The sequence below is a fragment of the Schistosoma haematobium genome, chromosome 3, assembly GCF_000699445.3.
Source record: "Schistosoma haematobium chromosome 3, whole genome shotgun sequence".
Lineage (NCBI taxonomy): Eukaryota > Metazoa > Platyhelminthes > Trematoda > Strigeidida > Schistosomatidae > Schistosoma > Schistosoma haematobium.
The window spans coordinates 11,014,194-11,158,372 of NC_067198.1; the positions used below are offsets into that span (position 1 = coordinate 11,014,194).

A 144,179-nucleotide genomic window follows, 5' to 3' on the forward strand; every position below is an offset into this window, starting at 1 on the left:
TTTTGTTTCACACTCACGATATACGCTCTCATTTAAATGCAACTCATATAATCCAATAGATGGATGGTAGTCGCACATTATGAAGTCACTGACTAGAAACAGCACTAATGCACTTTGTGATTACACTGTTCAACACCTGAATTGTAATTATGACAGTAGTCTGTCACTGAAAGCGAACTTATTTCTGTACAAGTGTGTTATAATCCGACAAGCTGGATCATTCATATGAATTCATATCACATATTTACTACCGGTTTCTGTTTCAAAATCATCGATAACTTTGTACTTATTGTCAATTTGGAATATTCTAGATTCAGTAACACGAAGATTCACAGTGTTGATTGTCGAGGAGTTTTCAACGAGTTGATGTGTTTAATCTAACGATCGTGTAGTTTGATATGAATGATCAAACAGACAGGATGTCAATAGCTACTTGTCATTCCAGTAGGTTCTAATGTGTGATTCTCATGCACATATTTCTATGTATGTGTTAGCATGGGTTATGCATCGGTGAATATACAACCACGTTGACAATGTTCACTTCAGAGATATTCTTTCTCCAATCATTGAGTACGTCGAGAATAATCTGAGTCGTCATCTCTCGCATCGCATATCCATAAGAGAGATGGCTTTTGATGCAGTGTCAAGTCAAATCGACTGTGATTACACACCAACTGTTATCCCACCAACCTCATACAGAATTGCGAACGATCACTGAAACATACAGAATTGTTACATACTGTGACAATCCATGTTGACCACATAAACTCTGACTCCAATTTGTAGTCGCATTGATGTTCACGTATCCTGATGAATTGTTTTCACAAATTGAGTAGAATTTGTAACGAGTTTCAAATAGATTCAAGTAGTCAGTTGGTTTGTAAATGTTAGTGGGGTGGTGTCGTGACGATTTGCAATGAGAGATAAGGTGGATTTGATAACTAGAGTCTGTGAGATGGTGTTTATCAATGGGGTAAACTGATGTCAGATTGTTTAGTAACTGTCAGTGATTGAATTCGAAAGGGAAAGTGTATACATATTTGGTTGAGGAAATGATCACTCTGCAACCAATCAGATTTTGGAGACACAACCACAATAAATTCAACGATCAGTGATTCACTCTGAAAGATCACACATCCACAGCAACCAACCAACCAAACAATCGAGAACCTAGATCCGTTTGACTTTTCCACTCTGCAATCAAGTCTCGTGATTTAATGAGGCTGATAGGGAGAGAAATGTTTGTTAGGCACTAGACATTGAGATGGATAATCGGGAAGAGTGAGAGAATTAGTTGAATCATCTTACTCACAACGCATATCAATAAAATGACAACATGCTCTCTGGCAGTCAGTGTGCTTCACGAGTCATATCACAATTCCGAATGCCAATTGTTACTTTGATGCTTAATTATCGCGATTTCATGGACTACTAAAACATCACCTCACTCTTTTTATTCACTAATATGCCGCCAACTACTAGGCAGCCACAAAAATTGCTAATATGAAGTATGACAACTTGAACCAATGTACAATTCGATGAATAATTGACTCAATCCCATTTCTTCCAGATAGCATAAGTTAAATGGTTATTTTGCAAAGTTACTGCATATGTCAGATCACCTCGAAACTTTTCAATGCACATACAAACCGTACTCAGAAAATATGATATTTGCCTGAATTTGTTACACTGTGCACCATTGTTTCTTACAAATCAATACACGAATTATATTACTGAAATGAATTTAAGCGACCAGTGTTACATCCCACACTAACAGTGTGAACTGTTGCAATTTCTTTCACCATAAATCTAGTACGATGCAAAATTCACTGAAAATGTTTGTTCTTTATGCGAGTACTGGGATGGTTCTTCCGAGTTGGATAATCAGGAAGAGTGGGAGGATTAGTCTAATCATCTTGCTCACAACGCATATCAATAAAATGACAACATGCTCTCTGGTAGTCAGTGTATTCCACAAGTCATATCACAATTCCGAATTCGAATTGCTATCCAGCGTAGGTGTATACACTCTCTGTCTTCCCTTAAACTATGATATTAAATCTCTTCATATCTTTATTTGTACGAACTAATTCCTTCTTCCTGTACTATATCCTTATATGCAATCTTTCTTTTATATATTACCACCATTGAATTAACTAATTCTATGAATCCGGTGTTCATCTTGCTGTGCTAATGCGGTATGGCAACTTGGACCGATGCATATATGTGCCTAGTCCTACGTTGTGGCTGACTGACTGACTGACTGACCAGCTATGTGTTAATCGATACTATAGAGATCACGTACTCACCAAACCATCGTCTATGTTTTGCTGATATGCCGCCAACTATTAGGCAGCCACAAAAATTGCTAATATGAAGTATGACAACTTGAACCGACGCACGCATGATAAGCAAATTAAGATCAGGCCGGTTGCTTTCATATAGCATAACTGAAATGTACATTTTGCAAATTTACTTTATATTTCAGATCGGCTCAGGCCTTTTCAACTTACAACCAATATGTTTTCAACAAAATAACCAGAGTTTCAAACTGTTGCTCTGTGCATCAATGTTTGTTGAAAATCAATACACACATTATACTGCTGAAATGGATTTAAGCGACTAGTGTTACATCCCACTCTAACAGTGTAAACGATTTCAATTTATTCCATCATAAATCTAGTATGATGCAAAACTCAGTAAGATTTCTCTACATACAAGTACTGGGATCGCTCATCTGTCAGGTATGTGTGATTACTGCACTATATCCTATATCATGTTTGTCAATAGTGATGAGATTTATGTCATTCTATTGAATGTCCAGTAGAATTATATTGAGATTGATGGAGTTTTCGAACAAATGTTTGATATTCTACTTACTCGAATGTTACTGAAAAGGAGATCGAGTAGTGTTTCAGTTCAATCGTGTTCTCTTTCTCTCCCACCCTCTCTCGCTTGTCAATCAATCAGGTGACAGAATAGTTTTCGTCTCTCCACTCAAGGAAGTTACTGTCAATTCGGACTGACGCATTTCTAGTCTCAAGGCTAAACAGTTAGCCTATCGTTCAAGCACTTAATCTAGATCGATGTAAGTTATCATTTGTATGTATGGGGTAGACAGATCAACGACGTACGAACCCATGACGGAATTAGACGCCCAGCACCACACCGTCTCTCTTTGACCGTGTATGACTATGTCTTGTTTATTTACCATTCATTATGTTTATGTCTGTGACGGAGAATCGCGGGCCGCTTTTGCCCATTGTACGTTCCGTGATTTTCTGCTGTCCATGCTGTCAAATGCTTTCTCATAATTCAATAAGTTGACGTAACACCCACATGCTGATTTCTTCGATTGTTAGATTATTAATATCTGTGATATGGTTTGCTTGTTTGTTGCTTTGATACGTTTTTTGTTCAATGAAGTTGGTCTTTTCAATAGTTCCTCAAGGCGTCCTTCTCTTTTGTCCCTCTGTTCTTGAATCTCAGTGATTGTTCTTTTTGGTTTACTATATTTCCCTGTTAGTTTCTTCGGTGTGTTACATAGATGTTCTAAACATTTTTATTTCGAATAAATTCATGAACCTGTCATGGATTTACCTTTGAAATCAATTCTAGTTGATCTCTTTCTAAGAAATGTAGAAAATAATCTTCATAAAGGTGGTTATCGTCAAATTACGTTTATGCAGTCTATACATGAATAATTCTTTTATCATCGTTGACCACAATAAACACATAGTAGGGAGAAATAAAGGAAAATAACAAACGGGACAACCTATTTTCCCAGACATTATCATTTACACTTTTAAATGTGTAATTACAGAGAATTGAGTTGTGTGTTTACTTCAATTTAATTAATCTCACGCTTTTGTCGAATCTATAATCAACTGTAGTGGACACCACCCACAACATTGCTTGTAAGTAGTATATTACGAAATGTGGCCTCGAAGTTGTCGGACTGAATGAGAAGTTTCAGAACAGTGAAAGTACGTTGTTGACAGACTACATGGAAGCTAGGTTAAAGGACTGTTCAGATTGTAGAACACAGTGAAAGAAACGAATAGACGACTTAAGACTGTGTACATGTATTATGCAAATGCTTGTAACATTACCTTCCTTCACACTATCACCATATTTAATTCCCTTTCTCGAATATTGCAATTAATTGATCATGAGCTTGATATTTTGATGTCAAGAACAACAGAACCTTTAAGTGAAATGATAAACACCACGTATTCAGAGAATGGGTTGAATTTCACGTGCCTACATCAACAGATACTATGGAGAGTTGGTCTTTGGGGCAACAATAAGTGACTCATGGAGAAAAGAGAGATTCGAATTGGTAATTGTTATATCCCGGTGAATATTAAATTACAGGTAACTCCCGAGGACTGTTAATGGACTAATATTCTATAAATATTCTTATTGTAAAACTATTGAATAATTAGATTATGTATATTTATATTACTCTTATTATAAGCTTTATTTTGACCTATATTTTATTATTGTACGATTTACGATTCTTAAGCTATGCTCAGTCTAATATTCACTGTTCCCTCGTTCACAGCCACTTTTTGGCTTATTTGTGTACACATGTTATTTTCTATTTTACGGTACGTTGTGGTCTGTCTGATTTGATATATAAACCTAGTATGTCTGAAATAAACGATTCGATCTGATTCGATTCGATTCATATTACGGAAGCTGGTATTGTGTTCTGGACTCAAGTGGAAGGGCTAGGAGGACATAGGACCAATAATGACGCTAAACTGCCCACACCGGTTGAACGTCATTGGTTTGGCATAGTGCGAAATTGTATAAGTCGTATTCTGACTGGTCGATAAGTCGCGTGATAGAAAGCCAGACATCAAAGTCATAACAGTAATAAACAGTCAAATAGAAGATATAGGATCACAATAAACACGACATATGTAAGCAGAATGAAATTCTACGGATAAACAGAGCAGACTCACAAATATATAAGTAGTATGTTGAGTGCGTGTTATGATTATTGGAATATCAATAAGCAGAATATAAGTTGCAGAGATGAACAAAATTATTAGCCTTGAAATTTGATTCTGATATCGACTGACAATGAATGAGTGTTTAATATGAGAGATATTGTGGTGTTTGAATGAACTAATGATACCTTTGTACTTGTTGCATGCTTGATCTCGAATTCTAAATACAGTACATTAGATTGTGGTTATCTGGTACTTCTTGATCCGATTACGTTATTTCTGGTATTCTTAGTTCATACGATAATTCAAATACTTATAAACATTACAGATATGCGAAATGATAATCCAGTTCCAGGTATCAGAAATCTTGGGTGCTCATGTTAACAAAATATGAGTCGAATTTGAGAGCTAAATAATAAGCAGAATTCTATGATTATTTACAAATGCTTAATTATTGACTTCCTTACATTCAGTTCGAGCATCATTTTGCAGATCTTACATTGCTTAAGGTTGATTAAATCGATTGGGTTTTAACATCACTGCTTTCATTCAATTTCACTGTTCCCATTAACAGGTTACATTCAAATATGAACGGTCAACGAACTGAAACACACACTCATCATACAAATTATATCTGAATTCTCTCTTTCCATTAACACTTCCGATATTCTATAGAACACTAAACACAAGATTAAAGAGTATGGTTGTAAGAAATACTTGATCGTACGACGCTCGGTAAATTAGTTATATTTGTTCGTCAATCCAGTTTATGTTTACAATATATAAAGGTTCGATCAAACCCTTTGCTATTGATTACTTATTATCAAGCGACACTCAATTCAGTCTGTTTCAAATGTGACTATTGATCAGTGTATAAAAACCACATGACAATCAGTGTATTCAGCTACACATTGTGATCTGTATTGAGTGTCAGATGGATCCTCTCCCCTACTCTTATATTATTCTTTGCTACTTATATACATGTCGACAAGTTCATTCTATACATGTAGAAACACCAACTGCACCATCGATTCACAAATCTCTCATATCAAACACGAAAATATCGTTCAGTGTATTTACAATCTCATTGGACAGACAACAATCATGTTCATTTTTACACATTGTTATTGAATATGGATACTTAAACAGTCATCCGATCGACTCACCATACCACTTGTATTAATTTTTATTCATTGGTAAATATCTTCTGTTGCTTTATTAGTAAAGCTTAAATAATCGTTTACATATTTATACTTCTCGTGCTCCTAATGTCTTAGCTCATTCATCATCATTCATTTCCAACTACACAATCATGTATCTCCATTCATATTCATGGGTCATTATCATTTCCATTGTAAACAATTAATTGATGAGTTATTCCAAAGTTTATTCACTCATCAAACAACACATTGACCGACTGAGTGACTGAACCATTGATTGTTTGAAAAACACAAGCACATAAGAATAGTACTCGCACACAACAAAAAATAACGTTTGATAGCACCGTTCTGAAAGTTTCATATTGTTTAAAACTTATCCCGAAATCGCAAATTTATAAAAAGCTTCAAAGAATGCAGCTTAGTGACTATGGAGGACAATGGAAGTGGAATAGCAACTATAATGATAAACCATCTACGACGTCGTCAGTCTCATTGTTCACACACGACGACCACGACAACGACGATGAAAATGCCCACTACAGTTACACCACAATCCTATATTGTTCATCACACCGTCAGTCAACTGACAGTCTCAAAAATATTCAATACTCGTCTATGACGAAAACCCTGTCGAATTGTCACCGGACATTCTCTGTCCACTATTACTGACTTATACCAAAACTGGAAACATCATTTTGCAAATTTACAACATCTAATCAAGATTACGCAGTATATCATGTTCGACATCGAATTGTACCAGAACAATTGGTGATTACTTGAATTCAATATGAAACAATGACTGATCAGTGAGAATTCCTTCCATCTTCACTCCGTATTATACTACTTATATATGTTGTGAGCGACACGTATTGAATAAATGGTCAATTTGTTTGTATTTATATCTGACCATAGAGACCTGAATGACTAGTCCCATCTCAAATCCCAGTTGGAGGACTATGGTCGGTGGTCAAGATCATGGCATATGATTCATGAGGTATTCAATTCACAAATGTTCTAATGACACATCGACAATATGAACTATAATTTCATCGATAAATTAATTTCATTTGTACGTATTTGAGAATGGAGATGTAACTAGTGGATAGCTGATTCTAATACAATTAAGTGAGAATTGGGAAGGCCGAACTATCGAAACTGTCCAACCTAAAGTTTTTGTGTTTCTATTTTCATAATTTCCTACTTTAAGCGTTTTGTTGATACATAAACTGTTATTATGTATTTTACCTTTCTTCAGTGACTTAATTTATTATGTACTCACTACTCAGTTCTCTCCCTGGTTATTGTGTGGTCATACTGTTATTGTAATTTCATAATTACATTGACGTTTGGTGAAGATTATATTTTACGAATTTTTACATTTGAGTTATGATTGAATTGAAGTTGCTCGGTCACGCATCATCACCAGATCACGAGTGAGTGCAGCGTGCTACGCATCCCTTACAACTGTTAGCTAGTTCTGTCCGAACGCTTCTCGACATACTGACAGCCTTCCAAATATGTCTTCGAACCTCCTCATTTGTATCCTCTGATTTGACTGAGTTGACATACTTCCATTATGAAGTTGTTACGTGTAAAGATTTTCGTTGTCAAACTATCAACACCTATCGCATCTTTGCAGTATTTTAATGCATGTTTAACTGTTAAAAACGTTAGATAGAAGGAAGGATTGGTTGAAACATGGTTATTCAGTTTTACGAAATTGGTTTCGAAATGGAGAATACTGAATGGGAATCAATTATGGAGTGGTTTTGAGAAACATTTCTATTACATATGGTCACTATAATAAATGCATGCCAACATGATAACGAAATTGGTTGTATATCAGTCCAAGTTTCCACACAGAATAACAGCACTCATTTTTTGAGGTTATGATTTCGTTGTTGGTGTAACAAACAATGACGAAGGAAGTTTTAAGGTGTCTGTCTGTTTTAGTGCTATCAACTCAATCCTCACGATGGTTATATACCTCTGATTCAACAACACATATTTGCTATTTTGAACTACCTCCATGAAAAACTGAAGGTTGGTGACAACCTCGACTGCTTATTCTAGTCTTGAAAATATTTTGTTGAGGGGAGTGACTGATAGTAATTAACACCTTCATTCGAAACTCGTTCTGACATCTATTGACATAGTGGAGATTACTGTCCAGGATATGTGACATGCGAATGCATAATTTGCAAGAACATTAACTCCATACACTACGAATATCGTTGGATATAGCAAGAACAATTAACGCGGCATTATAACACTACTTCATTTTGGGGTTTCTCGACTGCTTACAACATAAACGCAATAGTATTGATCAATCACTGATCGAACAAGCAAAAATCCAGACGTTACTCGCTTGCGTACAGTGCTCATATGGTAACCACACCAACTTGTATTATTAATTCTACTGCGAGTTAAATGGCATTTTCAAAAATATGGATCGTTTTCATCACGGACTGATCTCAGCTAAGCTTGATAGTCCTTAATATCGTGACAGACAAGAAACTGTGACTTAAACAAAAATAATCACATTGCAAAACTTCGAAAACTGTGGTAGATTATCCTGCACTATGAGTGTGCCAATAAATTACATTCAATCACATGTTAATATCATCTGTTATTACTTATTTGTACCGAAATCTGACTAGTGTGCATACATCTGATGTTCCCTTTGTTTACTACTTAAATGTGTTTTCAGTGACAGGGAAGTGCATTCAGAGGTTGAATCACATGGATACACACAAAATTCTTAAGTTCAGTACGTTGCCATTCCATATTTACATTTACCAACACAACAAATAGCAAAATCAAATAACCACCAAATTATCTCTCAGAAAATGAATCCCATGATGGTAGATTGTGTGATGTAAACATTTATTTGCCGCCTGAAACATCACGCCACATATCAAATTGTGGTATACAAGTTGTTTAATTGATGGAAAATAACCACAGGCATTCAACTGGATAAACCATCCACACAAGTGTGTTTCGATATTGCTCACTTCGTTATCACGGTTTACACTTGTTACATTGCATCACCACAATATCTGTCAGGTTTGAAAATAAATGAAGCGAAACTCATGTTTACTGAGAATATTTGGATATAAATATTGAATAAGTAGCTCCTAAATTTCATGGAATGTATTGATAACCTCAATTTCGATTCAATGAAATCTTCAATAATGTAATCTTTGATGTTATCTATCAAGTTGAATTACAATAATTATTGATTACCTCATCATTATTAACAGCAACATTAATAGGCTAATGGAAATTGAAGAATTTCAAGATGAAAGATACTCGTGCAAGCCATCACTCCCTCATGGCTCTAACACTTAATTTTCATAACCGACAATTTGATTTTTTACGTCATCACTACTTTTCATGTCCAAGTGTTTCCATTGACAAGACCTACAGCTTCTTAAGGTGGAAGCTGATATCATTCGGTATACACGAGTACTGTTATTTAACAGTCACAGCAAACAATCCACATGAAAATCAGTAACTGGACAGCATTTATATTCCACATTGGGGAACATACACTCGAAACACTAAATATCCATAACCAAAAGCATGATCGTTTGACACTTCCAAAATAATAAAATGCAACCGACGAATGAGTGAAATGTGTAGGAAATTTGATAGAAATATGAATGAATAATTTCCATTGCATGGATCGTTATAAGTAGTATAATGTGTATAGTCCATTATGATTTGATCATTGATGATTAGACAGAATCTGTATAAAAGAAATGAATGATTCATACAGAAAATGTACATTGATATCAATTGATATCAAATAATTAACTTTATTTGATATTTGTAAGATGATGATTTGATTTAAGGTAAACAGTATTTTCCTAATTCTGTTCCTCTATCAATCGATATGAGATGTGTAAATGCTGCTAGCCTATCCGTCAAATATTTGGACGCTGCCACATCGAGTGGTAGTGTATAAGCATAAAATAAACTTAGACGATATATCAACTCGTCTTATGCAGTTATCCATTATACCTGGAAGACATCTCGAAATTTTCCTGCAGTTAACCAATGGTGGAAATGGGTGATAATCATGAATTACTCATAAATGATTGGTATCGTATTTCAAAGTGTTGAATGTTCCACATTTATTCATCCTCATTTGTCACTGCATGTTGTTCGAATATTGTACGTGATTATGAATATTTTCCAGTTATCATTGCTAGAGGTTGAAAATGATCGACTACCCATGTGTGTTCTTCGGATGTCGCATGACGTAGTGAGTTGGATGGGTGAGGTATATGTGATAGCGAATTGTCATATTTGGTGAGGAATAAATTTTTAAGGTACCTATTGTGATGTTCATGAGTCGGAAGTCATATTTTGCTGTTGACAGATAGGAACATAATGTAGACGTTAGACTTGTACAACAAACATCTAAGCATTTGACGTAACTGTTTTGAAAATCATCATCTATCCATCTGCATTGTCGTCATTCAGGTCATGTTAATATCAAGAGTGAACGCTAGTTTCACTTGTATCGATCTGCACTGGTCAGAACAACAACAGATCATCATGTGTTTGTAAGAGAAAATACTTGTTGTAAAATGCGAGAGGAATGAATTGGCAAAAATATACATATCACACTGAAATATTTCAGGTATCTGAATTTTCAGATATTCACTTACAAATCGATTGAATCAATGAATGAACAGACATTGTGGAGTCCTGGATTTTGTCGTCTTTTAGATCGGACGATGTTTGTTGACGGGCTCTCCACTTGAGTGGTTCGGGATCTGACTACAAGGAGATCGTAATGAATGATTGTTATTGGATTGTATATGTCACCAATTCTCGAATATAATCATCGACTTAAATCGCGTTAGTCAATAACGGAATTAAATAAGTCAAATGACGAACATGGACTTTTGAATACATATTATTTTGTATATGCAGCGAATAGAATAGTGAGAAGCAAAACGACGCGCAGTGGAGATGGTGGGTAAGTCAACTCTCATTTAATCAAGCGTCAATCAATATTTATAGTTACACAAAAGTAAGTTACAGACATGTTATGAGTACTGGGATAAGACGTATGCACAAACATACGCGCTCATATAAAAAGTCAAGATTGATACGCGAACAATTAACAAGGTCAAAATAAGAGTCCGAAAGCTAGAAAACAGTATATGGGCTTAAAATAACAACCGACACTCAAATATATCTCAGTTGAAAATTGACCAAGGTGGAGTGTACGAGATTAGGAAACTAGTAAATAAATCGAAATTCTATAATGTTAGTTATTTAATATACACGTAGCATGAATCGATGACCAGTAGCTATTAACGTCCGGGCAGTTTGATCATTCATATCAAACTACACGATCATTATAATAACCGCATCAACTCGCTGGAAACTCCTCGACAATCAACACTATGAGTCTACGTGACAGTGCATCTAGAATATTCCAAATTGACAATAAGTACAAAATTATTGATGATTTCGAAACAGAAACCGGTAGTAAATATGTGATATGAATTCATATGAATGATCCAGCTTGTCGGATTATAACACACTTGTACAGAAATAAGTTCGCTTTCAGTGACAGACTACTGTCATAATTACAATTCAGGTGTTGAACAGTGTAATCACAAAGTGCATTAGTGCTGTTTCTAGTCAGTGACTTCATAATGTGCGACTACCATCCATCTATTGGATTATATGAGTTGCATTTAAATGAGAGCGTAGATCATGAGTGTCAAACACAAGCGAAGTGAATAGAAAACCAAAGTCTGAAGTCCTTCATGTTTACGAAACGGACACGTGAAACAAGTCTACTGCACAATTAAGCAATTATCTTCATAATACACTGCCAACTCACTGGCAGTCACAAAAATATTTCAATGGTTGTCTAACTAAGATCAACCAAATTCAACTTCACATACTGGAGGCAATTCAAATTGTCTACCTCAATGCGAAATCTCAATTTGCAAATATACAATTAATTCAAAAATCCATACTATTTTTCATATTGGAAGGAAAATTGCATGCGAAAACATTGCAGCAATTCGAATTAAACTCCACTGTACGACCAATATGCATACTGGCAGCATTCACTCAGTATACTACTTATATGCGTGTTCAGCGACAACCAATCTCATTCAATATCAAAGACACATGGATATGATATCTTTATTCTGTTTATTGATTTTGGTGAAACACAATGAGTTGATGCGCTTTTGCAGACTTTCCAAATATTGTTGTTGTTGTTATATGTATGATAATTCAAAGCGTGTATATAATGTTTGAAAGGAATTTGAATTATCGTATGAACTAGGAATCCCAGAATTAACGCAATTCAATCAAGAACTACGACACTAGCACCAACGAATGTATTGTATTTGGAATTCGAAATCGAGCATTCAACAAGTACAAAGAACTCATCATTTCATTCAGACATCACTTCCGTCACAGCTTAAATAGGTGTATAATTGTTTGTAATCGCATGTACGTTGTACGATTTGCAATGAGAGACAAAATGGATTTGATGACTAGAGTCTGTGAAATGATGTTTTTCAATGGGGTAAACTGATGTCAGATTGTTTAGTAACTGTCAGTGATGATTGAATTCGAAAGGGAAGGTGTATACATGTTTAGTTGAGGAAATGATCACTTTGCAATCAATCAAATATTGGAGACACAACCTCAATAAACTCAACAATACCAACCAGCAACCAACCAATCGAGAACCTAGATTCGTTTGAGTTTTCCACTCTCCAATCAAGTCTCATGATTTAATGAGGCTGATAGGGAGAGAAATGTTTGTTAGGCACTAGACATTGAGATGGATAATCGGGAAGAGTGAGAGAATTAGTTGAATCATCTTACTCACAACGCATATCAATAAAATGACAACATGCTCTCTGGCAGTCAGTGTGCTTCACGAGTCATATCACAATTCCGAATGCCAATTGTTACTTTGATGCTTAATTATCGCGATTTCATGGACTACTAAAACATCACCTCACTCTTTTTTATTCACTAATATGCCGCCAACTACTAGGCAGCCACAAAAATTGCTAATATGAAGTATGACAACTTGAACCAATATACAATTCGATGAATAATTGACTCAGTCCCATTTCTTCCAGATAGCATAAGTTAAATGGTTATTTTGCAAAGTTACTGCATATGTCAGATCACCTCGAAACTTTTCAATGCACATACAAACCGTACTCAGAAAATATGATATTTGCCTGAATTTGTTACACTGTGCACCATTGTTTCTTACAAATCAATACACGAATTATATTACTGAAATGAATTTAAGCGACCAGTGTTACATCCCACACTAACAGTGTGAACTGTTGCAATTTCTTTCACCATAAATCTAGTACGATGCAAAATTCACTGAAAATGTTTGTTCTTTATGCGAGTACTGGGATGGTTCTTCCGAGTTGGATAATCAGGAAGAGTGGGAGGATTAGTCTAATCATCTTGCTCACAACGCATATCAATAAAATGACAACATGCTCTCTGGTAGTCAGTGTATTCCACAAGTCATATCACAATTCCGAATTCGAATTGCTATCCAGCGTAGGTGTATACACTCTCTGTCTTCCCTTAAACTATGATATTAAATCTCTTCATATCTTTATTTGTACGAACTAATTCCTTCTTCCTGTACTATATCCTTATATGCAATCTTTCTTTTATATATTACCACCATTGAATTAACTAATTCTATGAATCCGGTGTTCATCTTGCTGTGCTAATGCGGTATGGCAACTTGGACCGATGCATATATGTGCCTAGTCCTACGTTGTGGCTGACTGACTGACTGACTGACCAGCTATGTGTTAATCGATACTATAGAGATCACGTACTCACCAAACCATCGTCTATGTTTTGCTGATATGCCGCCAACTATTAGGCAGCCACAAAAATTGCTAATATGAAGTATGACAACTTGAACCGACGCACGCATGATAAGCAAATTAAGATCAGGCCGGTTGCTTTCATATAGCATAACTGAAATGTACATTTTGCAAATTTACTTTATATTTCAGATCGGCTCAGGCCTTTTCAACTTACAACCAATATGTTTTCAACAAAATAACCAGAGTTTCAAACTGTTGCTCTGTGCATCAATGTTTGTTGAAAATCAATACACACATTATACTGCTGAAATGGATTTAAGCGACTAGTGTTACATACCACACTAACAGTGTGAACTGTTTCAATTTATTTCACCATAAATCTAGTATGGGCGATCCTTTCCAGCTCCTCCCAGTTGTTATTCATCCTTTCCATATCTGCTTCTATTTGCCGACGTAATGTGTTGTTTGGCCTTCCTCTTTTCCGTTTGCCTTCAGGATTCCAAGTTAGGGCTTGTCTCGTGATGCAGTTTGACGATTCGCGTAATGTATGTCCTATCCATTTCCATCGTCTTTTCCTAATTTCCTCTTCAGCTGGAAGCCGATTTGTTCTCTCCCACAGAAGGCTGTTGCTGATGGTATCCGGCCAATGGATGTTGAGTATCCTGCATAGACAGCTATTTATAAATATTTGTACCTTCTTGATGAGAGTTGTTTTAGTTCTCCAAGTTTCAGCTGCGTACAGTAGAACTGTCTTGGCATTTGTATTGAAGATTGTGACTTTGATATTGGTTGAAAGTTTTTTTGAGTTCCATATATTCTTCAATTGTAGGAATGCGACCCTTGCTTTGCCGATTCTCGCCTTTACGTATGCATCTGAACCTCCTTGTTCATCGATGATGCTTCCCAGGTATGTGAAGGATTCTATATCCTCCAGAGTTTCGCCATCAAGAGTGATTGGATTGCTGTTCTCCGTATTGTACTTGAGGACTTTGATTTTCCCCTTGCGTATGTTGAGGCCTACTGATGCGGAGACTGCTGTTACACTGGCTGTCTTTATCTGCATTTTTTTCATGTGTATGCGATAGAAGGGCTAGGTCATCTGCGAAGTCCAAGTCGTCTAACTGGTTCTGAGCTGTCCATTGCATTCCCTGTTTTCCCTCAGATGTCGAGGTCTTCATAATCCAGTCGACCAACAGAAGAAAGAGGAAGGGAGAGAGTAGACAGCCTTGTCTGACTCCGGTCCTCACTTGGGATGCATCTGTCAGCTGTCCTCCATGCACGACCTTGCACTGTAGTCCGTCGCATGATTTCCGGATAATATTGACAATCTTCTCAGGAACTCCGTGGTGTCGAAGAAGTTTCCATAACGTCTTCCTGTCTACACTGTGAAATGCCTTTTCATAATCAATAAAGTTGATGTATAGTGACGAATTCCACTCAACTGATTGTTCGACGATGATCCGTAGTGTCGCAATTTGGTCTATGCACGACCGATCCTTACGGAATCCAGCTTGTTGATCTCGAAGTTGGGCGTCTACTGCATCTTTTATCCGGTTCAGCAAAACTCTGTTGAAGACTTTCCCTGGTATTGGCAGTAGTGTAATGCCTCTGTAGTTTTCACATTTTCCCAAATCTCCTTTCTTTGGAATCTTGAATAAAAGGTAAAGCATGCTTGTGGTTACTTCGACGTCTGGTTTCAGTGCTTCTGCTGGTATGTTGTCGGGTCCTGCTATTTTCCCGTTCTTGATTTGTCTGATGGCCATTCTGATTTCTTCCTTCGTTGGTGGGTTGACATCTATAGGAAGATCTGTGTGTGCTGCTTCGATGTCCACTGGATTCATTGGAGCCGGCCTATTCAGGAGTTCCTCGAAGTATTCTACCCATCTGTTCCTCTGTTTTTGTATTTCAGTAATTGGTCCACCTTCTTTATCCTTGACCGGTCTCTCTGGTTTACTGTATTTCCCTGATAGTTTCTTCGTTGTATCGTAAAGCTGTTTCATATTTCCTTCACTTGCAGCCTTTTCCGCCGTCGTTGCTAGTTCTTCCACTTATTTCTGCCTGTCGGCTCTAATGCTCTTCTTCACTTGTTTGTTTGCTTCTATGTATTCAGCTTGTACTTGGACTTTCTCTGCTCGTGTTCGGCTGTTGTTAATTGCTGTCTCCTTGTTCTTCCTTTCTTTGATCTTGCCCAGTGTTTCTGTAGAGATCCATTCCTTATGATGATGCTTCTTTAGGCCCAGAACCTCTTGACACGTTGAAGTTAATGCTTCTTTGATACCTTTCCAGTTGTCCTCGATACTAGTTTCTTCTTCTTTCAGTAGATCCTGTAAGGCTTGGAACCTGTTATTGAGAGCTATCGTGAATTCGTTGATTTTGTTAGTATCTCGAAGGAAGGCTGTATTGAACCTTTGTATTGCTGTTTGTCCAGTTGTCCAGTTCTTCTTTGGCTTCAGTTTTAAATTGGCCACAACCAAGTGGTGATCTGAAGCTATATCAGCTCCTCTCCTGGTTCTCACATCTTCCATTGTCCTTCGGAATTTTTTATTGATGAGAATATGATCTATCTGGTTCTCTGTGGTGTGGTCCAGTAAGATTCATATAGCCTTGTGTATACGCTTGTGTGGAAATACTGTGTCCCTTATGACCAATTTGTTGAATGCACACAAATTTGCAAATCTTTCCCCATTTTCGTTTCTCTCTCCCAGTCCATGTCGTTCCATGATATCTTCATATCCGGTGTTGTCTATTCCGACTTTGGCATTTAGATCTCCCATCACAATGGTGAGGTCTTTTCTTGGGCACTTCTCTGTGATTGACTGCAGCCGCTCGTAGAAGTGATCTTTAATGTTGTCGTTGCTATCATTGGTGGGTGCATAACATTGGATAATATTCATTGTGATCCCCTCCTTCTTTGCTTCGAATGATGCTTTGATGATTCTAGATCCGTGAGATTCCCATCCTACAAGTGCATTTCGTGCTACTTTGGACAGCATTAGAGCAACTCCCTGAGTGTGTGAAGCATTTTCCTCTTCGTGGCCCGAGTATAGCAGCATCTCTCCCGTAGCTAGCCTTTTCTGTCCAGTTTAGGTCCAATGGGTTTCGCTGATTCCTAGTACTGCCAAGTTGTATCTTCTCATTTCTGTTGCTACTTGACTGGCCTTCCCGGTCTCCCACATCGTTCGGACGTTCCATGTACCTATAAAAATTGTTGCTCTGGTTGTTAGAAGGGGCATCGGCTCTGTGGATTCCGAAGGAACTAGGCTTTCACCATGAGGCATCATAAATCTTCTAAATGAAGACCTTCTAACTCCCAGGACGGGCAGAGTTTAAATGGTATGAACTATTTTTCCTGGTTAGCGTTTTTTTAGCGAGTTAGTTTTATACGAGATGGGGTCGCTAACCCCATGCCCAACCCTCCTCCTTTACCCGGTCTTGAGACCGGTTGTAACTGTAGAAGAGCTACAGGCGGTGTTAGATTACTATATACAATGTTAAAAATGACTAGAGTAAAAAAAAGCAAATTAATAGTGGGGTATTTTTTACAATCGAAATAGTTTTCAGTCACTTCATATTCCCTCTCATCTTTTAAAAGTTATGGTCTTGATAAAGTGTACGTTAGACGCTTCCTCTCATTTGTTACTGATGTGGTTTTGACAAATTTTGATTTGGATCCGTAGAATTTCTATTGATTTTTCACTGAATGGTTACTAACGTCATGCCTGTTAAATCTCTATCTCTGATCGTCTATGGATATTTGTTGATTGGCTTCAACCATGTGATATTCAAACACGGTGAACGCGATAGTGAGTCAATTGAAATGGTAGCTACGTCACAAATTTGTCTGCAAAATTGGATCAACATCAAGTGCTAGACAACCACAATGTCAGCCACAATTCAGTGATCAGTCAGTTGTAAATATTTCAGTCCTACGGGAAATCAGTCGTGGTCAGAACAGTTCAATGGTAACTTCTCAAATTGTGAATCTGGACGACGTGGGCTTGAATCTTACAAGAAACACTAGTTCGTCAAAAATCGCAGGTATGCATTACTGACGAGTGTTAACTAGGTCGAGACTTAGATACAGAGTTTCCTTACGATTATCTTCAACCATCTAGCATCAATATATAAAAATTGATCCATATTCACATCTATTCAGAAATATTATGTTTTTATTCTCCAATGAAGTAGATGTGTCGCATAGATGTTAGCATCTCTCTATTAATTCCAGTAATAAATCAACTGTACTTAAGAATTATGATAACTAAGTTGTCAACATTACTATGGACTGAAAATATTCTCTCAACCATTATACCACTTACTAATAGGCAACCTTTAAAATTTCTGTTAATTGGTGAGAAAACTTAGACCGACGAATAGTCTAAATGATTATCAAGCTCGTTTGAATTTCTGTTAATGATAATTAGTAAGAGAATTGCTTTAAAAAACCATGTTCTTCATGAATTCTGATAGGATGGTAGAGAAATTCGTGAAATTCCTGTACAATTGTTTAGTTTTCATCGTTGTTACCAACTGATTCGTTATGTTACAACATAATTAGAACTGAGAAGGAAATCTTCCGTATAACAAGTTATCAAATCTTTACATGTTAAGACCTGACTTGGTAGAGAAGCTGAATTTACAAGATTGCTGAAAATCTAATCAGACGCCCAACTTGTTATTGTTGTATAGTCGCCCAATTCTTCTACAGACAAACACACTAGCTATTTGTGAGTCCAGCCATCTACTTGAGTGAGATTATAAGTAAACGGGAGGTTTTGATTGACTGAACCAAAACAAAAATATATGAAAATATCATTCATAAATATAAATACCGGTTTACCACAGAAAATTAAGCCAGATTTTCAATCAATAGCGTGTTTCATTCTTTAGAAATTGAAGTAAAATCTTGACTAATAGTGTGCGCTCATCAATATCTCCCATTTATCATTTAAAATATATCGGACTAACCCAATGCATTACTTTTACTTCCTGAATAAAAGTCTTCCGCTTTTGACTCAACTGCACAGATTGAAGTGGGGAGGGGTGCATATCACCTCAATTTCTTGATGAATAATCAGGGGATACGTTGAATCAGATGACTGGTGTCTTCTCATAGATCACCTAAACTTCTGATTTTCATATCTGAACACGGAGATTGGTTGGTGCTAAATGGATGTAAGTATTTTTTCTGCAGCAGTGAATTTTTGAGAATGTCAAATCATCGTATGCGACTGGTATATTAGAATTTAGCAAAAATTATTAAGATACTTACTTAAGCCTGTTACCATTCATCGAGAAGGATAGGCCACCCACCAACATTCTCCATTCAACTCTGTCCTACATAATCCTTTCCAGTTGTTTGCAGTTGCTATTCATTCTCTTAATATCTGCTTTCGGCTCTCGACTCAGTGTATTATTTGGTCTTCCTCTTTTCCTTTTCTCTTCAGGATTTCAAGTTAGTGCTTGACTCATGATGCAGTTTGATGATTTCCTCAATGCATGTGCTATCCAAAACAAACGTCTTTTCCTAATTCCCTTTTTAATTCGAAGTTAGTCTGTTCTTTACCACAGTAGAATGTTGCTGATTGTATCCTGTCAATGGACATTGAGTATCTTGTGTATACAACTATTTGTAAATACTTATGCTATTTTGATGATGATTGTGGCAGTTCTCCGCGTTTCAGCTCCATACAACAGAACTATCTTGACGTTTGTATTGAAGATTGTGACTCTTGTATTTGTTGTTAGTTGTTTTGAATTCCATGTGTTCTTCAATTGTAGGAATGCTGTCCTTGCTTTGCCAATCCTTACCTTTGCGTCTGCATCAGGTCCTCCTTGTTCATCGATGATGCCTCAAAGCTGCTTGAAAAATCCCACCTATTCCAGAGTTTCTTCATCAAGTGTGATTGAGTTGATGTTCTCCGTGTTGTATTTGAGGACCTTTCTACTACCCTTGTGTAATTTGAGGCCTACTAATGCAGAGGCTGTTGCCACACAAGTTGTTTTGACTTGCGTTTGTTGGTGTGTATAGGATAGTAGGGCTAGGTCATCATCAAAGTCCGAATAGTCTAGTTTCTTCCAAGCCGTCCATTTTATTCCGTGCTTCTCGTCAGATGTGGAGGTCTTCACAATCCAGTAAACCACCAGAAGAAAGAGAAGGGAGGAGAGTAAGCAGCCTTGCCTGACTCGGTCATGTATTCATCTTATTAACGATCATGTTACGAGTACTACTTGTGTACGATTCAAAGAAGTTTTCCCATTCAACAATAATATTATCAACTTTACAAGTTACGGTGCATTTAATTCATTGAATCGAATTAGCAATCCAGCATCATATTCATACTGAGAAGTACAGTGGCATCATACTACTATCGGTACCAGGAAGTTTTCTGCAGTGTTGCTGAACCAGATGGAAGATTCAGTAGATAGCCGGCTTGGAGATCAGCAGACCAAATTCCTGAAGGATTGATTGAGTACAGACCGAATGGAGACACTATAGATCGTCGTTGAACAATTAATTGAACAGAATTCGTCACTATAAATCAACATCCATCAATATGAGAAGGCATTTGACAGTGTGGATAGAAGATTCTTATGGGACGTTATTCGATACTATGATGTACCTGAGATCTTCAACATTATGCGGAGCTCATACGACGGACTACATTACAAAGTGGTGCATGGAGGATAGTCGGCAGACTCATTCCAAGTTTAATTTAAAGTATATGTGAAGTAAATAAAACATGAAAAGTTGTTTTCGTCTGCCATTTAATAGTATGGTCATAAACACTAAAAAATATATACTTAGGAATAGGATTGAAATAAATATTAGATATATAGTTAACCCATTGCATTAATCTAAATACATGATCTTTGATAGGATGAGTGTTATATCCCAATGAGTGGTAAATGTTGGAATCTATTTCTGGACTAATACTGTATATATACAAACTTATTGTATAATTGTTAAGTAACTAAACTATGTATATTCATGTTCGCCTTATTATAAGCCTTAATATTCAATATACTGTTCTTAAGTAATGTCCAATCTATTAATTACAGTCTCCCACATTCACAAACACTTTTTGGCTTGATCTTGTACAAATGTTATTTTCTATTTTGTGGTACTACGTGGTCTGTTTGGTTTGTTTATAAACCCAGTATGTTTGAAGTAAATGATTCATATCACAGAGGCTGAGATTGGTGTTCTGAACTTAACAGGCAGGGCTAGGTAGGAAGCAAAACCGATAACGGCTTTAGACTGCTCGTACGGATTGTATGCATCATTAGACAGGTCGATAAATCACTGTTCTCTAATTGGCGGCATCATTACGTTATACATTAATAGAGCACAAAACCACAAGTTGTAACAATGAGGAATTAGAGATTTTGACAAGAATCTGAAAAAGCTGTGAAACTTTTGTTTATTCCCACTGAAACTAAAAAATTTTCATTTCTTCTTATTAGAGAATGAATTTAATAATTGCAACATTCAACAGTTCCTGAAACTCATAGACAGAATAAAATCTGAACTAGATAAGCTATAAGATATATTGGTTCGATAATTCCTCACTAGATTTGACCATTCGATGATTTCATAATTATGATTAGTAATGTCTTTTGTGGCATTGTAAATCTCACTAGATGCTAGAATCAAGTAAAACAGGATTGAATAGCATTACTGGTTATTGATTCCGTTGGTGATTGCGCTCAGTCGGACAAATGAATTAAGCTGTTTGAGATATTTCAGATTGTTTCTTCTAGTACTGCGAAATGAATCGAAGCTCCTCTAATTACACTAACATGATCAATGTATTTTTCACTTTGAGTTGTTAGTTTGTCAACAGAAATTTATTTATACATTTCTATCTTGAAAAAATAAGTTTTATTTTTCCGATCCAACTGTATGAATTGTAGAGGAGGTATGAGGAGATATGACTGACAAGCTTATTTTGTAAATAGTTTTTAATATTATTTGTATTTGTTTGTCAATTTTTCACTGTATGTACATTTATCATTAAATGACTGTACATGTTGTTTTAGTCAATGACCTTGAAGACACTTTCCGTTGAGCTACTACATAGCGTGACATATTCGTGCTGGTTAATAAATACATTACTACTCACGCATTCCTCGTTCTATCTTCATTTGTGATTGAGTTAATGGAAGTCTAAATCAAATACTATCTACATTTATAGACTATAATCGGAATATATCACATCTTACGTTGGACTATATCGCTAGAGAGTTCACCAACCTGCTCAGAGTCATCAAGCATTTATAATTGTGGATTTACATTACTGGACTTAATCAGAACACGCAACGTTTGGGCAATTTAAGTAACGTCCTTAATTATTATTGTATTTGTAACATTTAACTTGTATATACTAATATTACTATTGATTGTTATTAACTTTGTTGATACCTTTTGCGTTTATATATTGTCTGGTCCACCACAATTATTTGGTGAGCCTCGATTATTTTTTTATAGACATTTACTATATATATCTACATAATTTTTTATTATTATTAATTGGCACGACACCATTTTTTTTTGTTTTTAGCATTATGAACTCTCCTAATAATCTTATCGATATAGATAGCCCATCAACCAACCCCTTTCATTCATCACAGACAGAAGATAATGTTTTAAACTCAATCAACGCTATTTCTGAACTAAGATTACCAACGTACGGTGTTAATAATCCCAGGATCTGGTTTGCACAGGTTGAGGCATTATTTTTGTCGAGAGGTATACGCTCGCAAGCGACAAAATATGCATACATCGTTGGAGCATTACCCATAGAAGTGGCAGTAGAAGTCGGAGACCTGATAGATAACGTACCAGAGACGGACCCCTATGACAAAATAAAAGCCGCAGTAATCCACCGTACTTCGCAGTCTGATGAAAAACGCTTACAGCAACTACTCACCGCATGCGAGTTAGGGGACAAAAGACCTTCACAGTTGCTTAGACATATGAGACAACTGACAGGCTCCTACAAATTAGACGAGACGCTGCTTAAGCAAATGTGGTTACAAAGGTTACCACATAATGTTAGACAAATTCTCAGTATTTCAGGAACTTCTGTCACTCTTGACGATTTAGCTGATATGGCTGATAAGATGATGGAAATATATCCCGATAGTCGGGGAATTAACGCAGTACAACCCTCTAGTAGAGACGCTATGAACCCTCCTCTTGACATTCAGCAACAAATGGCACACTTAACACAGCAGCTAGCATCACTGCAGGCGACTATTTCCACCATCCATTCTCGACGCCCCAGATCTACGTCCAGAAGGAGATCAGTATCCAGACATCGTCTTAGGTCACCTAAGCGGGCAGCCGGAATTTGTTGGTATCATTCGAATTATGGTGAGAAAGCACGTCGTTGCACAAAACCGTGCAACTTCACGACAAGCAAGCCAGACCATCAGGGAAACGAAGTGGCCAGACAGTAATAGCGGCAGCTGTTACTGGCCAACATGTCAGCCGCCTCTTCCACATCAGGGATCGTATTTCTGGCTCAGACTTCTTAGTCGATACTGGAGCAGAAATCAGCATCATCCCACTCCATCTCTCACGCAGACAACATACGACAAGCACTTAATTGTCCTTAGTAGCGGCTAATGAATCAATTATCAAAACGTACGGTGAGCAATCACTTATATTAGATCTCGGGCTCCGCAGAAGATTCACATGGGTATTCATAGTTGCTCAAGTCAAACGACCCATCCTCGGGGCCGATTTTCTTAGTGCGTACAACCTGTTAGTAGATATGACCAACAAGAGATTAATCGACGTAAACACACGTTTACAGGTAAATGGTACACTCTCCAACGACAACGAAATCCATGGTGTTCGAATAATGAAGCCTGTGAACAACGTTTTCAACGACATCCTGTCAGAATACGAGTGCATCAAAAAATCAGATTATCAAAAGGAATGTAACCCACATCAGGTGCAACACCACATCATTACCACCGGCCCACCTATTAGCGCCAGGGCGAGGAGACTACCACCAAGCAAGTTGCAAGTAGCTAAAAGAGAATTCGAACATATGATGCAGCTTGGTATTATCAGACCATCCAACAGCCCCTGGGCCTCACCGTTACACATGGTACCAAAGAAGGACCAAGATTGGCGTCCGTGTGGTGACTATCGACGATTAAACAATCAAACCATTCCCGACAAGTACCCAATTCCGTATATACACGACTTTTCATTAAACCTACACGGTAAATGCATTTTTTCGAAGCTCGACCTGGTGCGAGCATATCACCAAATTCCAATGGCACCGGAAGACATTGAGAAAACAGCCATAATAACACCTTTTGGTTTGTTTGAGTTTCTAAGGATGCCATTCGGATTAAAAAACGCTGCGCAGACATTCCAACGCTTCATGGATAACGTAACAAGAGGCCTTGATTTCGTGTTTGCCTACATCGACGATGTTCTGATTGCAAGCTCATCTTTAGAAGAGCACATCCAACATGTCCACATCCTTTTTGATCGTTTTAAAAAACATGGCGTCGTCATCAATCCTTCGAAATGCGTATTCGCAGTCCCAGCCTTAGAGTTTTTGGGACATTACATCGACTCACAAGGGATCAAACCACTTCAGACGAAAGTTGAAGATATTACTAACTACCCCGAACCAACCTCGGTTAAGTCATTACGACGCTTCCTCGGTATGTGTAATTTTTATCGCCGCTTCTTACCACGTTGTGCTGAAGTATTACAGCCATTAACCGATCTGTTGAAAGCCGACAAAAAAGGTACGAAGAGAGAGAAGAATCAAACATTCAACCTATCTCTTGATGCCAAAACAGCGTTTGAAAAAGCAGAGTCGATGATAGCTAATGCCACCATGCTACAACATCTAAATACTGACCCCACAACCCACTTAATTCTGTGTACGGATGCATCTCAAAAAGCCGTCGGGGCAGTATTACAACAACAGGTAAACAATATGACTACTCCCATAGCGTTTTTCTCCAAAAGACTGTCACCAGCCCAGGAACGCTACAGTACTTTTGGACGGGAGTTACTTGCTATCTACTTAGCCGTTAAACACTTTAACTTCTTACTACAAGGACGAACTTTCACCATCATGACCGATCACAAACCTTTATGTTACTCATTCCACACATCGTACGACCGACATTCACCTCGCGAAGCACGACAACTGGATTACATCTCCCAGTTTACGACAGATATCCAATTTGTCAAAGGACATACCAACGTTGTAGCTGACGCATTGTCACGTAAGGACGTAAATACCCTGTTACGTAAACAAGACATCGATCTAGAAACAATCGCAAAACTACAAGTAGACGATGCAGATTTGAAGGTCTGCCAGGAGAAGTCTAACTTGAGCCTTAAACCAGTACCCATCCCTTTCTCAAATACATCTATCATTTGCGATGTTTCAACGGGTAACAATCGCCCTTTTGTACCTCTAGCATGTCGTCGACAGGTATTTCATCAACTGCATGACCTTTCTCACCCAGGAATCAGAGCCACAATCAAATTGGTTACTGAGCGTTTTGTGTGGCCAAAAATCAATTCAGATATAAAACGATGGACGCGAAGCTGCCTACAGTGTCAACGCAGCAAGATTCAGAAGCACACGATCAGTCCAGTTGGCAAGTATCCCCTGCCGGAAAAACGTTTTCAGCATATCCACTTAGACATAGTTGGTCCATTGCCACCATCTAATTCATTCACGCACATTCTCACTGCGGTGGACAGGTTCACAAGATGGGCCATAGCATGCCCTATTGCTGATACTTCTGCAGAAACAGTAGCCGGCGTATTCCTTGACCGTTGGATAGCGAATTACGGAGTACCTTCTATCGTCACTACCGACCGTGGTCCCCAGTTTCAGTCTATCTTATTTCAGGAATTCACAAGACTTCTGGGCGTGAACCACATCAAAACAACAGCCTACCACTCAGCAGCTAACGGCTTGGTCGAAAGATTTCACCGCCAATTGAAAAGCTCGCTGATGGCACAAGATGATACGACAAAATGGAGTGACGCATTACCACTTGTACTCCTGGGTATCCGTTCAACTATAAAGGAAGATATAGGTTGTACAGCCGCTGAGCTAGTTTACGGTACAACCCTTACATTACCAGGTCAACTAGTGGACCCAAACACTTTAACACCAACGGACCCAAGTCGTTTTGCTAGCCAACTGCTGCAAACCATGCAACGAATCAAAGCCATACCGCCTCGTGAACATAACAATCGAATACAACTCAACAGAAATCTAGAAACATGCAAATTTGTCTTTGTTCGAGTTGATGCTGTTAAAAAGCCATTGAAACAACCTTATGAAGGACCATATCAAGTAATTAAAAGAACGACCAAACACTTCATAATCAACAAGTGTGGAAAGAAAGAGACTATTGCTATCGATAGAATAAAGCCTGCTTTCTACGAAGCACAGCACGACAAAGAACATACTACTTCACTGAACCAACCCCGTCCAGCAACCACCACTACAGCAGACATGGAAGAAAAACTGAGTATCAAACCTACTTGCTTAACGCGCTCAGGCAGAGCTGTAAAAAAACCCAAACGCTATGTACATTTCGCCGAATAAAAAAATCTAAACAAACAATTACTGATGTACTATACGATTATACTCACCCGATTTTTCCCAACAAAATCTATGATTTTTTTCTTTTTTTACAGTGTACATAATTAACCATATTTTTTTTCCCCACAATTATTCGTTTTGTCACATTTTTTTTATAAAAAAAATTTGTTACAATAATAAACGAGTAAACTCTATTTAATTATTCATTTGTTGTACACACACACACAAAAAAAAAGCAGTTCATTTTTTTTGGGGTTCAGTAACAGTTCTGTACATTATTATCATTGTTAGCAAACCAAGATTTTAAATGACGGTATTCTCATTACTTTTGTTTGTCATGCTATGCCACATCACCGCTATTTTCACGCAATAACACACTGTATATTATTAACGTACATGTCATACGCATCTCCACATTGTTAATTGGTTATTATTGTAAATATTATTTTTTTTTTGTATAAAATTTTTCTTATTGTTATTGTAACCAGTGTCACCTCTGGACACTCTGGGGGGAGCTATGTGGAGATATGACTGACAAGCTTATTTTGTAAATAGTTTTTAATATTATTTGTATTTGTTTGTCAATTTTTCACTGTATGTACATTTATCATTAAATGACTGTACATGTTGTTTTAGTCAATGACCTTGAAGACACTTTCCGTTGAGCTACTACATAGCGTGACATATTCGTGCTGGTTAATAAATACATTACTACTCACGCATTCCTCGTTCTATCTTCATTTGTGATTGAGTTAATGGAAGTCTAAATCAAATACTATCTACATTTATAGACTATAATCGGAATATATCACATCCTACGTTGGACTATATCGCTAGAGAGTTCACCAACCTGCTCAGAGTCATCAAGCATTTATAATTGTGGATTTACATTACTGGACTTAATCAGAACACGCAACGTTTGGGCAATTTAAGTAACGTCCTTAATTATTATTGTATTTGTAACATTTAACTTGTATATACTAATATTACTATTGATTGTTATTAACTTTGTTGATACCTTTTGCGTTTATATATTGTCTGGTCCACCACAGGTATATTGCAACTTCATTCGTATACATGCAAATGAGTGTAACTAAATTATTATATTATGTAAGTCTGTGCATGTGTTCGAGTGTATTATAGAATAAGAGAGTAACATCCATGGATTATTTCAATTAGTTGATTAGTTAGTTTTAAGTAGTAAAATGATGATACATCAGGATGATATGATCATTTATCACTTTACAAAATACATTCAAACGAACAGAAAATTTGAACTATGCTAGGTGGGAATAATGTCATGTCAATCATATAAATATTTTATGTATGAGATATGTAATATGATGAAGTGATTAAATGTAATCAAAACTACTGCAGAGTTACTTCGATGTATATCTGAATTTATCGTATGTATGGTGTCTTTCCAATCGGTGAACGTTACTTCTTCAACTGATAGTGCATTCACATAAAGTGACTTTATATCTCATAATCAATTCGCATCGTACAATTGCATATTCTTGATCACAACAAAGGCACCAAAGATGATGCACGTTCCATAACCTACAGGGATATATGAAAGTTTTGCTATTGCTATAGTGTTGTTAACTGGTGTTGAACGTGTATTTACTTAATGATACTTTATGACTACAAAGTATTCCTAAACCATTAGTATTTTACTGTACAATATTGGATGCTTCAATGTCAATCATCTTCCATTTATTCTCCAGTATTATTTGAATACTGAAAAGTACGTTGAATATATTCTTCGAAATCGTTAACCGATCTAAGTTTGACGACCACTGAAAACCTGGAAGCACTAAAAATCTGTTTCACCCTAGTATGGGACTTCTCAACAGTGAGCATTCAGTCGAACCCAAAACCTTCGATGTCGCACACGAACATTATGGACCACACCAATCTGGAAATAAAATGATAATTGGTATATGTAAGTTAGGTATAGACTGAGTATAAATTGATATTGGAACAACAAAGATGGTCGGCTGCAAGGGTTGAATCTCTGTATGACAAGTAGTGGCCCTAACGAATTTATACACGTCACAAATTTTGAGTTGACGTTAATCCTAATCCCGTTTTTAACCAAGTATTGTAGTATAGAAAACAATAGATATTTATTAACTGGTCTTCTTATGTCACTTAATTTTATTTGGTTATTTTTCAGCTATTGTGGTACGCGTTATACTAATTTAATATGAAAGTCACAATTATTCCTCTCTATCCATATATGTACGTGTGTTCACACATAAACACGCGTCTACATGGTTTGTAAACTTTCATCACATATAGCATTTCTACATCAGTTTATTATCTTCATCAACATCGTATGCCTTGATGAGTATGTAGCGTGGCGTCGAGTCGAGATTGACTATGAACACCGCTACCAAGAAACACGTGCCAAGTAAATCAGAAGGCGAAGGTTGAACGTAACCAAATAAATCCATAAAATCCCCGAGAAGCTAAATATCAGAAGACAGTTAATGGACTAAATCGAGATATATTCGCTGGCGATCTCGTGGTATCGAAAGGATACCGAGATCGTGCCAGGATACAAACTTGGTTACAGAACGTAACCGAATTCGCGCGAAGTCACAATCAAAGTGTGTGAATAAGGATGGAAGCACAATATAGCTGTCATTAGCACAGTCAAACAAAAGCACATTAAAACAAGCACTGGTACAGTTGGTTATAATAATGATTGTTTCCATTAAACCAGTTGTGTTCTCATGATAAAAGTGAGTCACTACAAGTACTTGTTAGAATAAGAGAAAAAAAGGTGAACATATGTATTGAAGTTTAAATATTATTTTCATTCAGTTGATTTCCGTACCTAATCATTATGAATTCTATGTTATTAACTTGCAACGGATTTTGACTGAATTTATTAATCGACTTATTCACTATGATTTTATGTTCAAATAACAATTACTTACTTATTTACTTAAGCCTATTACTCCTCACGGGGGGGATAGATCCCGAATCAGGAATCCCCGATCAACTTTGTCCTCGGTTCTTCTTTCCAGTTATTGTCAGGTGTTATTCATTCTTTTGATATCTTTCTTCAATCTTCGGAGCCATAAATCCTTTAGTTTGCCTCGTTTTAACTTACTTTGACGATCTCGAGCTAAAACTTGCTTTGTGATACAGTTTGATAATTTATTCAATGTATGTTCTATCCACGTCCAGCATCGATTTTGGATTTCCTTGTCAATTAAAAGAAGGTTGATCCTCTAACATAGTCGTTTATTGCTGGTAATCTAAGTGGCAATTACTCATTCTAATTTATCTAGATCTCATGTTCGTTCAGAGAAAATAAACCATGTAAAAAGTAGCTTATTCGGATATTATTTTGTTTTATTTTTGATGTTAAATTAATCCTCATTGATAGTCTACATGGTCGTAATTGAATCGTGGAATTCATGGTTTCTAGTAGCAGCTAGCAAGGTTTTTTAGTAGTCTTTATAAAGTAGTGAGTCACAATAGTATTCTGTATATCTCAAAACAACGGTTTACTTATGATGATGACTGAAGTTAGTAAAATTAAGTTCAAAAAGGTGAAAGTCGTTTTTAGTAGATTAGTTCCTAATTGTTAATGATAACTGTTGAATTGAGATGCTGTTAGATGCTCGACTGTAGAAGTCTTCACTTTTCAAAGCCAAACGAACACACGTTTGTAAAGTAACTAAATCATTCAGTTTAACAGATCATGCTTTGATTTTTAACAAAAAGTTTAGATAATCTATTTCTACTTTACCATTTTCCTGTCATCTTATATGTCATGATTGGGTCAACACACAGAACGAGTTTTTAGGCAATAAATTACTACAGCGGTAGTGAGGTGAACAATTTAGAACATTACATATAATAGCCTTCAGTAAACTGGTCACTGAAACGTACGGAAAGGATGTCGAGGCGTTCACTAATCTTTAATACAACTTAAAATGCGTGTAAGACTGGTAGACTTGAAATGATATCCATTCGTATAAAGGATGTAATTATAAGGAAGATAGCATAACACATACTGAACAACCCATCCAACTTTGTTATGTATTTTGCTGCCTGCTAAAAGGCAGCTACAAAAATTGCTGTTATTAAGTGTGGCAACTTGAACCGATACACATGAAGCACATGGCGGGTCGTAACCAGACGGCATTTCTTTCCAAAACCATAGTTAAAAATACTATTTTGCAAAACAACTTTGAAAATTAATTTTGGTGGAGAATTTTACTCTTTCATCATAATTATGTTCAATTAAATGGTTAATATTGTATCACAGCATCAATTCTATCCATCAACTTAGCAAACGTCGTACATGCATTATACTACTGATATTCATTTAAGCGACGAGTTACGTAAACTTCGCAGTTAATATGATTCAAATATACTTAAACACTTACAGCTCATTACATTGCTCAGAGGACAACAAGAGACCATTTTACTTGAATAAAAACTATATAATATAGTTCGTAAACATCACGTTTTTCTCCTAAAGTACTCACCCCAACGAACTACTCTATTGAGATTCATTTATATATTCTTCTGTTAACCAAGTTGTTTGATTCATCACGTTTGATTCTCCTTAATACTGATGAGATCTCTATCACTTAATCATCCTACACTATCGGTGGGTAAACAAGGGATTTCATGAAAATCTTCATCGTAAAAGCAACACCACATCCCACAGATCACACACAACCCTTCTTAACTGGACTCTATTGGATAAGGTAATTAGAGTTAGATCATTGCCACAAAATGAAGACATCAAAGTATTTGCTGTTAGTTCAGGCAAACACAAAAATTCCCAAAATTATACTAATACTCCAGTCATAAGCAAAACTAGTATTTTGGTTAAAAAGAATAACATCCAGTGCCCTCGTACGACTCCTCAAGTATAAACTCGAATGACTATAGTGTATCGGTGATATTAATCCGAAATAAGATGATGATTTCATTGAACAGAAAAACTTTGATATTGATGAAACTTTAAACTACCGGTTAACAAATTAATGTCTGATTAAGTTACAGTTTATCTTCTGACATTAACTGAATACTTAATTTCCTTTGTATTTATGTTATGCTTGATTTGTTTCTTTTAAAGTGAACACATACATAGTAATTCATAATTCATTGTATTGATTACTACGTTAAGTAATAATACTCTGAAAAAAAGGAGATATGTCTGGTCATTAGTAAGCTGGAACTGATTAATGAACGTGAATCGATCTTTGCGTGTAACTCCAATTTGAATATATTATTTCCATAATTTAATTCTATCTGTTAGTTAGATCAGTTGATTTATTGATTTCGTAAATTATGTACTTGAATGAAATTCTTGAGTAATTGAATCCCAATTAATTCAAATTTACCTGTTAACTGGATATGTAATGGCTGTGCTTCGTTGACTAATCACCCTGGTAACCGTTATCATATAATCGTCAACGCTGTTTGAAATCAGAAGGCAAAGAGAAGCAGCGACTAGAGTTTTATTAGCAAATAACTCAGACCACAAAGCCGTGAAGAGAATGAGTGAGTCAGCGAACCGATAATGTAGTGTTGAATGTACATATATATATATATATATAAATTCCTTGTTTACAAATGTACCCTTGAAAAAAACCATTGATATATTATGTGATTACATATCTGAAAACAATTTTCAATCACGTGTACCTGTAAAACTTCTGAAAGATTTACTATTATTATGTACTGACAAAGTTCAGTTCACTATTGAAGGTGAATACTTTCGTCAGATTGATGGAGTTGTTATGGATAGTCCGCTAGGACCATTATTAGCAGATGTGTTCATGGCACATTTTGAAAATCAGACTGATGACCTAATCGGAAATATGTCACTTTATAAGAGATATGTGAACGATATCTTAGTTGTTTGTGAGAGAAAAGAAGATATGTACCGTTTAGTAAATAAACTTAACACTCTCCAAAACCATATTAGCCTCTCATGTGAAGAGGAGAAAAACGATCAGCTTCCCTTCCTAAATATACTTCTGAGTAGACGAGATGGCTCAGCCAAGCGATCTATTTTTAGAAAACCAACGTGGACAGGTCAATATCTTAGTCATTATAGTTACTGCCCTGTGCAATACAAACGTCGTTTGATAAGGTGTCTTTTCAACAGACTCGACCGTATTTGTACCAATGACGCCATTGATGATAATGTTAAGTTGTTGAATGAAACGTTAATAGAAAATGGCTATCTTCTGAAATTCATAAATAGATGGAAAGTCCATGGTACAGCGAAACCTACTGTAGCCTCGGTAGAGAAAAAGCCTGTCTACATCACCTTACCGTTCAGAGGTGATTGAAATAGCCTTTTAATGAAACGACTTAAATCAGTCATCAATAAAAGCTATTGCGCAGCAAAGGTCATCATCAAAGAAAGAACAAGGTGCATGCTTCATTCAAAACCTAAAGTACATGAAAAAGATTGCGTCACATCCCACTGTGTTTACCAATTTAAATGTGTGTGTGGTCACACATACATAGGGAGGAGTAATCGTGATCTCAACATTAGGGTGAGTGAACATGTACCCAATAGGCTTCAGAAGCAAATACAATCAAATGACCCAATAAGAGCAGTGGATAAACATCCATCATCCCCTATTGCTAAACATATAATTGAAACAGGTCACAAGATTGGTCTAAATTCAGCTTTTGTAGTGTTGTGTAAAAAGGCGTATACTAAGGTTTATTGAAGCCTTAGCCCCCTTTGTGTGTTCGAAAACAGTTTGTTCTTACCTTAAACCTACCCTGGTAATATTGACTTATTATCCAGTGATTAGGTTTCGCTTTGTGTTTCACATTATTAGTATTATTATTACTCTTATCATTATCCTTATCTCCTCTTACCCCGTTTCCTGTCTAGTTGACCTTTTATTTTTTATATATATAAATGCTTTTAACAAGTATATGTGTGACCAGATTGTTCGAAATGTATTGCGCTAATATATCACATAGTTCTGATAATCTTCGTCTTCTAATATCATTATCGCAACTATTGAGTATCATAATTTTAAAGAAAAATACTGATACTTTTGAAATCAATTTTGAAATGATCTTTTAATAAAATATCCATTATATTAAATGCTTTAGAAATAATTAAAAAAGATTTGGCAAGTAACCGGGAAAAAAAAGACTTCAAGTTCTCTTCTATGTAGATTGGTATCTGACTTTCAACAAAAAACCACTTATACATTAAAATTGTCTAATCAATTTAAAGGTAATATTGATTGCCATTTGATGAATGTTATTACTATTATTGATTAAACGTGTAAAAAAACCCAATGGATAATGAATATTGATTATATTCTATACCAATCTTACAGCCGTATGCGACCAGAGCTTTACTTATGATTAACTTTAGCTATACCTACTTATAAGTAGTCTGGAATGATTTCACAGACTAACATTTTTATTTAAATGAATTTTAACAATCTATTTAGTTTAAAGATTGACCTCGTTCATAAATTTAAATATCAGAATGTCTATTTTATAATTCAAAAAATGGTGGTGAAATACTTCCCCCATCTACATATCATGTTACCATGGAGTTATGGACCTTATTATTTGTAATAATAGGAATCATATAGCACAGTTAACTTACTAGTCCAATAAAACACATATGAACATCAAGTTGACTATAAAGTATGAATATAATCGCCAACTACACTGTTTGGATTTGAACACCTGAACAATAAAACAACTGAGAAGACCTTATTTAGTAGGCAAACGTGAGTGGGACAATATTTAAATCATAATAGTTGTTGTATTGTAAGTTACCGACGTTACCTATTCAAAACCCTATTTTCAGAATGGAGTTGTGGGGATCAGTAAATTTCATCTAAAACATAAACTAATGTAAGTTATACAACTATGGAAAACCTAATAGCACTAGACGACTGCTTCTTTATTGTATAAGACTCCTCAATAGTGAGTACCTACGGCTCAACACTCTGAAATCGAATCGAGGACCTTCGGTCTTGCGCCTCTAACCCATAGACCACTGCGCTGTGCCCGCATGTGAAACCGAAGTTGTTGGGTTCAGCTCCTGGGTGCGGGATCATGGATGTATATTGCTGAGGAGCCCCATACTAGGGCGAAAGTGCCGTCCAGCCCATCCAAGTTTCTAATGGTTGTCTAATTTAGATCAGTTCATGATTCCAACGAATACCCCAATGAACAGGGTTTGAGGATTTTGTTTTGTAGATAAAATTCATGAAGAAATATTATACATATCATACATCTTATAAAATGTGGATATCCATGGAAAATATTTTTGGAAAGTCCTAAATGAACAACTGTTGGCGATAAACCATTATTTGTCCATCTTGCATTCACATGTGAGGAGATTTCAGGTAGAAGTGATCTAAAGATTAAAACAGAGCCAAAAAATATTGTTTTTGGTATATAATACCTAGTATTCTTTAAACTAATCAAAAGTATATCAATACCTTTCTGAAGTCACCTCCAAATGTATAAATTAATTTACATGTACTTGTAGAAGCAAGTACACAGGAAGCATTGAAACAAGAAGATCTACACATATTCCCTGAAAGTTGTTTTAACGAAAGTATAGCATTCACAAGTAAGATCACGAGACATTCAATGAATAATGTACACAACTTGGACATAACAAAAGTATTCAAATTAATTAACAAGCAATAAATACCATTTTTATTCTGTTTTACAAATACTAGTGCCATCAAGTCTTTTTGACTTGACTTTTATATACAGAATGAAAGTGTGGTAAACTTGTCATTGTCATGTTGATGCTTTTCAGTTACATTATCTCTTTAATATAGTTTCTAACTTAAAGTAAAAAGAAATTCTATTCCCATTCATTCAAGATATTAACTTAATTTTTTATGTTAAATAGGTGCCTTGATTATCACTCGTTTGTGCTCACTAGTGACTAGCTTCGTGAGAAAATTCTCGGAGTTCTGGCGAGAAGCCGTGACCATTGGAGCTAATGTGTTGGGTAGAAACAGGTGTCTACCTTAGTACAATGGGAGATCGTCGCGCAACTTCGTGGATTGGTTGAGGGTAGAGAGTAACACCATCAGGTGCCAGATCAGTGGTCCAGTAGGTTAAGCGTTCGCGAGAGATACTGAAGGCCCTAGGTTCGAATCCCCCGAGCGGGATCGTGGATGCACACTGCGGAGGAGTCCCACAATAGAATATATAGTTGAAGTCAATTAAGCGATATCGTATGACCATTATATTTTGTTTTAAGTGATATCTATCTCACTCCTGACAAAGTTGAACTCCACCGATGATCACGACTCATCACACAAGAATTCAGAGATCTAGTACCCAGATGGTCACTAATCAGCACAATATTAGTACTAGTATTATTATGATTAGAGGAGAGTTATGACGAACATTCCATCCACAAACATCTGTTTCATCAAATAAAGTCTACTTTTCATTGTTTCTGTGCATGTAAAGTCGGTTTATGATGAAAAACTTATGATCGGGAAAAAACTGAGGATCAACTCATTCCATGCTAATACATTTCTTTCGAAGGTAATTACTGACAAAAGAGTTGGTTTTATTCTCAATTTGTTTATTCATCGGTTAAATTAACAACATTAAACAAAGCAAGTTACATGATAAAGAAAAATGAGAATAAAAAGATAGATTACGTCATCACAGGTAATGGTTACAGAGATTATTGAAAGACAAGTATTACTGTTCTATTGTGTAAAGATCAATCTGACCATTCTGAAGGCAGCACATAATCCTCACAGGATCTTTATCGAAAGTGACCAATTTCGTAATATGCTCGCCACTTGGATAAATTTTGATCTAACCCAATAGATAAAATAAAACAAACGCGTGAAAATGTTTAAAAATCAATTGAAATGACAAACCACTAGTTTTTTCAGTTTGTGTCATTCTTAACTACTCCTGGAGCCACTCTGGGACTACTGCCAATCCCAAGGCTGGATGAAGGGTTAGCGACCTAATCCCGTAGAAAACTAACTCGCTAAAAAACGCTAACCACAAAAAAAACAATTCAGACACGGCGGTGTTTCATTCGTTTATTATAAAAGTCACTTAAACAAAGAAATCGCACTCTACAAAATATTCTAAAATATATTCCACTATAATTAAGCATACAGTCACCATCACCACACGCACAAACACACACACACACACTGAACAAAGTGCAACCTACTACTTCTAAAATGGTGAGTAGGCAGATTTTTAGAGAAGTTCGGGATCACAAAGATCAAGTGTCAAATATATTTATGCATCGAATCAAACTTTGAATGTATGTTTATTTTTTACCGAGAATCGATCACGAGAATAGAAAGAGGAGACTGTAAAACGAAGGAGGAATACATTAGAAACGATATAATGTATGCATCAACATAAATCACTACACTACACATTAGCAATAGCGACAAGCAACTGATAGAAAGAGGGTCAAAGAAGTGGAAATCGTATGTTGTCGTTAATATCGTTACATGTCTATGTGATTGATTCTGACTTTTGAACAGATGAGTTATTCTAATCTTTTCTGTCATTCTGTCACTTATGCATGTGACCTTTAGCATATTATTCAAAGTCCAAAAGTTCACAACCTTACATAATAGCTTACCATAGTAATTTATTAACCAACCCCTATAATTATTATAAACTACTTGGTGGTTCCACTGTGTTACTCAAGATATTTATGATTACATAACAGTAACCCATGTACCCACATATATCCTCCTCTTCAAAAGGCTATGTACTACACATAGAAACATAACAGCTGTGAAGATATTGAGGTACGATCATAGTTAGGAAGTTTTGAGATCTTCCATTGGTATTGTTATTATGTCACCCTTTGGTGAGTACATATCTTGTATATTACTTTAAATACTACACATTTATCACATGCTTAAAATTTGGCCATGGAAAATTATCTGAAATACCATAATACAAGTGTGTATTTGTGTAAAGTACATTTTTAATCAAGTTGACATAAATTAACTATCAAATAGATGATTTTGTCAAAATCCCAGAAAAAATTTAATATAAAGATCATATGTTTGTGGAATAAGGATAACGTTATGATGCTTAAAACGGTGAGAATATAATTTATAGACGACCTCTGGGAGATGCTAAAATAAATGTTCGCTTACCAACTAGGACTAAGTGAGGGTTATAAACCAGTGTGAGGAATTAGGATTATAATTTACAGTTGATGGTTAGGGTTGGGAATTAGATTTACGGTTTTCATCACGAACTGACATAGTCTATAATGCCAAAACTCTATTTAGCCAAATGGATGAATGCTTTTCGCGCGAAAATTCGAGACTCTTTATCTTAAATCTGATTATTTCGTCCATCAATTATAGTCCCGCCGCTTTTGAATCTACCGTTTGATTAAAATACTCATACTGCAATATGAAACATACGATAGAAATAAGGACAGTGATTATTCACTTCTTACCTGTTCCCATTTGCTTAATTTCGATTTATTACAAACATTGATAGAACATTTCAACAAACGTAGAAAGCTATCCGACGTTGCCAACAATAAATACACTATTAACTTTTCACTATCAAGATGAGTTGAAGTGATACAATAAGCAGTGACTTGTAAATCCATTCCTTCCAGCTAAGGATAAACACAGATACAATGTGATTATTTATGACCAGTAAAATTTGAAATAAACAATTCAAAATACCTCTTTATAAACTTTCCATCAAATAGTAAATTCATTTGGTGTGATATTGAAAATTAAAAAGCACTAAGCAGCTTCTTTATTTTTTGGTTGACGATTGATTCCTTAGTGAAAAGCATCAGTGATCGCTCCAGAAATAGAATTCACGAGCTTAAAGTGTTTCTGTAGAGTCTATTATCAAATTTGACCATTGATTCATTATATGTATCATGTTGTGGAGATAGTTGAATTCCATTGAAATTATGAGCTGATTTAAGTTGGATTGACACTGAAGATCTAAATGTACGGGATGGCCAATTCCTCCTGGCACGGGACTCCTCAGAAGTACAGATCTACGAAACTAACACCAAGGTCTAGACGCTAAGAGTTCACGCGTGAGACAGAAAATCGTGGATCCGACTTCCACGTGCGCAGTCGTGGATATGCACTGCTGAGGAGTCTCATATTGGGACGAAACGGTTGTCTAGTGCTTCTGTGTTTTTAATAGTTGTCTAACTTAGATCAATCCATGATTTCAATGAAATTGAATAATCTACATAACCCTATATCCACAATTAAGTAACATAAACAATGTTCAGAATAAAATAATTATATATAAAATCTATTTCTAACAATATTAACACAGATGAACTGAACTTTTTCACATTGTAAAACTATCGGGTTATGTACCCACCTACACATTCATTCAAATATCATAATGACATGATATTAACATGACCAGACTTGTTTTGATTGTAGTAAAAAACAAACATTAATTGAACCTAAGTTCATCTATTTCTAATGTATAACACTCACTATAAGCAAAGATGGATAGTGGCTAGCAGTGGGATCCAGGACGCGCGTTTCGTCCTGCATGGAACTCGTCAGCTGGACGTACCTGCATCTCACAGTTGATGTTCACTCTGGGACTCGAACCCAGTACCCTTCGCTTCAAACGCCATCGCGTTATCCACTAAGCTACTGAGTCCTGATAGCCACTTGCTTGTGCAATGGGGTGAAGTTTAATTCACTTGATATTGTTTTACTTGAATCTTCCCATTGATGTTTTAGGACTGAAATTGATCAGTCTCTTATTGGCATACGTGCATACTGTGCGTATGTCTCGATATTGCCTTAATTTACAAGCATTATAAGCAATGATAAATAGTGGCTAGCAGTGGCTATCAGTACTCAGTAGCTAAGTGAATAACGCGATGGCGTTTGAAGCGAACGGTGCTGAGTTCGAGTCCCAGAGTGAACATCAACTCTGAGATGCAGGTACATCCAGCTGACGAGTTCCAAACAGGACGAAACGCGCGTCCTGGATTCCACTGCTAGCCACTATCCATCTTTGCTCATAATGCTTGTAAATTAAGGCAATATCGAGGCATACGCACAGTATGCACATATGCCAATAAGAGACTGATCAATTTCAGTCCTAAAACATCAATGGGAAGATTCAAGTAAAACAATACCAAGTGAATATAACAGTCACTGTTTACTACAATCTATATATTACATTGTGATTATATTCATAGCTTATTAACAAGGCATCTAAGAAAATTACTAGAATTATGAAAAGTTCACTTCAAATCTATGTTCAAACAAGTCATAGTAACTATTGAAAAGAATTTTTTGCTCTACTTTTATGCGTAAACAATAGTAACTAACCGAAATATTCAATAGCATATGCTCATCACTATTAAAGAAGATAATCCGTGGTTCAGATTTTAATTTGCTTGTTACAATATAAAATCTAAATGAACAAAAAAGAAAAAAACAAAACAAATAAAGTCAGTTTGCCAAATTATAATGTCGAATGTAAATATGAAATTTAACTGGAATGAGAACGTTCAGTCATTTTTTTTCTCCCTTCTTTTATCTACAATAAACAAAGAAAAATCGGTTCCTTTACGCACTCTACACAAATCTCTATTTCAATCATCTGATAAGGCTTACTATTGCATGTCGATAATAAAGAAAAGATGATAGATCAAGTGTATATCTATAACACAGTGTATTAACGAGCAACTACTGCAACACACATTGGGGATACTGAACAGCATAATATATAATCATAAACAGTAGACTATAAATATGGTAGTTAAATTTAGTCATATTACCTGAAGGAATAGATGAACACGTCTCGGACTGTGAAGCTGAGTGACAGAGGATCGAGTACATCAGGAATCACCGCTTACTTTAAGATTCAATGTACACCTTGCTGTCCAGTGCCGAATAGAATGAAACCTAGAGCCAAGGTTTACTGTCGGCTCAGCTTTTTGTACTTACGATTATGCATACCTTTTCTATACAGTTTTAAACGTCATAAGAAGCCATTGATTCCATTCGTTATTCTCTGATATAACGGCTGAATAAAAATATTTACTATTTCAGCGTGTTACATTACACTAACACAATAATACGGCCGGTGAACGAGGTTTCACTACTACTACTCTGGATACTCGATTGCTAAGCTGTATATTGACAATACCACGTTATAACAAATATACAAATCACAATCAATAATACAGAATCGGAAAATATGCTGGACAACACTATATTCAACACAATGACTAACAGTCACACTCAGTGAGTCCAAAGTAGAAAGCAATAATAGGTAAGAAACCAAAAATTAAGTAGTCGACAAGATGGGTATCTATCTATTCACCATCAATGGTCAGTCACATCTATTTTCACTGTCCACATATACTAGGACGAGACGGCCGTCCGATACCTCCAGGTTTTCAATAGTTGTCCAACTTACATAAGTCCATGATTTTAATGAAATTCAACGGCCTACACAATCTCTTACCGAAAAACATTCTTTATGCTTAATTACGAAGTAAGTTCATGACAAATATTTCTATCCATTTGTTTCACAATTTCCATTTTCTTTCTTCTAGATATACTACTGTATAAAATGGAACAACTTGTTAAAGGTATTCTACATTGTTTATCATCCACATCAGTGTTATAAATAAGTTTTAGTAGGTGTTCAAAACAATGGTGTAAATATATTTTTGTAAGAACAAAATGAAACTTACAACTTGAAACTATTTCCGTTAGGTAAACAAAGTGGTTCAATTCTGTCAATATAGATATTTTCCAAATTATTGATAGATCCACGAAGTGGTGTGAATACATTTGCCTAAAATTTTATACGTAAGTATAAATGATAATTATACTTAAACTAAAAACAATTCAAATGTATGAGAAAAAAAGACGTTCGGTTCCAGATGTCCAGTTCGAATTCTATTCAAAACATTATCACATATGTGTATGATCTTGGTGTATTTTCATGAGTATCATTGCATTAAAAATACCACATAGTAATTAAATCTCTTAGAAACAAATCAGTACCCTTGTTGAATTCAACTCTGAATATATTCACGAATTTCTATGTATTTGTTGGATATAGTTTTCGGGACATGCTCACTAAGCCTTACACTTTACAAAATGCAAAATCTTAAACATTTGACTATCAGGGCCATTGATGAACAAAGAAAATAAACAGAAAGAGAGACTATATATTTATGGATGAATTAATCAAATATAAGATAACAGGTCTTGGATTGTAGCACGAAATTCATTCATCCATTTGGCTAGATAGTGTTTTGGTATTTTAACTGATATCAGTTTGTGATGAGAACTCTAGATCTAATTCCTCACATTGGTTTATAGTCCTCATTTAGTGATAGTTAGTAGGTGGATATTCTCAAGGTTACTTTCGCGTCGCTCAAAAGTCGTCCATAAATTATAGTTTCACCGTAAATCCTACTGAGAGCTCATAGACTAATTTACATATGTAGAAATACCATTACATAGTAGCTAAATTTACAGAGTTCGCTAAGTACACACGTCAATGTTCAGTACTGAAGAACTGTTTATTTTCTTCTGTAATAAACTACGCGACATTCTACTAAATGAAATCGGCTATTGGGTTTTAACTGAGATGAATTGTGAAAGTAGAGAACACGTGTCACTTACATAAACATAATACAATTCACCAAGTTATATAATGAGTTAAAACAACTACGTAATAAGCGATATTACTTAACTCTTCGTACAATAAGTTGTAGCATAGATTTGTGCATTTTGAATTAAATCTAGTTCAATTCATAATTATAAAAGAAATAAGTATTTTACATAGAATATCACTTACACTATGATCATCAAATGGATAAAATAAAGCTGATCCATTATGTGCTACAAGTATACCATCCTGATATGTACATAATGAACTGCACCAATGACTTGAAAGATTACAGGTAAATAAAATAAATATCATGTAGTAATATACATTCTAATAACATGCATTATTCTAAATAAGAAGAAAATTTCCAAAGGTAATAGAATGGTAAACAACAAACCAATAACATTTAGTGAACATTGATAGTTTTCATTATGATTAAAATCAGTTAGTCTCGGAAAGCATTCACGTAAGTGACAATCTTACATCACCATTCTAAATTGAATCCCTAAATCACGTTGAATATACACAAACACAATGGAAATATTTGTTTTTATACAAGTAAAGAGTTGTACAAGAAACAATCAAACCCAAAATCATCAGGTTTCCTGACGAATGCTTTACATTGCGACAATCATTTTTCATATGAATTCCTAAAATGTTAATCGGAGCTAGTGAAAATTTTTTTATATATATATATATATATATATATATATATATATATATATATATATATATATATATATATATATATATATATATATATATATATATATATATATATATGCGCCACATATTCGATCTATGTGAAAGCTAGACTACTATACGGGCACCCAAACCGAAGCACATGGTTTACTTAGGGGGCCACATCCCGAGCCTTTCAGTTAAAGGTCTAATCCACAAAGTAATGGAACAACTTTGGGAGATGCAGTCACATGGTAACCAGTGACCAACAATAGGTTCGTACACCGTTCGTTCCTTCAGGATACTGGAGCATATATGCACCATTTGTTTGGAATCAGGGTTTTCCAACTCCTCTAGGTGAATCCTCAAAATCGACGAATCTGGTTGAAGTACCAGACATTCGCTTTCTGTCCTCTCGATTTCGTAAACAACACCCTCGCCACGAGAAGGCAGTGACGAGTAAGACTTCCCTAGCAGAGACTGTATACGCATGGCCATGTGAGAGCATTTCGAGAGGGTGAGATGACTCTCTCCTCCCTCGGCAATATCAAGGCTTTCAAGATATCGTAAACAATTTCGTGATGCATTTTAAAATTAAAATTTTCAAAGATATGATAATTTCTGTTACTTTATGATTCGTTCGTCTAATTATTCAAATTAATGAAACTTAACTATTCACGATTATATTCTACCTTGAAAATTAGGCATATCATAGTTTAATTTCACTAACACTGAAACTGTTCAGCTACATAAATACACTTAACCAACACAATAAATAATCAATTTGATCTTTATTTCAGTTATTCAATAGATCAAACATATAACTACTACAGATTGATGATGATAAGTCAATGAGAATTATTTATTTAGCTGTTAGAGAGAGAAAAGAAAACTCCATAATATTATTAACATAAACCCCGCGTGGTGCGGGATCGTGGATGCGCACTGCTGAGGAGTCCCATACTAGGACGAAACGGCCGTCCAGTGCTTCCAGGTTTTCAATGGTGGTCTAGCTTCAACTGACTCATGATTTCAATCTGTGAAAATTTCTAAAAAATCTCCATAAAACCCATTCTGATAATTATTTATTTAGCTGTTAGAGAGAGAGAAAAGAAAACTCCATAATATTATTAACATAAACAACAACAACAACAAATCGTGAATGAACTTTGATTTTCTTTCTTTTTGTTTTTGCTTTGAAAATATACTTTTTAAAGAATATGGTAATACAAAACTGTGCTGAATTCTTTCAGATAATGAATTACTTAGCCACTCAAGTAAATGGTACATTTTACCGTTATTAATTATCTAAATATGATATAAATTATATAGCTGAAATTAAAAAAAATTTTCTCTATGAACTTTAACGAGAATCACAAGAGTATGGAACAAAGTGTGTTTGCAGTGACTCATTTGAAATACCTACAATGTATAATTATCTACTTTTTTGTTTTTACTACACGATAACTATTCAATATTTCAACTCTAATTCAGTCAAGAACTTTGTAACCTTGTATACAATATATTTTCACAGACCTATTATCACATCATGGATGTGCACTGCTGAGGAGTCTCATACTAAGATGCAACGGCCATCCAGTATTTCCAGGTTTTCCATGGTGGTCTAGCTTCAATTGACTCATGATTTCAACTATTGAAATTACTAAAATCTCCACAAAACCCCTTCTGATATTATCACATCTGTTACATAGATGTATGTGTGTGTATGTTGTATAATTCTTTATCTTATCCGCTGCATACGCTTATTCGTAATTGGTTTATCTGTTCATATAAATTTTCAAAATATGTTTCCGGAACACTCGTATTCTAACAGTTGATAAACCCTTGTTGTTCTAAGCGTGTTAAGTTGACAAAATATACACGACATTAGTAAGGATCTATGTTTCATTAGTATCATCATTCGTCAACTTATGGAGTCAACATCTATCTGTTACCCTGAATTGCCATAACACATCAGTAGAACCAGATGAAATTAATAAGGAAATTAAAATCGCCGGCAGGAGCAATAATAGTAAGAAAGACTAAGCGTAAAGAATGTAGTTCGAGAGGATTGAATGGGAAGTTAGATAGGGAGAATTATCATGACTTATGATCGAGAGGATGAAAGAGGGTGAATGTGTTAGCACAACTCGAAGACTCTACATATTAATATTCCATTTAAAATTAAGTTAAGATTAAGCTAGTGAAAGTGTGTTCATGATAAAAGATTCACCATCAATGAGAAAGTTTCGTCAATGAACAGTGAAACATGTAAAACAAAAGTATGAGCATGGAATTTAACTGATTATTAGTGAATATTTAAAAACAAATGAGCTATCTATGGATAAGCGGCATAAAAAAATGCTGATATGTAGATAAAAATTTACAACGTAAAATAAAACGAAAAGAAATCCACTTACTTATCTCGAACACGAAGGTGAATGAGTTCATCGTCTGTACGTTTAAATGGAATAATGACAATTTCACCATTGGACAAAAGTGCTACAACACCACACTGATTCATACTAACTGGTTCATGATGTAAAGCAGACATTTCGACAACGATATGGTCTGTTTTAAATCTTTATCGAGAAAAGAAACATGATAACGAAATCACAATATCATGTTAGAGAAAAAAATAAAAGGATGATGGAAATACTTTAAATAATAAAATGATACAAATAACTACATTTCGTTATGAGAAATGTAACTTATTTATTAAGTCAAGACATTTGTATCAAGCCATAACGTTTATGTGAGGATTAGTGTTATAATACTCGGGCATCTATAGCTAAGTTGCTAGAATAATGTTTGAACTTCAAACCCAACGGTTGAAAAACAAATAATTCTCCCATTCATTAAGTCACTGTTCGATGTCAAAATATAAAAGAAACATTTAAAAAATGAGTGTCTAGGTTAAAAAAGTGTCTGCATAAAAGCTACTTCATTCAATGAGTTCAACATTGAATTAAACAAAATCCAACTTAATGTCTTTAAGTAAAAGACAATGTTCGTCTGCACGGAATATAAAAAGATGGTTAATTTTTTCAGATAAAACTCTACCGAAAGAAAGAAGCCACAATTAAGTAAATTGAATTCATTGAATATACTCTATTAGTTCATACTTGAATCAAACCATTGTAAGTGACTTGACACAATAAAGCAAGGATGAAGAATAAGAAAGCAATAAGGATACGGAATATCCACGACAGCTAAGCAATAAGTAATATACGTTGCATTATAGGATATTAAAACAAGCATTCTGTACTATTATTAATATCTATCAAGTGACTGACACCCCTCTAGTCTATAGGAAACTGGAATTTGAAAATGAGAGAAATAAATATGACTGAATTCCACAATCCATAGCAACATTTCTCATTGTCTGGCTGTCTAAATGTGAATAAATATTTATTTCTAAGTATATTAATGACAAACATAGTTTGCACCGTGTTTGAATTACAAAAAATACTATGTGAGTGAATGAGTAAAGTAGCTGTGAAAATCTGTCTCAGGTATGCACTCATGAAACAGTGAGACACATTGAGAACATCATTACAATCATAAACTGACCCAAGTTAGAAAACTATTGGAAACCTGGAAGCACTGGACGGTTGTTTCGTTTTAGTATGGGACTCCTCAGATGTGTGCATCCACGACTTCACAAGCAGGGGACGAATCTGCGAACTTCAGTCTCGTGCACCACCACTTAACCTCTAGATAGCTAGTCGCCGGTAGGAGTAATATCCGGAAAGTGAGTTTTTTTCCTATTTAAAATTAGTCAGAAGGATGTACCCTCATCCTAGGCGTTACTATTCACACTAAGTCTTGAATCGAATACCCTTCACTTCAAACATTCAACGGATTATTCCCTTAAGTTATAGAGTCCAATATATCTCTTTTCTAGAAAAAGGTACATATTTCAATAAATATTATAACGTTACCTTTGTATTTCAGCATAACCATCAATTGTTTTAATTGACCATAATGCATTTAATTCAACAATATTTATATCCAATTGTTTTCCATTTAAAAATAGCTCTAATAAACTATTTTCCAAATCAGTTTTATTAATTAAAATATCATGATTAAGGTGTATGTGCAATATTAAAATCTCATAACCGAAAGCAATAAAAATGAAATAATCTATTTTCTTTTCTTCATTATTTATTGTCCATGATTGTGTAACAATACTGTTTATACTGTATCTTGGTTTCATATCTGAATTAGTTAAACGTATCAATGGTTGATATGTAGTGGTAGCAGTAGTTATAGGTTTGATTGATTGAGAAGTTGATGAACCGCGAGTAGCCCAAATAATACAGTCACCATCAACTGAACCAGTTATACAAAGTTGTAAATTCTTTGTCACATACAGATAATCAGCACATATAACTGGTCCAGTATGTTGAAGAGTTGGTTTACCTGAAGAAAACACGTAGGGGTAACATTGTGAGATTTATTAATTTTTCTAGGAATATTATCAAAAACATATTAAGACAGGTTCCAAGCTTTACAGGATCTACGGAAGAAAGAAACTATGATGGAGCATTAACTTCAACGTGTCAGGAGGCTATAGGCCGCAAGAAGCTTCATCATAAGGAATAGATTTCTATCGAAACCAGGGTCAGAATTCAAGAAACGAAAAACAAGAAGACAGCAATTAACAACGACCGAGCAAAAGCAGAGAAAGACAAGGCACAAGCTGAATGTACTGAAGCGAAAAAGCAAGTGAAGAGGAGCGTTAGAACCAGCAAGCAGAAATACGTGTAAGAGCTATCAATGACACCAAAAAGCTGCAAGAGAAGGAAATATGAAACAACTTTGTGAAACGACAAAGAAACTAGCAGGGAGAGACCGGTCAAAGACAAAGAAGGCAAGCCAATAACTGAAATTCAAGGACAGAGGAACAGATGGGTGGAACACTTTGAGGAACTCTTGAATAGACAGCTCAATTAAATGCACCGGACATCGAAGCAGCACCTACAGATGTCACACCACCAACGATAAAAGAAATCAGGATGGCCATCAGACAAATCAAGACCTGACAATATACAAGCTGAAGCTCTAAAGTCAGACATAGAAGCAAATACAAAGATGCGCTACGTTCTATTCAGAAAGATTTGGGAGGAAGAACAAGTGACGGCAGACTGGAAAGAAGGACGCCTCATCAAGATACAAAAGAAAGAAGATCTGAGCAAGTGTGAGAACTACAGAGGCCTCATATTACTGTTAGTACCAGGAATGATTGCTGAACTGCATGAAAGATTCAGTAGACGTCCAACTTCAAGATCAACAGACCGGATTCCATAAGGATCAGTCGTGCACACACCAAGTCGCTACACTGCGAATCATCGTTGAACAATCAATTAAACGAAACTCGTCACTATACATCAACTTCTTTGATTATGGGAAAGCATTCGACGGTTTGGATAGGTGGAGCTTATGGGAACTTGTTTGACACTATAGTGTACCTGAGAAAACCATCAACATCATTTTTAATTCATACGACGGATTATATTGCGAAGTGGTGCATGGAGATCAGCTGAAAAATGCAATACAAAGTGAGGAGGGGAGTCAGATAAGGATGCTTACTTTCCTCTTTTCTTTTTCTTCTGGTGGTTGACTGGTTTATGAAGACCTCGACTTTTGAGGGGCAGCATAGAATACAATGGACAGCTCAAAATTAATTAGAAGATTTAGACTTGGCAGATGACCTAGCTCTTCTATGCTATACACACAAACAAATGCAAATGAAGACAACTAGTGTAGCAACAGTAGACCTCAACATACACAAGGGAAAAACCAAGATCCTCAAATATAACAAAGAGAACACCAACCCAATCTCACTTGATGGAGCAACTTTGGAACACGTGGGATCTTTCACATACCTAGAAAGCATCATCGATGAACAAGGAGACTTTGATGCAGACGTAAAACCGAGGATCGGCAAAGTAAAGACAGCATTCCCATAGTTGAGGAACATATGGAACTCAAAACAGCTGTCAACCAATATCAAAATCAGTACGAACATCAACACAATCCTACTGTACGGAGCTGAAACGTGGAGAACCACTGAAACTGCCATCAAAAAGGTACAAGCATTTATAAACAGATGTCTATACAAGATACTCAATGTCCGTTGGTCAGGTACCATCAGCAACAGCCTACTTTGTTAGAGAACAAACGATTTTCCAGCTGAAGAGGTAATTCGGAAAAGACGTTGGAAGTGGGTAGGACATACATTACGGAAATAATCAAACTGAGCTACGAGATAAGTGCTAACGTGGAATCCTGAAGGGAAACAGAAAATTGGAAGATCCAAGAACATGGTGCGTTGGGAATCGGAAGCAGGCATCAAAAGAATGAATTGCAATTGGAAAATATTGTCTAGGATAGAGTTGTATGGAGAATGCCGGTAGGTGTCCTATACTCCTCCAAGAGTGGTAACAGGCGTAAGTATGTAAGTGTAAGGTACATAGAAGAATTTTAACAGATCTTGGAAACAGAGAATCAAAGCTTCTTATAAAACAACCAACACTTTATGGAACGCTTTGGTTAGAATAAAACATAAGATCCTGTTTACATCTATACAAAATTGACTAGGTTATTTCAATTGTGATGCGTTCTACATTGAAGAGACTTCTGGTGACATCTTAACTCGTTCTAAAGAACATTTATGTTACATAAAAACACTTAATAATCCTGTAGAATTGGAAAATTTCCAATTGAAACTAGCAATATTAGTACATGTTATTTTCAATATTCATCAAATTGATATTAAAAATAACAAAATAATTGAGGAAGGCTTTTTCGACTATAAAGAGAGGTGAGTAGTCGGAAAGTTTCACACAATGCTAAATTCCTCTGCACTCAATAAGAAATAAGGTCTGAATATTCATCCAAAAACCACATTGACACTTCATTTTCCACACAATCTACATACATACACACACTACTTCACGTTAATAATTATAAATTTTTCATACCCACCTTCTGACGCACAAATTATTACAGTGACATGTCATACAAATTCATCTTGACCAAAAACATCATGACATGTTCAGACCAATTATGATTTCGATTGTACTAAAAATATTCCATACTGTTTCCTTTGTACTATTTAAACTTGTAATAATTCTATTTCGGTTATTTGTCGGTTTACTTTAAAGAAGTGAGTTACAGTTAGTCACGAAACATCAGGAATACAATTTTCTACGCATTGAGATATTATAAAAAATATATTTATTATTAACTATACTGAAGTCTATGGCAAACAAACAGATTGAGAGAAAAGACAGTTTATTAGGTATTATGTGGAGTATTAGTAAGATGTAAACAAGCTACGAACCAAATTTTATCTTAAACTCAGAAAGAATTTGAGTTTTTCTAAAGAGATTTTCCAGAGTGAAAAATTTAATGGAAACACTTTTGAGGGAGTATTTCCACAAATTAAAGTTCGCCTCTCTTCCAAAAAGTAACAGATACATTTCCATTTATAGTGTGTGTTATGTAAGAAAAAATCATTCGAGACAGAATTACATACTGTGAGATATCAAACAGTTAAAATAATATTGTCACTTACATGATAGAGAACTATTCGATAAAGGTAAATTCCACAGTCGAATATCACAGCCAATTGTTTTAGAATCACAGTTTTGACCAGCTACACTGATAAGTAATGTATCATCATTATTCGAATTCAGAGGTTTTGTACAACTTAATCCACAAGGAATTAAGCCAGAATGACCACTTAGAGTAGCATGATATCCTGTAAGTGATGGTTCATATACTCGAAATTGAAACTCTTGAATATTACGTGAACCGGAAATTGTTTGACCAACCAAAAGTTTTACATTAGTCTCACCAAGTAATTCTGACAAGGAGCCAGGACGATTAACAAATTTCTCAAAAATGTGAGATCCTGTTGATTCATCACTATTGAAAGCAACATTATTACATTTATTCACAGTCATTAGATCTTTCTCTGAGCACTGACTTGGTGTTTCATCGGAACCCTCGTCCATTAATTCATCATTATTTAAACAGCACTGATCAGAAGTTCCTTTCACACTTTCTTCGTCGCTAACTAGATTTTCATCCGTAATATCCTGATGCTGTAAACTGTCATCTTCATTGTTATTAATATCACTAGACGATAATGAACGTGGACTATTATTGGAATCCATAGTATCGACTACAGAATCTTTACTTTTATGAGGTTCTAGTCCATCGTAAGAATTGATAACATTTTTATTGTTCGCTAAAGTAAATGATATGAATGAAATTAATATGCGCAAACAACGATAATATAAAGTATTTCTAAACATACAGTGACTTCAGTGAAACAGTCACTGAGAACAGAGAAACACTGGATATTTGCTTCATTTTTTACTTGCATATTCACATTAACACTATGTGTATATTCATGACTTTGTCATGAGTCCCGAAATTTTCTGACACCTTGACATGGTGGTCGAGCTTGCATATTGTGATGAACCAATCGAGCTGTACCAGCTGAAACAATCGTTCCTCAAGCTCCTACCATGCCAGGCCAGTCGGTCAAAGAGCGGTACGATTAAAGGCATATATATTTGGAACCCTCTTGTACCAAAATTTATGTGTTCAAATGAACAAATAAAAAAAGCAGCAAACTCAAGGATCGAGGGCGAAGTCTTACTGCTGACTGTACAGAGGTGTGACGGCAGTAAGGTGTTCCTTCAAACAACCAGCATAACAGCGATGCTGCCTTCCCACAATGAAAGGGTAGGGTTAGAAAAGGTAGTCCGTAAAAATGCACACCTCGCCTTATCCCACGGATTTCCGTCTCCTGTGGTTAGGGCCCAAAAAGTATGAAGCTAAAACGAAAATTCCTCATAAAAATGTCATGTGTGACCGGCCTCAAGTAGTTGTCTCTATGGCATTGCGATCACGCTCTCAGGTCACTAAAAACCACCCCTAACCCAATTTCCTTTTCAGATAACTCTAGAAAAACCCTTCCACGGTGTGGGAACCGGGAAGTGAAAACCGCCTTCATACCTCTAACAGCACTCAAGACCATTGCGTTCATGATTAATCTCCCTGTTCAATTCCTATTATTCCTCCTACCTCGTTTTAAATCCAGACTCCTTCTTTTGACTTCCTCCTCATGTGTCACTATGACGAACAATTCTAGTGCACGAAACATTGTCTCAGGTTAACTGAAAACTCGCTCCAAACTACACATTGGAGCAACTGTGTTCAGACAGTTGTTTATTTTTAACTAGCACTTTTCAAACGGAATTATTTTCTACAAATATTTTCTTTCATACAAAATTAACATACATTTAGATTGAGATCATGAACCAATATAAGCTAGACCACCGTTGAGAACCTAGAAGCTGTGGACGGCGGTTTCGTCATAGTATGAGACTCATCAACAGTGCGCACCCATGATCCCGCTCCAATTACTAAAAATCGTACTTATGTGCATAGTTTACACAAGTGTATACATGCCTACTGATGATACAGTAAAAAACGGAATAAGTAAAGAGAGCAGTTCAAACAGTTGACCAAGTGATTGAAAGTGAATTTAGCATTAAGGAAAGATAAATTTAAAATCTACTAACCGTGTAAGAAGCACTACATTACAGAACGTGAATGACTCCTTCATTTACACACATTTAATCACAAGGTATCAATTAAATGTATATTAAATATATTACTATCTATATCAATGAACTTATACAGCTATATTAGCAAACCACGCTTTAAGTTCGTAAATTATTCTCGACAAAAGTGAGATCCATTTTCAATATTCAATAAAAGTCCAATATCTACGTTTTCTAACCATTTTATTTTGTTCATTTAGTGAGTCAGTAATATATATAAGAACATGATTATCATTGATTGCTTCATTTTAATTATCTAGGGCAACCTAAATATGTATTCTGTGAACACGACACTGTAGTAAATCTTAACTTACAACATTAAGAATGAAACAAATACAGCGAAAATTACAGTTTGAAATAGAATCCTCAGTTAAAATTATACTCTTATATACAGTATTTAATCGACAACGAAATGAAAAGAAAAAACAAGCTAAATATTGTAAAATAAATATATTAAACATTGAAAGATTGATGAGTTACAAATTGATGCAACAAAAGAAAAAACCATTCTAACTTACAGGAATAATAACAAGGAGTATATTCAAATGATTGAACTTTAATAAGATTCACTACATTTTCATTGGTCGTATTCGAGTTCAAGGTATCTAACGGTGATGATATTATCATTTCACTGATAAGTTCAAAATTTTCATTTCGACCATATCGCCATACACTTACATGACCATTAGATGTAGCAGAAAAAATATAAGGATACTACAATTTTGAAATTTAAAAGAGAGAAAAAACTACAACATGGATCTTTATTTTGATATACTTTGAATTAAATACGTGAAGAGTCTGATGTATGACATAAAGAGAGAAATCATTTGATGTGAATACTACAAACTAAATAATGATGACCTAAACTTAATATCCCTTATAATTACTGTTTAATTTTATGTGAAAAACACAGATTGAGCAATGAGCATAAGAGAGATAGATAGTGACTAAAAATGAAATCCAAGACGAGCATTTCATCCACTACTAGACACTATCCATCTCTGCTTATAATAATTAAGACTTAAGGCAATATCGAAGCAATCCACATAGGATGCACATATGCCAATAGGAGACTGATCAATTTTGAGTCCTAAACATAAATAGGAAGATTCAAATAACCAATACAAAAATGCAATGAATATACTAGTTTTCATTTAAGCTGTGATGAACATGGGGTTTGGACAAATTGATTACCCCACTACTTTTCTTTTGTTTTATATTCAACCACTAATAGCTATCAGAATGTGATTAGGATAAAGCTAATGAAGATAAATGATCTGTTAATTTCAATTATCACTAGGTCTCATGGGAAAAAAAGCACAACTCTATTTTAAACTCGAATATATAAATCGGTATAGCTGATGAATGGTTAGTTACAGTTTTGCTTCTATAAAACACGTACACAAACATACACATAAAAGAACAACAAACACAAACGATTAGCAATATGACCATCCATAAAACTTACATTGAAATCAAGTGATTTAATGCCAAGTTTATATGAAACAAGTGTTTGTTTCAAATTATATTTCTTTGATTTAATTCTATATAGATGAATTGACTGATCATTACTTCCAACAAGTAATGTTAGTTTTCTGTCACGCATTTTATGCGGAATATATGACCATTTCAATGATATAATCCAATCTTTAGAAGCATTATGTATGATGTATTGAAGTGTTACTTTTGCAGTATTTGAATCATAACTGTAGATCGCTACATTCTGGTACGTACAAAAAAAGAATAAAGATCTAGTTACAGTGAATTCAATCTAATATTTTAAACGATGAACAGACTAGTTCATCAATCACTGAACATTTGAATGAAACGGTTGCAAAACAAACTTATAGAGCATTGACATAGTGAACAAAGTATTTGATCGGCAACAGTTAGGCTTCTTCTATTTGATCAATTTGATAATCATGCTAACTCCCTTTAATAAACAACTACCTGGATCAATGAACAATTATTTTATCCTTTGGATTCGAATAAGTAAATGACACGACGTAGAATTCAAAATTAGACTTAAGAAATATAATAGTTTTCCACATTTGAAACAGAATTCCATAATCATCATTTCCAAGCTCAACCAATTTGTGCTATATTGCAGAGTCATTGATAATATTTACGTATATAACTATTTCTCATTCGACTAATTTTTATTTTATTTATTTATTTACACACATAAATATTAGTACAATGAAGCACTATATATATATATATATATATATATATATATATATATATATATATATATATATATATATATATGCACCACATATCATTCGATCTATGTGAAAGCTAGAATACTATACGGGCACTCAAACCGAAGCACATGGTTTACTTAGGGGGCCACATCCTGTTATAACGTGAAAAATGCTGCTGTTTAGAGGGGTAGCGAATTATTGATCGGACCAAAGACGCGCAAACACGTAGAACGACCTAGGGTTCTGATTGGTCCCGCTTCCCTGTCTAACCCAGCCAGTTGAGTCCAGAACGCAAGTCACAGCCTCAGATATGTGAATCATTATATTTCAAACATACTTTGTTTATATACCAGTCAAGCAAACCACAACGTACCACAAAATAGAAAATAACATTGTACAATATTGGCCAACAGGAAAATAACACGTCAAATAAATATTGACCAATAAGATGATACCATTTCATGTCCAAGGATAGCATTAGGCTTAACAGGATGATTTTTGGGATATTTTCCTGAATATCCCAACACATCCCGAGCCTTTCAGTTAAAGGTCTAATCCACAAAGTAATGGAACAACTTTGGGAGATGCAGTCACATGATAACCAGTGACCAACAATAGGTCCGTACACCGTTCGTTACTTCAGGATACTGGAGCATATATGCACCATTTGTTTGGAATCAGGGTTTTCCAACTCCCCTAGATGGATCTTCAAGATCGACGAATCCGGTTGAAGTACCAGACATTCGCTTTCTGTCCTCTCGATTTCGTAAACAACACCGTCGCCATGAGAAGGCAGTGACGAGTAAGACTTCCCTAGCAGAGACTGTATATGCATGGCCATGTGAGAGCATTTCGAGGGGGTGAGATGACCCTCCCCACTCTCGGTCGTACTAGCTTCACAGAGTACAACTAGAATGTTGAGATCATTTCAAAGCCAGTTACTGGTGAACACATGATTAGTGCTTAAGTAAGTAGTTTATAGACATTTATTTGATTTAAGCATGTATGTTTTATCGCGAACTGATACAACCTTGAGCTAATAAGAATTGTGAAATGAAATAAATCAGTCTTCTTAGATAGATAGAGAAAGAGAATCAAATGAAAGATGATAATGTTAAACACAAACATGTATTTTACGGAATTAATATATTAGTATTAAATGTAGAAGTCTATGAAAATGAAGTAGTAATGAATAAATTAGTGAGGTAGCAAAAGATGAATAAAAAGTTAAAAATATTGAATAGAGCGGTGTTTTACTTCAAAGTGATTCAAAGTGGATCAAGCAATCAAAAATACCAAGAAATAAACTTACATAACAGTTTAGTGGTTAGAAATAGTAACAATTAATAATTAAAAGATAACTGTCTACCTTATTGAGAAGATAGTGAAGAATGAGATAATAATTGACACTTAGTATTTTTAGGATTAGAAGTTGTACTAAGACCATGGAAGAATAATGAATTGGACTTGACTCTTTTGTACGCAGTGGATGCGTTTTGAACGGTGAATAGCTCTAGTTTCTTCATTTAAAAGCTTTTTCGAGCCACTTTTAATTTTATAGATGATTTTCAGCGACGATTGGCATGTGATGACTAGAGTTGACCCCGTGTTCAGAGATTGTGATTTTGATCAATTTTGTATTCCTGTTTAGATAGCTATGCAGGGTAGTCTCCAAAACTTCGTTCATCATGAGCACGATCAACAAAAGCACGTAAACTGATAAATGTACATTAAGGTAGACCAAGGAGGAAGTTGTTTGTCGTTGGCATTTCCCCAAAAGTGTTTCTTCCTGGAGAAAACAATTCAAAATATCACACTGAAAAAAAAACTTTCTCGAAGAAAGGGTTGTACTTCAGTATCTTCACGGTCGTATCTCCCTTGAATTCGATGTTCATGAATAAAACTTCGAAATTTAGCAGTACATTCAACTTGACATCTTGGTTTCAGATGACTATTAATGTACCTGGACGAAAAACTGTTGTCTGAAACTGTTCGTCGGATTTTATTCAATTCAAAATGAAGAATTATCACAAATAGAAAGAACTTTCAACATTTATAGACATAGAGGAAATACATGTAAATATATAAATAAATACCTACTATTACGCACACACTCCCAAAGGTCACGTATAAAATGAAAGATGATTGGAAAGATAAGAATAATTTATCTGACAAAAGTTGAGGAAAATCGTGAAGGAGTGTAATAAAATAGAAGCTGCTATACATTCAAAATGGGGACAACCATCTTTTTTCAGTGTTCAATGAAAAACAATGTCTACTTTCTTCGAATATTTTTTTATGTTGGTTTAGTGGATCACTGAGCATTTTATTTCAATTATTTGAGACTATCTACATGTGTCATCTATGAACACGATGCTGTGGTACATCTCATCTTACACGACATTAAAAAAGAGACAAATACAGTGAAGATTACATTTCGAAATGGAATCTACGGTCAAAATTATACTTTAAATGCAGTATTCACTGGCTAATTAAACGAAAGAAAAAAAAAGCTAGATATCGTGCAAATATATTAAACATTGAAAAACCTATGCGCTACACATTCACAAACACATATCCTGTTCTCATAATTAACAACAAGATTAAAACACTAACTTTATCTTTCGAGCCAGTAGCTATAAAATTCATTTGTACTGCGACAGCAGTTATTTGACCACTATGTTGTCGAAGACAAATTGATCTTACTAAAGGATTTTCTAACTTGGAACCAACAAAATACGCCCATACTTCACAATTCCCACCTCCGCTAACTGCGATAGAATTAGAAGCAGATGCGCATAGAGTACCACCAGCTTCACCTGTCCCATTCTCTGCATGTTCAATAGAATGTGACCAAGAAGTATACAAAGGTACAATGGATAAATTGCAAATAGAATGTATATCAGACTGAACAGTGGAGTTATCATCTCGTTTTGATTTAACTTCAGGCTTAAAGCTAAAGTGATATAACTAGAAAAGAGAAAATAAATAACAGTAATAAATTAAATGGACAGACAAAATAAGAATGTATGATGACATATTTACATTTAGATATAGATAGGACAAAATCCACTTACAAAAGTGGAAATTCAATGACCAGACATATTATATGATGTACACAATAAATCTGTTATTCACTGAATGTTATGTCCATAAATAAATGAATGGAATTTCGCAGCAAACTACATCGACAGAGATTGTTAGGGAAAGTAATAATTACGTCTGACCAAGGCCTAGGTAGATGGACGATAATTAGCTGGTTCAAGAGTAAGTTGGAAGAAAGGTAGAAGAAGGAGGGGTGTGTATCATTTTAACTTCATCTCAGCGTGCTAATACGGTCGGGACGTTGGGCCTGCACATATTAATTTCAGATCATATGTTGATTATGACTGACTGATTGACTATAATTCAAACAATTATGATTAGGTAAGTCCAATATTATAACGATTCACTGCAATTTATACAAGACGGTGTGTTGACTACAATAAAGTATTTCAGGAATAAATATTAGTTAAAATATAAAATTCAAATCAACTGTAATTTTCAGAAGGGGTTTTGTGGAGATTTTTGTAATTTCAATAGTTGAAATCATGAGCCAATTGAAGCTAGACAATCATGGAAAACCTGGAAGCACTTGACGGCCGTTTCGTCCTAGTATGGGACTCCTCAGCAGTGCGAATCCATGACCTTATCATAGGCGATCAAACCCAGGACGTTCAGTCTTGCGTGCGAACACTTAACCTCTAGATCACTGAGTCGGCATTCAATGGTATGATTAGTTTTGAGAAGCAATTGTTCGAGTCCTAGTGAAAAGTCGTGATCTGTGGAGCCAATCCATGTCGGGTGCGAGACAGTCACCAACTAAAGGCAATGGTAGATGATTACTTAATGTCATGGATTGATTAAGGTTAGGCATTAACGTCGGATGCTGGCTCAGTATTCTAGAGCTTAAGCGAGACCGAAGGTCCTGGTCCAAGTCCTGCGAGAGGGTTCGCATATGTATATGGTATTCGGTGGTGAAATCAATATATTCATAGTCGTCAAGGAACTTTATTAACCTCACCAAAGGTTGTTTAGTATGGCATACTCTATGTTTAATCGAATCTATGTTAATTGAGTAGTGTTAAAGTGAACGAGGGAAATTTGACAATTAACTATTTTTATAATGACTATCGATCAACCATGTAAAAGAATTAATTGATCTTTAATGTTTCTGGAGAGTGAATTAAAATGTACTTAGGTCTTTAGGACTAGCATCTCACCTAGTCGGAGTACTAGACAACGTGCAACTCAACAGCTTGAGACACCATTATCATGTACAACTTGGAATAAAAAACAGTGGGGTTTCCTTTGTAGCATCTTATTGCATTCGGCATAGAAGTGCGATGATCTTTATTCTTGGGTGTATTTTCAAGCGAACCACCATGGAAAACCTAGTGTTCTAGCTTCAATAGACTCATAATCTCAACTATTGAAATATGCAATTATATAATAAAGAATAGATACTTTCATGAGTATCTGGAAAAATCCCATAATCACAAGCACTAGGTAGGGAAGTTGTTTTCAAATGAAAATTCTGTGATAACTTCATGATAATAAAAAAACCCGCTCAACGAAAACGGTGCAAGCATCAGGTTATACACACTTCAAGTTAGACCATAGAACAAATATCGTAATTATGCCAAAGAACATTTAAATAATACGATTATTGGAAACATAATAATCAAAGATCAATCGGCACCTAATTCTGAACATTAAGTGATCATTTTTAGACCAGAAAATTATCCCCTTTTAGATAAAGGTCTGCTACAAGAACGTTCAGGACTGGCTTCCTAGCTAGTCTTCATAAACCTGGACTACTTCCACACGTAAAATTAAACAATACAAAAACGGTGGGAAAATGTTGATAAAAGCTTTACGTTAATGCTAGTTTATATACAGAAAATTTAGAGTTGTACAAGACCATGCATTTCTATAACTCTACAGAAACATACCGAACATAGCAATGGTTTAAATAATTATCCAATCGAAACGTGACACGTGCTTATCCACTTTAGAGATTTTCTTGAAAAGCTTTTTAGTGCTGATTATATACGAACTATTTCCTAGTCTTTTCTGGGCTTCTAGATAGTTCAACGGAGGATATATCTTTGAACTCCTGAACAACATGCACATAGGATATAATAGTCAAAACTGAATTTTGAAACAAATTAAATAGGGTCAAATCCATCATCGAAACACAAAAAAACTAACCCTAACTGCACCAGATGACCAGCCAACAACGACAAGATTAGCATCAACGCAATAAGGTGAAATACCACAAGCGATAGCTTCAACAGATGAATTATCGTTTATCAAAGGAGTTAATTTATCCGAACTGAATACAGTATCACCATTGGTCATTAGAACAATAGTGAAGAGACCATCATTCCATCCAATTATGATATACTTTCCACTTATGTCAATAGTATAGGTTGTGACAAATATAGTTCGTTTCATTTCTTTCTTGTTGCGACTAACGTTAATCCATGGACCTACAAAGAGAGAGAATAAACGCCCTGGTTAACAGATGAAAAATGCAGTTTAATGATTAAAAGAATCGGTTTTTCACCGTTCGTTCACCAGTTCCAACTATGCACCAGGAACTTCCATTTAAGTTAACTGGTAGTATCAATACCAAATACATAAGCGGTATAAGTCAAAGCGGCGAACGAAAATCTAAACAAGGTTATTTTCATTTAATTACATAATAATTAGTTAGTTAGTCAATGATCAATAAACTCGATAAGATACAATCCAGCAGAGCAGATTCTTTCATGAGTATTCTTATAAATCAGAGGTGCAAATATTCTGCAGCTAACACACAAAAAAGACTACAAAGAACAAGTGCTGAAGAGAAAATGAATCCAAAAGGTAGAAAGAAATCTAAAACAAATAGTCATATATATAAATCCTTAACGTTTATACACAATTCTTAACTGTACAATTTGTTATACATAATATACAGTTATTGAAGTTTGACTTATTAATGAGTATATTTGTCATTAAAAACAAGATAACAACAAACACTACTATTCATTATGTTACCTAGTGATAAAGATACTCCTATTATGCCTCAAATAAATAATTATAGGGTCAAAACGAAAATGTCAGAGAATCCTAATGGATAGATAATAAAACGAAGGAATGGCTTAATGAATTAACGACTTTCAAACGTATTTACGGAAGCAAATAATTAGGAAGCATTGAAAGGAGAATTCACTGTATACATTACTCGAAAGTCTTGTTTGAAAGGAAGTAAAGTATTTATAAATGAGATCACTAGACGCTTAATGGGTAACGGATACAACGTGAACATCATAAATCAATGTAAAATAATTAATAAACAGAGATCACCACTTTTACTATGCGTTACTACAGAGGTCATTATTATCAAGCTCTTTCGATCTGACTCTTGTGTTTAAACTCTCGCTGCTAATTGGTTAGACAATTTTATATTATTTGAGAAGAAAACACTGTTATAAAAGACATTTGAAAAACTAATTGACAAATACTTTTGAGCAAAGAAAGCAAATTATCACAGGCCATTTTTTAATGAAACAATTTACCTACCTTCAGGTGCACCGAGATGAGCATTCCAAACATTGATTCGACCAACTGATGACCCACCGCCAGTTTGAATGAGATAACGTCCAGTTGGTTCAGAGAAACATAATACTCCCTTTTGATTCGGTAATAAATGATGCAGTTCATCAAGACAAGCGAATTCATCAATTGATGAAAAAGTGACATTTTCAGTTAACCGGCCTAGATATGCAAATGTATTCGCATTTAAAATAAAACTTTGACCTTTTCTATCAAGAATAGCTAACAGCCTGCCACCATTCGGCGAGTAAGCCAGTGAACAAATAGCAGATGTTGAGATTGCAAGAGACTAGAAAATAAAATGTCAAAAGAGAGAGAGGAAAGTAAAGAAAATCAAACAAAAGTAATTGAAAACCATTAAATATAGTAGCACAACATAATAAAATAAATGTTAATTCTCACCTTTATCCAATTCATAGATATGAGACTGTAGAAATGGACAAAACCATCCCAACATCCCACTGCCATAACATCACGTAAACATTCAGAAGGAATAGATTTTTCACTATCCGATGCATAATTCGGTAAACGAAAAGCAATTGAATTAATCGATGATTTGATATTCAGCTTTTTACTAGGTTTAATTTTTTTACAACTAAATGATTTCAACGTAAAATATGACCCAAATCCCAATTCACCAACTTCCCATAAACAAATTAAACAATCTAAACCACCAGTAGCCAAAATACGACGTTTCGGATGCCAAGCAGATACAGTCACAGGTTTGTGATGATATCCACTTAAAGAAGACACTTGGGAACTGATACTAGTTGCTATTCCACATGTAACACTGTTTATCACATTTGATAAATCCCAAATAAGTATACTAGCATCCTGACTAGTACTAACTAACCATAATTGTGAACTCGGCATACCGTATGGTCTGATCGTAGAACCGTCAGAGGCAAAATCATCAAGAAAACATAAACTGAGTATTGGCATATTATGTCCAAGAAATGAACATAATATCTAAAAGAAGAAAACAGAAAGTAAAACAAAGAGTTAATGATGAAGTAAATAGATTCAATAAAATAGGACTTACAAAAAAGTAAATTTATATAGGTTTATACCAATGATAACCATTTCGTTATATTGTCAAAAAAAAACAAATGAAAAGCGCGAAAAACTTACCTTAAATGATTGAACCTGGACAACCGTAACTGTGCCAGACTCAGTTCCATAAGCTAATAAATTACCTGTTCGATCAAGTTCAATTGAGATTGGGATATCTTGGGAACCAGTTAGTGGTGTGACTGGTTTATGAATTGCAATTGGTTGAACAATTTTCGGTAGGATAGATTGAATGTCATTAGTACTTAATTTAATACGGAAAATTTTTTTACATGATTCACCATTGATTTTCTCTTGATAATTTGAACTAAGTAAACATGCATATCCAATTGTATGAATCCATTCGTCAACATCTTGATTGATAGCCAATTCAGCGAATGAATACGGATGTCTAATAAACAGAAAATTAAACTAATCAATGTTACGTTGCTAAAAATAAACAGACTGATTATTTGGGTTGCATTTGGTCTCGTGTGTTCAAGTCGTAGTATGAAATGAAAGGAGAGCGGTTGCACGATCTTGCACACACACTCTCTTTAGGTCGATTATCGACTAGTTCACCTACATTACCAGTGGGACTAGTGACTTTACACTCACTAATTGACACAACGATTAATGAACAACCACTAATACTTTGACAGTTATCAGTTCAAAAGTTACTAGTTCTAACCGAGTGGACAACCAGAAAACGAAAACAGAGAGCAGATTTGTTCTGTACTATACTCAGTTCAATTATTACTCCAAATTTATACGATAATATACCTGAAAGGTTTGACCACAGAGCAACACAAATACAAAATCACATAACACATACATAAGTGATACTATACCAGAACGATAGGGGAATAATTAATTAATGATAAATCTGGTACAATAAATTATAAAACGAATCAAACGAAATAGGAGTATAAAAATACAACATTCAAAGCGTCTGCTAATCATACAACAAAAATATAAATAATAAACCATAGTCTCAAAAGTCATACTTCCTCCTTTATTATATCAAACAAGAATGAAATAAAAAACCATCTAGACCAAATGTATAGTGACCCATAATTTACAAGAGGAAAAAACAGTTATTTAATAAATTAAAAGAGAATACATAGAATATGTGATCCATCCAAGTAATACACAACCTGAGCTTTAAAGATTATTAGTTTTGGATACAACTAAATAAACGGAAAGTATTTTGTAAAAAGGTTATAACACCAATCTACCCTAACTTTGTATCAAGAAAAAAAGTGTTAATAATTTCGCTTTCAATGTTTATTAAACAAGTTAAGATGATATCAGCTGTGAAAGCCATTGTTATATTGTCAGCAGTAATCGAAACTTACCAACTATCAGATGAGGAAAGATCTAGAAAGTACTCAATCGTTCACTAAATATTATTGATTATCAGGACATTAGTTTACTCTAACATTTTAATTTATTGTTTTATTATTAAATTATATAATAATACTGATTGATAATTACTAAGTATAATATAGAAAACAATCATTTTACAATAATGTACAACTTTAAAATGACCAAAATTACATCACAAACACTAAACATGAAGAATACAGTCGTCACAAGTTGCCGATTAACACTACTCTTCATAAACGGATCCTCATATAATAATAATCGTCCTAATAATAAAAATAATAATAATATAAGCCCTGTTAACGATGTAGAAGCTGGTACTATGAAAGACCAATCTATTCATTCTTCTCGAATCACATTCTTACCTGATCACTTATTCGTTTATCAACCTTGACTGTTTTCATGTGAGTGTATGTGTGTACATTGCTTATCCTACTCCTCACATTTCTGTAGCTTATTTTCGTTTGATTATAAATATCGATTCACGCTTGGTTAAAGGGAGTTGGCTCACACGCAGTTCCTACCGCACTTCGTTTCGTTTCGTTTCGCTCTCCCCACTTCGCTTTCTTCGGTTCGCTCCTTTGATTATCTGTCCAGATCGACGGTTGTGTGGACCATAAGTATTCAAAATTCATTTTCGTATTTGATTTATTTTCGGCTCGTTATTCACTAACGCGATTTCAGTCGATGATTATATACGAAGATTGGCTGTATGAATATTTCAATAACAATTATAATGCGATCCAAATGGAGTCAGATATAGGGCCACAAGAACGGTATTCTCTTAGAATGATCAATAGAACCATTTTCAGAGTTGTTATCATTCAGTGAAATAAAATAATTGTTTTAAATAAATGAATAAATCAACAACTTACTCAATTAAAAATTCATAATTCGATGCAAGAAACCTTTGCATAGTTATAATTTTATCCTTCATAAGATCTAATGAAGTAGGAATATTGTTCGGTTCAGATCGATGATGTGCAGTAGTTGTAACTAATTGAGAAAAAAATTATCATAATGATCAGAAAAAGGGTGGTAAATCTCAAGGATAATGATTATTTACTTTGTTTCATACATAATGATAGTACCAATGATAAGACACTAATCTAACAATATTTAAAATGAACATAATTCGGGCTCATACGCGTCGATAAACAGCATACAAATATTTAATTAAGTTCTTTTCCTGAATTTTATCTGTTCCTTTAACTAACTCACTCACTTCATTTCATGTCACTCAAGAAGCGAGAATATATAACCTTTAATCAGTTATTTACATTTTCTTAGCACATATAACTATTAATTCACTTTTGTATTGGTTATTTGAAACTTCCCATTTATGTTTAGGACTGAAATTGATCACACTCTTATTGACATATGTGAATCCTGTGCGGATCGCCTCGATATTGCCTTGAGTCACAAGCATTACAAGGAAAGATGGATAGTGGAATCCAGTTTGACGCGCGTTTCGTCCTATTTGGGACTCGTCAGCTTTGTATATAATGATTAACGAAATTTAAACTATACACCTATAAATTTGTTTTTTTTTTCTAGTTGCAAATGACTACAATTATCCTGTAATGGCACTAAAGATGACCTTGAGTGCAATATTACTACATCAATACGATGTCATAGTTTCCTTACGAAGAATTAACCATTCCCAACTGATTTCGCAGTGTTGTAACCCATACATTCCAAAAACAACTTTTTAAATGACACGATTTTGAAAAATTTAAAACCATACATCTGTCATTTACATATAACATTGTTATCTGTATCAACATGATTATGCCTATGAATTGGTATAAGTCCTGTGATTATTTTCAGAATACATAATTTATTTATTTGTCTTTTAAAATGTCAGATGTTTCATTGTATCTTAACAATAGAGGGTAAATTAAACACGTATTCATCAGAGTTCAGCCTGATATCACACTTCACTCTACAACTGCTTCAGAATATCTGCAAACGAATAAACCATATGAGAAAAATGGTACTGTATTACTTATAAATAGATATAATTGCATACAATTCACGGAAAATACGTTGTTAATCCTAAATGGTCGATGAATAAAAACTAAAAAAGCCAATATCATTTTTATCACGATATTATAAGAGGAAAACCAATCAAAATTAAAAACCGATTGATGTACTTTGAAATAGAGATAGACGGTGATTAGTAGTGGAAACCACGACTCGTATTTCTTCTTATTAGGAACTCGACAACTGGATGTACCTACCTACATTCGAAAGTTGACGTTTGCTCCAGGACTCGAATCAAATGTCTTTCGCTTCAAACGCCATAGCGTTATCTACTTAGCTACTGACTACAAATGGCCACTTAATCAATTATTCCAATTTAGTTTGAAAGTTTGCAGCAACTATAACCAGCAGCGAGCAACGAATAAGATGTCTTTAAACAGCTAGGTTAAGATTGGCCATGTGCGACTACCCCAATGACTTTACAATAACTGAATCACCCAACATGTGATCGATTTGATAAATAACTGCTTTTACTTATAACACTATAGATAGTTTTCAAATGAAATAAAACCTTGACGAAATTGATCTTAAAGTAATATTTCGTTCGGTGATAGACAATGGAATACAGAATCTACTGAAAGTATTGTTTAGAACATGTTATCTTGATTTAACTGAATCTAAATTTTGATAATTTAACTGGAATTTGAATCCACCACCATTGTTTCTTCAAACGTCAAACGTTTAATAACTAAGCTATTAAGTCCCCCTAGCAATCAATTCAACACACCTAAGACCGAAGAAACCTCCATTAGAACCGAAACAACAATAAAGATACATTTAAATTCAGTTTCACCCAGTTAGCAGTAATGACCAAATGGAAAATAGAGCACTTACTGTATCTATTCATATCGTCTAGCAATGTCAAACCATATCCAGATTCAATCTGATGAATAAGAAACGCTGGACTACTGAGTAAACAAACAACTTCATTTAATCGACCGGCATGATGCTAAAATTAATTTTTACGGAAAAACATACATCTCGGTGATCAATCATTTAGACAGGGTATTCGATATATATATATATATATATATATATATATATATATATATATATATATATATATATATATATATATATAATGTTAATACATCCAAAAAACTGAATTGTTAGCGACGAAGTTAAATTACGTCTACAATGAAGCGGCTATTCTTCATCAATGGAGACTGAACGATAGCTACATTATGCGAAAAATCAACTGAAGTTAGAAACGTGAATCTCTGGTTGAGAAGGGTATCTTACTCGGCATAAGACCTAATTTTTCACTTCGATCTCGTTTCTGGAGGACTAAGTTCACAATGTTTTTAAGTATTCACAGAGGACTAAACAGTTGTTGAATAATCACACAGAGAAAATTTATACTCGAATTAAAACAGATAAGTAAGAAGTACAGCTCAGATATAATTCTAAAATACACCATTCATCGATTTACAGCAAACTCTATTAAAGTATCAAAAATGATTCAATTTATTTTAAATATAGAAGGAGGGATGATAATAAAACATTCTCAGTATAAGACTGTGGAGATTGTTGAGTTTTTGAATTGAGATCATCAACCAATCAATGTTGGACCACTATTGAAAACCTGGAAGCATTGGATGGCCGTTTCGTTCTAGTATGGAAGTCCTCAGAAGTCGGCATCCACGGTAACGCAGGCAGAATTCGAACCCAGGACTTTCGGTCTCGCGCCCGAACGCTCACTGCTGAGGAGTTCGACACTAAGACGGAACGGTCGTCCAATGCTTCCGGGTTTTCAATGGTGGTCTAATATTGATCAATTCATGGTTTCAAATAAAAGATTCATTTATCCAATAATAAATAGGCTAATAATGAACTTACTAAATGATAAATTAAATCTTTCATGTTTCGTAATTTTGAAGCTAAAATATTATGTATAGTTTGAAGAGTCACTGTCTTCAAATGAGTTTTATCACCGGGCATACTTTCATCATATTTTGCACGTTTGTTAAAATTCCTCGTTTGATTATTTTTGAAAGTATATTCATATTTTCCATGACCCATAATGTATTTTGATTGATTAAAACATATATCATAGACTAGATTGTGTATTTCACGACTGCTAAATGATAATGCTCTTGATCCAAGATTCCATATAGCAAGCTTTTGTTGTTTTATTGTTTGCAAAGAACCATCAGGCGGTAATTCATTGTCGATTTCATCAATATCAGCTTTTTCATCAATGAAACCAGAGAGTAAAGGATGAAGACCAGTTAATAGGATATACAATAAAAGCGACGGCAAATGTGGTTGTCCTTTAGATAATGTAGGCTTATTTTTATTATTAAATTGATCATTGATCATTCGATAAATAATCTTCTCATTTGATATTATATCATCAAGGTTGTCCAATGGCACTTTTAAATCTTGCCAGCAATCTGTATAACCATTTTTGAACTGTTGTTCCATCCATGATTCAATTAACCATCCATCAATTAAATTATGTAGTCCTTCTGTTGACAATGGTTGACGACAGCAAGTAAGTAGACCAAGTGTAATGCGAGTTAAATCTGATCCACAACTACATTCAACTCGTTTGACAACATCTATCACTAAACTGGATATTGTATCAGGCAGTTGTTTTAATTTTGCATCCAACTATTTAAAAATGGAAATCAAACAATTTAAATTGATAACCATACTTAAAACTATGAATAACAAACGTACGAATACATATAAATCATTTGAGAGGTATTAAAAATTATGTATACATGAATCAGGTTGATGAGAGCCACTTTGTTGATATGTGCTAAAATGAAGTTTTAGTCAATCAATCAATCACCACATACAACCTGGTACGTATGTACACCAGTTTCAGTTGCCATACCCCGTTAGCACAGAGAGATAAAACTGCCAGGCCAAATCACAGAGTATTAGAGGTAGTAACAGAATATATGGGAATAAAAAAGATTGGGTGTCGAAGATACGATTCAAGCAAAATATAAATGGGTGGAACCAAACACCAAAAAATTATGAATTCAGAAGCTCAGAATTTGAGTGAAGAAAAAGAATGGATGTGCCTACGCCATTTCAAATTATTTGGAGCAATATCGTTCAAGGTCTCTAACCACCGGTTATGATAATTACACGGTAGTCTACACCTATAGACATGGCTCAGTTCCACGCTCAAAAACTTCGTGGACTAGTAGCTCATTTTTATATGGCCGTCTCTAGCTTTCTTCCAACTTACTCCTACACCAGACAAGATTGTCCGTAGAGGTAAGCGGTTGTTATGCATACGTAACACATATCCCAAACACTTCAGTTGATGAAGATCCACTACATTATCAATTGATTTGTAATCTTTGCCCAGTTCCCTATTCTTAACCCAGGCACTGCTTACTCTGTGTTTCCAGCACAAGAAATACTTCGAAGACACCTATGATCGAATAAGATGTTGCAATTAGCAATATTTATTGGGAAAATTCCATGAATAACTATCCATCAATGCTATAGTTAGCTGTGATATTAAACTAAAGATATCATATAAAAACAGTCAAGTTAAAAGTTAAATGTACAAGATAGGACACTAACCTGTTCATATTTACTGTACAAACGTAATTCATCACAAGCCAATTTCAAATAAAGTGGAATACTTGCTTCTCGTTTTTGAATTAAAACAGATAACTGTGAAGTAGAGAAAACGAACAACAATCAGATTAATAAAACAAATATGTAAACCTTATTCTATTCAAACACTATAATCTACAGTGAAACCAATGAAAACACAATGATTAAACCATCTAGCTCAGATAAAATTACTACACTGAAATGATCCACCTCAGGTACATATATTCACTGCAATTTATAGAAGAAAGCATAAATTCTTTATGTTCAATTGGATATCCGTAATGTAATTCAATTAGCTTTTCATCAAATATAAATACTCGTGTATTTGATTTTTTTTAGACAAACTTTAGTCGCTTTAAACCTTGTAACACTACCTAACTGATTAGGACTTCTTTAGACAAATAGAATGAGACTCTGACTTGAAAACTAGTGATTGAAAGTTGAGCTCGTTAATTATGAGGTTACTTGAAAAATACATTTCATCATATGACAATTTCTGTCCATTAGAAATAATAAAATGATGTCGCATACATTTGAGATATGAATAGCATGAAAGTTGATAGAGGATATTATTTCACCAATTAGTTTGAGTATTTTAAAATAAGTATTTAGTTAAGTGATACATCGATGTAGTTGTCGCTAAGATTTCTTGTGTTTTAATTATTTATCATTATTTATTAACTACAAATATGTCATAGAGCTTCTTATAATCGAAAAGCCATATTTATGGCGAAACTGTAAGCTATGAACGACCTCTGACAATAATACCGAATATTCATCTTCTAACACTAGTGTGAAAAAAGGGTTATTAATAAATGTGAGGAAGTAAGATTAGTATTTAGAGTTAGAAGTTAGTGTTAGGATTTGGAACTATGGGTTTTCATCCCGAACTGACATCAATTTTAATGTCAAAATGCTATTTAACCAATTGGATTAATGAATTTTGCGTCCAAACCCATAACGTGTTATCTTTAAATACATTAGTTAATCCATTTACTATAGTCTCATCACGTATCGACCAAATGAAATTATATCCACGAAAATATAAAAGATTTAACGTTGAATATGTTGAACATATGAGTAAATCAGTTATTGTTTCGAAACAAAATTGATTTCAGACAAAATAAATCATTGAAACATACCTGATTTCGAAAACCGGATTCACTTAAAACTTTTCCATATTTTCCAAGTAAACTACGAACAGCTGCACCACGTTCGTGTGTAGTTAATCCGGATACAGTTAATAGTTGGCAATCAATTCGATTGCACAAACTACGAGCAATTGATGATTTGGAATCACATGTTAAAACGAATCGAACATTCTGTGAAATAGAATTTTCAAAATTAATCAGAATCATATGGTAACAGGCAGTTTTAAAAATATAACCTTCACGTATTTATTGGCAAATTCGATACATGTCAAATATCCGACACGAAACAATTGCAAAGTTTTAATATATCCGTCCCTATGGATACTGGTAAACGAGGCTAATCCAAACCATAATTATTTGATAAGTAATACTGTGACCTCCAACACAACAGAAGTACACATAAACGACAACATCGAGGATCAAATCCAGAACTTTTAGAACTTGTGGTGACAACATTGTTTTAAGACCAGTGAGTTGGCGAAAAAACTGTAGATTGTCAAAATTTTATTGTTAGATAATTATGAAACAAATAACATAGAACAAAGAAAAAATACATATATACGTACGCGTACGCGCGCAAATACACACATAGAGGAAATACTAGAAAGACTTGTTATTAGTGTTTATAACCAAGTCGCTTTTTTCTGAAAACTGTCATTCAACATGTCATGTATCAGATGTTAGAGTCGAAAATAAATACACATGTCAACTTATTGTATAGGTATCCTTTATGTCTATTGTTTCATAATGATAAAACATCTCCCACTCAATGCAGTTTGAACACAAAAAATGAATTGAAAAGAAAAAAGATCGTTTCCCGCAAATTCAATTAAATGTAATATTTCCAGTTTGGAGCATAATTGACTTAATCCCTTTAATGCTATCCTTCAATTATTACCTCAATCATTTAATTTTTTTGAGACTGTCAGTGGAAAGTTTCGTTCGAGACTAATTATGATGGCGCTGTGTCCGAGACTAATACCGATACAGAAAATTCCAATTTCCAAACCCCAAACGGTTACTGAGTGAGAAAACTAAGAATGAAGAAGGAAACTTATTGGGCTAGATAAAATCATATACATATATGTCTACCATCTCTTGGTCAATAACATGCACTTGTTATTTAGAAGATTTTTGATTGATACAATGTGGACTTCGCAATTGGTGGCTTTTGACTGACCCACAACTAATCTCTGACAATGATTATTTGATATGGTATCGCAAATTAGTAAACTATGCTACTGAAATTCATATCCACCATAAAAGGCTGTTTGCACAAATTATCAGGAAGACTTAGATAAGCTGATAAGAGACTACCGAGATTCCTTAGCCATGAGAAATATAACTACATAATACATAGACGATACATTTTCTAATCAATCTTGATATTCTACACAATTAAATTTACATGATTAAATTTTATTAAAATTTTGAAATTTTAAATGCTGTAAGCTTGAGAACGGTCGGCAGAGGTATGCACTTTGAAAAAATGTGACAAAATTATAGTTAACTCTGATCGAACAAGACTTAATCTCAAGTTCATTGTGGAAAGTGTTTGGAAAAATAGAACTGAGCAATCTATTTACTTGTCTTCTGAAGATGAAACAGAAAAAATAAATAATCTTCGGTTACAATCATTGCAATAACGATGGTTAAAACACGTTTATGATTAGACAGAAAAAATCACTTAGCAAACAGTACCCGTTAGGTCCTATGACTCTGTCAATTATCACGTGAAAAAATCGCTAATCTGAATATCGAGCTTTGTGACTTTGCTCCTGTAATAAACCAATGATGCGTAAATCAACACTAACAGCCTTGAGTTAACTCTGAGTGCTTACAGGTCCACTGTAGGTAACCTATCTCCCAGCCCAGCCCGTTCTGTCCAGAACACAAACATCGGCTTCCGCTGACATAATAGTAAATTATTAGGGAAATATTTACAATACAACACATGAAACCTAACACTTACAAAATTAGGATAAATTTTAAGCCACGATCAACATGAAAACAATCTAACTGAATCAATTACCTTGGGTAAAATTTGTGGTAACCATTCTAAGGTCATTGGTTCCAACTGATCACAGTCATCAATTAAAAAGGCAAATTGTATATCATTTAAGTAACCAATAAATTGTATGAAACGTGCAAAGCACTGAATATTGAATCTATAGTAGAAATATAATAATAATAATAATATGCTTGACAAGTTAGTTAATTAATGAATCACCAAATTATAATTTGGATAGACGAAATTTGTTTAAATTCGTTCAATCTCAGGATTATTTACATTTGAGCATAAACAACAGATGAGAAATCATGGAACCATATATACTTCTATATTGTATTCTCAGTTTAAACTCCTTACCAGTTCACATTGTATTGAGTAGAATCCATATAAATTAATAATATTCACATATTTGTGATGGTTTTAACATGAATTTCCCGAATATCATATGAGAAACTATAACATGCCATTTTAAACGTTATTGTTTTAATGATGTAAAAAGTGTATTTTTTTACATCAAAAGCTAACTGAATTCGAACCAATAGTCCATTGAACTCTAATTTAATAATCTTAATCTTTTTACAGTTATTTCGATAATTCTCTACCAGAATACGTAGTATCAGCACCTTCTGTTGATTCATTCAAAGCGAGATCGGAGCCCCACAGTGTTACAAACTGCAAGGATTATTACAGGTCGATAGACCTCCTATCCTTACTAGTGAAGACTGAGATATGAAAATCTAGTATGAAAACATTGATGTGAACTATTAACATTGTTTTTTAAGCAAACAACTCAGACAACAATTATCAATCATAACTGAGATCAGGAACCGACAAATGTTAGACCAGCGTTGAAAACCTTGAAGCACTGGACGAACGTTCCGTCATACTATGGGACTGTCCAGTAGAGCAAATCCACGATCCCTCACGCACGACTCCAACCCAGTACTAGAACTCCGAGAATTGCCTCAGGAAGCTCGTCACTAGTTAGCATATGATAATTGTTCCATTGTGTCAGGTGTAAGGTGGTTACTAACCGAAGACAATGGAGGATGGTCGCTCAGTATTGTAGATTGATTGAATCTAGACACTAAAACTGCAGGATCCAGGCACAGTGGTCTAGAGGTTAAGGGTTCGTGCGAGACAGAAGGCCCTGATTCCGAGACCTGCATGAGGGATAGTGGATGAGCATTGCTGAGAGAGAATTCAGAAAATGAAATAATCAAAATCATGATTGAATTATACTACTTACTTTAAATTTATATTAGAAGAGATTTTATTCACACTAAAAGATGATTTCATTTCATTAAATAATTTTCTAAGAATATCATTACTATTACAGATATTATCAAGTTGAATAGTTAATAGATTTAACCAATTTTGAAGTATTTCATTCAATTTTCTATTCGATGGTAAACCAGATATTGACAAACCATTACAGAAATGTATAAATATTTGATGTTTAGCAAATATTGGACGTTGTTTTGAAATAAATTTAGAATTTTCCATTGAATTCATTAATTGTTCACTTGAATGTAATTTAGAATTAAACTTCTTTTGTATTGTGTTATTCATTGAAAATGATCTATACCAATCGGATTCTATCAGTGATATTGTTAAAGCTGACAAATAGGTAGTTTTCCCACTACCATTCGGTCCAACAATTAAAAGGATACCACCATCACAACCTTGAAGCAAATGATTTTTTTTCAACAAAAAAAAGAAAATGGATTGAAATCGTGTGAATTTCGGCTTAAAACAATAAAGTTCTGTTGAATGAAATGGTCATTCATTTAACCCGGTATTCTCGCATTTAAAGCGATTCAATATTGACAGTGGAAATCATTGATAATAAACAGCTATTGTGTTAGAATATGGTGAATTGAAAATGTACACTATTATTAGGTTTATAGCTCAGTGTGTAGTTTGATAGTTATTTAATTGTTACGAAACTTGAACGTCTTAAATCTGAGTACTGATAGAGTAATACTAAGTAACCTATGTGTTAAACAGACGTCCTTTGGTAGCATTGTATCTTACTCCAATTATATCGTATAATGATGATTACCGCCCACTGTCATATATAATTATCGACTTAAATAGCGTTAGTGAATAACGGATTAAGAATAGATCAAATACGAGAATGAAGTTTGTGTACGTATATTTCGTACACTCGTTGATCTAAACAAACAATCACGGAAACGAAAAGAAATGACACACAGTGGAGAAGGCGAGTAAGCCAACTCGATTTAATCAAGCGTGACTCAGACCAAAAATAATTTACATACACGTAATGAGTAGTGAAAACAATTAACACATAAACGATATAAAAACAGTCAGGGTTAGTAAGCGAAGAATAAATAAATTGGTCTGTCCAGAAGCCATTCAACACAAACTAATTTCCGAAAACATACTTTAAAAAAAAGAAAATACTTCAACATTTGTCCATTATAGTAAGCAACACCAAAATTACATGCACGCCTTGCATAAGTTCTTATATATTAGGTGATCTTTGAATTATCAGAAAGGGGGTTTTGTGGAAATTGTAGTAATTTCATTGTTGAATACATGAGTCGATTAAAGTTAGACCATCCCTTTCTGATAACAATCATCATGTGCTTACTAGTGACTGACTTCAACAGGTACTTCCTGGAGTTCTAGTGAGAAGACGTGACCAGGAGTACAACCGAGTCTGTTGTGTGATAGTAACTCACTGAAGACAATGGTGGACGATGGCGCAATTTTGGGGATCAGTTGAATTTAAACATCAATGCCGATGGATGCTGGCCCAGTGGTCTAGAGGATAAGGGTTCGCGCGCGAGACTGAAGGTCCTGGGCTCGAATCCTGTGAGCGGGACTGTGGATGAGCACCGTTAGGGAGTTCAATGCTAGGAAACAGGCTAGTGAACATCGTCTTATCGACAGGTGTTCATTTATTTATTTAAACACATAAATATTGATACAAGGAGGCACCAAATATATATGTGACACACAAATCATTCGATTTGTGTGAGGCCTGGCATACTGTCCGGGTACCCAAAATGAAACACGTGGTTTTCGTAATAGAAAGCTCCCCAAGGCTTTCATCTGAAGGTCTACTTCATAAAGCAACTTTAGGAGATGCAGTCCCATGGTAGCGGGTGACCAATAATAGGTCCATTTCTTCCTTCAGAATACTGAAGCTCATCTGCACCACTGGTTTGAAATCAGGGTTTTCCATATTCACCAAACCAGTTAAAACACCGGACACTCGCTTTTCATCCTTTCAATTTCATAAGCAACACCCCCACCACGGTAAGTCAGTGAGTAGGACTTCCCTAGTACAGACTGTATACGCGTCGCCGTGTGAGATCATTTCGAGAGAGGGGGCTGACTCTCCCCACTCTCGTCCGTACCAAAGTATTTAGGTGGCTATTATCGAAAACTTCAAGTATCCTTAAGCCCTTCATCAACCTCGAAAAAAATGACTTTAAATTGACCAGTCAGATTTTAAGTACCAAATAATCAAATTCAAAATCATTTCGTTTGATGGGTTTCTTTTTTTTAGAAAAAAAAATTACCTTGAAGATTTATCGAATACCTTGAATTGTTTTGTACACTTAATTTCTTTTCAGTTGATTGAATTGCACGAGCCAGATGAACTCGATGACCACGTTCAGTTAATGCATTAAAAGCTTGTTCTACTTCCAGTAGATGACGTGGTCCAATTGCACACGCAGCTGAATAAACATATTCTCGTAAGAATTCAATAGTATTCAATGACTTATTAACAGTTATAGGAAAATTATTATCACTATTATATACCTGAAAAAAATATATAATAAAATGAGAAATAAAAAATGCATATTGAGAAATAAGAGCTAAATTTAACTAATATACCATGTGATTTAAAAAATATTGAAAGATACAAACTCATACACATATATATAGGACTTGGAAAGTTTGATATCAACAAAAATCCGTTTGCTTCCCGTTAGTTTGAGTCCATATGAACAAAGTGAGGGTATTTAAATGGATTATTAATTCGACAGTAAGTGAATATTTATATAGTTTAAAAGAAAACTACTGCTGACTAAACGAAAACATAACATTAGTACATATATATCAAGTTAATCACTGTTGAAACCGGTCGTGTCATCAGATGGAAGCGTTCAGTTTGATGTTCATGAAATAATTTGAATCTATAGTTAGTGCTACGTTTGGAGAGATTACGCGATCACCTAAATCGGCAAACGGAACGAAGGCTCAGCGACACATTGGCAAGATAAGCTAACTATTCCGATGCGTCCCAGACCAACTAACTAGAGGTAAAAGTCCAGGTTCAGATGAGGGAAAGTATATTCCACAACTCAAGCGTATATTAACAGCATAAAAATGTCTTTAGGAAACGTCACAAAATAACATACTAAAAGAGACAACGAACCAATGACATTTAGGATCCTTGCAAATGGGAAAAATAATCTGAAGGTAAGAATGAGCGCTTCTGGCGCGAAAATAAGAAATTCGAATTTCCAAAATTACAAAGTCTTGACGTTTACCAAGTGAATTCTAGGGATCTAGCATCCCCAAGAGTTACAAACCATAGATGATATATGGTTCAAAATCGGTCATGAAATAGCAGATAAATTTGCCATTCCTTCGAATTTTCAGTCCTAAAATTAATTTTGAGTAAATGAACTTTGATCTCATTATTCAGTTGTATTAATGTATCAATACATAATAAACACCATTACCACATGCAAATCTGGTGGATGGGATAACATGCTTATGTGTATAATTGATTATAATTGATTATAATAAAATAGAAACTTACTGGAGTACTATCACTATCATTATGAAATAGACGTAGAAGTAAAGATTTAACTGTTGTAAAAAATTGACTTCCGAATTCATCTAAATTTCCCATTATTGGATAATTATTTATTAAACCATTGAATTGAGCTGAATAACTAAATCGTGAAATACACACAAATAACAAGTAATTCTCAGTAATAAAAAATATAAAGATAATGAAAATAAGTTAAACTGAGGTAAACTGAGAAAAACAAATCATTCAAGTCGGTCTACTATAGTTAGACAATGAATGTTTAAAATAAAGGATTACTAAATAAAAATTTTCTTCGAATTAACTAAATTGTAGCTTGAACAAAAGATTATGTTCGGTACTAAAGACTAAATAACATGACAGTGGTTATGAATTAATGATAAACTAATACAGATATCTCACTCACACAGGTAGTTAATTGTAGCTCAGTGGATGACATTTCTGTGTCATTGGATGGTGCGGATTCGAACACTACAAGATACGCAAATAATATAAATTTTCCTTAACTAACTAATGGCAATGGATAAGAAATCTATGTTCATAAATTCATAGTTGTCACGGTTGTTTTCTTTGTACTATTTAAACTTGTGTTAATTTAATTTCGATCATTCATTTACTCTGAAGAATTGGCTTACGTTAAGTTACGAAACGTCAGAAATACAATTTTTCTACTTATTGGAATATAACAAAATAAAGTTTATTTTTAGTATTAACTGTCCAACCAATGCTCAATTTATTTGGAACCATCAAGCCCTACCTTGGCATTGATACCTAATTCACGTTTTTTTGTTGTTATTCCTTTCACAGAAATACACTCTAGATTGATCTATGTGTAAAACATAATTTTTAAAAATAAAAGACTTTGGTAAATTGCAAATACCTGTTAATAGAATTACAGAATGAGCGATAGTAATTATGAAAGTGAATTGATAGGTAAAGATGTAATACCAGTTCATCGTAATTTGTTATGTATTAAGCTTTTAGGTAAGCATTTAGTACAAGAGCTATAAAAAAGGGAGTCTAAACTGGATTAAGTAGAGTTCAAACTTGCAACCAATAAGTTGAAAACAAAGCACTTAATCTAATAAGCCACCTACTTAAACACATTAGTGAATGCAATAGATTGACTTACTTATGACTAACAATAACACCATCATTACGAATTAATTCTTTGAAGGCGTTAAGACGATTACGTTTTTCAACATCATACTCTTCAAAACAATCTTTCAATTCATCTGGTACATTTCTAAAAATAGAAATTCGTAAATGTATCAGTTTAAAACAATGTTTCTACACAATTATCTTTGAAATATCAGTAGGTTCAGGAACATACACGTGAAATTGACCAGATATGTCAAATGCTCATGAAGTTCTATATTTGAAGAAATTACGAATTCACCTAATCTGAAAACGGAACGAAGACTCTGTCACAAAATGACCAATAAGCGACACAGCCCCGCTAACTAGAGACAGAAGTCCACGTTCGAAGATGGAGATGTGTTCCACAAACAGCCAGAACCACGAACAACCACGACAAGTCTAATCGGAAATACACTCATCTATATGTTGGTTGTACACCCATTTTGATTAACAATTAGGATGAAATCACATACATGAAAAATACTTACTGTTATAACAAATTATATGCTGAGTATAGTTTATGTCAATTGAATACAAGAATATCGTATGTTATACAGAATAAAAAGGTCATATGGGAAAACTCAACCGAATACTACACTGAAAAATCATCACATTGAATTAAAACGGAAATAATGTTGAACCAAGAATCATAATGAGGAAATCAATCTAATTTTGACTTTTCTTCCTATCATATCATGAAGATAGGAAAATATTGGATTGTATATTTTATATGTTATATTTAAAATACATTCTTAAATAGATTCATCATGATCTTATCGGCAATTACTTCATTTTTCTGATATGGAAAAAACGAACTTCAGAACCAACTAACTGTTGAAATATATGGTCTTCGTTCATGTACTGTATTCAACAGTTATCTGATGTTAAAGTATGAAACTTGTGTGGAATGCAAAATAACGAACCTATATTTTTTAAGGAAAAAAAAACACATCATCGCCATCATCTTATGCAAATTAGTCAAAACGACATGTAAAACCAGGACTTACTCTATAGATGCTGAATCTCTAATGAAAACACAAATTCGAAGACGTATTGCCTCATGAAAACTTACTGTATTCTGCTGTCGTCTTTCATGAATAGGGACTTTAGATATGGCGGCATGTCTAGCCATATGATACTCCATTTCAGTCATAGACATTCCAGGTTTATAAAATTTACACACTTCAGATAATAATGATTCAGGTAATGACATAACTACAGCTTCGTCTGGTATACAACCATAACTGGAAAATAAAATGAAGAAAAGTATGAGTTCATGTAGAGTTAAAATCTAGTCAAGACAACAGAGTACATCTCTGAATGGCATTCGAAATATTCTATTCAACTAATCTCTCAAAATTCCCATAACTTTCTAAAAGGATGATCAAAATATAATCATCAATACTTGTTAGCAATGAACTAATATATCCTAACATCTATAAATAATATCTAATATAAACTGTTAAGTGAGTTGTCAAATATATATATACCACTATTGCAAAGCAAATATAACTCACATTCTGGTAAACAACACTGAAGGCAACTACATGAGTTACTCTTTTTTAGTTATCACATAGAACGATTCCTGAGGCATCAACTACAGTCACGAGTTACGAAAACATATCTGACAGAAATGACTGTGAATATGTTTCATGATATTTCGGTATCGAATATAATAACCAATCAATCATAAATCACTAATATTGTTAAACTATAAAACCATAGGCTTCAATATATAAAGAGTTGACAAAAGTATTAGTTATGATTAACATTCATTAGAAAAGATTAATGAATATTTCACAAATATTTAATAAACCATTTGATGCTGGGTCAGTAGTTTAGATTTTTCAAGCGTTTTTGAGTGAGACCGATGGCCCTGAGTTCGGTTCTCAGTTGAGGGTCGTGGTTACCCACTACTGGAAAGTCTCATGCTAGAATAGAATGACACTGTAGTGCTCTCAAGTCTTCAGTAGTTGTCAAACTTAGATCATTTTCTAATTACAATAAAATATTTATTAATTATAAACAGATATGGATGGTGGCTAGCGGTGGAATGCACAACATGCGTTTCGTCTTATTTAAGACTCGCCATCTGGATATACCTGTATCCCAGAGTTGATGTTCACTCTGAGACTCGAACCCAGTACCACTCGCCTCAAAAGCCAACGCGTTATCCACTTAGGTAATGTCGAGGCAATCCGCACAGAATGCACATATGCCAATAAGAGACTGATCATTCGCAGTCCTAAACATGAATGGGAAGATTCAAATAACAAATACAAAAAATGAATTATTTAATAGTTATACAGAAAAAAATGACAAAAAAGAACATGAAAGTATTACCGATCACCCAATAACAGAACAAAAATATCACTAGCAGCCGCTTGTTCTAAACATATCTGTAGTGCTTGTGAATTGTATGTAGCTGGTTCAGGAACACCCCAACGTAAATCGATTTCATTTAAATGTACACGTAAACCTAATGCAACATTCCTACGTAAAGCAGGTACAAGTATACCACATAATAGATCACGTTCAGCGTGCATATCACGAAATGTAGATGAAATAAACAACTGACAACATTTCCATCTAAATGATAACAATGGAAAAATGAGATACATTGATGAATTCTTGAAGACAGAGAGACAGTAAACAATATAAGTGTTCTTTTTTGGAAAAGTATTACATTCGACAGTAGGTAATGTATTAATGCAACTCCAAAACTAAGATTACATTGAGGTAAAGATAATAAAGGTTGTCGAAAAGAAATCGTCAACAGTTCAAACAGATCAAGAGAGGGTTTTACAAAGCCGAATGAAATAAATAGTTCTAAGTATTACATACACAGCTCAATTGCAAAGATAAGAAGATCAGTAACTCATTATTAGGTAGGATACCCTTGTACCGTTTAACGAAAAGATACGTGCCTAAAAAACAATTTGTTTAGGTAGAATTATGATTTTTTTCGAAATACTAATATTGATTCGTTAGATATCGGAATAAGATTGATGTAGTCTAAATTGTCATATGTTGAAGGAGTCCCAAATATTCCTCTCGTCAAGTCCTTGAAGGCCCAGAGATGTCAAGAAACTTTATATTCAACGAGCTTTTTATAGAATCTTCCTACAAACATCTAGAAAATACAGAATCAAGCGTCATAGTTTTGATTTGGATATTTACTTGTACTGCTACTATACTTAATATGGTCCCGGAAATTTCCAGAAGCCCAAGATCAAGATTTTTCTGAATATAAATCAATCAAGCATTATTCGCATTTTGCGCATTCTTTCTAGTTTTCCAGTTGATGTGCAGAAGCAGTTGGGGATATCATAACCTGGTATGAAAGCAGTTTAAACGTATCGGTAGCAAGAATTAATAATTGACGATGAGAAAATCACTACCTTTGAACAATCAGAAACTTACTTGGAGCTCTAGGAGAAACGACTTGAATAGTCTCAAATAAAAATCATGGTAGCTCTCATGCAGACATGTATACCCTAGCAAAATCCCACATCTAATGAGGCGCAAATAACAAATACCGATTCTGTCATTAATGACATTTATAAATTTTTAGTTTGATAGTCTAGCTCACATTAATTTTGACTCATATTTTAACAAATATGAGGACCTGTTCCGTATTGATCTTAGGAGACTGAATCACGCTACAAAAGTCAAAATACTTAGAACAATAGAACATGAGCACTATAGTAACTTTATTCTTTCAAACAATCCACGTGAATTTACTTTTGATCGTTGTAAAGTTTTATAGGTTCACATCAATGAAAAATTCAGAACATCGACAAAAAAAGCTTGCTGTTGTATTACTCTAATGATTCTGTGTCATGAAAAAATGATCTATCTCCAAACGATCATATAAACTTTAGATCAAATTATTTTAAAAGTAAAAAAGTACTTACCCTGATCTAAAGTAATCACGTTTCGATAATATACTATTATCATGATCTTCTTGTATTTTTGTTTTTAAATTAAAGTGATATGAATTATTCTTATTTAATCCATAGACTTCATCCATTTTCTCAATACGTTCAAGCAATTTATCTTCATTTGGTTCAGCAATATAACGTAGAATTTGATCTGTACACCCTTTGAATTCAATCCAACCATCTTTACTACATGATTTTGGCCTTTTTAAAAATAAATGAATAAAAACAAGACAAAAAATACAAACTGATTCATATCATTTATTCACACTAGTGTTATTATAGCAAGTGAAAGATACAACTTTGTCGTAAATGTAAATAAGTTCATGAAATTTTAGACTATATTAAATTGAACTCGTATTGTACTCAATACATTCAGTTTGTTTAATCCCTTTAGTCATAAAACCTAATGATACAGAGAGTAATAGCTTATTTTGTATTGTTTGTGTTGTATCTTCCCATTGATGTTTAGGATAGTAATTGATCAATCTCTTATTGGTATAGGTTCATCCTGTGCGGATTGCCTGAATATTGCTTTAAATTACAAGCATTATGGGCAAATATGGATAGTGGCTAGCAGTGGAATGTACAACGCGTGTTTCATCCTATTTAGGACTATTCCATTCAGCAACTGAGCCCTGATAGCTAAGTGGATAACGGGATGACGTTTGAAGTGAATGGTACAGGGTTCGAGTTCCAGAGTGCACATTAACTCTGGGATGCAGGTACACCCAGCTGACGAGTCCCAGATAAGACAAAACGCATGTCTCGGTTTCCACTGTTAATTGAAATGAGAAAGACATATGGAACTGAATTTTTTCCAATCGTATTTAATATCTTAGGAAGGATCGTAGATCCTTAATTGTATAATATTGCAAATATATGTTCGCACAGTAAGCTATCAAATTATTATTGTTAAATATAACTCAGTTTAATTCAAACAAATTTGATTGTTAATCTAACTATAAATAAATCTTATAAAAGGTGGTGTATTCCCAGATCATTTTGATTTATTCTAGGATTCAAATAAATATTTATCACAAGTTTCCACACCCTCTCTCTTGTGTTCAAGTTGCCGTGTAGCTTTAGTTTAAGGTTATTATAAGCGGTCAGAAAGTCGAATGGAGCGTTCATTTGACAAAACTTATCGTCTAGATAGCAGTCCATGTACACTATTTGTTGAATAAAACCATGAGTAGTATCTAAGACAGTGACATTCAACGAAAATAAAATCAATACTGTAGAAGAATAAGTATTAATTCAATTTGCCAATAGAGCTTTGGAGTGTTGAACTTTTAGGATAACGTATTGTTATTTATTTAAGTTGGGTTAAATAAGCGAGTCCCAGCTGAGTTCCCTTTAACGGCCACCGTATGGCTTCATTGCTGAAATCATGAAATTGTATTACAAAGCAACCCCTAACTTAAAATCCTCAAGGCAAAATAATAAGAACACCCTGTACCAGAAATTGGAGGCAGACATCGAAGTAATGATTAACACTTGGAAACAACTGAAAAGGAGAGCCCGCAACAGTGGGTTGGTGAATCCTGATCGGTAGCCTATGCTCTACGAGGGGTAACAGGACTAAGTAGGTAGATAAGATGTTTTCAGTAATCAAATAATTATCAATAGTGAAACGTTTGAGATGTGTAAACATTAGGTACTTCGGACACATATTTGTTTATGGATGGATCAAATTAGCCCGTTATTTATATGTGATGGTATTCTGCACAATCTAAACATCCTGGAAAATTCATTTAAGCAGTTAAAAATGCATTGGATTTTGTTACAATAATGGAAAGCTAGACAGTTTCAGGTGTATTTATTGTTATTAAAGTTTGAGACAAGAACATTTCACCAAATTTAGGAGTGTCAAAAATCGGATGACTAGCTAAAGTCAAGTTTATTAAAAAACAGTTCCATATATGCTCAACCACAACAAAAATGATCACCATAACTAAAGTATATTAGAATTTTATAGCTATTAGATTAGAGGACTCCTTCAAACATTGTTCGCAATCAGTAGAACCAATATAACAACGTAACAGTAAAACTAGACGCGAAGAGAAAACCGATCCTCGATGAGGATGTGAACCAGCATTAACTCATATGAGTGAGACGTTTTGTCTGTACTGAGATACTGACTAAAATAAAAAACAGGATGCTGATAAACAGAAGAGTAATTCGGAAAGAGGACATGGGCAAGAAGGTGCTGTGAATTAGGACTTGATAAGTAAAACCACTTGTTAAATATCCTAGGTAAAGAGGATTGAAAACCTATGACAATGATCTAAATGTTTTCATACATTATCATTTCGGTTGATTTTAAGCATATTATTATTCATGTTGAGTTTACCTCCGATACATTTGTACATTTTTATTCTCTGAAGAGGTGACTTGCACTAAGTCACGAAACGTCAGAAAATGTAATTTTCTACTCATTGGGATATTACAAATATATTATTTTTTTCTTTCAATTCTTGGTGATGGCATCCAAATGCCCTGATAAATTTGACGGTAGAGAGATCCCACTCCCCCTCTCCACATGGTCACACATTTATAGTATCTGACACAAATGTCCCACTCACTACCTACATGTGTAAGGGATGTTCCTCGCCAAAGTGAGGTAAAAAATAAAACGTCTGAGCTTGAAGTATTAGGCTGGATACATAGGATTCATCTAGAGAAGTTAACAAACCCTGAGATTCCAAACAAATAGTTTACACGAGTCCCATGATTATGAGGGAACGAATAATATACTAATTTATCATGATCCTCAGATACCACGGAACATTAACGCTTGATGTCACGCCATTACCTTTCAGGTTAAATCTTTGGGTCAAAAGCTCGACAACCTGCTAGATCCCCAGAACTCGCTTGATAAACGTCAAGATTTTGTAATTTTTTAATTTTGGAAATTCGAATTTCTTATTTTCGCGCCAGAAGCGCTCATTCTTACTTTCAGATTATTTCTCCCATTTGCAAGGACCCTAAATGTCATTGGTTCGTTGTCTCTTTTAGTATGTTATTTTGTGACGTTTCCCAAAGACATTTTTATGCTGTATATATACGCTTAAGTTGTGGAATATACTTTCCCTCATCTGAACCTGGACTTTTACCTCTAGTTAGTTGGTCTGGGACGCATCGGAATAGTTAGCTTATCTTGCCAATGTGACGCTGAGCCTTCGTTCCGTTCGCCGATTTAGGTGATCTCGTAACTTCTTCAAACATAGCACTAAGAAAACCACCGGTTTCACTTTGGGGCCTGAGAAGTTTCTCAGCGTACACATAAAAATTATGAATTCTATGGTGTATGTTACTTTTTATACCCAGTTGTACCATGTTTTATGGGAATGAAATGAATAAATAATGAAGGAATTCACTGTTAAACAAGGTCATTCACATTTGTACGTGTTTTAAAGGTCAATGATAAAAATACTTATCTCATGAAATTACAATAACTAACTACGTAAATCAAATACCAAGTAATGAATACTTACCATATGTCTTCACCACTCAAATTTCCCCAGATTGCTTTCAATGGCCCAACGTATGTCCGATAATTTATAACATAATCAACAATTTCCTTATGACAATCGCCAAAGATAACAATTTTATCAAACTGAAACAAAAAAATCCGCAAACCATTAACCAATATATAACATTTAGGTAAACAAAATACACACTACACATGATCTTAGCTCAGAGAGCCGAGATTCCGTCTGGAGTCCCTCCGGGGGCTACTGCCGGTCCCAATCCCGGATAAAGGAGGAGGGTTGGGCATGGGGTTAGCGTCCCCATCCCGTAGAAAACTAACTCGCTAAAAAAGCTAACCAGAAAAAATTATTCAAACCTTTTAAACTCTGGTCTGGGAGTCAGAAGGTCTTCATTTAGAAGAATTATGACGCCTCATGATGAAAGCCGAATTCGTTCGGAAGTTACGAGGCCGATGCCCCTTCTGACAACAAGAGCGACCATTTATTTAGGTACATGGAATGCTCTTACAATGTGGGACACCGGGAGAGCCTTCCAAATTGCTGCAGAAAGGAGAAGATACAACCTAGAGGTACTTGGGATCAGTGAAACACATTGGACACAAGTTGGACAACAACGACTAGCTTCGGGGTAGCTTCTGTTATACTCCGGCCATGAAGAAGAAAATGCACCACATACACAAGGAGTTGCATTGATGCTGTCTAAACACGCGCGAAATGCACTTATAGGATGGGAATCTCATTGACCAAGGATCAGCAAAGCCTCGTTCAAAACAAAGAAAGAGGGCATTTTAATGAGCATCATCCAATGCTATGCGCCTACCAACGACTACAATGAAGACGCTAAAGATCAATTCTACTATAGGTTGCAGTCAGTCATCGAGAAGTGCCCAACAAAGGACCTCACCATTCTGATGGGAGATTTCAATGCCAAGGTTGGAATGGACAACACTGGATATGAAGACATCATGGGACGACACGGACTGGGAGAAAGAAACGAAAATGGTGAGAGATTTGCAAATCTATGTGCCCTCAATAAACTGGTCATAGGCGGAACTGTATTCTCACATAAGCGCATTCACAAAGCCACATGGACTTCACCGGATCACATTACACAAAAACAAATCGACCATATCTGCATCAACAAAAAGTTCAGGAGGACGATGGAAAACGTGAGAACCAAGAGAGGAGCTGATATAGCATCAGACCATCACTTGCTGGTTGCCAAGATGAAATTGAAACTCAAGAAACACTGGACAACGGGGTGGACAACATCACGAAAGTTCAATACGGCCTTTCTTCAGGATACTGACAAACCCAACGAATTCAAGATAGTCCTCAGCAATAAGTTCCAGGCCTTTCACGATCTACTCAATGGTGAAGGAACTACTATGGAGAACAACTGGGAGCGAATCAAAGAGGCAATCACTTCAACATGTCATGAGGTCCTGGGCCACAAGAAGCACCATCACAAGGAATGGATCACTGTTGATACACTGGATAAGACTCAAGAAAAAAGGAACAGGGAGGCAGCAATCAATACCAGTCGAACAAGAGCAGAAAAAGCCAAGTCACAAGCTGAATACACAGAAGTAAACAAGCAAATGAACAGGAGCATCAGAACTGACAAACGTAAATATGTGGAAGATTTAACAACGACGGCGGAAAAGGCTGCAAGTGAAGGAAACATGAGACAACTGTATGACACGACAAAGAAACTCTCTGGAAATCGCCGCAAACCAGAACGACCAGTGAAAAGCAAGGAAGGCGAGGTAAACACCAACGTTGAAGAACAAGGAAACAGGTGGGTAGAACACTTCAAAGAATTCTTGAATCGACCAGCTCCACTGAAACCACCCAATATCGAAGCAGCACCCACGAACCTCCCAATCAATTTGGGCCCACCAACAGTTGAAGAAATCAGCATGACCATCAGACAAATCAAGAGTAGCAAAGCAGCAGAACCAGACAACATTCCAGCAAAGGCGTTGAAAGCAGACGTAGCGGCAAGCGCAAGGATATTCCACATTCTCTTCAATAAGATTTGGGATGAAGAACAAGTACCAACAAACGGGAAAGAAGGACTTCTGATCAAAATACTAAGGAAAGGTGATCTTATCAAATGTGATAACTACAGGGGCATCACTCTTCTCTCAATACCAGGAAAAGTCTTCAACAGGGTATTGTTAAACAGGATGAAGGACCCCGTAGACGCCCAACTTCGTGACCAACAGGCAGGATTCCGTAAGAATAGATCGTGTACAGACCAAATCACAACTCTACAGATCATTGTGGAACAATCAATTGAATGGAATTCATCACTCTACATCAACTTCATTGACCACGAAAAAGCATTTGACAGCGTGGACAGAACAACACTATGGAAGCTTCTTCGACACCACGGCGTGCCTCAGAAGATAGTCAATATCATACAGAATTTCTATGATGGATTACACTGCAAAATTGTGCATGGAGGGCAGTTGACAAAGTCGTTCGAAATAAAGACCGGTGTCAGACAAGGTTGCTTACTCTCACCTTTTCTCTTTCTCCTGGTGATCGACTGGATCATGTAGACGTCAACATCTGTGGGGAAACATGGGATACATTGGACAGCTAGGATGAAGCTAGACGATCTAGACTTTGCAGATGATCTGGCCCTTCTATCGTACACACAACAACAAATGCAGGAGAAAACGACCAATGTAGCGGCAGCCTCAGCAGCAGTAGGTCTCAATATACACAAAGGGAAAAGCAAGATTTACCGATACAACACAGTATGCACCAATACAATCAAAATTGACGGAGAAGATTTGGAAGATGTAAAAACCTTATATTTTTGGGCAGCATCATTGATGAACATGGTGGGTCTGATGCAGATGTGAAGGCGCGGATCGGCAAAGCAAGAGCAGCATATTTATAACCGAGGAACATCTGGAACTCGAAGCAACTGTCAACCAACACAAAGGTTAGATTTTTCAATACAAATGTTAAGACAGTTCTACTGTATGGGGCAGAAACCTGGATAACTACGAAAACGATCATCCAGAAAATACAGGTGTTTATTAACAATTGTCTACGCAAAATACTTCAGATCCATTGGCCGGACACTATTAGCAACAACGTACTGTGGGAGAGAACAAACCAGATCCCAGCGGAGGAAGAAATCAGAAAGAAGCGCTGGAAGTGGATAGGACACACATTGAGGAAAGCACCTAACTGCGTCACAAGACAAGCCCTCACATGGAATCCTGAAGGTCAGAGGAAAAGAGGAAGACCAAAGGACACATTATGCCGGGAAATGGAAATAGACATGAGAAAAATGAACAGGAATTGGATGGAACTAGAAAAGAAGGACCAGGACAGAGTGAGTTGGAGAATGCTGGTCGGCGGTCTATGCTCCATTAAGAGTAACAGGCGTAATTAAGTAAACAAAATACCGATTTTTGAAAAGGAGTATAAATCTAACGAAAAATAAAGGTATGCAAATAAAATCTTCAAATATTTGCATGTGAAATGTATGATAATCAACGGACGCATACAAATAAAAATTGATGAAGAATAATCAATTGAAAATAGATAGAAACTATAATGAAGATTCATTTACGACGGTAAAAGTAACAAATCTATGGTAGTGTAGAATGAGAACAACTGATTTAAATCGATAAAGAAATAATGCTGAATAGAGATTTAAATGCATAGCTTCAAAAATTTAGGATTGAACATTCAACTAATTAGAATAAAAATCCTCATAGAATATTCAAAAGTAAAGAATATTTGAGCGAACAATTTTTTTTTCAATAACTTCATCATCAGGCTCTCCATAATTATAATATTTTACAAAGGTCAAAATAAAGTATGTATTAAAATAAAGGAAGCTTTCTCTGTTTGATATCAATTTCCAAAATATCTACCTCAAGAAGATAAACTACGGTTACTCTACATAGCCGAAGCCATCTGGATCGACTCCAGAAAACCAAACTTATGTATACAGAAAAAGTATAGCCAGCCTCTATATTTACCTTAACCCACAACTGGATCACCGGATACCTAAACTGAATATTATAAACATCTTACCCCCTCTTTTTTTATTACCTCTATCTTAATCTTCACATCCATCATTCCCAATTCGTTTATCGTAATTACCTTGATAACACCCCCCTTATTACATATTATATTCACACCAATGGAGCTAATCCGTGTCGGGTAGAAACAGGTGTCTACCTCAGTACAACGGAAGACGGTCGCGCAATTTCGTGGATTGGTTGAGGTTAGACATCAACAACATTGGATGCCGGCTCAGTGGTCTAGTTGGTTGAGCGCCTGGCACGAGACTGATAGGTCATGGGTTCAGATCTCGCGATGTGCGGAATGGTGAATGCGTATTGCTGAGGAGTCTCATACTAGGACGAAACGGCCGTCCAGTGCTTCCAGGTTTTCCATGGTGTTCTAGCTTCAATTGACTCATGATTTCAACTATTCTTTCTTTTTAATAATAACAAATTGATTGAAGAAATAAATACGTGTAAGTTAACTATTACACTCAATCATCTGAAATTTATACTGATAACTGTTAGATAATCTCCTCTTGCATAGTGTATCTCTATTAAGAGGAAAAAAAGATATATAATTACATTCTGCCTTGTAATTAAGGAATGAAAATAATTCCATTTTATATTTCAGTCAGATATCAAATGAAATATTTTAAAAAGTATTCTTCATTAAATAGGTGTACGTACCTGCTTCCGATAAGCATAGAGTTTCTCAAAAACTGTCGTAACTGGAGTAGATATAAGTGACTGGTAAACAAAAGAGATCATTTTAAAGCTTATTGTATTAACATCTTTTTTTTGTAGGAAAAGAAAAGAAAACGGGCTAACAACAAAGCAACATACTTTTCTACATATATACATTTTGAATGCCCTGGTACGACCGAGAGTGGGGAGAGTCCGCTCTCCCTCTCGAAATGCCCTCACATGGCCACGCGTATATAGCCTCTGACAGGGAAGTCCTACTCACTGCCTTCTCGTGGCGGGAGTGTTGTTTACAAAAATGACAGGACGAAAAGCGAATGTCCGGCGCTTTAACCGGATTCCAAACCAATGGTGCACATGGGCTCCAGTATCCTGCGGGAACAAATGGCGTATGAACCAATTTTCGGTCACCGGCTACCATGGGACTGCATCTCCTTACGATGCTCCACTGCCTTGTGGGTTAAACCTTTAGGTCAAAGGCTCGGGGTGTGGCCCCCTAAGATAACCACCTGCTTCGGTCTGGGCACTCGGGCAGTATCGCAGCCCACACGCAAATGATGAACTCTTTATATCTATGGAAACTACTTTCCTCGCTTCGAATAACAATCAAATGATTCAAATTATTATTATTATTATTATTATTATTATTATTATTATTATTATTATTATTATTATTATTATTATTATTTACCACATTATTCACCCTCTTCCATACTTATACAGCGGCTCGTCTTTGGTGGAAATTCGACTGTATCTAAACGTTCTCGAGTCAGTGTCCGGTTGAAAGTTGTATGTTTCCACTGAATATGTGTACTGAAGCAGTTTTTCTGAGACTACGTGCACCAATCAAACTGGCTGCCTTCAACGTTCGCACACTTATGCAGGTCGGACAACAGATAGGGCTGGCTTTGTCTTTGGAAAGTCTTAATTTTGATGTTTGTTGTCTATTCGAGACCTGGATTCAAGACTCTGGCGAAGTACTGCAAATTCGATCTTCATCTGTCGCTTCGAAAAGCTTGTTTTACGTGCGCTTATCCGGGGAACCTGTGGCATCTTCGTCTGGTCTTGCTGGCGTTGGTGTCGCACTAAGCGCTGGAGCTGAGGCAGCACTAGTCGATTGGATCCCCATTAACAGTCGGTTATGTGCTGTTAGATTAGAAAGTTCCATCAAAGTGAGAAGAAATCGGCGTGAGAAACGATGTCTTTTCGTCATCTCCGCCTATGCCCCGACAGAATGCAGCCCGGATCCAATCAAGGATGTTTTACAACCAGTTATCTGTTCATCTGCAGAAAGTGCGTTCGACAGATATTGTAGTGCTAGCCGGAGACTTGAATGCTCAGGTCGGGCGTCTAGGCACAAAAGAGAGTCGTTTAGGTGGCCGATGAGGACTCGTTGGTCGCAGGTCAGATAACGGGGACCGTCTACTGCAACTTTGCACAGAACACAACCTGTTTCTGGCTAGCACTAACTTTTGGCACAGTCATCGCCGATGTGCTACCTGGCGTCCTCCTTCTGCATCCCAAGCCTGGACTCAGATTGATCACATCTCAATCAGCTACCGCTGGCGTGGTTGTGTACAAGACTGCCGCTCCTTTTGGAGTACCTATCTGGACTCTGACCATGCCTTGGTCTGAGCCAATCTTACCTTACTTTTCAGTAGACAACGAAGTGACCGCCACCAACAGATTGATGTTAGCAAGTTGGTTGCAACTTCTATTGCGACTAATTATCGAAACGAGCTAGCTTCTAGGCTAGCTACCATTCCACCGAAAAGTATAGATGAGCATTGGTTGCAACTGCATGACGCCATGAAAATGGCGGGTACAGTCAGTTGTGGGTTTGCGGAACGTCCCGCTTATAAGCACTGGGTTTCTTCAGGCTCCTTACAACTCATTGAAGTCCGTCGATCTACTCCGGGTGACCGTGAGTTTGACCATAAACGAAGGATGTTACGTAAGGAAATTGGGCAAAGCTTGCGTAAGGACCGAGAAGCCTGGTGGTCGAAGCGTGCTAATGAGCTGGAAGCAGCAGCTGCATCTGGTAACTACCGGAAGCTCTTCCAGCTCATCCGAGCCACTGGCAGCAAGAAGTCTTTTGTGAGTGAAACAATCTGCGAGGATGATGGGATGCCAATCACTAACATCCATCGACGTCTTGGACGGTGGGCAGAATTTTTCGAAGGGCAGTTCAACTGGCCTGCTGCTCCGGCAACATCGGTCAGACTGCCCTGCCCTCCATGGCCGGTGACGACTGATCCACCAAATGAGGCGGAAGTCCGCAAGGAACTCCAACTCTTGAAGCGCTACAAATCACCTGGCCCAGATGACTTACCTCCGGCTCTTTTTAAAGATGGTGGTTAATTTTTGACTAAGGAATTGACGACGTTGTTTACAAAGGTTTGGGAACTACAGAGTGTCCCAACGTCATGGAATGAGTCGATAGTTGTCCCTATCATTAAAAAGGGTTCACGTCGTTCCTGCAACAACTATCGGGGATAAGTCTACTTCCGATTGCGTCCAAGCTATTGGCTTCCGTCATACTTCGTAGGTTGTTCAAAACTCGAGAAAGATTGACTCGCGAGGAGCAGGCTGGGTTTCGTTCCGGTCGAGGATGCATTGATCATATCTTCACCCTCCGACAAATGTTAGAACACCGCCATACTTATCAAAGGCCAACAATCGGAGTGTTTCTTGACATCAGGGCTGCCTTCGATTCGTTGGACACGACTGTTCTCTGGGATTGTTTATTGAAGAAGGGTGTGCCTGAGAAGTTTATTAACATCCTAAAAGCCCTATATACAAACACCTCAGGCAGAGTGAGGGCATACAACCACCTCTCTCCATTGTTCCATTCGAGTAGTGGGGTTAGGCAGGGTTGCCCATTCCTCCTCAACTTTGCCATCGATGACATTCTGGAAACAGCTCTGATGGATGTAAGTAATGGTGGTGTGGATCTGTTGCCTGGAGAAAGACTTCTCGACCTTGAGTATGCGGATGATATTGTCTTACTGTGCGATAATGCCCAAGCCATGCAATCCGCACTTAATCAGTTGGCAATCAGTGTCCGTAGGTATGGTATGTGCTTTGCACCTTCCAAGTGCAAAGTACTTCTACAAGACTGGCAGGATTCCAATCCTGTACTCACCCTGGATGGTGAGCAGATAGAAGTAGTCGAGAAGTTCGTGTATCTGGGTAGCTGCATAAGTGCCGGTGGGGGTGTGAGTAATGAGATCAATGCACGTATAGTGAAAGCCAGAGCGGCTTATGCCAATCTGGGCCATCTTTGGCGCCTTCGTGATGTTAGTCTCGTTGTAAAAGGTTGGATCTACAACTTCGGTGGCTTGGACATGTTCTCCGAATGTCGTCCCAGAGAATTCCACGTCGTGCATTATTTGCCGACTCTGGGACTGGTTGGAAGAAGCGGAGAGGTGGTCAGTGCATGACATGGTGTCGTGGTATGAAAGAAATCTGCAATGGACTGGCTACTGTTGGTCCTTCACGACTCCCTGGTTGGGGTCCGAGAGATGGTGCTACACAGTGGCTAGAGACGTTATCAGATATGGCTCAGAATAGAAGCCAGTGGTGATCTTGCTGTAACCTTCTTTTACTTTCTTCATAAAAAGTGGTTATGTCTCCCTTAACTGAAAGATTTCTTCTGATTGTACCTTTCCGTTCCCACATTATTACTATTATTATAACTACACTACCTTACACCAACCTCTTCGTTATTGTTCTCTTTTTGTTTGTTTTTTCACGCTCCTTACCTTTTTTTCTTTCTCTTCGAATTCTCGTTTGTGTGGCGCATATATATTGGCGCTCTCTTGTACCAATATTTATGTGTTCAAATAAATAAAGAAGAAATAAGAATCTCATTATACTGCGTGCAGAAACTAAAGTCCCAAACCATGAAATCACTTTGAAAAAACAATTGACTATCAAGATCATATCGAATTATTATGTACATTACTGAAGAGTTCCACGCCAGGACGAAACAACAGTCTAATACTCTCTATTTTTCAGTGATTATCTAACTAATGTTGGTTCGTGATCACAATGAAAATTTATGAATACCTACTTATTCCCCAACTACATTATAATCGATAACAGAAGTAAATATATTCTTGGCTCTTACTTATCTTCGCCATAATTGTGAGTTTGGGGGAGGGGAATCATGAATAATACATTAAGTGTGAATAGGCATTCCTGATGGTTATGCTTACTGGGTCGTCTACTCGAATCACTCTGTAGTTTCACTGTAAGTAAAAGAGTCTCAATATAACATCTAAGTCAACTTGCTGAAAACTGATAAAAGTAACTGTGAACGCAACTAAGTGATCGAAACGACTCATATAATATAAACCGTTTGTGAGCTCACTTTTTTCTTAACCAAAAACAAACAACGAAATTTATTTCAACACACACATTTGGGAAATAACATCGAAGCACAAAATTTGAAACTTACACCACGTGTTTCATACATTTGCTTTGTTCTTTCTAGAATGCCCATATTTTTATGTTTAGATAGAGATTCGTTATGTTTCGAGTCGCCATTATTTAAAGTCCGTTTTTCTCTGAATACAACTTCAATTGGGGTTAAATTGTATTGATCATCAACTGTAACATAGGTTGTAGGTGTTTCACATATCGACGTACACATTGCGCCAAGAAGGAAACCTAGAATTTGTATCTATTAAGAAAATAAATAATGATTAGTAAAAGACACATTTTTAACGTCGAAATTAGTTTGTTATTACTGGTGTTATGATCTCTTTTATTACGACCTAGCCACTCTTATCTCTTTGGACACTACTCGACAAGTTCAGAAAAAAGCACACAGCTGAACAGGAACGTAATTATATTCTAAATAAAACAGGTTGGATAAAAGTAGGAATGACAATAAGAAAAACGTTGTATATGTATAATTTTACACAAGAAGATTCCAGAGTATTCTCCAAGTATTCGCTAGAGCTGATTGAATAAGAAACGACTAATCAGTATGCCTCAACACGATCATATTGATATTTAAAAAATCAATAATTTGCATGAACTTCTATTATCACTCTACACTCCGTCTAACAACTGTGTAAACTTCGATACCACGTTCCGCTACATACTACATACAATCTTGTGAGTAACACCCACTACATCTCCATTCAACAATACGAATATATAATAACTATAAATAACACGGAGGCACCCACTGACAGTGCACTCATGTAAATGCAGACTGATAAAAAAAACTTCAATTATGAAAATAAGAAATAACGAAAAACATAAAATTTTATCCAGAATCCAAAACATTAGGATCAATCGATGTGAATAAATAATGAATATATAACTAATCTAATGGGAATAAGTTTACTTACATAAGATTTCGATGATCTATTTTTAGAAGGATTGACATATTTACTAGTAGAACATATAATTAATGTTGAACCACATATTGGTGGCAAATTATGCTTCATTGATAATTCTAAAGCGGTATTTAACGCATTTTTATATCGGTTCAAAGTGTTGTGATTGCAAAAGAGCCACCTTTTTACAACACAAATACATAAAATAAAAATATTATGTTTTAGGCAAATAATTCATACATTAAAATAACGATAATTTGGGTCTAATGATTGAAGACGTTGTTTAATATGATCCAAAATCAAGGAATGGAGTAAATTTATTCATATTTTGTTTATCCTTAGATTATGAATTTCAAAAATATTTCATACTTGCTATCACGTAAATTTATTCTCTTATCACTAACACTGATGTCAATGATACTACTGATACTGCTACTTTAGTGTTCATCTTCATAATTTGATCTTGCTGTGTGCACATATATTGTGAAATATCTTAGACTGATTCATGTATATGCCAAGTTCAATATTGCTTAGAACTCACTGACTGATTAACTCTTAAATTAACACCATGAGTAGAGGATGATACCAAAAATCTTTTTTAAAACTTTTGTAAATTACAGTTTAAATACTGTTAGTTGCATTTTGTGCTGGATTTACTGTACTATAAATTATAATCATCATTACTAGTCAAGTGATTGACAATCACAAGAAAGAATACTATGGAATTTTTTGACTGTCAACTGAAACTCTATAAATAAATCGAAAGAAATAAAGCATTATGTTAGCGGGACATAAACTGGATTAAAGCATGCTCAATGCACGATTGCTTTAGTGCACTCTTATCCAGTCAGTACTAGTCGATACTTGGAGAATACTCTAGAATCTTCTCATGTAGAAACTATAAATATACTAACGTTTTCCCTATTGTGCTCCTTACTTGCTTCTTGCTTCCATCTAACCTTGTTATTTGGAATATAATCTCTTTCCTGTTCAACCGTGTTCTGATTTGGGGTCTTGTCGAGTGATTTGGTGTCCAAGAATACTAAACAATAGGAATAGCTGGGTTATAACCGTGAGAAAGAGATTATAACACATTAACAAATACAACAGATGGAAGGTTGAGAAGTGAACAAAATTTTTATATTAACAGATTCATTAGCAATGATCTTTCAATTAATGGACATGAGTTTAAAATGTTGACTGGAAACATTAAATACTAACATTTTACAGAAAGATTCAATATCCGATAATAGGCTTACTTGAACTTCAAAACGATATCACATGAAAAGAGTTTTCTATAAAGCTAAGTTTTCTTATGTCTAGCCCACATCCCTGATCGACTTTTGATCAAGTTTAATTGATTCAATATAGCGATACACTGTGTCTAATGTTGACTATTCGGTGATGATCGACAGGAAGCCTCAAAATATAGTATTTATTTTTGGATACATCCAAAACCAAGACCTATGTTCAGTATTAGAGGAACATATGCTTCCTTCCAAGGTAATTTGATGGCTTTCTCTTTGATTGCTACACTGATCGAAGCAAATTTGAATCATATATGGAGTATCAATCATCTGGTATGTGTTGACTAGCACGGAAGATAGGTTAGTAGTTGACTAACTCTAATCATCTAACAGAATATTTTCAATGTTAATGTACTTTGGCTTACTAGAATGCACATATTACTTCAATAAATAAATACTTGTTATCTCAAAAAACATACAATACAGTGAAAATCGATGAGTACAATACCTTTTGTTAAAAGGCTGATTGAAACTTATAAAAACTTTTAATTAGAAGTACAACAAACAAGAGATTTCTTATCATAAAAAATATAAACTGAAATCTTACTTTCCGGTAAACAATCTCAAGTGTTTCGCTAACCATTCCGATTTTTTCAATACCCTAGGTGTTTTTTTCTTACGTTTCATTACTTGTATAACTGTGAGAACAGTAAAACAAAGGTTTTTTGAAATAAACAAGATTACAGTGAAGAAGAAGAATAACGGGAACCCATAGGGATTCCCGTTATGTTAAATTTCTTACTTCAATTCTATACAATGACTTTAATAACTGAATCACTGAACGACGAAAAAATTACAATATGATATGATTCAACAGTGTTTTCAAAATATCAGAATAATATATTTCACCAACTAGATAAAAGCAATGGACATGCATGCAAATACAGTCGTGTAGATACACTAAAGTTGATAAACATCCATATACCATGTACAGCACACATGGGAGACAGTCACAAAACAACACACAATGTAACTACATTTCACAAGCACACAAGCTTTATACATTTGGCTTTGAACCATACTTTAGTTGTATGATAGCCAGTAGTACTATCGCGGTGGTATACTGAAATAGGTTCGAGCTAGTGGCCAAGTAACTGTAAGCCGAATGGTTTAACCACTAAACCAATACGAATTGTTAATCAGCTGGCATGCTCTAACTTATACAGTGGATTTAATCAATTCAGTATAAGTAATATGATATTAATGTTAAAGACTACAATTGAATGTAATCGAGAAGCTTTAAAAGGATAATCACTTTTAATGATAATGTAACTTTTCACGGTGAATCCGATAAAACCTAAATTGATAAGGTTGAAAATTGTCAAAACACGTAGAACACTCATCTATTTCATGAGCTATCTAGTAATAAACATTCTAAACTACATTCGGTAAAATTAGGACGGAAAATAAGTGACGTACAAGGGATTTAGGACGCAATTACCAGCTTATTGCAATTCAAATACAAAAAGTCACATATGTACGTGTTCTGATATAACACAGTTGTTAAGTACGAGTTTATCTGCTTCCTTTGTTTGTTTAAACATTAGTGATGCCAGCTGTCTTTCAAAATTAAATTACGTTGGGTGGAGTCCGAACCAGTGACGGGATGTTTTAATCACGTAAATACAGCTATGCAATACGTAAATTAACTTAACTACCAGGTATTCGGGTATGGCCCACACTAAAAATGTGGAAGCTAATGATGTTACTATCAATGTAGCTGAAGCAGAGTGTGAACCTGGAATTTAGTGACTGAACGTTGAGCGCCTTATCCACTAAACTATCGCTTAACAACTAGATAACTTTAAAAACCCTCGAAAATAAATATTAGCAGTGGAATCCATGGCACATATTTCGTCCTCCTTGCGATTCGTTAGATGGATGTACCTGCATCCTCGAGTTGATGTTCACTACTGGGCTTGAACCCAGTACCATTCACTCCAAACGCTGTCGAGTTATCCACCTAGCTACTAAGTTCAGATAGCCACTAACTTGTGCAATGGGATCCAAATAACTAATAGAAATGAACTCGAAAGTAAAGTTTCAAAATATTTACCGATATTTGAGCATAATCATATACTCATTTTAAAAAGGTTGACTAAACTAGCTTTACACTCTGAAAAAAACATTAATCATTACTTACGTTCGACACGGTATACAGATTGTTGAAAAGTTAATCTGCGTTCACACTTTTCAAGAGTATCAAAAGCCGAGAAATAACGGAACGGAAACTGCTTCCCTTCTATAATAATACGCTGTAGGCATTTAAAAAACAACAGAAAATATACTAATTTTTGTTGGACTTAGTGACTATGATAAAAACTGAAATTATACATTATTCAACATAATTTGGTTTCTGATGAGAACAATGTAAAAACCAGAGACTTGATCACAGAAAACAAATGATTTGGTTCAAGAGTTCATTCTGTATCTACCTCTAAATCATAAGATTCGTATTGTTCCACATTCTTCAATTTTATTCTTCCCTCTCAAACTATCCATCTTTCGTTTTTAGATTTCTATATTCAAATGATAATTACTATTATATCCCAAACTTTGCTGATCATCTTGCTAACTTATTCCATCTGTCTCCCTGTCTTCATTTCGTTATGTGTAGTGTGATGACTTGTATCAATGTACACAATTGTACTAGATCCTATGCTGTTTACAATTAACCGACTGACAGAACCTAACCAACGTGATGACATTCATTAAATTTTCAGGATATTTTTTCAACTCCTCACCCAAAACGGTAAACAATTTTGTTCAAAAAGATGCATAAATGTTCAGTAAGCATTATTATTAGGGTGCTGCAATGCTATACTTGACAACAGAGCGGTGAATCAGTCAACTGAGCACTCTACTTTTGGTCACGAAGTCATTTTTTCGAACGCCAACCTACCGACTTCAATCTGAGCAAACGATTAATAATATCACTGGGTCACACTTGAAATCTAGTTCTAAATCGAGTGTACCAACCTGTACCTAGCTGATGAGCTAGTAATAACAATGACGTTAATAAAACACTCACTAATAACTTAATATTGTTTTAAAAGATAGAGATAACTGGCCGACAGTCCTAAATAAAACTTTTTTGTTACAGTATGAAATTTACTGTTTTGAGATAAAATATACCCTCATATATAACAACTGACCAAGTACCACATCAGTCAATTCATTCTGATTCTGTCTATGGTAAACAGACGCTTTTTATAGAATAATAACTGTAATGTTGCGTGATTAGAAAGAAACAATGCGAGAATCTGTTGTAAAACACAAGATTAAAATAATAAAATCACTTACAGGATCTGTAAGCCTCTTTAAGACTATCTCATGAAGACCATCTTGAATATCGGACATCAGAATATTGCGCAGATTTCTTAACATCGCCATATGTGGGACTTTGTTTAAAGCTATGATAGTTAATAAAAGTTAATTTATAAAATACCATGTATTTTAATATACAATCATACAGATACACCAAATGAAATAAATGGTCAACTCAAAATTGGGAAGATTATAGGTTAAATTATTGTTAACACTATTTAAACTACAGCTAGTGTGAACCAATTTTAAGACAAAGTCATACAGTACTTGATTTCATATCTTGATGATTGTGAAAAAATGGACGAGACCTAAGAGGATCACACTATATATACACTCTGTCCGAATACTTATATTGTGGTAGTTTGAACCGTTAATCACATACATAGATGAAGTTTATTCATGACTAATTCTTATCAGGTAATCAGAAAGCATTTATTAGCTGAAGCCACAAGGCAGCTTTAGTTTTTATGCAGAGAAATGACTAGAATACAACAGCTTGCCCCCATTTTACTTAATGACTAGGACATAACCATTGAACTGAGATGTTAAAGCATCACAGGTATTTAATTATTAATAGTGTTAGAAAGTCAATAACATTTGATGCAACTAGGATTTGAACACAACTGGAATTAAATGTAAAGTTAGGGAGGAAAAGCATACATTAGTCAATGAACGATTCGAGCTAAATTAAAATGTTATCACAACTAAATCATATTATATGTGACAATGCAAAATATAATGGAGGAATTTCGATGTTTTCATGCTTCAGTTTATACAAATAAATAGTATCTACAGACCACATGCCGAAAGCGTACCTTAAATTTAAGTTGATAGAAGTGTACTTGAAATATGATTCACATTATATTTATTACTATTGTTCAGATGCCAACGATTTAACAACAAAAATGCGTAGAATGGGAAACATATTAGTAGCATGATTATTTAGAATACTTATTAGCGAATTTTTCACTCATAAAAGACTAAACTGAGTAACTCTGCAATTGTGTATTACATCAATCAGTATGTAATGATTAGATAAATGCTTTTTTCTGAATGTAACAACACTACCGATAAAAACCAAGACCATTTTTAAGTTTTTCTTTATTATGTTTTTCCCTAAAGTGCTAAAAATATTCAACATACTACGGAACTTACTTATAAGTTTTGACCAAGAATCTGAATTGTTTCCATTGACTGATAATTCTGTTTCCCATGTAACAGGAATAGGAAACTTCATACATGTACCTGCTTTAGATGAATCCCAATCTCCTTCCAGTCCCATACGAATAAAATCAGTACTATCCGATGGGTAAGGTTTTCCCAGAACGCACATAACGTTGAACTTGGGCCTTGATATATGCAATCTACGAATAAGCTCCTTTATTGTAAAATATATACGAGGTGAGTGTGCCAATCTATATATAATGGCATCGATATCCGTATTGACTACTACACCACTTTGGCTTCTTTTCAGAGCCTAAGGAAGATCACAAACCAATAAACAACGAATTACCTTCGATTTCTTTGAACGATTAGCTCTTGCTCTGGGTTTGGAATGTTTAGCTGTTAAAGTGAATTTAGCAAATAGAAACTCATCTTACCAAGTTGGTACTGATCAAATTCAAGGAACTTTGATGTCATACTATTCCGTAAGACTTTTGGCATACCTTTCAAACTTAGATTGCCACTTATCATCTTTAAAGAGATTATTACATTTTTCTAACTTACTGCATAGTATTCGGCAACCTCTATCCAGTCTGACGGTGTGCGAATACAAGAAGAAAAGTACTTCTTAATAAAAGATCGAGACTGCTCATTACAGCTATTAATATATTGGTTGTTGTACGTATATTCAACTCTCTACGGCAATACAAAGCTGCCTAAAATCTAACGTTTCTTAAAAATGTATAAAGTACTTTAAGTATAAATTCTGGATCTTTATCAATACAAGAGTGAATTGATTGTCCCAAAACAATTTTCTTTTCTTTAGATGGACTGCCATCGACTATAGAGGAGGATATGCAGCTAATTAACTCTAGCTGCAAGTTTGAATACATTAAATAATGTATAATCACATACTTTCAGCTGTTTGTAGGTATCTCTGCGTTCGTATGTCAGTAAATTACCAAATGTATTAGGAATAGAATTGCTTTTCATAGAATCATCAACCGTACATTCTAGTATATTTTGAAAACTAGTATCTGAAATTTTGATTATAGCGTCGTTTAACCAGTCGATAGGAGTTGATTTAAGTGAACTTGGAACACTTGTTCTTCTCTCCACATGATGCTTATCATTAGGTCTGACTGTTACTTCGTGATCACAATGTAGGACTGAACTTGTGTATGATAGACTGATGGATGATTTTAATGATTTGTTATTTAATGAGAGCGAAGAAAGTGTATTGGAAGCTGATGAAGTTTTAGTGAAAGGTTCATCTAAAAGTTTGTTTTTCACTAAATTCTTTCCTTCCAAATATACAGGTGATAACAATGAAGAAGGCCCTTTAAGATGTCCAGATTCATGATCCATTTTTATAAATTACGAGTGCATTGGATTGTAATATAATCTTTTCAGGGAACTAATTAATATTAACTGAAAATGATGGAAACCACAGAAATTTACAGGGACCCAGTAAGGCAGATTCTGAAAAGAACAATAAAGAGAGTAAAATTGACGAAAACATAGTATATATTCAATAAACAAGCCCTAAGAAAATACGCTTTCGAAACCTGCACATGCTGATCTGGATATTTTCACCTAAACCACCGATAAAAATCCTAAAAAGAGAAAACCGAGAATTCCCTTATTGGTTGACGGTATACTACAACCTTTGATCAGTTTCCTTTTTAGGAAGTATCCATTCGTGAAAATTTTATAGAAACAAGCAAAATATACTTTGAATGTTTGTATGAAATATAAATATTTTAAATGCAAGGTAGTGTGACTACAACACTCATCATACCACTAAACATTGATCATAAGTATAGATACCATTAATTACTTTGACTCCGTCGTTCCCTCAGTAGTTATACTCGTTTACACAGAAACGTCAGAAATGAAATCTATTTATGCATTCATAAGGTCCGCCAGCTGGCACTGACTTGCGAGGTTAACGTAACTGATAATTAATCATTCATAAAAAAAATGAAGGGTAAGACAAGTTAGTTGAGGACAGAAATAGTCAGTATTCAACTCTGAATGCATTTAAAAACATTAACAGCAATTCCTGAAGCTACAAGTTTGAAAATGCAGCACTGAAAACAAATTCAGTGGGTTTTAACCATAAAACTATCAGTCAGGCCATCAAGCCTCCTGTCTTTTTGAAACTGAAACTGTTGAGTAAAGTGAATACATGCAGTTTTATGAACACTTAAGCGCCTTTTAAGACAGTTAATACCGCACTAAAGTGCAACTGAAGTGAAAGAGGAAAACACGATTTAAGATATTAATTACTCCTAACGTGGATAATGATGAAATTACTATCGTTATCATTGATGGTAAACCTCTTCCATGCGTTCAAGAACATAAAGACTTAGGAGTTATAATAAGTCATGACTTGAAAACAACTACGCATTGCAACGTAGCTACTCCCAAAGGTTTTCGTGAGTGGTGATCACTTCGTCGAGCATTCAAATGCTTTGACGAGGAAATGTTCCGAATTGGCAAGACTCTAATTTATGGATGACCTTTGAACGAATCTTAAGTAACCTTAAGAAATATTAGCCAATCAGCAAATAGTCAGTATAGAGTAAAAATGTGTTACACAAAACCAAGAAAATAAAGTGAATACACTTCTTATACATGGTTTAAAAACTTTGCAAGGTTAGAAAGAGGTTCAGAGTTTCTAAAACCGTAATGCATGAAGTAGAGGAAATCATCCATATGGCTACAGAATAGTCGACCTCTGGAGTCATGATAAAGTCTCAAAAGCTCTGGTGCTTTTATCATCCAGTTTGCGATAATTTTCGTAATTTGCCTTAGTTAGGAATTAAATATGGGGTTTTCATCACGAGCTGATATCAGCTATAATGCCAGAAATTTATTTAGACAAATGCATGAAAAACTCTCGCGTTGAAATCCGAGATTGATTACCTTACACCTGATTGATTCATCCACAAATTACAGACTCGCCGTTATATTTGTCATAGCCTCTCAATTATCACGTTTTGTACAAAATTCCCTGTGAATCGATCGTACGTTAGCATTAAGCACTGAAGTTGACACCGTAACCTTGAAATCTCTAACACGGTTCTGATTGACCGATCCATAAATTAGTCTTGCCGCATTTCGTATCTTTGATTATGATTTCAGCGCTAATATGTCTTATATCTTTGCTTTCTTCAGCACTAATGACCTCCGAGGTCATAGCTAGAAGGTAAACAAACTGCGACCTAATAAACTTAAAGTGGGGTCCCGTTTTTCTCATCGAGTAGTCAGTGGCTGGAACGCTTAAACAGAACAGGTGGTATCAGCCCCATCAGCGAACATTTTCAAGGGGAAACTGAACCTTCACTGGAAGGCAATCTGTCAGGATTAACACAGGTTGACTAACCTACTATCCTTATTACTGGATAGTCTTCTTTATCTAAGTTATCAAAAATAGTTTCGAATTACCAGTCGTGAAAAAAATGCAACAAAGAGCGAGGCAACAATTATTACTATTAAAAACAAACTGAATCTCTGGAGTTCATAAGCTAATTTAAAAAGCTTTGAGATTAATCAGCTGATGTACTTTTATTGCCTGCATTACCAGTTCTACAAACAATTGTGGGCATGTGCGTGACGTACCACAATTAGTTCTGCATGATCACAAGTCTGGCTTAGTGAAGGTTAAACACCAGTATTATTAGAAAGTAAACGAATATAGATAACTCTGCGAGAAGCAGTCGGGAACCAAAACAAGCACCTCGATCAACCTTCAAAACGAGTGATTAAAACAAATCAAACATTGAACTTCAAAGTTTGTTGGACGGAGTTGGTGAACTTCAATTTCTCAAGATTTGTACCACAGTAGTAGTATAAGAGCGGGTTATTCAGTATCACCCATCTTTGTAACGACCTTGTATAAATCGATTGAATAATTCGAAGTGGTCTTATCCGCAACGCAACCATGTAAACTTAATGTATCGCACACTGTCATTTGTGCGTTCAAGTAACCACAGATCTTGTCATTTCATAATGTATTTTTAATTAAGTAACTAGATTATGTAGCTAATTCTGCTCTATTTTTAATTTTTATTCTCCACGTCCGACTGTATTACACTGTACGTCCATTGCACGCTGGGATGATAACTCAAGTCATAGTGAGTTTATTCATATAGCCGATTGTTTCCAGATAGACTGTCAGTGCATGATTTTACTGAAGAAAGGTGTGTTGTACTGTAAACTGTGTTTCTATAAACAACTTCCTGTTGTCTTCAGTATGAATTCATGCTGAATACTGCTGTAGCGTGGCGTCGAGTTGAGGTTAACTATGAACACCGCTACAAATAAACACGTGCCAAATAGATCAGAAGGCGAAGGTTGGACGTAACCAAATAAATCCATAAAATCTCCGAGGAGCCAAATATCAGAAGACAGTTAATGGACCAAATCGAGATGTATTCGCTGGCGATCTCGTGGCATTGAAAGGATACCGAGATCGTGCCAGAATACAAGCTTGGTTACAGAACGTAACCGAATTCGCGCGAAGTTACAATCAAAGTGAAAGTCAAAGAATGGAAGCACAAAATAGCTGTCATTAGCACAGTCAAACAAAAGCACATTAAAATAAACACTGGTACAGTTGGTTATAATAATAATTGTCTTTATTAAACCAGTCGTGTTCTCGTGATAAATGTAAGTCACTACAGGAGCCCCCCGCTAGAAAGGGTTTACACTTTCGATAAATAGCGGTTTAAATCGTGGGACTGATCGGCTGACGAGCGATTGTAGGACGAAAGCGAACAGGAAAGCGTCGTTGATCGTCGAGTTGCCAACGAAGGTCGTTTTCGGAGAACGGTACCAGGAGCGATGTGCTGTATTTGTTGCTTGAGTTGGCATGCCACACCAGAGTGGTTTGTATCCAGAATCTGAAGATTGCGTTCGTAGGGAATGCGGACCAGAAACGCTGCAGACGTAGGACGAAACCACGTTGAGCTGATGAACCAGAAGCGACCATAACGACCAAGTTCGAGACCAAGCGTATGCCAAACATTCGAAACGAAGATATCGACTGAGTACGTTGACAAGAGCATGGGTGGCCAGTCCAGCTTTCGCCAAAGTTGACTGAAGTCGACGGAACCAAACGGAGATGGTCGAAGGCGTGGGCTCAGGAAACAAAAAGAAAATCAAAAAAGAGAAGAGTGTAGCATAGGAATAGTCTTACACCGTGTCGGTTGTTAACTGTACGGCTAGTCGCGGAAGCGTACGGGTAACCGTACTCGGCAACCCGAACGTGAGACGGCAGTCTCGTTCGCGTCGCATGAGCCTGCAATCTCATCCGAAGTCAAGGGCGGCGTGATCTGCTGATCTGGACGTGAGACTGTCGTCTCGTCCGTAGACGGTGCAGATGACGCGTGCTGTTGACTGGGACGTGAGAATGAGGTCTCAGGTGTATCTAGCGTGGGACTTGAAGAAGATTTAAGGATCCCGCTAGGTTTCATAGGTCTAGCATTGAATCTCAGGTTATCAGATAGGGCACTGTCATCGACGTGTGCTGGTTTGAGACGATCAATGCTGACGATCTCGACGCGTCCATATCAATCAACCTTGAAGGTCTTTTCGTGACGAGCGATCACGTGAAAAGGGCCTTCATAAGGTTGTTGCCAAGGTTTGCGTACCGAATCCACTCGTACAAAAGCATGTGAACAGGTAGATAACTCTCGAGGGAGAGCGACCTGTCGATGTTGTATTCGAGTTGACACCGGAGACAGCATTCGCATAAATGCAGACAGTCGATGGACGTAGTGTGATTTACCGAAATTAGGTTTGCTCCGTGGTGTGAATTCTCCGGGCAGACGCAATGTCGTGCCGTATACAAGTTCAGCGGCGGAACATTTGATATCTGCCTTTAAGTTCGTTCTCACCTCTAAAAGAACGAGCGGTAAGGTTTCGTGCCAGTTGCCGTTTTCGTGTGCTCGTAGAGCACTTTTAAGTTGGCAGTGAAACCGTTCAACTTAACCATTTGGTGCTGGGTGGTAGACAGATATGCTTATGCGAATGCATTCCGTACCAAGCAGCCGGGTCAACGAGCAGAATAGTTAATAGGGGAAAATTTCTCGAATAAAGCGTGGAATTCATCGTCACGCCAATAAAAAGTAACAAGGATTCGGTACACATAGATGGGAGTCTATTATATTAATACTATTCTTATCGTTATCCGTCATGTCGTGTATATTAAATATTAAAAGATAATATGAAAATATACGACAGACGTGGATAGATAAATCATAGACTCACCGAATTGGCTTCTTTGAAAGACTTGACCGGATGTTGAGGCGTGTTCCAAAATACGGCTCACCAATTGTAGCGTGGCGTCGAGTTGAGATTAACTATGAACACCGCTACCCAGAAACACGTGCCAGATAAATCAGAAGGCGAGGATCGAACGTAACCAGATTTATTTCGTTGGCGATCTCGTGGTATTGAACGAATACCGAGATCGTGCCAAGAAGTGGTACAAGTGGAAGCAGAAGACAGGAGTACGTGCGAACAGTACCAAAAACCGCGGAACAATAATGGAAGGTAATGGAAGCACAAAATGGCTATAATTAGCACAGTTAAACAAAAGCACATCAAAACAAGCACTGATACAGTTGGTTATAATAATAATTGTTTTTATTAAACCAGTCGTGTTCTCGTGATAAATGTGAGCCACTACACTGCTTTAAAGCAGTATATATGTATTCTTCTTTTTTTCTTAGGTAAGTTCAACTGGCCTATATTTCGTGTTTTGATTTTATCGGCTTAATTATGTCCATTTATCTACTTTGTGCAACATGTCTGTGCAAATGAAACAATAACTATGACACATGCTTAGTTTAAACTAAGAACAATTGTTCTTGGTTGTCGTATAATTCAGTTTAGTTGAAAGAATTATGATATACTTAAGTATAGTGCTTGAAGCCTGTAACGAAACAGATCAGTTTAGTAAGTAGAGTTGCCTGTTTCAAATATGTATACGGACTCAAATCAGTCTGATTAAAAATAGGAAAAAAACGTGCCTTTGATGCTGTTACTGTCATACATTATAAGATAGCGATAAGTATGTTTGGTGTTTATTTCTAAACTGTACATCTATCACTGACCATATTTCATGATCACTGTCATTAAACAATTTCCCCAGCAATAACATCGGTAGCAAGATTGCCCGTAAAACAGCAGTATACAGTCTTAGATGAGTGTTCTGTATTTCAATTAAATGCAGCTGGCTGTGAACAAATGTTAAGAATCTTTTTGACAACTGGGACTTTTAGTTTATCAGACACTTACTCTGCTTGTATGTTTTCCTGTTAAACTAGACGCAAATGCATGGGAATACTTAAATGGGAGCAAAATAATAAAAACATTGCAATGCGGTACTAAGCCCATGTTATGCTTTGCGTAAGTAATATTAACTGAGCTTATCTAATATTCATGAACTCAAGGTAAATCACAACTGCATAAATTCTTTGCTAAAAAACATGTAATTTGGTTATTTATCTATTCCACATTTCTGACTAAATTCATCACTATTTTTTTCATTTAGAATGCATCAGGAGTGAGCCTTCACAGACCCTAAAAACTGTTTCGCCCTTGGAACTGATTATGGGAGACCCAACGAACAGCAGATTATAAAAAGGATGCTGGACTTCCATTTTAGTCTCACAATCACTTCCAGTATTTTTTTGACTTCTTTTAATCTTTCGTTTGGAAAAAAACAAAAACTGCTGCTTAACATTACCAACACAACTTTTAAACGGGAACTTGGTTCAAACCTTTGTTTGATATTCGATTCTTAATGAAAGTTCTTGAATAAATTTTTGAATCTAGTGCTACTTTGTTTCATCTACTTAATCGTTGCAAGAAACTTGTGATAAGCGAGCCTCTCAGCACCTAGTTCATGTGTTCAAATGGTTGTGAACTGAATATAAGCTTTCGCTTAACAGGCTTCCGTGTCTAGTAGCAGGGGGTCACCAAAACCTCCAGGCAGGAACCTAGGTATGTTAACAATAAAAGAGGAAAGAGAAAATGGTAAATCACAGTATGATACTATCCTTAAGAATAGATCCACTTGCCTCCTAAAGGACTCCTGGGAAGTCGCTTGGACTAGCTCGGCGGGCAGCGGATTCCAGCATTTGACAACTAAGGAGTAGACGTTGCGTCTACAGTCCGTTCTGCTATGTTGTGTCGCTAGTTTCTGGGACTAAGCCTAAGTAGGTGTTTTAGGGGATGTCCAGAAGTGTTAAGGTTATTGTAAGCCATTAGGTCACCTCTAAGACGTCTATACTCTAATGAGTAGAGGTTAAGTGATTGGAGGCGCTTTTCATAAGGTGATTTGGTGCATATCTTCGTCATTTTCTTGCGAGACTTACATCCTCGGGTCCTCTCATAACTTATTCTAACCACCATGGGTTGTCACGGCAGCTGATGGATGGACACGCGTTACACATCCTAACCGTACCTGCGTCTTATCTTATAGCTTCTAATTCAAATGACAAGCAAGAAATGCCCCTACCCGCACTAATGGAACACTGGTGACTAAAATGCACCCCGTATGGTACCTTACATAGGTTTACGCACTCGCTTAGCTCTTTAGTGAGAATATTAATACGGTCCTGCTGAAAATCCCATGAACCCCCCTACCTCCATCAAAACAAATAAGTCTGTACTTGCAGCATATAGCAATTTTATTATTCAAAAGTAAGATATAACAGTTAGAATTGGAGTAAAATGGCAGCATACAGCAGATGCACGTGGTACATGTCTTCATCGATTAACTGAAATAGAGAATACGGATATCAGCTTAACAGGCTTATTTAGAAAGACTAGTGTCTAATTTGAACTTACTGCGTGAGAAAGTTATACTGGAACTACGAATGTTGTAGAAATAGAGTTTCTCGGGGCGTACGAAGCACTCAGACTGTAAGACAGTTGTCCAAAAATAATTCGAATATGAAGGTGAAAATTTGCAGGCACTTTTCATCGTAAGGGTGAACATATTAGGTACCAGTTGACATTATACCGTAAAAAAACACAAATATGCGAGTGGTGAAATATGATCTATAAAAAAGTGAGCCTTATTAACAGTTAATCACCTTTTTACTCCCTGACCATGACCCTTCGGCTTCCTTATATGGCCAAAACAGCAAACATACACTAGACAGTGGTAGCAGATTTCCGGCTTTTCAATATTAAGCTTGCTTCAACGCACTGCGTAATTAGTACAACTCCTCTATTGCTGCTATATGGCATATTTTTCATAACAAACCCTCTGCAATAGATTGGTAGCATCTGTGACTTCATCTATAGTTGTCGGAAGTCTGGGTCCTTTCGAAATCAATACCGATATATCCTACTGCTTGGCACTCTGTATTAGTTTGACTCGTTGGTGGGATAGTGTTGTCCATAATACTGAAGAAAATTTTAAAAAACGCAGATTGCTTCCTTTTGTTTTGCCGATAACATTATAAAGGACAGTTAGGAACGAACATGCGAACAGTTAGAGTCACAGGCGGCAGCAACAATTATTATAGCTAAATAAAAACGAACTTCGGCTTTGGATATCTAGAAAACAAGGTGAAACATAACCGATTGTCGTTTAAAAACGTAAGATCTTACGTTAGTACTAGCCAGCTTAGCTGAATAAATACAGTGACTTCATTAGCAGCAGGTAAAACCCAGAAATCAAAGCAAAATCAGGAAAAAATTTTGCTCCACCGTTTAGAGTATTACACTAACTTTTGGATTTTAGCACACTGAAACATTAAATTCTGTAACTACACAAAAGAAATAGCGGAAAAAACACAGAACGAAGAAAGCCGGCCGACATTTTATAACACAACACTGGCCAGATTGCCTGAAGAAATACAATGACTTGAGTAGAAGCAGCAAAACCCAGAAAACATCGCTGATTCGAAATAAACTTCACACCAACATATAGAACATTACACTAACTGCGGCATTTTAGCACACTGAGACATTAAATTACACAGCTACACAAAAGAAATAACTGAAAGAAGCACAGAACTAAGAAAGCCGACCGCCATTGCTTACGAACATGGCGGATGTAATAATTCCCGCCTCATTCTGATTGGTTGCTAAGCTGAAGGGCACATTTACGAAATTGAGTTGCGTTTAATTGCAGCCAATAATTCGCTCTCGCTTCTTGTTGTTTCGGTACAGTCCCAGGTCTTTTGCAATGTCTAAAGAGTGGTGATCTGGCCACTTGACTTCACTAATTACCGTCAATTTTAAAGTTATTCGTGAGTTCGCGTGCCTTGTATTTTCAGTGAGTATGTTTGCCTCAGAAAAGTTGGGTTTCTGAAACCAGCAGATATCACAATACCAGAAATGAGATTCGTGAAATGTAATAAAGGGATGATTCAAACTTTTCACATTCACTCCGCAACTTGAAGGGCGAAATAAAACAGTGAGCATTAACAGTGATAGAAATATAAAATGTAGTTTGATCTCCCTCAACACTCACAGAACTAAAGTAATCGTCGAGCCTTATTTTCAAAGATTTGTCGAAAAGCGCCATCATTTCAATCCCTTGTAGTCAGTTCCGTAACTTATTGTTTGAAACAATGAAAAACTTGTACAAACTTGTATTCAAATTCATTAGTGTTTTTTATTAGTGGATGCCCTCTTGAGTGAAATAAATCACTGGATCTTGTCGAAGTTCCAACAGGGTGGGCATAATCGTGAACGTTATGGTATCGCATGACTATTTACCTATTTATCATCCCATATTACACTGACTGTAAACTGACGGCTTCCAAGATGGATGGGTATTATGCATTCTTATTCCGAGTATCTTCTTTTAATACTTTCAAAGAGAACAAAATCTTTCTTATAGTAGGGGGACATAGTCCAGGATTTTTTCCGGATTAGGTTTAAGATGAACACGTTTTTGAACAATTCCGAGGTGAAGTTGTGGAACTTACATTTGCCCCTCGTTTCACAGTGAACAAGAGAAATTTAAGATGTTGATGACCAGTGTTATTACATAACAACTAGCATAACGACACCCATTTTTTAACTAGAGAATAACCTACTTTTCGCTAACAGTCAGTTGGAAAGTGTATCATAAAGGAAGTAAAGAAAGTTGAAACAATAATTCAGGAATCCGGATCGGATACTGCTGTCCTACAGTATGTAACTTCAAATATACTAATATTCCTTTGAGCACAGTTCGCCTGATTTAGCTTGCATATGCATAACCTTATGGGATCCATATTCACTTTTTTCTGTCACTACTTTTTTCAACTGCGCCTGTAGGTCTTCCAGAGTTACTGAAGGCTTCAATTCCGGGTTAAGGATAATAGTTGTTCAAGAAGTCAGCAATCCCACCCAGTAGAAAACAATTTTCTGAAAAACGATAATCAGAATAAACATTTTAAACCATTTAGACTCTGTCTTTGGAGTTGAAAGATCTATATTTAGAAGAGTTATGTCGTTTCATAGTAATAGCTGAAATTCTTCAGAAGCCACGAGGTTGATATTCCTTCTAACAAACAGAGAAACAATCAATATACACACATGGAATGTCCAGACAATGTGAGAGATCAGGAGGGCCAGTCAAGTGGTTGAGGAAATGAGTAGGAACAACTTGACAGTGCTTAGAATAAGTGAAACCCACTGGACACGAGCTATACAGGTAAGATTGAATTCGGGAGAGATTCTGTATCCTGATCACGAAGAGGAAAATGCTCCACATTCTCAGGGAGTTTTTCTGATTCTGTCCAATAAAGCACGAAATGCATTTATTGGGTGGGAATCTCATGGATCCACAATCATCATAACATCCTTCAAAACAAAGAAGGAGGGGATCACAATGAATGTGATACAATGTTTATACCCACCAGTTATACCAGTGAGGACGATAAAGGTCAGTTCTACAAGAGGCTGGAATCGATCATAGAGAAGTGCTCAGGAAAGGGCCTAACGATTCTGATGGAAAACTTAAACGCCAAAGTTGGAATGAACGATATTGCATGTGAAGTTAGCATGAGAAGACATAAATCGACTGGAAGAAAGGGACGAGAATATTGACAGATTCACAAATTTGTGTGCACTCAACAAAATGGTTATAAACGGCACAATATTGTCACACACACAATTAAACACAAAGCTACATCTGTCTCACCTGATCACACTATACAGAACCAGAAAGATCATATTTGCATCAGTAAAAGTTCAGAAAGTCAATAGAAGAGGTGAGAACTAATAGAGGAGCTGATATAACCACAAATCACACTTGCTTGTGGCCAAGATGTAACTGGAGCTAAAGAAACACTGCACAACTGAGGGAACAGCCTTATAAAGGTTCAGTACAGTCTTCTTTCCACATACTGACAAACTCGGAGGATTCAAGGTAACTCTCAACAACAGGTTCTAAGCCTTAAAGGATCTACTCAAAGAAGAAACTACTATGGAGAACAATTAGAAAGGGATCGATGAAGCATTAATTTTAACGTATCAGAAGGTTCTGGGCTGCCAGAAGCATTATCATAAGCAATGGATCTCTATGGACCAGCTAAGCACCAGCAATTAACATTACAACTCTAAATATCTGTCTATGAGTAGAGCAAAAAGTAACAAATTATAGTTACAATATAAATGGTATATTAAACAACAAGATAATAAGTTGTTATGAAATGAATGTTACTTGTAAGTTGTTCTCTGAGATGACAACCACAAATGACTTCACTTGATTAACGAAATTTCCTCTGAGCGTGGTCGCACCAACGGCGTAATGAGAGAGATTGAATCCAAAAGTATTATTTAATAATGATCCGGGCCAAAAATCCAACGTAGTGTGGGAAGGCCCAAAACGATGTTATCACACTATTATAATCTTCAATCAACGGCCGTGGCCAATAAAGCAGAAGAACAAACGGCGATAACGTTTATATTTCAACCAACGCGGTAGTATATCAGTATATGTATATGTATATAACCAAACAATTATGTCCGTTTTTACATATGAAGTGTGACAAAATAGAGAAAGAGAATGGTTTTTATTTCGTCGTTACAAAAAATCACTGAATATACATGTCACCATACTCTTCATCTCTAAATCCACCTTTAAAGCTAAACAGAATAATGTTATGTTTAGCTTGGAATTAATAAAAAGAATCTCTCAGATCCGTCCACAATTTATTCCAGCAATTATAAATAAACCATCATGAAAAGACTATGAAAACTTCTAAGTATATTGTATTACATACAAACGAATTTGGTACTCAAGTACAAATGATTTATTAACCAGAACAAATACCACAACAGTTCCAACTCAAAAAATACTGTGCTTTCTGACGACATTCAAAATTTTAATTCATTTTTGTATTGGTTGTTTGAATCCTCCCATTGATGTTTAGGACTACAATTGATCAGTGCCTTGTTGTGCATCTCGTGTTAGTTGTCTCGATATCGCCCTAAATCACAAACATTCTAAGCAGAAATAAGTGGTGGCTAGTAGTAGAACGCAACGCGCTCTTCGTCCAATTTGGGACTCGTCAGCTGGTGTACCCGCATCCTAGAGTTGATGTGTCACTCTGAGACTGGAGCCCAGCACCCTCCACTGTGAGATGCAGGTACATCCAGCTGATGAGTTTCAAGTAGGACGAAACGCGCGTCCTGGATTCCACCGCTAGCCACCATCCATCTCTGCTGATGATTGGAAATTTTAGTTTTTTTTTTTGTGCTAGTAATTTGCAAGTTGAACGTTCACAATAAGTTTGTTACGGGTATAATCAACATTACCGGAGTTATTTTATTTCCTGAAAACATGAATTACTACAAATGTCATATAGTAAACCTTATCGAGGTTTAGTTAAGTTGATGTTATGAAAACTTCTAAGTTGTTCACTCTAAATAAGTTATGCAAAACGTAAAGCCCAAATATGATTTTAAAGAATGATTGACTGGGCAAAGAGCATGTTCACAGTGTAAGGCTTTGTATTTTCGACTTTATTGATATTTAAAACCGACTTTGACCGGTCTTTTTCAGAATAAAAGTTACTTCATTAGATTCATTTCCAGGATGAACACTTCAGAGGAATCTTATATTAGGACGAAATGAGTGTTTACTCTTCTTTGATTGACAATCATATTCCGACTGAAGTCAGTTTGTGACGAATGCAACCCGAAGCTCCATCGTTACCTACACAAAGATCAAGTTTAAATGGTTTTTAATTTTTAAAGTTGATAAATTAAATTAGAATAATAGTTTAGTTGGTAAATGATTTAAAGCCGAGGATTAATGAAATGTGTAATATCATAGTTTATGGCTCCACAATATTAAGTACACATGACTACACATAGGATTAAACCCTAGATATTCGGGTGTTATCTAAAACGTAATGCTTTCAAATTATCAACTCAAAAGCTTACGGTCCACTTTTCTACAATTTTTCATAATTCCCTCAACCAATATTATGATGTGTGAAATGATTACTTCTATACACTATCCATTCAAAAAGATCGTGAATTTCATACATACATACATACAGCTGTTTTCTTCATAATTTTTATCAGTTCGAAGAGACCAAGTATTAGGTAATTTCTTCGTAATTCGTAAAATTTTAGAAACGATTTTATAATAAGAAACAATGAGGGGGTCCACATCAAGTTAAATTATTAGTAAATAAAAAGAAAATATTAGAAAAGTAAACACGCTAACAATCTGGATTAGAATTTTGGTGTCGTATTGACATACGTACACTTACAGACTGACTACAATAATCTAAGTGAGTGAGAGCCAGAAAGTAGTCATAAACTACGAAGAAATAACCATCCATTGCCAATGAATCTTGTTGTTAATGGAAAATAACGTTAACTTATACAAAAGTCTTCATAAAATGTTTCTGTTTTAACAATGATCGTTTTAAGTAGTAACATTATAAGTAACAGTACACATTTGGAAGAAGAGACCACATTCAGTTTACTATCATATTTAGCCAATGTATCAGATCATATAGTTGAATTACTTCGATTTATGGTATTTTTACAAAATATATGAAGATGTAATAAAAGTTTCATTATTAATTAAATATTACTCACAAGTAGTTAAAACCGTTACCAGAACGATTTTTCAGATGCAAACAGTGTAAGTATAAGCAGAGTATCGTATACGATAATGAATTATTCAGTTTACGTCAAAATGTTCACCTGAAGGATAAGATTTTAGGATCTGCCGTAGAGAAGATAACCCAATCTATTTGAAATTACAATGATAATGATAAATGGGAATTGAATAGTTAGTTTCTCTGAAATACATTCCGGTTTTCTTAAGCTTACTTTTACTCATCCATTATTACAGATCACCTTATTCCATTTAAATGATCAATACTCATTACTGTGGTAACAAAACAACTATCACTAATATGTTTTATATTTAGACAAAGTTATCAAGAAAGAAAGGGGAAATAGTTGTGCATTTTCTTCAATCGAGTTGTACATACAAAAAAGTCCTATTCCATTATAATGTGGATGATATTTTGTAAACCTACCATCGCTTGTGTAGGTTGAAAAACACCTGATTATCTCGCAAGACACTACCATCAATGTAACCTCACAGAAGAATAAATATAAATTGTTTGTAACCTAATATTTGTATCTACTTAATAAAAAATATATATAAGCATATATTTGTGATATCCCAATGAGTATAGAGTTGAAGAGATTGTTGAGTCTAGATTGATATCATAAATGGATCAATGTTAGACCACTAGTGAAAACCTGAAAGCACTGGACGACCGTTTCTTCCTAGTATGGGATTCCTCAGCAGTGCACATCCACGATCCCTCACGTGAGTCTCGAACCCAGGATCTTCGGTCTCGCACGTGAACTCTTAAATTAAGCTTTCAACGTCTCCAATAAATCGCTTCTTCAGAGAATAAATAAAATACTAAATTACGGAAAGTCAAAAATTTAGTTTTTTTACTCATTAGGATAGTACGAATACATCATTAGTTATTTTATAAGCAATCTAACCCATGCCGAATCCACTTTTTGAAATTTACATGTCATATCCCGATATTAATGCGTGTAAACCAATCGTGTCTGGGTTCTCGAACTACTGTAGATTGAATAGATGTGTATTTCTTTTAGTTATTTTCTTCTGAAACTAGAGATTAACGAGAAATCGTTGTTGCATTTTCATACAAATTGCATTCTGTTTCCATTCTTTACTGTTCGATCCTCTTGTCTCCCTGCTGCCTGACATTCTGTTCACGACTAACGTCATATACTACTTATGTAGATATAAGTAGCACACACCACATGACTAGTAAACTTACAAAGATATCGATAGGATTCTTATTAACGGTGATGAAATGTAATTGAATTATTTTATGGAATTTAGATGAAGTGGCCAAAGATCAATCTGTTTAACACAAGATAATATATCATAAGTTTGAGACGATATAAAGCAATGCACTGGTAAAACAACTTTTTTAATTTATTCCTAACACCACTGACTTTCTTTCTTCACAAACCTATGTAGGTCATTCAATTTAATCTGTAATAGTTTAGATTATCTCATTGTTGATATTTTGACTGAGATTTTATCAGCCTTGATGAGCATATATGCACCCTTTGAAGATTGCCTTATTATATTCATCATGACACAAGTTTATGTAGAATAAATGGAATTCATTGAAAAGATCATTTTCTTATTTATTGATTAATAGATAATCAACCTGTAGTATCGGTTACTATGTTAAGCCCATATGCCTTATTATAGCTTTCGGATAGGCCAATCTATTCATTCTACTTGAGTCTTATTTTGACCTTGTTAATTATTCGCTTATCAATCTTGACTGTTTTTACATGAGCGCATATATGTGTACATTTATTATCTCATTACTCATCACATGTCTGTAATTTATTTTTGTGTGACTATAAATATTGATTAACGCTTGGTTAAATGAGAGTTGACTTACCCGCCGTCTCCACTCCGCATCGTTCCGCTTCTCTCTATTCCATTCGCTTCATATACAAAATATATGTATTCAAAAGTCCATTCTCGTTATTTGACTTATTTAATTCCGTTGTTGACTAACGCGATTAAAGTCGACGATTATATACGAGGATAGGCGACATATATAACAATCATTCATACGATCAAATTAGAGTCAGAACTCAGGCCACTCAAGTGGAGAGCCCGTCGACAACATTGTCCAATCTAAATGATGACAAAATAAAAAGCCCCACTGAAAACTCATAATAAACACAAATCTTAATGTGAATAGTTGATGGTTTATTATATACTAGAAACTTGCATTTTGAGTGAACGAAGAAAAGGTAATAAGCACTTCTGAATGATCAAAGAAAAAGAAAAAAACATATTTAAATTCGCTGATACTCAATTAAGTAACCAAAAACAAACTTTTGGGGACGTTAGATCCCCAGAACTCACTTCAAAAAGGACCTAATGTTGTAATTTCATTTAGGAGAATTGAGTTTCTTTGTTTTTGCGCCAAAAGCGCTGTTTTCACCTTCACGTCGTATTTCCCACTTGTGAGAATCTTAAACGCTATTAGTTCGTTGTGTCTTGTAGTATGCTATTTTGTAACGCTTCACAAAGACGGTTTTGTGCTGTATATATACGTTTTGATTTGTGTTTGTTGTTATCGCTCGTGCTTCTGACTTCGACTTTTCTCTCTAGTTGGCGGGGCTGGGACCCAATAGAATATCTAGTTTATTGATCTTTTGTCACAAGTCTTTTTTCCGTTCGTAGTCTAAGTGAATTCGTAACTGCTTCAAACCTAGCACAAACAATCTAATATTAACACAAAAACCAAATCAGGGGTTTCTTTCCAATCACCTTTGATAATCTAACCTCAATCATAGTGCTTTACTACATTTAATGATTTGGACTTGTAATCACACTTTAATTGAATTAATAGAAACCATTCAGGATCTAATGAAAACATCGAGTAATACTCAGTAATTAAATAGTTCATTTGTACCTTGATTTCCAGTGTTACTACAGTTATATACTATTTTTTTTTGTTTATTGATAAGTTTTGCGGATTGAACGCTATATTCGTCTTCTAAGCTATTCTGCAGTTCCTCAAGCTAGAACTATACAGCGACCGGAACAACGAGAGAAGACGCAAAGTATGCGAGAAGTAGTTTACTCCAAGGTTCATTTTAACACAGAAAATATAGGGTTTTTATAATATTTTTAAATGTCCTTGTGTTGCTCGAAGATTCTGGAATGCTACTAAGCATAGTAACTGTATAGCAGCCAACCAATCAGAGACTCTGAATGTGACGTTTCGCTCGCTTGATATTTTTTGGTTAAGACTTTAAGTGAATGCTGACTGGCTGAAACGCTTCTTAGTTATTCTCGATGCTTGCTTGTCTTGTGCAAGCAATTTTCTGGATCATCCCAACATTTATATTTGACACTGATTATATAAACTTTGGTAAAAATTGAACAACAAGGTTGAAGTTTTGAAATGAAAACGAAAAAAATAAAAAGTGTAATGCAAGATATTATAGGAAATAATAATCTTTGGAGAAATACAATTATGTTTCTTCAAATGAATCTGTAATATAAATGCATTTAACCTATTGGAATATAAGACTAATTAAAGTTTATCTACTGTTCATTCGTTATATACATCAAGCTAAACTTTTATATATAACAAAAATTTAAACTTTTGTTAGTATAGCATTATAGAGATTGTTCAATTTCATTGAAATCACTATTTGATCCATATTAGAAAACTATTAAAAACTTAGAAGCACTAAACAGCTGGGGTTTTTTTTCTTTCCTTCTTTCACTCAATTGATATAAAACATTGATTTATGTAAAACTTGTTTCATTGAATGAATAAATACCAAGATTAAAATTTACTTCACATTTGTTTATTGTCCTATTTATCACTGTATAACTATTTACTTCAGAGCTGAAACTTGGAGAACTACAACAACCACCATCAAGAAGGTACAAGTATTTATAAATAGCTGTCTACTCAAGATACTCAAAATCCATTGGCCGGATACCATCAGCAACAGTCGTTTGTGGGAGAGAACAAACGGGCTTCCAGCAGGAGAGGAAATTAGGAAAAGACGATGGAAATGGATAGGACATACACCAGTCAAATCGTCAAACTGCATCACGAGGTAAGCCCTAACTTGGAATCCTGAAGGGAAGCGGAAAAGAGGAATGCCAAAAAACACATTACGTCGGGAAATAAAAGCAGATATGAAAAGGATGAATAACAACTGGAAGGAGCTGGAAAGGATTGCCCAGGACAGGGTTGGATGGATTTTTATAAAGAGAAAATACAAACAACTCAAGAAACATTTCAATATCTACCATTTGAATTATCACAACAATATCAACAATTAAATGAAAGTATTGGACTTAAATCCACTACCAATTCAAATGATATTCATTCATTGAAACAATTATCTCAGGAAATTTGGCGATTATTTCAAGAAACATCACTAAATAATAATAATGATCTTAAGGAAATAGACAATCATTCTATAACAAATTATAATGAACAACAATTAAATTATCAAAATAAATTCAAATTATTCTTGACCAAATCATATGAACACTATTGCCGCCATACAATGGATCATTTAAAACAAACGGAGAATTCAATTCTCAATACCGACCATCATCATAATAATAGCAGCGCCGGTGATATTCCTTCTAAAAATAAACCCCAAAAAAGAGAAGAAAAACAAGAACAAAATAGTTGTCAAGAGGGAGATTTAAAACTATTAAATCATGGTCATTTTAAATCTTTTACAAAAATTGATAGAATAAAAACTTATCAATTATGGTTTAATTCATTAAATTGTTTTAATACACAACAAAAATTATATCATTTATATAAAACGAATTATTTCATCAAAAATTATTGTGAAAATGTGGAACATTTAAAAATGAATGAAAATGATTCATTGAAAAGTAACAATATTGTAAATAATAATACAATCACTACTAATACTACTCATAATAGTAATGATAGTAGTAATGATAGTGCGATTAATAATAATGATAATACTGTCAATAGTGACATGAATGATACAAGTAATATTAATAATTTATCGATACCTTCAAATTCTGCCTTAGATGCTTTAATTCATATGACCACATCTACAATGCAACAATTAAAACATGATGGTGATTTCTCAGGTAATTATTTGAATTAAATTACCTTTCTTTTTTCATTATAAATAATCATTGAATTATAATATTATATTCAAATTATAGATATATCTTATTGAAGAATATAAAATGGTACGAATTCTAGATGATGTATTGTATCCAACCGACTAACATGGAAATATATTCCATGAAATGTTAAGTCAGATAGACTAGAAATAACTTTTATTTTTTATTTTTATTTTAACACATAGATATTGGTACAAGGAGGCACTAAATACATATGCGCCACACAAATTTCATTCGATATGTGTGAGGGCTATGATACTGACCGGGTGCCCAAACCGAATCAGGTGGTTGTCTTAGGGGGCCACTCCCCAAGCCTTCGAACTGAAGGTCTGATCCACAGGGTAGTGGAGCAACGTAAGGAGATGCAGTCCCATGGAAGCCGGTGACCAACGATTGATTCATACGCCATTCGTTCCCTCAGGATACTGGAGCCCATGTGCATCATTGGTTTGGAATCCGTTTAAAGCGCCGGACATTCGCTTTTCGTCCTCTCATTTTAGTAAACAACATCCCCGCCACGAGAAGGCAGTGAGTAGGACTTCCCTGTCAGAGGCTATATACGCGTGGCCATGTGAGAGCGTTTCGAGAGGGAGAGCGGACTCTCCCCACTCTCGGCCATACCAGGGCATTTGGGGGCACTAGAGATAACACTATATGTTGATTAATACAATTTGATCAGTGCTAAAGGATTAGACAAACATAATATTAACATGATGATCTATTTTTGTAAGATTCAAATGAGCATAAATTTGAGTTTATGAAGTTAAACTACATGTTCAGGATAAACAAAAACCAATAATCAAATTAAATTAACACAAATTTAAATAGTAAAAAGTAACATTAAGTTCAGTCATCTGAATAATTAACTTATTTTTAATAGTTAAGTATATGAATTGATCTAAACTAGATCACTATTGAAAATATGGAAGCACTGGACGACCATTTCATCCTAGTATAGTCTTCCTCATCAGATGGACATTGGCATCTTTGGGTGCCAGCTCAGTGATCTTGAGGTTAAGTGTTCGCGCGTGAGACCAAGGATCCTGGGTTCGAGTCCAATTTGAGAAATCATGGATGAGCATTGGTCTAGCTTAGATCGACTCATGAATTCATTTATTAAAATTACTACAATCTCCACAAATCCCCATTTTGATAACTGGCTTATATTAAGTCATAAAATGTCAGAATTTCACATTTCTACTTATTGAGATCTGATAAGTATATCATTTATTTTATCATTAAATTTTCACTTATTACTTACTTTATTTGAAACTATCAAATCCAACTTTAATGTTGATAGTGAGAAACTATTCAGTATTCAATCACTTGTATAATGATGCATTTCTTACCATTACAGTACTATTTACTGATCGCAAATTATATGTATAAGGGTTGTATGTATGAATGATAGGCGAAGTTCTATTATCTAGTATGATACTAATAATTAAGTGAACTTTGATTTTTAATGATTACTCAAGTTGGTGACTAAAATTACTTTTTTGTGGCAACATTCAGCTAATTAAATTAAATATACAATTGATTACGACGTACTGTATATGAATATTTAGTTGTTACATTTGTCTGCCGAATAATTTGTCATTAAAATTTCAATGTCTGATGAATAATAAGCAGATATGATGTGAGTTTTTAGTCTATGATCTATCAACAACAGTGATGTAAATATCATCTGTATAGAAAATATCAAGTTCTAATGAAGATAGCTACATTCATACCAATTTGATATGACATGTTAATTAGAAATCTTTGTAAATTCTCATTTATCTTCTATTTAATCATGAGTAATGATTGTTAGAAAGACAGTGATAAACATTTCTAATCGTACACACATAGTTAGATACAACCCCCAAATGACCTGGTACAGCTGAGGGTGCGGACATCCAACCCTGCCTTCTGAAATGTTAACGTATATACTGTCACTGTCGGGGAAGTCCTACTCACTGCCTTTTCCTGGTGAGGGTATTGTTTACGTTCCAATCTCTTGAAGCGTTGAAGAGCGCCATTAGAACGTATGAAAGAGCTACGTACAGCCATTATGTGGTGAGGGATTCTCATTTACATAGAGATCGGAAGTCGTATATTAGATTCGTATGTTGGAGAAATAACCGTAGGACATTTAGCGGTTCCTCACAGCCGAGTAGACGAACGAGGTAATTTGATTAGTGTTATTATAATTTTTCATAAAGAACACTCAATGTCCCTCCTTCATCTTTTGTAAGTTTACCGGAGGTTACTGGACTGTGGTTCGTGGGAATGTGCATCGCAATCACGAGTGCAATTCCCTAAGGTACCAAAGTAATTATTGGGTGCGCAGGTTAACGGAGGTGGAATTCGAAACAGTGAGACCAATTTTGATACCTGGGACAGCAGCATTCAATATTATGCACTTTGTTTACCAATCTTATAGAAAGTGCATTAATCCTCAAGATGTTTTTAATATGCGCCACAAAGTGTTCTCACAAGCCAACCTTCCTGGTAAGCAATCTGCCTATTTATAATGTAAACGATAGGTGATTACACCAAATTAAATGCTCACATAACGTCTTTAGGTGGGCTTTGCAAATACGAATTAGACGAAGAAAATTTTCTGTCATATTTTTTCTTCACGACTGCTGATCAAATTAATTTGGCAGCTCGTTTTTGTGATGTCATGGGTTTCGACGGGACGTACAAGACAAATAACGAGAACGTATATTTATATCAGGTAGTAGCCCTTGATATGAACTTTATGGCAATACGCGTTTGTACTGGATTTATAAGTCGCGAAAAATCGACTTTTATTTCTCGATTCCTGTCGTTCTTCCAACGGTCAACCAACAATCGGCAGGTGATAGGCATTGTAACAGATGATTCACCTGCAATAGCTGCTGCCATCACTCAGGTGTATCCCGATTCCCACCACATTTTGTGTCGTGTACACGTTATTCGCGATGTCATAAAGAGGGTAAGTGTTTCGTTCCATAAAATTAATCCATTTTCCGTCATTGTAGATGGTACGATCAGAAGTGATACAACTGTTTTTTCGGCTGATGTTCACTCGAACGGTTGAAAGGTAAATCAAAATCTACATAACATCATTTTGTAGTTTTAACAATTATTTATCGTTGATAGAAATATTAGACGAAACGTTTTCCCGATATGTCACAGACCACTTACTACCGAGAAAACAAAAATGGTCTACTGCTTTTCAACCATCGGCGAAGCTACTTCAACAAAATAATACCAACTTCGTTTAGACAAATCATCGGATTCGGAAGATGCATAAGCTGAATCGAAAAACACCTGGGTCATCTTGCACAGCCTCCACATGAAACTGGTGATGCAGCTGCTTGGGTTTTTTGTCCTTGAGAAGCAATGTTTCATTGGTTTTGTGCTTACGACCCGTCACCAAACGTACGTGCAGTCAACTGTCCGATGTGTGGCGCTATAACCAACTCATAGTTGCGCCGTCGCACGGGCTAAATCTGCATTAATGTGATTACCGTTCATGCATTAGTAACACATTTGTAATCTATCTAATAATAGTACATTTGAGTAAATTTTAATAGGAATATTTCAATATAGCGAAAATTGTAATTTTGTCGTATGACCAATTAATTTATAATTATAGTTAGTAGTGAATATAATAGGATGATTGCACTAATTAATTTGATTATAAGTCATAGAGAAGTAAACACAATTAAGAATATTATGCGTTTTATGAATACAAAAATAAGAATTTTATATTCTTGTTTTATGTTTAAAGAACCTGAAACCAAAACTGTGCGTACGTATGAAGTAAGTCTGGTCGTTACCTTTGCCTTAATTATCATTATTATCTAATGGCTTTATTCCATATTATATCTTTGGTACAATATAGAATTCTCAGCACAGGGTATTTCAACAAGTTACTTACGTAAAAACACCGTAACAAATACAAAAAAAGTGTTAAAAAAATCCCGAAAAACTGTACAACTTTTAAAATAAGAGACATATTAAGAATGCAGCTTATTGACTAGGTTAACTGTAACAACCTGTTCGTCACAGAGTATATTTGCTAGGTAAGGTATTATAGAACTTCTATACTTTTGCTTGCGTGCATGGATTTTAATGTAATTACGTCTCGTTCTACCAGAAGATATACAAGGAGAAAGATAAGAGTGAAGGGGATGGCTAGTATCTGATGAAATAACACCTGCCAGGACTTTGCATGATTTTAAATGTCTATCCACAACCATATTAATTATGACCTCGAAAGATTCACCACACATCTTGCTAACTGCCTTCAGCACTCTCCGCAATACGCAAAGTCTTTCCTCAAAGGCCCGGGAAGGAATAATGGAGAACAGTAAAGAATAATAGGTAATATGCGAAAATTGACAAATTGTAGGAGTAAATGACGAGTAATCCCAAGAGCATGCAATCTCTTTATGTAGTAAGTCAGACAGAAAATCTTCTTCGATAACAATAAAACGTGGGAAGACCAAGAGAGATCAGAGGAAAAGGTGACACCAAGATAATTGACCTTCAATACTGTGTTTATCAAAGTCTCCAATGGCACAAGCATTATGGGATTTCAAAATGGTGTTTAGATGCCGTTCATGTCTCATGCTAAAGTTAACAGCTTGACATTTAGATGGATTTAGTATGAGACCATTACCAACAGACCAACAATCAATACGAGACAAAAACTCACTCATTTCTATGGGATGTAAAGAGAAAGAGATAGGCATACATACAGTGAGATCATTCGCATATTTCACAAAAACGTTTTCTGTGGGAGATGGCAGATCATGCCGAAAAAAAGAGAATAGAAGAGGTGAAAGAACAGCTCCTTGTGGTACACCTTCATGAGACAGTAGAGACTGAACACTTTCCTCCAAATAGTGTACTGTTCCCTTCCAGAGAGGTAGAGACATAGCCAGTTGGTTATCCAGCTGTCATTGTTGACGCTGATTAACTTGATAAGTAAACGTTGTCTTAGTATAGAATCAAAAGCTGAAGTATAGTCCAGAAAAGCACATCGAGCATACTTCTTACCCTCTTCTAAGTTGAACACTGTTGTGATGCAGAACAGCAACAGCATCTAAGGTGCTTCATTTGCATCTGTAAGCAAACTGATATGGATCAATATGCTTTTTTATCGCAGGCTGAAGTGGAAGTATTAATAAATACTCATCATATCACATTTATTTTTACATCTGTATATTAACTTTATTCACTGTAACAGAGTCACCAGTTTACTTATTATATATTGAAATTAAACGTCATTATACCTAATTGTGAATTGATACAATCGACCTTATTCAGTATTAATCTGTATAATTGAGATAGAAATTTATTTCGTCAGACGACGTAGGCTTGTTCATTGACACTTAATACAACCAATATTTCAAATACTTGTCAAAAATGGTTATTATCAGAATGGATTTTGTTGAGATTTTTAGAAATTTCACTGGTTGAAATCATGAGTTAATTAAAGCTAGACCACCATGGAAAACCTGGAATTACTAGACGACCGTTTCGCTCTAGTATGGGACTCCTCAGCAGTGCGCATCCAAGATCCCGCACCCCTGAGATTCGAATCCAGGAACTATGTCTCGCGCCAGGCGCTTAACCAACTAGACCGCTGAGTCAGCATCCAACGGTGTCAATGGCTAACTTCAACCAATCCAGGAAGTTGCGCCACCGTACACCATTGTCTTCAGTGAGATGATATCTCACAACAGACCTGAACTCTCACTAGAACTCGAGGAGTGTCTCCTGAAGTCAGTCACTAGTGAGCAGGTGATTATTATTATTAGAATGGGTTTTGTGGACATTTTAGAAATTTCATTGGTTGAAATCATGAAATCGTGGATGTGTACTGCTGAGGAGTCCCATACTAGGACGAAACCGCCACCCAGTGCTTCCAGGTTTTCCATGGAGGTCTAGCTTCAATTGACTCATGATTTCAACCAGTGAAAAATGGTTATATTCATAATGTATATATATTTCAGGTTTCATATTATAAAGAACAATATTCACACATGACGAAAATGTACATACAGTTTCTTTTTTATTGTTTCTCTATTATGTTTCACAAAGATAGTCGATGATTTTCAAATATCATTCCATACCTTATAAATAAGTAACGTTTGCAATGTCATTAACATATGACATTTACTAATTCATGTAAACAGTTTGCTAGACTGAAAACTTAGAAAATATTTGCTATTGAAATAACGTGAAAATAAAAAGCCTAACGTTCACTTCCTAAACCCGATAACCCATTTACATGACTGTTTAAACACACGAGTATTTATTATCATAATTATAAACGGCTGAACTACAAAGAATGTACTTTATTATTATTTGAACACACATATATATATATTGGTACAGGAGTGCGCCAAATATATATGCGCCACACAATTTCAGTTCATTAATTGCGTGTGGGCTGCGATACTGCCCGGGTGCCCAGACCGAAGCAGGTGGCTATCTTAGGGGGCCACACCCCGAGCCTTTGACCTAAAGGTCTAACCCACAAGGCAGTGGAGCATCGTAAGGAGATGCAGTCCCATGGTAGCCGGTGACCGAAAATTGGTTCATACGCCATTTGTTCCCTCAGGATACTGGAGCCCATGTGCACCATAGATTTGGAATCCGGTTAAAGTGCCGGTCATTCGCTTTTCGTCCTGTCATTTTCGTAAACAATACCCCCGCCACGAGAAGGCAGTGAGTAGGACTTCCCTGGCAGAGGCTTTATACGCGCGGCCGTGTGAGAGTATTTCGAGAGGGAGGGCGAACCCACCCCGCTCTCGGCCGTACCAGGGCATTTGGGGGCTGTACAGGTAAAAACAATGAACACTTTTAATGAATTAACAAAATAACCCTATTGAAATCTAACATTTTATTAACGAAATCGTTTATAAAGTGAAAGTAAACAACTATTTTGTGTTAAGAATTACTATTTACAAAATAACCTAATCATAAATATGAATTGACTCTTTTTGATAAATTATTACTTCTTTGAGATCGCTTAAAAGTGATTGAATTTACCAATCTTTCACGGTTCGCGTGATTTATACATGCCGTAATCAGTATTTCATCATGATGATTTCTTAATATGTTGATTATTTTTTTAATTAACATACCATGTGTTAAGAGGAAAACTTATGAACACACTTAGATGATAATTGGTTTATTAATTGTGTATTAAACAATTGATTACATTTCTACTTCAGTAATCAATATTATCAAATATTCAGACCGGTTCTCAGTTCTTTCTTCCAAAATTTTGTTGGGGACGATATATCCCAAAAACTTTGTCATTTTATCTTTGTAGAGCTTGTATGCAGATGTATACGTGGGCATTCCTTACCACATACGCACATAGTCGATTGATGAACTTATCGATCAAATGTTTAAAAGCTCCATGGAATATATATATATATATATACGTTTTAAAAAAGTTGTGTTTGTGAGCTTGCTGTTTGCAGAATATATTTTCCATACCAAGCTTGAACTTCTCCTTCTAGATAGCGGGGTTGGAACGCATTAATAGCTAGATTACTGGCCTTTGGTCACTGAGTCTTGTTCTCGCTTGCAGATTAAGTGAACTCGTGAAGTTTCGAACCTAACAAACTTTTTTTTAATGAGATACATTTAATTAATCGTGTCAAGATAACTAACGACTTCAATTCAACGTCTACTTGATCGGAAAACAAAAATTTATCCCAATACACATTCACTAACAGTAGTATTACACAGTAGTCAAATTGAGTTGGTGTATTTTTCTTCAAAATGCAAATTATGACATGCAATAAAAGCATTTGATGCTATTTCGATTCCAACTAATCAGATTGCAAAGATGAACAGTTTACGACCAATTACAACATTATTAAAGGTGACAAAATTTTTGTTCATTATCACTTGAGTACACACTTGCAAAACAAATACACCAATCACTAAACTTTCTTTTCACACCCTACAATTTCTAAGAAATGGGTGGTAGGGAATCATAATTGCCATCCATTTAATGTCAACCCTAATAGTTTAACGCCATCACTAAATAACGATCGGGATGCAGATGGTGCAAACGACTTATAGCTTTGATCTTGAAAAGAAACCCACTTTAGTAAACTTCTTTGGATAAAGTCTAGTGCAAAGTAAAATAACCTCGTCTTTGGACAACATACATTTTCTGTATGTCATTTATTGCCAACAGTTACATAAGATGCTATTTCTCCATGACCTAAGGTTCTGTAAGTGATCATTATTTATATCATTTTCTTTTAAATGAGCAAAAATCTAGTCAAAAATATGGATTCCGATAACAGATTATTCGTAATTGGGTTTTAAAGATCACAATTTAAATCACCAACCTGTATCTTAGTTCTGAGTAGTCATCTACATTGATTTCAATAACATTAGTACAGTTTATTTTCACTGAGTCTAACTGACCGCTTCAAGATTGATATTGAAGTCTTGGTTTTGAATAACATGTAAAATGCCCTTCAGTAAACAAATATATATATATATTGTATAATGAGTAGGTAACTGTATTGTTGGGTTTCTATACTCTCCTTATTATGTGCTTTCAGTGAAGCTATTAACTGTTGCTATATGTTTTACTAACCCTTAGTTATTGCTAAGTAATTATGTATTCTTAGCTCCGTCTTCCACCACTTATTGTATAAGTTTTAAATCATGATTAAATTGGGTAAAATAGAGAACTAGTGTGCTTCCTATTTGTGTCTTCTACTCAGCTACTTGGTTTTAAGTGGCTTGAGAACAAATAAGCATCAAGATCTCAGCTGTTAGAATATGTCATTGGTTTTACTAACGATATAGAACGCAATATCGATCCAAATAGCAAGTTATGATAAATCAGAATTCTTAAAACAGAACAATGAAAGCATAATATGTAGACTTTATACTAACCATTACGACAGTATCTACCGGCGTGAAAAGTCGGCTAGAAACGATTTCTCCCGCACACGTGTGCACATACACATACACACACAAAAAGGCAGAGAGTAGAAAAGGAAACAGTATTTTGAAAAGTACAGTTATTGTATACAAAACTCCATCACTGTATTACTATCGTATATTAGATAACAATGGGTAATATTTATGTATATTAGTATTCCACTATATATTGATAACCTGACTCAGTTTTTGAATTCGATTCAGTAGAATATCACCTTGTTTAATCATAGTCTAAAAAGTAGAAAAGAGAATAGAATTAATGAAGGGACTAAAGATAATGACATATTTTTACATATATAACGTGTGATGTTGACAGTCTGTAATGTTATGTAGTCACCAAATTTTCATTATCAGTTAAGATAGGAGTATATATTGAAAGGTTTGAAGTAGTCAGATTATAAGATGTAACATTGAACAGTGGATTCATAATTACCATTGGATTTCAGTTCAGTGGACTAGATATTTGGCGCTCGTGCAAAGGTGAAGGTTCTGAGTTCGATCAACCGTGGTAGAGTCGTGGATGTTCACTACCGAGAAGTCCAGTACTAGGAACGTAACAGCTATCCAATGCTTTCGGGTTTTCAATGGCTGTCTACATCAGGTCAATAAGTGATCATAATAACATTCAATAATCTCCACAAACCCTTATACTGCCAATTCACTTGATAATGGGTTTGGATCATGTAGGTAGGCAGGTGTTTGGTTGACACTTATGGATGACAGCAGTAACACATCATATTTTCTTTACAATGGCTGATACCATTATTTATTGATCTATTCTTATGATGAAAATAGTATGATGTTACACGTTTTTTAGTTTATCATCCGGGAAATATGAATAAAAGAATGATGACTGCAAAATATGTACGTAATTTTAATTATTGCTGTTGTTTAAAAATTCAGTGGTCTGTTACGATTAACAAAAGAAACGTCACACGCGTGGCTTTTGAGTTGTCCGGGTTCGGTTATGGTATTACAACGAAAATAAGAATAAGTGAATTTATTTGTCAAGTACAGGTTTATGTACTTAGTTCTTAGTCACACCTTATATGAAGATTAGTGGCACTACTAACCGATAATACTTAAATCAAAGTAGATGGAATGAAAACATCGACACTTAAAATTACAACTAAATCTTGTCAGAGGAACATATCGTTCCGATTAATCTAGTCTTCAGTGACAAGTCAATTCTATCGATGAAGTCGCAATGTGGCCACTTCTTTAAATAATTTGATATCATGCATATTACATTCTTATGTTAGGTGGAATTATTTAACACACCCAACAAATGTCTTTGTCTCTAAGACCGTTTAAAAACAGGAAATGGCTGGTGTGATTCAAGCTTAGCTTGGTCTGCAATTGAGATAACTCAACTACTGGACTGAAAAAATATGTATATATATGGGATATGACACGGTTATGGATCATATGAGGTTGCGGTTACACGTTACTGACAGTTTTCAGACAAGGGCTGAAAAACCAGCTCCTACAACTGCTTAGAGTTTTCGATTAAAATGAAGTAAATTTCACTTATAAAAACTCAGTGAATTTATCCTTTGCAATGAACGCGAGAAAAATCACGGTTTAGGTCAACCCTGATTAACTAGGTGTAGTGTCCAGTACTAAGTCACACCTACATGAATTAATCCAGATTTCAGACAGACCAATTAATTTACCCTTTTAAGTTATTATCCACATACGTATTTTGATTTTGTCAATCGTCGGCCTATACCTTGACTATTTTTGAATAAGCGTACGTGTGTATCGCTTACCCCATTCATTACATTTCTTTAGCTTATTTTTGTCTGGTTATAAGTACTGGATCACAACTTATCAGATGGATTTGGCACATTTGCCTTTTCCGTTTCGCCTCGTTTTCTCACTACTCGTTTTAATGTCTGTCTGAGTAAACGAATACCTGAAATAAACTCGTCCAACTCAACCCGTATACGGCTTCTCACTACTGATGTCGCACAAACGGGTTTAGCCTAGGTATAATATACGGAATTAAACGGAAGATTTACGTTGATAGCACATTAATTCTTCCAAATCGGAGTCAGATCAACGGGTCACAAAGACACAGCTTAACAAACTAACAGATGTTTCACTCTAACCCAGAAACTTAACATACCTTTAAAGATTGAATTATGAAATTAAGAAATAAAAAACTAGAAGGATGTAGAACTAAAAAATAGGTACACAGATAGATAAATCTGTCTGATCTTAATATTTCCAGTGAAGAGTATTTTATATTTTACCCAAGTCAATTCACTCACATCATAATTTGAAAGAAAACAGATATAGTTTAGATTTTTTAATTAAACAGAAATCTATTGAAACGAGGAGGGTTAGGAAATCATTATTTTTATCTATAACTTGATAAGTCATATTAACTTGATTACATATTCAATATAGAAAATGACTTCATGTAGATTGTTAAGCAGTACTTATTCATATCATTGGAAGATAGTTGCGCGATACTGACCTGGAGACTTAAGTGTTCTCCACAAAGCCTGAAAGTCTTGAAATTGATCTCCTGGGGGATCATGGTTGAGCACTATTGTAGAGTTCCATGATAGAACGGGACAACTGTTTGGTGCTTCCTAGTTTACAATGGTCGCTTGACTAAGGCTAGTTTGTGATGTAAGCTATTAATTTGATCAGTTAGCTAATGGTTCTAACTTCCGAAATTCATTCATTGCAGATTTATGGATTAGCTGTCTGTAGAGGAAGTTATTAGTTTAGTGACTTTATCAATTCCACTAAATTCGTCAACCGATTGAGACGATATAACAAAATCATAATAAACTTATTAATCAACAAAAGATTGAAAAAAAATTACACACTGAAATGAATTTACCTGATATTGAAAATTCAAGTTATCTGGACGTGTTGTCTCAATAATACCTGAAACCTTATCCATTTTACAAGCTAATCGACCATTGGCTATGAAACGTGATAATTCAGCATCCAAAAATGCTGGAGTTACACCAAACGATGCGGCCATACTATCTAAACTTAAACTACTATATGAATCCAAATGTTGACTTAATGCATGAATACGCATTTCACGAACGTAGTAACATGTATGTAAGTGTAAATAACGATCACAACTCATGAACTGTTCAACTCCAGCTAAAAAAGAAAAGGGAACAAGGTAGGAGAAAATACATTGAGTAGTAAATGAACAATAAGAAAGTCATAATTAATAGGTGTGTAGATTAGTGATGATTGTACAGCTAATGGAACAGATTGTATATAGTTGACCATGAACCAAGCTTGTATAAAGGCTAGTTAGATACTGATAGATTAAGCCAATCCGAAAGTACTCGCAATTGCCCGAGAAATGGCTTGGGTATCTAAGCAATGAGACAAACATCACTGATGCCTTGATTTTCTAAAGGACATATATACATATACGTATATAAAAGGGATAGACATAAATGTCCCTTAAGTTAGTCAATAAAAGCTTTCTCATTTATGTAGCCGGTTGGGTTCATGTATAGGACGATTGGGTATCATTATTGAAATCGGACACATGTCACAATAGATATTATACGTTTGCTCAGACTAAAATAAATGAACTGTGGTTTGAATCTACGATCTACTGATAATGAGCCGGATTAGACCGTATAGACATGGACTGATTTTTTTGAGAAGTGATTATATTTGGGCCTTTATAGTTGTTGACTTTTATTAGGTTTGGATAATTGGGTAGTATAACATTGTGGACTGCCTTACAATTAAATTAAATAAACCTGTATGCTTGACAAAGTTGTAATTTTTTATTAATTCAAAACAAATATATACTTGTACAGATTGGAACCAAAATACATATGCTTCACACAAATAACAAAATAAGATTGTGAATGAATAGAGATAATTGGAGTGGTGAATATAATCAAAAGACAGATGAACAGAAAATAAATGGATGGGTATATAATAGGACATTTCAATGTAAAACGGGAAGTAGAGAGGATACTTTTAGCTAAAGAAGCTTCTCTCACTTTTATGACGTAGAGAAAAATTACAACAGGACCACCACTGGCTTCTATTATGTGTTGTCCGATAGTTTTAAACCACTGTGTTGCATCATCTCTAGCACTCCAGCTACAGAGTCGTGATGGACAGATAGGTGACAGTTTTATACAGCTTACTTTCATAGCAGGTCACTATATCATAAACTAACAACCTCTCACTTTTGTTTTGGCTGTTTGAATCTTCGCATTGATGTTTAGGAATGCGATTGTTCATTCTCTGACCAACTCTGCTTATAACCACATCTCAGTTTTTTCCACTCAGCATTAGAGTCGCTAAATAATGCACGATGTGGAAGTCACTGGGATGACATTTGTAACATATGTTCAACTTGCAGATATCGTCTTTTCAAGACTGACTAAATAACCTTCACTGCACCCGAACACAAATTAGCGAACCTCAATATGACTAAAATGGTATTACTACTAGATGTCAGCAATTCTTCGGAATCAAAAATGACCGAACACAGAGGACATAGATCACAAATGTTCTCCCCAACGCGTTGTAAACCTAACCTCTAACAGCCAGACTACCATCACAACAGCGCTAAAGATGAGCCAGATTGGGGTAAACTATTATGGTCTTCACTATACGTAGATTAGTCTAATAATTCAAACCACGAGGAGCAGTCACATAACTACTGAGATGGATTAACTTCTCAACTACTCCTGATAGATCACCAAGCATGTACTTCTATCAAAGCTGTTTCCAGAGTTCCATTGTAACTGAACTCTGATTTTGGTTACAGTTTTAGAGGTAAAATGTTGACAAGACCCCATGGTGTAATGATAAATATTTAACATTAAAAGGCAACACAAGCTAACAAGTTAGACTTAAAATAAATCCATAAACTTTTGTCATGATAACGGTTAGAGACATGTTTAAAAACTTTATTGACATACTTAACTGATCGCCCGCTAAAACATTATCCAAGAATAAATTAATCAACATTTAAAATTTACTACAGAACACTCAGGTTGTTGTTTTATTCGCTGGAAATTTAAAAAGTACGGTAAATAACAATAGACTGACTAACCAAGTGAAAGGAAGAAGTCAGCATAACGACAATCAAATAAGGACATGAGATATTCACGTACAGTATGTAATCCATGCAGAACTTCTTGAATTTCTGATCCACGAACAACCTGAAAGCAAATATATATATATATAACTGTAGGCATGGATCACTTTATTGAACACTGGGCGGAAACCAATGTCGTATTAGCTTATTCCTCAGTGCTGATCGAATTCTATCGATGAAGTTACGATCTGACTACTAGTCCAAGTGACTCAACATGATATGCTCAATAGACAGTTAGGAGTCAACAGGAAATCCTAGGCCTTGTTTTTGCGCACGCGATACTGAACCACTCAGACTAGTGTGGACGCTGTGATTTCATCTATAGAATTCGAATACCACTAAGAGACTAGACTAATATGACATTGGTTACTAATCAGTGATCAATGAATCTAAATATCTGTCCTATAGGTCGTTAATAGTCAGAAAAGCTCAGTGATAAGGTTTGAAACTATGGTGTATGTTAGCTTGTCGTGAAAAGCTAATCATTTGTCACTTAAAGATAGATGTGAACAAGATATGACGGTAACCAATAAGTAGAGAAAATTATGACTGACAATCACATCAATTCAAAACGCCATAGTGTTTTACATCGACGTCACCTATAAGGTAAGTTGTAGTCAGCTACAGTAAATTATTTATTATTTTATTTGAACACATGAATATTGGTACAAGAAAGCGCCAATATATATGCGCCACACAAAACAATGAGAATTCGAAGAGAAGTAGAAAAAAAAACTAAGGAGCGCAAAAGAAAAAGAGAACAACGACGAAGAGATTGGAGTAAGGTAGAATGGTAGTAACGACGGAACGAAAAGGTACAATCAGAAGAAATCTTTCAGGTAAAGGAGACACAACCACTTTTTATGAAGAAAGTAAAAGAAGGTTACAGCAGGATCGCCACTGGCTTCTATTCTGAGCCATATCTGATAACGTCTCTAGCCACTGTGTAGCACCATCTCTCAGACCCCAACCAGGGAGTCGTGAAGGACCAACACAAGCCAGTCCATTGCAGCTTTCTTTCATACCACGACACCATGTCATGCACTGACCACCTCTCCGCTTCTTCCAACCAGTCCCAGAGTCGGCAAATAATGCACGACGTGGAATTCTCTGGGACGACATTCGTAGAACATGCCCAAGCCACCGAAGTCGGTGTTTCAAGATGGTGACACCAATTGAATTATCATCTCTGTGCCCGAACACACGATGCCGAACCTCTTCATTACTGACATGGTGTTGCCACTGAATGTCAGCAATCCTTCGGAGACAGCGATGATCGAACACAGAGAGTCGTCTAACGTCCTCAACTCGGAGAGACCAGGTTTCACAAGGATAGAGCAAAACTGCTCTCACCGACGCGTTGTAGATCCGGCCTTTTACAGCCAGACTAACATCACGAAGGCGCCAAAGGTGGCCCAGATTGGCATAAGCCGCTCTGGCTTTCACTATTCGTGCATTGATCTCATCACTCACACCACCACCAGCACTTATGCAGCTACCCAGATACACGAACTTCTCGACTACTTCTATCTGCTCACCATCCAGGGTGAGTACAGGATTGGAATCCTGCCAGTCTTGTAGAAGTACTTTGCACTTCGAAGGTGCAAAGCACATACCATACCTACGGACACTGATTGCCAACTGATTAAGTGCGGATTGCATGCCTTGGGCATTATGGCACAGTAAGACAATATCGTCCGCATACTCAAGGTCAAGAAGTCTTTCTCCAGGCATCGTAAGGAGATGCAGTCCCATGGTAGCCGGTGACCAACGATTGGTTCATACGCCATTTGTTCCCGCAGGATACTGGAGCCCATGTGCACCATTGATTTGGAATCCGGTTAAAGCGCCGGACATTCGCTTTTCGTCCTCTCATTTTCGTAAACAACACCCCCGCCACGAGAAGGCAATGAGTAGGACTTCCCTGTCAGAGGCTGTATACGCGTGGCCGTGTGAGAGTAATAATAATTTTACTACGATATTCGACTGTACAATAGTTACCACATAAAACTCTGTAATAGAATGCAGTTACACTGAGGAATATTATGTATGTCAAAATATCATGAAGCTCAGCCCAAAGTAATATGATGTTAAGAACTATTAGGATCTCATTACCGGTTGTGACGGATTCTAACCTTTACATGATAGCACACAAATTCACCTTATACTCTAAAAGTACAAACTTTTTATAATATACTAATCTTCACAGTACACAAAATAGCCAACAAAGAGATAAAAAAAGTCCATTTCTAAAAACTGTCATTAAAAACAATTATCAAATGTAGGTAGTGGAAAGCGAACAAGTGTCAGATAAATTTACCTTTTCTCGAAGATCCGGGCGTTTAAGTGCAATCATTGCAGACATAACTGTATATATGATAAACGTTTTATAATCCATTAACTCATAACTAGTAAATGTGGCGACAGCATCAAGGAAGTTCTTAGCAGCAGTATCAAAATCTCGAACTGACATACTATATAAACCACGGTAAACTTTAAGTCGATTTCGTCTATCCCAATCTCCACCTTCTTCAATTAGGCTATCATTAACATTCTAAGTATTGTGAGAAAAAAGTCATACCTGTTTGCCTTTTCTATGTTCTTTGTAACCAAATCTCTATCTCCAAAAAAGAATCCAATTCGTATGATATGGAAAATTGTGTCTAATCGAAAGCCCGGCATTAAGGTTTTATCCAAAATCAGTCGAAATTGGGACAGAGAACCTTCCTGGGTGACACAAGTTACATCAGTCTACTTAAGTCACTCATTACCTTGTCACCAATCTTACTAAGATAGTGAGCTTTTTCCATCATGGCGGTTCTGATTTCTGTATCACCTAGATTCTCTTCCGCATCTTTAATCTTTGCATCTAACTCCTTAATTTTGGCTTCATTTACTGACTGCATAGATTTCAAGATTCGTTGGTCAATTGGTAGATTAAGCTCTTTACACACAAGTTCGTAATATGGAGCCATATCTGAAAATAAAACACAACAATCTCAGAGATTGGACGATAGAGAAAGAAAAACTTATTAACTAAGGTGTGAAGTGACTGACTGGTGCTCAGTTACGTAAAGTACAAGAACTATCCCAGGAAAACATTATTGGACTCTGGGTTCTTATGTCCATTAGTTCCACCAATAAAATCCCTAAATTGAACACATAAGTTTAGAAATTTAGTCATGAACCACAGACACGGGAAAGCAATGATATGTTAGATACAGGCCAAGGTTTTTTCCAAAAACTGAATATGTATTATTTTTGGACACAATGAATCAATGATCAACGACTAAACAATATAGCTTGCAACTTAGTTTTCATAAGTATACAGACTTGGTGCAAACTGTGAAATCTACTAACTTCATCAAGGTATAAGATATTTTCAACTAAGAAGTGGAACAGAATATCACCAACAATAAGACGACCGTAAGGATCGAAAAATGAAGTAAGACATTAACACACTTCTATAACGAAATTTATATGACTAACGGAATGTGTGAAATAGGAAGAAGAGACTATCTGTGTGCTATAAAAGCGAGGAGACGGTTGTCAACTTGCCAGTTTATAATAAAATTAGCTTCCGTAAACTCTAGATAACTGTTAGGACCGGCGAGTTGGGATTAACTTTCCGTCTTATTAATCCGTCAGTGTAAGATCTGGTAAAAAAAGTATATAAGTTTAATTCGCAATACAAAATCAGTACCACGAGGTTATATTACCAAGATGAACAGAAAAAGTCTAGACAATCGTAGTAGTAAGTATATAAAAACGCTTGACAACACTTATGGGATAATGTGATGATTTTTAGAGTGAATCGACTTATACTGACTATTCTATTTGTGCTAAAATTGGGATGTCGTTAATCTGAAGAACGCTTCCAATTTTGGTTGTAATCTATAAGTATATCAACTACGTGCTGGTAGTTTTAGGATGGAGCGTCAATTTGACCTAAACGTAATGTAACTAACGTCAAGTCCAAGTTGTTGGTGTAATGGATTTGAAGGAACTTTTAAAAAATAAACGAAAAGAAACTTACTATCATCCTGAATACATTTGGTGATTTTCTCCAGAAGCTGCTTACGCAAAAGTTCAGGTGTTTTTTCTAAGCCAGCACGAAATGTCCATTGCGCTAGCTTGAGGTTGGGGATCTTCTCAAGACCTTCATCTTCCAGGCGTTCCAGGGGCATTTTATGGCCTCACACTGACCGTGCAAAAGACTTGAGAAACCCGCCGCCCCAAGGTTGGTTATCATGAAGGTTATTCACATCTCAATCGATAAATGGACGAAACGTTAAAAAACTGTTCTTTTTTACTGCTCCCTCAAAAATAAGATTTATTATGGCTTTCTTATTTGTTTGTTTCCGTCTTATGCTTCGTAGGCGTGATACTTGTGAACTTGATTGGCGCGCGATGTTGCGATGACTATGAAATTTATTAACAGGCGCCCCAGTAAAAACATTGCTACCGTTTGCTTATATATGCTGTTGCGGCATCTGGTTACTAAGTTACGAAAATAGGGAAAACAGTGGAGAATTTTAGGGAAATTTCAGTGAAATTTCCTCGGAAACATGGGTGTGAATAAAGACATAGATCATTCTTGTTGCTGAAGTCTTCTCTCACCCGAAAGTTAGAAATTTTCTCTATATTTCACCATTAGGGAGAAACGTTTTGAAATTAAGTGTGATTAGTCTCATTTACCCGCATATGCAAGCCATATAGTCGTCAACATTAGGACAGCGCATCTACGATTTGTGGCAAGTAGACTGTTCGCTAAAATTAATACGATTGTACTTTATATTTTCCCATGGATTTACTTTTATTCCTCCGTGGTGTTTGAATTAATTAATGATTCCTTTGTACTTGTTGAATGATAGATTTCGAATTCCAAACACAATACATTCGTTTGTGCTCATCTAGTACTTCTTGATTAGATTGCATTAATTCCGGGATTCCTAGTTCATTCGATAATTCAAATACTTTCAAACATTATATCCTCTAAATTGTTTGCTAGAGTTGACAGCTGCTAATCAAAGAACGTTTTGTAGCGGTAAATAATTCTCAAAATAAATAGCTCTGTAAGTTTTCGATATTGGATGGTGACCACATGTTTTAATGAACTCATCTAGCTGAAGGCCCTCGGCCATGCATCCGCACCAGATCATGTGTGGGAACGCCGTGCTCAACTGCTACTGTAATCACTAGCCAGATTAGATCAGATAATTCCGCTATATTGACAATCGTCAAATACAATTTCTGATCTCCTCGATTCTGTCTTTTGATTTCTCTTGGTGGGTACGAGTTATATTAGAAGGTGTTACTGGTAAAAGCGTTGTCAAACACTGAATACCTGTGCCATCTTTAGCTTCTAACATTGTAAGCCCACTCGTTTGTTTAGGTGCATCTGTTGATGATAGAAACAGGTTTTTAGTGACTGAGAGAAAAAAAGGAAGAAGAGTGCAGTTTTGTTACTTTGTGACAATTTTGTAATATTAAACCTTAAACTCTAAATTATCGTATTGATGGATGTACACTTTGTTGAAAGGTCCATGACTGAAAAGTCAGTAACGTAGTTCTTTGTCTTGCATTGTCAACTTTTATGTTAATACGGCTACCTTTTCAGTTTCTCTGGCTTTACCGAAACAACTCATTGATTGATTTAATTTTACACTGCCTGATGCTAGGTGAATCAGGAGAGTCTACGTCGACAAATAGTGTTAGACATTACAGAACACGAGTCTATGGAATCATTTCAACAATACTGAACGCCTCAGTTCAAGTATTTGAGAAGCCAAACGGCAAAGAACAGGTTCATCATACTATATCGGAATAGATAGCCACGAAGAAATGGTTTGATTTTTTGGAAGAAAATTCTGTCCGTGTTTTTTCACGAGCTATTGATTTTGAGAAATGGAATCGTTTTTTCAGGACTAAAATGTTTTGAACTGGTTTGAGATTGACTTTTAAATGGTCACTGAACGGATTTTTCCACTTATATTTAAGTACAATCTGTGTTTGCCCAGATTCGTGGTGTTCTCAAGAACAAGGCTTTCGGTGATTGGTACACTATATTAGACGTTCATCTGTATTTGCTTTTTATATCTCGAATTTGCGAAAACGTTTTAGTCATCTAGTCGTAACGTTTATAATGAACACGCGGACCACACGGAGTGTTCGTCAGTTGAAAGCAAAAGCTAAATAGGCTTAAACTAAGTTAAGGTGACATAGTAGAGTGATTTTTCTTGCTCTTGTAGAGGTTAAGAAACCCCTCAAAGTAAATAGCTCTGTAAGTCTTCGACACTGGATGCTGGCCACATTAGTTTTAACTGACGCACTTAGCTGAAGGTGCTCGGTCATGCATCCACACCATATCACGAGTGGAAACGCCGTACTCAACAAACCCTCCAATCGCTAGCCAGATTAGATCAGTCGATCCTCGATATATTGATAGCCTATCAAATATATCTTTGAACCTCCTCACTTCTGTCTTTTGATTTCACTTGGTGAGTACGACTCATATTAGATGGTGTTACTGGTTAAAGCGTTGTCAAATTCCAAATACTTTTGGCATCTTCACTGTTAAGCTCAACGTGATCTGGTACAACAAATTGCAACCTGTGAGTATATTCCTTTTTGGAGTTCTGTAGATGATTGCTTTATGTTAATTTTTATATATTGTGATATATTTTCTTCGTGTTCTGCTACGCAGAAGCCGACTTTCACGTGCACAATTCCTCGCGGTAGTCAAGGCACTACCGAGCAAATTCAACAGATATGTAACACCTAGTATGTTTACTAGTGATGTTTCTAAACCTTACGAATCACTGAAACGATCTATCCTTAAACACGGAACCTAACTCATAGACAAAGTTTAGATCAACTCCTTTATAATATCGACCTGCAACACGGTTCTGCAACTGACATGTTGCAAAGAATGAGAGAGGTTATCGGCCAAAGAGTCTTCGATTATGGCCTATTCAAACAGCTTTTCTTATCCAAACTTCCTCAACAGGTGCAAGCTGTGCTGGTCTCGGTTCAAAACAATGCCTTAGACGAGCTGGCTGCAACTGCTGAACGCATCCTTAAAATCCCGAAATTTTCTGATGCCGAGGTTTTTTCAGTCAAAGTAAAACCTCAAAGAATCCAGGACAACGTTACGGAATTATGTCATACTTTTACACGTTATCTTAGATTTCGTAACGATCGTAAACGGTCACACACACAGCGAAGAAGCACTTCACGTAAGCCACCTGTCTCTAGACCACGAGAGATAGATAACCCCGACCGGTGCTGGTATCATAATCAGTATGGAAAGTCCTCCAGAAATTGCGGAAAACCCTGCAACTTTCCGAACCCAGAATCAACTGACACAAAAAACAATTCGGGAAACTTCGAAGCCGGCACGCGTTAACGGCAACCGTAGCCGGCGAACATAGGCGTCTGCTATACGTCACAGATGTGATAACGAGAGTTCGCTACCTCGCCGACACTGGCTCAGAAGTTAGCGTTTTTCCAGTGAATTCTAATGACCGGCTCCACGAATCGGTTTTGAACCTACAGGTGGCAAACGGAAAGCCTATCGCTACATATGGTAAAATGTACGTTTACCTTAACGTGGGTTTACGCAAACCCGTCCACTGGATCTTTATTGTCGCAGATGTTTCTATGCCAATCATTGGCACAGACCTCCCACAACACCACTACCTCATCACCGATACGCGCGAACGGAGGCTAGTAGGCAGAAACACTGGTTTATCTGTTTGTGTAACTTCTTTTTCCTGTTGCAGATTATCTCCAGTCACACTTAGGCACACGATAGACCCATTCTATCGGCCATCACAAGATAAGGATTCTGAGATATACCAACTGC

General features: G+C 35.5%; 3 protein-coding genes across 5 annotated transcripts; 1 reads left to right on the forward strand and 2 right to left on the reverse strand.

The window, feature by feature from the left end:
- Positions 1-22,335: 22,335 nt before the first annotated feature.
- Positions 22,336-28,960, forward strand: TY3BI_1 (Transposon Ty3-I Gag-Pol polyprotein). Its single transcript, XM_051207971.1, has one exon. It carries the CDS (start codon positions 23,775-23,777, stop codon positions 26,607-26,609), a length of 2,835 nt encoding a protein of 944 aa, XP_051068925.1. The 5' UTR covers positions 22,336-23,774; the 3' UTR covers positions 26,610-28,960.
- A 7,234-nt stretch (positions 28,961-36,194) lies between these two features.
- On the reverse strand, positions 36,195-105,746 carry MS3_00004992 (uncharacterized protein). 2 transcript variants are annotated; one of them, XM_051212993.1, is made up of 41 exons: positions 105,618-105,746; positions 102,906-103,472; positions 102,743-102,865; positions 102,555-102,706; positions 102,428-102,521; positions 102,340-102,389; positions 101,982-102,303; positions 100,803-100,912; positions 99,643-99,754; positions 98,047-98,137; positions 96,205-96,373; positions 95,301-95,525; positions 90,824-90,883; positions 86,094-86,215; positions 82,570-82,797; positions 80,996-81,241; positions 78,645-79,896; positions 77,501-77,636; positions 76,248-76,491; positions 73,940-74,375; positions 72,712-72,847; positions 70,671-70,850; positions 69,493-69,585; positions 67,780-68,556; positions 66,775-66,889; positions 64,770-64,890; positions 62,590-62,920; positions 61,861-62,427; positions 61,426-61,747; positions 60,067-60,347; positions 57,430-57,783; positions 54,075-54,329; positions 53,125-53,320; positions 50,542-51,219; positions 46,901-47,381; positions 45,377-45,538; positions 42,465-42,555; positions 41,347-41,450; positions 39,971-40,055; positions 38,086-38,253; positions 36,195-36,446 (listed from the first exon to the last, which is right to left on the reverse strand). In XM_051212993.1, the coding sequence occupies exons 18-41, from the start codon at positions 77,591-77,593 to the stop codon at positions 36,327-36,329; spliced, it is 6,390 nt and encodes a 2,129-aa protein (XP_051068926.1). In that variant the 5' UTR covers positions 77,594-77,636; positions 78,645-79,896; positions 80,996-81,241; positions 82,570-82,797; positions 86,094-86,215; positions 90,824-90,883; positions 95,301-95,525; positions 96,205-96,373; positions 98,047-98,137; positions 99,643-99,754; positions 100,803-100,912; positions 101,982-102,303; positions 102,340-102,389; positions 102,428-102,521; positions 102,555-102,706; positions 102,743-102,865; positions 102,906-103,472; positions 105,618-105,746; the 3' UTR covers positions 36,195-36,326. The 2 variants fall into 2 exon arrangements, with proteins under 2 accessions (XP_051068926.1, XP_051068927.1); XM_051212994.1 differs by lacking the exons at positions 36,195-36,446; positions 38,086-38,253; positions 39,971-40,055; ... (24 more) ...; positions 102,906-103,472; positions 105,618-105,746 and having other exon boundaries at positions 56,109-57,783; positions 70,671-71,165; positions 73,940-74,515.
- A 24,987-nt stretch (positions 105,747-130,733) lies between these two features.
- Positions 130,734-140,625, reverse strand: PSMD6_1 (26S proteasome non-ATPase regulatory subunit 6). 2 transcript variants are annotated; one of them, XM_051212995.1, is made up of 7 exons: positions 140,349-140,625; positions 139,084-139,289; positions 138,894-139,039; positions 138,633-138,852; positions 136,268-136,376; positions 134,054-134,328; positions 130,734-131,424 (listed from the first exon to the last, which is right to left on the reverse strand). In XM_051212995.1, exons 1-7 carry the CDS (start codon positions 140,497-140,499, stop codon positions 131,356-131,358), a joined length of 1,176 nt encoding a protein of 391 aa, XP_051068928.1. In that variant the 5' UTR covers positions 140,500-140,625; the 3' UTR covers positions 130,734-131,355. The 2 variants fall into 2 exon arrangements, with proteins under 2 accessions (XP_051068928.1, XP_051068929.1); XM_051212996.1 differs by having other exon boundaries at positions 131,242-131,424; positions 138,894-139,289.
- Positions 140,626-144,179: the final 3,554 nt, after the last annotated feature.

Excerpts from the sequence above, each read along its gene's own strand:
- MS3_00004992 (XM_051212993.1), bottom strand. The coding sequence starts at position 77,593 with ATGGGAAATTTAGATGAATTCGGAAGTCAATTTTTTACAACAGTTAAA. Across the intron at positions 72,848-73,939 it reads TCTTCTAATATAAATTTAAA|ATTCAATATTCAGTGCTTTG; the intron begins GTAAGTAGTATA and ends TTTCTACTATAG. Across the intron at positions 62,921-64,769 it reads AATTATGAATTTTTAATTGA|ACATCCGTATTCATTCGCTG; the intron begins GTAAGTTGTTGA and ends TCTGTTTATTAG.
- TY3BI_1 (XM_051207971.1), top strand. The coding sequence starts at position 23,775 with ATGACCAACAAGAGATTAATCGACGTAAACACACGTTTACAGGTAAAT.
- PSMD6_1 (XM_051212995.1), bottom strand. The coding sequence starts at position 140,499 with ATGCCCCTGGAACGCCTGGAAGATGAAGGTCTTGAGAAGATCCCCAAC. Across the intron at positions 136,377-138,632 it reads GCCCGGATCTTCGAGAAAAG|GTTGTTCGTGGATCAGAAAT; the intron begins GTAAATTTATCT and ends ATTTGCTTTCAG. Across the intron at positions 134,329-136,267 it reads TGACTTCTTCCTTTCACTTG|CTGGAGTTGAACAGTTCATG; the intron begins GTTAGTCAGTCT and ends TTTCTTTTTTAG.